Source organism: Watersipora subatra, chromosome 2, assembly GCF_963576615.1.
Source record: "Watersipora subatra chromosome 2, tzWatSuba1.1, whole genome shotgun sequence".
Lineage (NCBI taxonomy): Eukaryota > Metazoa > Bryozoa > Gymnolaemata > Cheilostomatida > Watersiporidae > Watersipora > Watersipora subatra.
In genome coordinates, this window is record NC_088709.1 from 35,921,141 (window position 1) to 36,065,319 (window position 144,179).

The 144,179-nt window shown below is 36.3% G+C and overlaps 2 protein-coding genes across 3 annotated transcripts in view; both read right to left on the reverse strand.

The window, feature by feature from the left end:
• Positions 1 to 230: 230 nt before the first annotated feature.
• Positions 231 to 80,771, reverse strand: LOC137387075 (integrin alpha-PS1-like). Its single transcript, XM_068073368.1, has 22 exons — positions 80,579 to 80,771; positions 71,664 to 71,815; positions 62,777 to 62,880; positions 51,619 to 51,825; positions 48,663 to 48,825; positions 39,613 to 39,823; positions 39,170 to 39,414; positions 38,584 to 38,675; positions 33,813 to 33,964; positions 33,333 to 33,482; positions 32,630 to 32,816; positions 31,571 to 31,705; positions 27,649 to 27,792; positions 26,623 to 26,751; positions 23,083 to 23,234; positions 22,085 to 22,168; positions 20,435 to 20,546; positions 13,746 to 13,928; positions 13,253 to 13,381; positions 6,136 to 6,360; positions 3,999 to 4,127; positions 231 to 1,107 (listed from the first exon to the last, which is right to left on the reverse strand). Exons 1-22 carry the CDS (start codon positions 80,749 to 80,751, stop codon positions 994 to 996), a joined length of 3,372 nt encoding a protein of 1,123 aa, XP_067929469.1. The 5' UTR covers positions 80,752 to 80,771; the 3' UTR covers positions 231 to 993.
• A 6,860-nt stretch (positions 80,772 to 87,631) lies between these two features.
• LOC137388958 (vacuole membrane protein 1-like) overlaps positions 87,632 to 144,179 on the reverse strand; it is a 71,978-nt gene continuing 15,430 nt past the window's right edge. For both annotated transcript variants that reach the window (XM_068075470.1, XM_068075469.1), the window contains exons 2-13: positions 136,160 to 136,243; positions 130,203 to 130,339; positions 125,490 to 125,580; positions 121,665 to 121,775; positions 118,492 to 118,571; positions 118,126 to 118,213; positions 114,641 to 114,796; positions 108,511 to 108,591; positions 100,135 to 100,251; positions 99,806 to 99,867; positions 88,907 to 89,006; positions 87,632 to 87,936 (exon numbers count right to left, since the gene is read on the reverse strand). In XM_068075470.1, coding sequence (XP_067931571.1) covers positions 87,781 to 87,936; positions 88,907 to 89,006; positions 99,806 to 99,867; positions 100,135 to 100,251; positions 108,511 to 108,591; positions 114,641 to 114,796; positions 118,126 to 118,213; positions 118,492 to 118,571; positions 121,665 to 121,775; positions 125,490 to 125,580; positions 130,203 to 130,339; positions 136,160 to 136,213 — 1,233 coding nt within the window. In that variant the 5' untranslated portion in view covers positions 136,214 to 136,243 and the 3' untranslated portion in view covers positions 87,632 to 87,780. The remainder of the gene's footprint in view (positions 87,937 to 88,906; positions 89,007 to 99,805; positions 99,868 to 100,134; positions 100,252 to 108,510; positions 108,592 to 114,640; positions 114,797 to 118,125; positions 118,214 to 118,491; positions 118,572 to 121,664; positions 121,776 to 125,489; positions 125,581 to 130,202; positions 130,340 to 136,159; positions 136,244 to 144,179) is intronic.

Sequence of the window (144,179 nt, forward strand, 5' to 3'; positions counted from 1 at the left end):
GCATTTAGAATAATCACTGGAATGATCAACTTGTATAAAAAGAAAATGTGAAATAGACGAGGTTCTAGGCACATAGCGAATACCCTAGGAGACGTGTGAAAATACAAATAGTGAAAATACAAGTAAAAGCGTAAGCAATACTAATAATCTTGGTCATGGATAGCTGCAGCGCCGAGAATCTGATTGCCTATGCAGACAGGGTGGGAACGCACACACATCTCAAATTACTACACCGCGAAGCAAGATAAATATAGGAAAAATATTGAATGAGAAGATAAGTTTAGAAGGAGATAAGCTAGCAAAAGGGAACTGTCATTGGTAATTATCATTCCAGAAAAGAGATTAAGATGGCACATTGGTTAGAATAGAGTATGTACATCCAGGTACATGTTACGTCTGAAAGGAAGCATTTTCCTGAATTGCTTCCAATAACCCTCTCTTCCAGGCCTTATTCAACACTACCATTCTATAATATCATTTGTTCATGTGTAAGGTCATGTGTAAGGTCATGTGTAAGGTCATGTGTAAGGTCATGTGTAAGGTCATGTGTAAGGTCATGTGTAAGGTCATGTGTAAGGTCATGTGTAAGGTCATGAGTAAGGTCATGAGTAAGGTCATGTGTAAGGTCATGTGTAAGGTCATGTTATTCTTTGTGATGTGCAATCAGTTGACAGAAACTATCCATTGACCAATATTACAGCAAACGCATAAAAGGTTGTAATTCTCATTCAATTAAATCATGATTTGTGCTGAGTGGAAGAACTGGCAGTGTCTGTAGTTGTCAAACCCGTCCACTATCATCTATCCTCATACATAGATGATGCTAGCAGACGCCTATCACACAGTATCTTCTATACAGATCTTTGAGTATTTCATAGTCCCAAAAACCACCATGCAGGTTATATCTCATCGAGAATGCTTGTTAGAGTTGATTTACAGCATCAAATTTCATTTGTCTACAGTTAGGAATGGTGGTAATATGTCAAGTTAGCCTTAGGTCATATGTTCAGGATCAGCTTGGGGCACTTCACTATATTTCGCTCCTTCCTTCTGCCTCTCCACTTTTGCGGCATGCATTTGTGGTCGGTCTCTCTTGAAGAAGCCACACTATAAGGAAACAACAAAAACCATCCTCTGACTATCGAGTTCCATTTTGTGTGATTAAAGTTGATGAAATAACGAGTATTGTAGTATGATGGAATGTGCAAGACTTAACGGTAGCCAGCAGACTCCTTTTCATAGCTTTCTTCAGTGCAACACCTACCATCAACTTACACTTTCATAGCTCTCTTCAGTGCAACAACTACCATCAACTTACACTTTCATAGCTCCCTTCAGTGCAACACCTACCATCAACTTACACTTTCATAGCTCTCTTCAGTGCAACAACTACCATCAACTTACACTTTCATAGCTCTCTTCAGTGCAACACCTACCATCAACTTACACTTTCATAGCTCCCTTCAGTGCAACACCTACCATCAACTTACACTTTCATAGCTCTCTTCAGTGTAACAACTACCATCAACTTACACTTTCATAGCTCTCTTCAGTGCAACACCTACCATCAACTTACACTTTCATAGCTCTCTTCAGTGCAACACCTACCATCAACTTACACTTTCATAGCTCCCTTCAGTGCAACACCTACCATCAACTTACACTTTCATAGCTCTCTTCAGTGTAACAACTACCATCAACTTACACTTTCATAGCTCTCTTCAGTGCAACACCTACCATCAACTTACACTTTCATAGCTCTCTTCAGTGCAACAACTACCATCAACTTACACTTTCATAGCTCCCTTCAGTGCAACACCTACCATCAACTTACACTTTCATAGCTCTCTTCAGTGCAACAACTACCATCAACTTACACTTTCATAGCTCTCTTCAGTGCAACAACTACCATCAACTTACACTTTCATAGCTCTCTTCAGTGTAACAACTACCATCAACTTACACTTTCATAGCTCCCTTCAGTGCAACACCTACCATCAACTTACACTTTCATAGCTCTCTTCAGTGTAACAACTACCATCAACTTACACTTTCATAGCTCTCTTCAGTGCAACACCTACCATCAACTTACACTTTCATAGCTCTCTTCAGTGCAACAACTACCATCAACTTACACTTTCATAGCTCTCTTCAGTGCAACACCTACCATCAACTTACACTTTCATAGCTCCCTTCAGTGCAACACCTACCATCAACTTACACTTTCATAGCTCTCTTCAGTGCAACACCTACCATCAACTTACACTTTCATAGCTCCCTTCAGTGCAACACCTACCATCAACTTACACTTTCATAGCTCTCTTCAGTGCAACACCTACCATCAACTTACACTTTCATAGCTCCCTTCAGTGCAACACCTACCATCAACTTACACTTTCATAGCTCTCTTCAGTGCAACACCTACCATCAACTTACACTTTCATAGCTCTCTTCAGTGCAACACCTACCATCAACTTACACTTTCATAGCTCCCTTCAGTGCAACACCTACCTTCAACTTACACTTTCATAGCTCTCTTCAGTGCAACAACTACCATCAACTTACACTTTCATAGCTCTCTTCAGTGCAACAACTACCATCAACTTACACTTTCATAGCTCTCTTCAGTGCAACACCTACCATCAACTTACACTTTCATAGCTCTCTTCAGTGCAACACCTACCATCAACTTACACTTTCATAGCTCTCTTCAGTGCAACAACTACCATCAACTTACACTTTCATAGCTCTCTTCAGTGCAACACCTACCATCAACTTACACTTTCATAGCTCCCTTCAGTGCAACACCTACCTTCAACTTACACTTTCATAGCTCTCTTCAGTGCAACACCTACCATCAACTTACACTTTCATAGCTCTCTTCAGTGCAACAACTACCATCAACTTACACTTTCATAGCTCTCTTCAGTGCAACAACTACCATCAACTTACACTTTCATAGCTCTCTTCAGTGCAACACCTACCATCAACTTACACTTTCATAGCTCCCTTCAGTGCAACACCTACCATCAACTTACACTTTCATAGCTCTCTTCAGTGTAACAACTACCATCAACTTACACTTTCATAGCTCCCTTCAGTGCAACACCTACCATCAACTTACACTTTCATAGCCCCCTTCAGTGCAACACCTACCATCAACTTACACTTTCATAGCTCCCTTCAGTGCAACACCTACCATCAACTTACACTTTCATAGCTCTCTTCAGTGCAACACCTACCATCAACTTACACTTTCATAGCTCCCTTCAGTGCAACAACTACCATCAACTTACACTTTCATAGCTCCCTTCAGTGCAACACCTACCATCAACTTACACTTTCATAGCTCCCTTCAGTGCAACAACTACCATCAACTTACACTTTCATAGCTCCCTTCAGTGCAACAACTACCATCAACTTACACTTTCATAGCTCTCTTCAGTGCAACAACTACCATCAACTTACACTTTCATAGCTCTCTTCAGTGCAACACCTACCATCAACTTACACTTTCATAGCTCCCTTCAGTGCAACACCTACCATCAACTTACACTTTCATAGCTCCCTTCAGTGCAACACCTACCATCAACTTACACTTTCATAGCTCTCTTCAGTGCAACACCTACCATCAACTTACACTTTCATAGCTCCCTTCAGTGCAACACCTACCATCAACTTACACTTTCATAGCTCTCTTCAGTGCAACACCTACCATCAACTTACACTTTCATAGCTCTCTTCAGTGCAACACCTACCAACAACTTACACTTTCATAGCTCTCTTCAGTGCAACACCTACCATCAACTTACACTTTCATAGCTCTCTTCAGTGCAATACTTACCATCAACTTACACTTTCATAGCTCCCTTCAGTGCAACACCTACCATCAACTTACACTTTCATAGCTCTCTTCAGTGCAACAACTACCATCAATTTACACTTTCATAGCTCTCTTCAGTGCAACACCTACCATCAACTTACACTTTTTAACTTACCTTCCAACATACTAGAATAATGATAACAAGAAGCAGAAGTCCAGCAGCAGCTGCTACAACATAAATCCAAATGGGAATCGGTTTATTTTTGTCTGTTGCACGCGAGATGCTGACCGCCTCCGTTGTGACCTGCAATTGTATAAATTTCTATGTAAACCAACGAAGTAGCCAGCAACCATAGCCATGCTAGGTTGTTTATGATAGCATAGTAGTTTAGAGATGTAATGAAGCAAGGCAGAACATCATGACAGTTGCTACTTATTGTACTAACACCATTACTTATTGTAAATAGTCACTTTTGCACAGAGGTGACAACTCTTACACAACAACAGTAAAACTAATAATTTTATTTTTAGATATACATAAGCTTTGTAAGTGATCCCAATTTTCAATATTCTTTTATTGGCCATGACCAGTCATTTATGTAGAAAAGTTGATTCCGATAAGGGCAAATAATCCTCGCAGTTACCTACATGCATGTATGTATATATGTATGTATGTACCTACATGTATGTATGTATGTACCTACATGTATGTATGAATGTATGTATGTACTTACATGTATGTATGATCCAAACTAATCATTGTGGCAGCTAGAGTCATAAGAACTGCATTACAGCACACATGCAGCTGCCGCGAATAATCACATTGTGAGTGTTTGCAAGATTGATGGGCCATGGGCTAAGCAATGATAAAAGATTGGTGGGACCATGGGCTAAGTGATGATGAAAGATTGATGGGACCATGGGCTAAGCGATGATGAAAGATTGGTGGGACCATGGGCTAAGCAATGATAAAAGATTGGTGGGACCGTGGGCTAAGCAATGATGAAAGATTGGTAGGACCATGGGCTAAGCGATGATGAAAGATTGGTAGGACCATGGGCTAAGCGATGATGAAAGATTGGTGGGACCTTGGGCTAAACGATGATAAAGGATTGGTGGGACCATGGGCTAAGCAATGATGTATGACTGGTGGGACCATAGGCTAAGCAATGATGTATGATGATTGGTTGGACCATGGGCTAAGCAATGATAGAAGATTGGTGGGACCACGGACTAAGCAATGATGGAAGATTGGTGGGACCATGGGCTAAACAATGATGGAAGATTGGTGAGACCACGGACTAAGCGATGATGGAAGATTGGTGGGACCATGGGCTAAGCAATGATGTATGACTGGTGGGACCATGGGCTAAGCGATGATGAAAGATTGATGAAACCATGGGCTAAGCAATGATGAAAGATTGGTGGGACCATGGGCTAAGCGATGATGAAAGGTTGGTGGGACCATGGGCTAAGCAATGATGAAAGATTGGTGGGACCATGGGCTAAGCGATGATGAAAGGTTGGTGGGACCATGGGCTAAGCAATGATTAAAGATTGGTGGGACCATCGGCTAAGCAATTATGGAGGATTGGTGGGACCATAGACTAAGCAATGATGCAAGATTGGTGGGACCATGGGCTAAGCAATGATGAAAGATTGGTGGGACCATGGGCTAAACGATGATGAGAAATTGGGGGGGCCATGGGCTAAGCGATGATAAAGGATTGTTGCGACCATTGGCTAAGCAATGATGAAAGATTGGTGGGACCATGGGCTAAGCGATGATGAAAGGTTGATGGGACCATGGGCTAAGCAATGATTAAAGATTGGTGGGACCATGGGCTAAGCAATTATGGAGGATTGGTGGGACCATAGACTAAGCAATGATGCAAGATTGGTGGGACCATGGGCTAAGCAATGATGAAAGATTGGTGGGACCATGGGCTAAACGATGATGAGAAATTGGGGGGGGGGGCCATGGGCTAAGCGATGATAAAGGATTGTTGGGACCATTGGCTAAGCAATGATGTATGACTGGTGGGACCATGGACTAAGCAATGATGTATGATTGGTTGGACCATGGGCTAAGCAATGATGGAAGATTGGTAGGACCATGGACTAAGCGATGATGGAAGATTGGTGGGACCATGGGCTAAGAGATGATGAAAGATTGGTGGGACCATGGGCTAAGCAATGATGAAAGATTGGTGAGATCATGGGCTAAGCAATGATGTATGATTGGTGGGTAGTAGACTAAGAAATAATACAATATATATATATATATATATATAATATGTTGATATTCTTACATTTCTCCCATCATTCGTAAGGTTTGTCTGGCTGACTACAGCAGAGGGATCAATGGTCAACTGTCCCGTAGAAATTATTTGCACCACATCCACATCGCTGTACACATTCACAAGACTGCTGTTCCATAGTCTTGAGTTGAATCGAACTCGTATCACATCCCCAGGGTTCACATCAAAAAACTCGCATGTCGTGTCGAAACACCTGGCGCTGCCATCATAGCAATTCTGCAGCAAATAAATAAGATATGTATTCTAAAGGGGGTTACTTTAAAGTAAGTGGCTAATAAAAACTGAGAAATCATTTGTTCCCACTACGATCTGGTATGGTCCAGTGTGTTCCGGTACATTCCAGTATGTTTTATGACTGAGAACGCAACTCAGTGAATGATTTTAGCGATATTTTAAAAACTGTCAGTAGTTCAACCATCGGTTTGCACTAGAAGCTCATCAACTAGGCATTTTAAAGATTTTATATATTAACAGCAATAATATTAACCAATGACAATGAGATCTAACAAAAATACAGTAGCAATGCATACAGATTAGCAAATATCTGTAAAAGGCTAGTTGAAAGTAATGTAGAATATATTTTTGTAACAGCCATACAATGTTTCCATTGTTTTAGAATAGCGGTGTCAACGACAAGAAGATATAGAAGCTGCTATCATGGCTCTCTTATCGAGCTGAGCTAATTCTATTTTAATAAACAAGCCAGTTTCATGGTAAATTACTAGTATACTTGATCAGTTAGTTATGGCAGTACTACTATACTTTATTAGTTAGTTATGGTAGTACTACTATACTTTATTAGTTAGTTGTGGCAGTACTAGTGTATTTGATTAGTTAGTTATGGTAGTACTAGTATATTTGATCCCACGACCAAACAAGAGCGAAGCGATTGATTGGAAGATTTATGATAAATGCACATGTGCACACAACTCCCGAAAAATTATCCGTTAACGGCCAACACCAAACCCTTGCAACGAAATCCTATCAACAAATTTAACTATTTTTCAGTAAAGTCGTTTAAGTATAATAATGATACAAAACGCGTATAAACCTATTTAAATATGTTACCAAGCCTTTGAAAGGTTACCGCAAATTCCTAAAACTAACCCATCTGATCGGATTAAACACAAATATACAGATTAATTTGGACGAGAATCACCACAAAACGCTTGAAAAGCTTGGTTTAATAAAAGTTAAGACCGGAAATTGAAACGCCGAGCGACAGAGAATAGAACGATAAAGTCTTGCGAATTTCACGAAAAAATCACGTGCACTTTTCACCAGTCTATAGCATTGTCGAATTGCCGAAGGTTTCGGCAATTAACATAGGGGTACAGAAATCGTTTCATTTTTGCCGATTTCAATTTTCTCATTTGCCGACACATTTGAGTACTTTCGTATTCTAACTGATGTCCAACGCAGTGTAAGCATACCTGCCAACTCTCACGCATTAGGCGTGAGACTCACTCAATCACCCCAAAGAAAAAATGAAAATGCGTGAGAAATGCGTGAGATTTTTGCCCCAATTTCCACAATTTTATATATACTATCATTGATACATCAATTGCCCCAAAACCAAATCTCACACAATGCCCCACTCTTGGGTTGGCAGGTCTGAGTGTAAGTAAAGGAAATGACGATGATATTTTTTAACGGTTCTTATGAGATTATTACAATAATTAATTATAAGTTTGGATGACTACAGAACAATGACTACGTAGTACAGATTTTCTAAAAATCTATATAAATATTACAACTTCGTGATATTGTTAGCTATGACGTTTTGAAATGTAAACAAAATTGTGCATTGGTTTTATATTATTACTATATTAATAATATTGGTTATTCTAATAATATCAGTGCATTTTACTTCTAATATTGGCCAATATTGCATTTCTCTTCTTGCAGGAGGAGAGATATAAACATATAACCTTTTCCTTTCATTATTGCTATTTGTTGTATATAATAACACCCACACCCAGTACATTACAGCTACCATTGCAGTTATCCTATTTGACTGCTAATATTGCATTTCTCAACCATCAGTACCCTTTCTTTTTTCCAATATCACTTTGGTCGTAGGCTGTATGACAGTGGAATTTCTAGTTAGTTAGTTATGGCAGGACCACTGAACTAAAAACCCCTGGAAGGGCAAAGGTCATTTGCGAGTACAGAAATCCGGCGACGCCATTATCAGTTAATGTTCAAGTTAATTTCATTGTGTTCAATGTGAGAAAGAAATCTAATTTCAGATTTAACAGCTATGGAAGGTCACGAATACACCGCTCAATCAAAGGAACAGACTACTGAGATTACTAGGCCCTACTAATAATTTATGTATGAGAGATAATGGTGTAGGTGCACAGTGCTATTGCTATTCCATGAACTGCAAAAACCGCAAGAATGGACTTTTAAAGGAAAAGGCATGACATTTCACAAGTGAGTCACTTCTACTACTAGTTCTATTGCTATTGCTCAAGTCTACGACTACTAATAGTTGTGCTACTACCAGTTAGTACTGCCACTAGTTAGTTCTACTACACTAGTCACTGGGTGAGTGAGAGTCAATCAGTGTCACTACTGAGTGTACGAGTTTGACTGTATTTTGTCGGTGATTAGATAAATTTATAAGCTAGTGAGTGAAATTTTCTTCCTTCAGAACGAAGGTTTTTTATTATTTAAATTTGGAATTTTTTTATATTAATATTTTGGAACTACAACCCATTAGGTTATTTCTAAATATTTATATTTGAAGGAAGTGTTTGTCGTGCTTGTAATATTATTTATTGTTGTACCTGGATCTAGCTAGCAGTAAGGAGATAAGAGTAATAATACTATTGTTATTATCACTGTTGCTAACTAACTACTAGTTTCATTTTAATTTTTAGATTTCCAAACAAAGCAACTGAGAACTCTCGTTATTTACAATGGTATCGCAACTGCGGAAGAGTGAATAAGCCTGATCCTTGAGCACTTATCTGCAACGAACATTTCAATGATCCATGTTTTGACAGCAGGTTAAAACGTTCTTCGAGTGAAGTCATTTAAAGGTAATATTTTTCAAGGTTGAATAATACTTTTCAATGATTGAATTTAAAACCATATTGTCAAGCACAGTGCTGCAAGGTTGCTCAACTTAAAGTAGCTATATCTAAAAAAAATTTAGAAACCTCAAACAGCACCCAAAACAGTGACAGCTGCCACAGCAAGTGCCTATGAATATGTCTGCAGCTTAGCAGTTGTGTGATCTGTTCTCTGTGATTCTTCATCTTCGTTTCTAGGATTTAATGTCCAACGCATAAATTATGCTGTCCTTTTTATCATGTGTTAACTGTGTAAATGTTTTCTTCATTTTCTAGCTGTTGTAATAAAACTACATAATACCCCTGAAAATCATAAATTCCAAATTGATAGCAATAACTTGCAATTTAGAACACAAAACATCTTTTTGGAACAACAAAAAAATCGATTGAAGTAAAAAAATCAAATAAATCAATAGAAATCGATTTTTTTGATTTAAAAAAAATCATCGATTTTTAACAACCCTGCCTCAACACAACAGGGTAAGACATGGTGAATCTTTTCATATCAAATAACGGTAATGTGAATTTTGTTGCAAGTCAACCTTTAAGCTTTATGCCTAAGATGGGTGTGAATGACTTCCAGTGAAAATTGCCACATTTTCATTTTACATAGCGATATGGTAGCATTTTGAGCTGTTTTATTTTCGTTTATTTTATTAGTTGTATTGTTGTATATTAAGGGTACTATGTTTATGCGAATAAGACATTCATTTTTGTTGATTTTATGTAATTGTTATAATTGATGCTTTTGTTTAGGGGGTTGGAATAATAATCCTACTGTTACTCAGTTTAAAGCTACCTTCGCAAACTTAACAGCAAATGTGGTGCAGAATCAGATGCTAGTAAGACAGGTAATGTTACTGCTCAAAACGAGATTCTCATCATACAGGCTACTCCAGAAGTTGATCAGTTTGTGGAACGCAATGATTTCAGATGTAAAATTTCTGTTATAGGTAACAGTATAGTCTATATAGCTGGCTACATTGTGCAAAAGCTAACTAAAGTGCTGTCGTTACATTGGCCGTCAGTTGCTGGTTACCACTAAGTCAAGTATCTAGTACCGACATCTCTATACTCTACTCAAGCTACAAAACAATAGAGGATTGGTGCGTCCATCAGACGATGTCATCAGGATCCTGATAGTTGCAGATCAATACTTTCGTATTCATACAAAGCCAGATCCACTCCATTGTGTGGTGTATTTTATCAGTAGTGTAAGATCTAGTGATGTGTTATGCTTTGGGAAACACCTTACGGATACCGTAGATGGCATATCCAACCACTGCGTCATTGATGAAAAACCTTATTCAGTCGTTTTATGATCTCCGACAGCATCATTATGCTAAAATCCTACACACAAACTGCAAGGTGCATCTTTGTGGCATACAATACTAAAGTAGTACTTTTTAAAGGCCTGTAACAATGTAATCACTGTAATAATCATCTGCAGCTGATGTTGTGCTGTTATTCCTAATCTGATTTAGTTCTAAGAAACTCTGATGCACCTTGGCTCAATATCCAGTTCTATACAAATCTCCTTTTACACAGTTTCTGTAACGTGTATGTATAAGTTTAATCATCTGATTACACTAATTCCAGCATTTCCTTGTTTGCATTATTTTGATTATCCTCTATTACAACTGTTTTTAATTTCCGTTTAGTTGTTGCAGTAGTTCATTCCATCTTTTACAAATACTGTATTATACATATCATACATTCATAAGCTATTATCACTTAAATCTTGAAAACAGTTTCTGTTTTGGCAGCATATGTGTTGTTTTTATCGAAATACTTCATGTGCTAAGTTTTTCCATATGCATTTATGCATAAGTAATATAAATTTTAATATAATGGAACAGTTGTTATTTGCCTGAATATATCATTTGCAGGGTTTATGCATTTGTAATACAACAGTTTGTATGAGTAACATGGTCCACGAAAATCTATTATACATCTACTTATCATTTGATATATCCCACTCCATATGTTATAAATAGGGTTTCTTCTATCAGGGCATAAACGTTGTGTAGGAGTAGCTTTCATTAACACCCAACTGGAAAATAACTATTCAACATGTACATTTCTGTCATTTTTCATCGTTTGTTTACAAACGTAACTAGCATTCGATTAGCTCTCCAATATGGCGCATACGTTACGTATTATTATCCACGTAAAAGTCACGTGATTGCCATTCCAGGGGTTTTAAGTTCAATGGGCAGGACTAGTATACTTTATTAGTAAGTTGTGGCACAGCTGATAAACATTATTAGTTAGTTGTGGCAGAGCTGATAAACATTATCAGTTAGTTATGACAGTACTAGTATACTTGATTAGTTAGTTATGCCAGTACTAGTATACTCGATTAGTTAGTTGTGGTAGTATTAATGTACTTTGGTTTACACCACTCAATCAAAGTTCCCTCTGTAACTATTCTCTAAGACTTCTGGTGCTTCCTTAAGTTGCTCATAGTGCCCCAAAAGCTTTTGTAGCTTATGCAAAAAAACTTATACCGAGTCAGAGACTTGTAGCGGTGAAATGAACCTTTAGTCTAGCTTGCGGCTTGCACATTCCATCCCCCACATTAAACATTTAACATTAAATGTTTAATGGGATGAATGCATTAAACATTACATTAAACATTTTCTCTTATGTCTACCATACTATCTTCTGTTTACATTGTTTAATGTCTAAGGAGAAATGACAAAAACCTGAGATGGTAGACGACTGGTATAAATCCTCTTACTAGAGAGTCTAAAGCTGAAAGGTTACTTTGCATCAAGCATTAACATTATAATTAAATATCCTACTCAATTGCATAGATAGATATATTCTCCTGCACAATTGTAAAGCTAGGTGTACTCTCTTGTACAGTTTTATAGCTACATGTACTCTCCTGTACAATTGTATAGCTTGATATAATCTCCTGTACAATCGCATAGCCTGATTTACTCACATACATGCTGTTATTGCATGTATAAAGGAATATATATGAGGTTTTAAAACACACACACTCATTTCTCTGATGTTCAAAACAATGATAGTGTGAGAACAATGCTGGGCTATGGTCAGTTCAGTATATTCACTAACCAGTTGTACGACAGGCAATGGTCAGTTCAGTATATTCACTAACCAGTTGTACGACAGGCAATGGTCAGTTCTGTATATTCACTAACCAGTTGTACGACAGGCTATGGTCAGTTCTGTATATTCACTAACCAGTTGTACGACAGGCAATGGTCAGTTCTGTATATTCACTAACCAGTTGTATGACAGGCAATGGTCAGTTCTGTATATTCACTAACCAGTTGTACGACAGGCAATGGTCAGTTCTGTATATTCACTAACCAGTTGTATGACAGGCAATGGTCAGTTCTGTATATTCACTAACCAGTTGTACGACAGGCAATGGTCAGTTCTGTATATTCACTAACCAGTTGTACGACAGGCAATGGTCAGTTCAGTATATTCACTAACCAGTTGTATGACAGGCAATGGTCAGTTCTGTATATTCACTAACCAGTTGTACAACAGGCTATGGTCAGTTCTGTATATTCACTAACCAGTTGCACGACAGGCAATGGTCAGTTCTGTATATTCACTAACCAGTTGTATGACAGGCAATGGTCAGTTCAGTATATTCACTAACCAGTTGTACGACAGGCAATGGTCAGTCCTGTATATTCACTAACCAGTTGTACAACAGGACATGATCAGTTCTGTATATTCACTAACCAGTTGGTCGACAGGCTATGGTCAGTTCTGTATTCACTAACCAGTTGTATGACAGGCTATGGTCAGTTCTGTATATTCACTAACCAGTTGTGCAACAGGCAATGGTCAGTTCTGTATATTCACTAATCAGTTGTACGACAGGCAATGGTCAGTTCAGTATATTCACTAACCAGTTGTCCGACAGGCTATGGTCTGTTCTGTATTCACTAACCAGTTGTACGACAGGTAATGGTTAGTTCTGTATTCACTAACCAGTTGTACGACAGGCAATGGTCAGTTCTGTATTCACTAACCAGTTGTGCGACAGTGCGCGCTGGACCAGTGCTTGATGCAGCCGTCTTTAGCTCAACATCTTCTTGCGAGACTTGCCTTTTGTATCGCTGCGTGGTTGAATCATCGACATTGGTTAATTCGTCTACGATCTGTGAAAAACGCAAGAAAAATCTTCGATAAAAAAATTTGATACTGAAGATATAAAAGACTAGCATGATAACATGGCACGGTAAAAATCACGCATAGCTGCCACAAGTAAAAAAATAATGTGATAAAAAGTGTGTACAAGAATGAAGCTGTTGAAATTTCACTATGGAAGCAGGTGAAACAGGCTGGTGTAATTGTAAGGAAACTATTGCTAGAAATAAATTGTATTGTTCAAATCTAGACTAGAACGTCCCGACAAGTCCAGTCAAGTCTAGTTGAGCTACAACTAGACTTGTGAGAGTTTGGTTGACTTGTGAGACTGCTGTTGGCCATCCACTCATCTGTTCAGAATTACTAGTACTCTACCTGGAGGCCAAGAGAATTGATATATTTCTCAGCAACTGCGCATTGGCCCTTTCCAGGAGGAAAGTCATGTTTAGGGAATGTGGTCATGTAGAGGAGGTATTCCCCGGTTGCGGCTATCTCATACGGCCACTGAACTACCAGATTTACCTTGGATACAGCACCATAGCTGCCGCTGTTGATGATCTACAAATTACGTAGGTAAATGTAAGGTGCGTATTACAAACTACAAAAGGTCAGCGCAGGCGTAGCGTGGTCAAGTCAGGGCAGCCAAGTCAGGGCAGCCAAGTCAGGGCTGCCAAGTCAGGGTAGTCAAGTCAACACAGTAAAACATTCAGCTTGTGTGATGGAGTGACGAACAAGAAATAGGTAGGTTGTAGGTCTTTACAACAACTAACTTCTTTTACCCTTGACTTAGTCCTAGAGCAGGAGTCAGCAACCTGCGGCTCTGGGGCCGCTTGAGGCTCTTTCATCCCCTCACTGCGGCTCCCTATGACTTTGAATTTTTTTTTCCTTTTTTACCGTATGCCAAGTAATTCATGAAAATATAGAAGTTTTGTCTCTAGCTTTTGTAATATAATTTAAAAAAATGTAATTATGGTGGTAAATCAGACATTGTCGTTTGTTATGCATCATTATTTGTTATATTATTATTAGTACCTTATCACATGATCGTCACGCGGCTTAAACTTTAACATAAAAGTACAGAAAAACGTACTACCGGATTCGCACGAAGGGCCAGATCGCTACGAGATACCTTCTGATAATATGTCAACAACACTACTGACAAACAACAACACTAATGCAGGTAGTACACCTTATAACAATTTATGCACCAATAAAACCGCCAAAGGTACTTTCATATTCTTTGCAAAAGTGTAGTTTTGTTTTCTCAGCAGTAAAATCATTATACATGCCACACATTTTCATTTTATGGTGTAAACATGCTGTAAAGGTATTAAAAAAGTTACATGTGGTATTTTTTTAAATTAAAAATATCAAAGGGGGTTGTGGCTCCCACTGCGTTTTTTTTCGGAAAACGGGTCCAAATGGCTCTTTTAGTGGAAAAGGTTGCCGATCCCTGCCCTAGAGTATACACAAGTTGGATGTGGTTTCCCTAGAGTATACACAAGTTGGCTGTGGTTTCCCTAAAGTATACACAAGTAGGATGCGGTTTTCCTAGAGTATACACAAGTTGGATGCGGTTTCCCTAAAGTATACACAAGTTGGATGTGGTTTTCCTGAAGTATACACAAGTTGGATGTGGTTTTCCTAGAGTACAAACAAAATGGATGTGGTTTCCCTAAAGTATACACAAGTTGGCCGTGGATTTCCTAGAGTATACACATGTTGGCTGTGATTTTCCTAAAGCATACACAAGTTGGCCGTGGTTTTCCTAGAGTATACCCAAGTTGGATGGGGTTTCCTAGAGTATACACAAGTTGGATGTGGTTTCCCTAGAGTATACACAAGTTGGCTGTGGTTTCCCTAAAGTATACACAAGTTGGCTGTGGTTTCCCTAGAGCAGGGGTCAGCAACTCGCAGTTCCGGAGCCGCATGCGGCTCTTTCATCTTCTCACTGCAGCTCCCTTTGACATTGGAGTTTTTTCTTTTTTACCATATGCTAATTCATAAAAATATAGAAGTTTGATCTTTGAATTTTGTAATATAATTTAAAATTTTTTAATTATGGTAATAAATCAAACATTGTTGCTTGTTATGCATCATTATTTATGCGCCAAAAAGACCTCCAAAATAACACCACCCGGCACGACACTTCGTCATTTTTTTTACCCCAGGTGGGCGAACTATGGCGAATACTAAGGAAAAAAATGACAGAGGAAAATAGAACATTTAATCCTACGTGGGCTGATTCATTTGCTTTCACTGCTGATGAGACTGGTTCACCAGTTTGCTTAATATGTAATGAGAAGTTTGCAAGCAAAAGGTCAAATGTCACAAGACACTTTCAAAATAAACACGCAACTTTTGCTAAAAAATATCCAGAGGGAGATGAGGGAAAAAAGACCATTTCAGAACAGATACGCAGGGCAACTTTGAGAAAAAATCGCTGCATGAATGACATTTACTGCAGTTAGAACTTCAGTTAGGCGTTTTGTTAAAAGGACCAAATTAAACATGAAGTTGCAATTTTTCTTGAAATAACCATATAAACAACATGAGATTTTCATGTTACAATCATATTATTATTAGCTAATTTATTGTCCTTTGCAAAAGTGTTAATTTTTTTTCTCAGCAGTTAAATCATTATACATATCATTATACCATTTCATTTTATGGTGTAAACCTGGTATAAAAGCAGTAAAAGTTAAACAAAAACGTTACATGTAGTATTTTTTTAAATTTAAAATATCAAAGGGGGTTTGTGGCTCCCACTGCATTCTTTCCTGCGGAAATTGAGTCCAAATGGCTCTTTGAGTAGAAAAGGTTGATGATCCCTGTGACCTAGAGCATTAAACAGTTGTGTTGGAAGGTCAAACTGTGCGATCAAACCTCCATGTGAAACAAATAATTGATGGCTAGGTTACAGTCTAGCAAATAATTATGAGAAGTAATGGAAAAACGGAATGGAAATGAAAAAATGGAAAAACAGTAAATGAGAGATGGAAAAACAGTAAATTAGAGATGGAAATACAGTAGGTTAAAGATGAAAACACAGTAGGTTAGAGATGAAAACACAGTAGGTTAGAGATGAAAATACAGTAGGTTAGAGATGAAAATACAGTAGGTTAGAGATGAAAATACAGTAAATTAGAGATGAAAATATAGTAGGTTAGAGATGAAAATACAGTAGATTAGAGATGAAAATATAGTAGATTAGAGATGAAAATACAGTAGGTTAGAGATGAAAATATAGTAGATTAGAGATGAAAATACAGTAGGTTAGAGATGAAAATACAGTAGGTTAGAGATGAAAATACAGTAGGTTAGAGATGAAAATACAGTAGGTTAGAGATGAAAATATAGTAGATTAGAGATGAAAATACAGTAGGTTAGAGATGAAAATACAGTAGGTTAGAGATGAAAATATAGTAGGTAAGAGATGAAAATATAGTAGATTAAAGATGAAAATACAGTAGGTTAGAGATGAAAATACAGTAGGTTAGAGATGAAAATATAGTAGATTAGAGATGAAAATATAGTAGGTTAGAGATGAAAATACAGTAGGTTAGAGATGAAAATACAGTAAATTAGAGATGAAAATATAGTAGGTTAGAGATGAAAATACAGCAGATTAGAGATGAAAATACAGTAGGTTAGAGATGAAAATATAGTAGATTAGAGATGAAAATATAGTAGGTAAGAGATGAAAATATAGTAGGTTTGAGATGAAAATACAGTAGGTTAGAGATGAAAATACAGTATGTTAGAGATGAAAATACAGTAGGTTAGAGATGAAAATACAGTAGGTTAGAGATGAAAATACAGTAGATTAGAGATGAAAATACAGTAGGTTAGAGATGAAAATATAGTAGATTAGAGATGAAAATATAGTAGATTAGAGATGAAAACACAGTAGGTTAGAGATGAAAATATAGTAGATTAGAGATGAAAATACAGTAGGTTAGAGATGAAAATATAGTAGATTAGAGATGAAAATATAGTAGGTTAGAGATGAAAATACAGTAGGTTAGAGATGAAAATACAGTAGGTTAGAGATGAAAATAAAGTAGGTAAGAGATGAAAATATAGTAGGTTTGAGATAAAAATACAGTAGGTTAGAGATGAAAATACAGTAGGTTAGAGATGAAAATATAGTAGGTTAGAGATGAAAATATAGTAGATTAGAGATGAAAATATAGTAGATTAGAGATGAAAACACAGTAGATTAGATATGAAGAGCCTAAAAAGCCTTAGTTGAATCAATAGTTATCGAGTACAATATAATGCTGCAATGACTTGATGCATTGGCAATAAAGTGCATACAGTTACACGTATTTTTCTAATAACATTATAATATGATCTAGTAAATGTTTACAGTTAGTTCGTCAGAAAAATGAGTACATTTCATAGGTTTAGCGATATTTAGATTTTAATAACAATGGAAAATGATGCTACATTAATGCGTTTAAGGGCGTGTAAGATTTTATTTAGTCCAATTTACGTGTATAGTGACCTGCGATACTGCTCAAGTGTAAGCGTGTAAGATGTATTTAAAGTAGATCACTAGAATGTTATTCTTGTTTGAACTAATGTTGTTTGCTACAAAGTAACTTTCGAACAATGTGAAGACTACCAGTTTTCCCTTTTAATAGGACATGGTACTTTGGGAGAAACCCTCCTTTTAATAGGACTTGGTACTCTGGGAGAAACTCCCCTTTTAATAGGAAATGGTACTCTGTGAGAAACTCCCCTTTTCATAGGACATGGTACTCTGGGAGAAACTCCTCTTTTAATAGGACATGGTACTCGGAGAAAGACATGAAATATTCTATTATTCATGCTATTTTTAGCCCAGTCATAGTCATTGATGCACCACCTAGTAACTGCTAAACAAGAAGTTGTACAGCCCTTGACCAACTAAGTGGAACAAATGCTTTATTGCCTTATTGCACTCCTGTAATTGTCGTTGTCAGTTGAGAGTTGTCCTCCACCGAGTCCAAGGAAGCTTTCTTTGCACAACTGGTAGATGTTGCCCAGAGGCGCAGGAGCTAAGATACTGCGTGATACTGGTTTCAGCTACACAGTGTGGTTGACACCAATCTTGCTTGTCCATCTGGCAATCAGTCACTAGACATGATGAATACCTTAGTGCAACTTGTTTTTTAGGATTTGATGCCTGCACAGCCTTCCCACCCAGTCAGGGCTGTACAACCTTCCCACCCAGTCAGGGCTGTACAACCTTCCCACTCAGTCAGGGCTGTACAACCTTTCCACCCAGTCAGGGCTGTACAACCTTCCCACCCAGTCAGGGCTGTACAACCTTCCCACCCAGTCAGGGCTGTACAACCTTCCCACCTAGTCAGGGCTGTACAACCTTCCCACCCAGTCAGGGCTGTACAACCTTCCCACCCAGTCAGGGCTGTACAACCATCCCACCCAGTCAGGGCTGTACAACCTTCCCACCCAGTCAGGGCTGTACAACCTTCCCACCCAGTCAGGGCTGTACAACCTTCCCACCCAGTCAGGGCTGTACAACCTTTCCACCCAGTCAGGGCTGTACAACCTTCCCACCCAGTCAGGGCTGTACAACCTTCCCACCCAGTCAGGGCTGTACAACCTTCCCACCCAGTCAGGGCTGTACAACCTTCCCATCCAGTCAGGGCTGTACAATCTTCCCACCCAGCCAGGGCTGTACATCCTTCCCACCCAGTCAAGGCTGTCAAACCTTCCTACACAGTCAGGTTGTACAACCTTCCCACTGAGTCAGGCCTGTACAACCTTCCTACATAGTCAAGTTGTACAAGCTTCCCACTCAATCAGGGCTGTACAACCTTTCCACCCAGTAAGGGGTGCTTAGCCTAAATTTTATAAAATAGTTGACATGTTATAGTTATTAGGGTTTATCAACATATATTTTGCTATTTTGCTAACAGAGTTAATTCTCATGCATCTTATTGTTGACAAGAATCGTTAAGTGATATCCTCAACACTTATTGTCTTTTACAAATGAAGCTCTTCTTACAAAAGGAGAGCTTATTATTACTGTTAGTATGAGTAGTAAGAGGTAAGATTTGAACCCATGTCTATGTCAATAACCGACAAGCTGAATGATCTTTCTATCCATAAGCCTCCGCACTAAACGAATAAGAAATACTTGTTTGTACAGGGTTCTTTAAAATGAGTGCTTCTCATTGGGCTGATTACAATTGCCATGGTGATTCTTGGCATCTGAAAACCACTTCGTTTGAAATTTGTTTAAGAAGGCTCGCAGAATCATTGTTAATAAAATATGATGTTTGAGTCCATGTTAAATTATAAGAAATGATAAAGTACAGTGTGAATGCCAAAGTTCTTTATTTTTGTGATACATTAGCAGTTGATTTGAATATGTCAACTTTCATGTCGCACAATTCTGCATTAATGAGGCAACTAAAATGTAACTTTACAATGTACTACGTACCGTACGTACCGTACGTACCGTACGTACCGTACGTACCGTAGGGAGTTCTTACTTTTGAGACGTACGTATAACATAAATGCTGAATTTAACTTAAATGAATTTAGCTATAGTTTGTATTTTACTAACCTTCAACTTTGTATTCGGCTAGAATTTTTTCGCCTGTCTGTTTTCGGTTTCGTTTTCTCTATTGCTAATAACGAATAATGCTGGACGGAGAGAAAATGTCAATTAAAGTTAAACATAGCTTCAGGGCATCTTCAGACTGAAGATATTATAATTTGAACACGTTATTAACTAATGACCCGTATAAGTGAGTTATTAACAACATCCACAAAAAGTTGGTCGTTTTATTTACATTGATGTTTACATACATGACCATTATTAAACATACATGGCCATTATTAAACATACATGGCCATTATTAAACATACATGGCCATTATTAAACATACATGGCCATTATAAAACATACATGGTCATTATTAAACATACATGACCATTATTAAACATACATGGCCAATATTAAAAACTTCACTTCTGGAAATATAGTTATTTACATCTTTGGAAATGCGTACCCTCACAGTTACTAACTGCATAACCAGACTCACAGTGTAAGTATGTTGTATCAACTGCCCAATCTCATCATCACGTGTCATGGCTGACGCTCCCTTGATTATACTGTCACCACCGTACTCAACATTGTCACCTTTGGTCGCACTCCTATCAATTTAATAGTAATATGGAACTCAGAAACTGAAATGTGATCCTTACAAAAACACTCATTTGTCTTGCAATAAAAACAATAATACATGAGAGTAGCAACACCTGTATACAGATGTCATATACAGATAGACTAACAGCACATGTATACAGATAGACTAACAACACCTGTATACAGATGTCATATACAGATAGACTAGCAGCACCTGTATACAGATGTCATATACAGATAGACTAGCAGCATATGTATACAGATGTCATAGACTAGCAGCACATGTATACAGATAAACTAGCAGCACATGTATACAGATAGACTAGCAGCAAATATATACAGATAGACTAACAGCACATGTATACAGATAGACTAACAGCCCATGTCCAATGACCTTACATGTCATAAGAGTTGATATCTTACATGTCATAAGATCTGATATCTTACATGTCATAAGATCTGATATCTTACATGTCATAAGATCTGATATCTTACATGTCATAAAAGCTGATACCTTACATGCCATAAAATCTGATATCTTACATGTCATAAGAGCTGTTATCTTCCATGCCATAAGAGCTGATATCTTACATGCCATAAGAGCTGATATCTTACATGTCATAAGAGCTGATATCTTACATGTCATAAGATCTGATATCTTACATGTCATAAGAGCTGTTATCTTCCATGCCATAAGAGCTGATATCTTACATGCCATAAGAGCTGATATCTTACATGTCATAAGAGCTGATATCTTACATGTCATAAGATCTGATATCTTACATGTCATAAAAGCTGATACCTTACATGCCATAAAATCTGATATCTTACATGTCATAAGAGCTGTTATCTTCCATGCCATAAGAGCTGATATCTTACATGCCATAAGAGCTGATATCTTACATGTCATAAGAGCTGATATCTTACATGTCATAAGATCTGATATCTTACATGTCATAAGATCTGATATCTTACATGTCATAAAAGCTGATACCTTACATGCCATAAAATCTGATATCTTACATGTCATAAGAGCTGTTATCTTCCATGCCATAAGAGCTGATATCTTACATGTCATAAGATCTGATATCTTACATGTCATAAGATCTGATATCTTACATGTCATAAAAGCTGATACCTTACATGCCATAAGAGCTGATATCTTACATGCCATAAGAGCTGATATCTTACATGCCATAAAAGCTGATATCTCACATGCCATAAGAGCTGATATCTTACATGCCATAAGAGCTGATATCTTACATGCCATAAGAGCTGATATCTTACGTGCCATAAGAGCTGATATTTTACATGCCATAAGAGCTGATATCTTACATGCCATAAGAGCTGATACCTTACATGCCATAAAAGCAAAGATAAGTAAGATATGTAATCACACGTCCAGCAGCCACTAGCGGTGTATAAGCAGACAATAAGATGACACTTCAATAAAGTATTTATCGAAGTATATTTATTTCAACTCTAGACTAATAACACAAACTGGCAAATAAGGTGATTCTTTGGGAAGTTTTAATGAAAAACTTACCCTAACAGTTCTAAGTCTGTGACGATGTTTACTTTGATTTTTAGCTCGGCCATATTGTTGTCCAGTAATATGTCTGTGCTCTGGCTAAAAGGACAGACAAGAGTATCTTTGTTATCTGATAATCACCCCGTTACTTTAATTGCAATGGTGAAATGGTGAAATGGCCTTATCTAGGGCTATAGTTTTAAAGCTGACATTCATTGTGTTTTTCATCGCTGGATACAGGCCTCAGTTTACATAACATAATGCAAATCTGATCTTATTGTGTTAATGGTTAGCAACATTGAAATGTTTTCCTTAGCCTGTGAGTTCATGCGTGTATTCAAGGTTTGGGGATTTGACATGCGATTATAAAAGCTTAGCTGTTTTTAGGAAAACCGGAATTTTCCCATGCTTCCATTACTCGGTTTTTATACCCAAACTTTATACCCAGTCTGTATACCCAATCTTTATACCCGGTCTTTACACCCGGTCTTTATCCCGGTTTTTACACCCGGTCTTTATACCCTGTCTTTATACCCTGTCTTTATACCCTGTCTTTATACCCTGTCTTTATACCTGATCTATACCCAATCCCCATACCCAACTCTCATACTCGATCTCTGCACTGGATCTCTAGACTATTCGGTTTTTATACTCAATATTTACACCCAGTATTTACACTCGGTCTCTAAAGCCGATCTTTACTTCGGTTTTTATATCATGTTTTTATATACCATCTTTATACACGATCCCTATACCTGATCTCTATACCCGATCTTTATACCTTGTCTTTATACCCGGTCTTTACACCTGTTCTCTATACCCAATTTTTAAACTCGATCACTTTTCGGTCTTTACTTGGTTTTCACTCAGTCTTTACTCATTCTTTACTAGGTCTTTATGGATCAAAATGAAATTCTGGCAAATGTGAATAAAGCAAAGCCATTTCTTACCTACCAATGAAATGCCTGGTTTAAAGCATGTACAAAGGTGTACTTGAACAAAAGCATACTTACGTGCTGCCTGTAATGTTTATGGTAGCAAAGGCTGGCCCAAGGTCTCGGTAGTCGAGAGAGAGCTTAACCTCTCTATCCTCGCCTTGAAGGATTGATCTCCCAAAAGTGCATGCGATTGTATTTGTTTCTTCATCGCCCGAACATGATGTTGACTTTAAAAAACAAACCGAACAGCATACTTTGCAATCATAACATAGAACAACGGCAAAACATCAAAATTCTAGCAGTAATATAGGTGAACTAGTTAAAGTTCTATCAGTAGCGGTAATATAGTTAGACTAGTTAAAGTTCTATCAGTAGCAGTAATATAGTTGAACTAGTTAAAGTTCTATCAGTAGCGGTAATATAGTTGCACTAGTTAAAGTTCTAGCAGTAGCTGTAATATAGTTGGACTAGTTAAAGTTCTAACAGTAGCTGTAATATAGTTGGACTAGTTAAAGTTCTATCAGTAGCTGTAATATAGTTGAACTAGTTAAAGTTCTATCAGTAGTTGTAATATAGTTGGACTAGTTAAAGTTCTATCAGTAGCTGTAATATAGTTGGACTAGTTAAAGTTCTATCAGTAGCTGTAATATAGTTGGACTAGTTAAAGTTCTATCAGTAGTTGTAATATAGTTGGACTAGTTAAAGTTCTATCAGTAGCTGTAATATAGTTGGACTAGTTAAAGTTCTAGCAGTAGCTGTAATGTAGTTGGACTATTCAAAGTTCTATCAGTAGTTGTAATATAGTTGGACTAGTTAAAGTTCTAGCAGTAGTTGTAATATAGTTGGACTAGTTAAAGTTCTATCAGTAGCTGTAATATAGTTGAACTAGTTAAAGTTCTATCAGTAGCTGTAATATAGTTGAACTAGTTAAAGTTCTAACAGTAGCTGTAATATAGTTGGACTAGTTAAAGAAACATGATGAAGTCTACATATGGAAGAGTTTAGAGTCCAAAATTTGTGAGCCCGAACCAAATTTTTTTTCGCTTCAATTAATCTTCCAAATATACTGCTGGAATCAAAAATGGACAGTGACAGCTAGCTGTTAACAGACAGTGGCAGCAAGTAGTTAACAGCAGTGCCAGAGCAAAGTGGAAAGGCATTAGAATCGCAAAACTCATATACCATAAAATCTCTAATTGAACGCCACCTCTATTTGAACGCCATCTCTATTTGACCGCCACTTTGACTATCTTTGATCTTTATGAACCCATAATATCAAGTGATCAGTAGAAAAGTGTCCACAAAATCGTATTAACAATGAATCGTTTACATTAATAACAATAAATTCTCTCGTTGTCCAACTCCAAAGCTTTGTCCATTTTTTCATTAAAACTTTGAAAGCAACACCACAGAAATGATCAATAACGGTGTTAGGCTAATAGTAGTTACTTGTTTAGCGCAGTCTTTTTACTTCGAAGTAGCCTACTTATAAAGAAAATGGTTTAAATTTACAATGGTAGATGAACTTTGAAAGCAACGACAGAAATAATGAATAACTGTCTCAGGCTCATAGTAGTTCCGTGCTTAATGCGGTCTTGATACTTCGAAGTACATGCACATATATAAAAAACGGTCTAAATTTATGATGGTAGATGGACTTTCAAAGCAACGCCATAGAAATAATTACAAACTGTCTCAGGCTAATAGTAGTTCCTTGTTTAACACAGCCAAAAAATATGCATGTAAAAACGGTTTGCAAGTTTTAGGCAAAAGGTTACGGTTTAGCGAGCAAACTTTTACGCGTTCCATTTGTGCCCAATTCAGCGAGTGAACGTTTTGCTCTGCCAAAAGATTCTTTGGATCCTAATATCGACTAGTTCAGCAGTGCAGAAGAAGAGTTGAGGCAAGAAGATATTGCGGAAGGTATTAGACAACTAGAAGATGTTCGTTCCATCGAAAGCAACAATCAGAACGCAGCAATCCGAGCAAAAGATGAAAATATTTTTGTTATAAAAACGTTAATTTTTGTTTCTGCATGTAATATAAGTATGGTTCATCATCCTTGCGGCTATCTTAGAGGTTGACTTGCAACAAAATTCACATTACAGTTTATTTGGTATCAAAAGATTCACCATGTCTTGCTCTGTTGTGTTTTAGGTGCCAAATATGTGGAAATGTGATTACAAGCTCTTAAAAGCTCAAAAACGAAAAGCTGTCGTAGATTGGAATCTCTTTATTTCGATGACGTAGTCATGATAATTTGGTTATTGTCTTGTCAGGTGATGTTCTCACGTGAATTGAAAGGCCAATAAAAGCTCAATATAAACTTATCGTAGCACTAGTTTATGACAAACACTTCGGGTTTTACCGAAGATCTCATATCAAATATCGATGCTCGCTACTTTACAGCTTTGTTTTGGCCTGGTCTAATCGTCAAGTCGTAATCTGATCATGTGACCCAATACTTCGAAAATAATTTTTGCAGCACTTTTCGATTATCACAGGTGACCAACAGGCTCGTCATGATTATCAGACAATGATATGCACTCCTTCGAGCTAAGGTTAAAAAGTTTAACGAATTTTCACAGTAAGTTATAAGAGATCACTGCTAAAAGTGACAGCATTACAATGACGATAAAACAAACGTGTAAGAACAATAGACATGGTTTTATTGAATGCGTAAAGTATATTTGTGAAAATATTTTGACGAAAAAGGTTGCACCAAAATGTAAACAGAAACCATTTACCACAACTACGTCACATTTGAGCCGTTTTGGAAAGAAAATCCAAACTACGGCGGTCTCGTGCGGCTGCGATTAATTGTTCGTTTTTGAGCTTTTAAGAGCTTGCAATCACATTCACACATATTTTGCACCTACAACACAACAGAGAAAGACATGGAGAATCTTTTGATATCAAATAACTGTAATGTGAATTTTGTTGCAAATCAACCTTTAACATCGCCTAAAATGGATCGATAGTCATAACTCCACTTCTATTGCACATAAAAAGGTAGTTTTGGGTGGAAACTGTAGCAAAAATATCAATGAGTGCAATAACCTTTTTTGCAATATTGTTAAAAACAGACGTAAAATAAAAATACGTCTTCAAATTTAAATGAAATGAAAATTGAAAATGCCAACCAATTGCAAATAAGGACACAGGCTATAATATCATTGCAGGTCAATTGCAAGCAATAGATATCAACTGGTAGAGATATTTCTCAATTTCTCGATGCATATTTGTCAAGCAATCTTTAACAAGTTGGAGGTAAGTTGGCAGATTATTGAGTCCAAAAGGTTTGATATCGTTCCACCAGAAAAAGAGGAAAATATAGGCGACATTCACTTTGCTCAAAATAGGGCTAAATTTATCTTCCGAAAACTCTGACGAGCCATTTGAAAACGATACACCAGCCTCTAGTGGAACGCCGCCTCCAATTGACCGCCACTATAGAGGAAGGGTTGAAAAATAGAGCGCCATGGCATTCAATTGGACGTCTTACGGTACATTAGAGTTTGGAGCAAATGACAGAGAGTAGTTGACACGACTTTAATTAGAGTTCAGTTTAGATAACAAACACTATGCAGTCCTTGACATAGTTTGAGAAAGTACCTCATCATCTGTAGAAGCCACGCCGGTGTAGGAAAGTTCTGGTGGTAGAGAAACACGCAAAACTGAAAAATAAGCTCTATCTCGTGAACCATCCACTTTCAGTTTGACTGCCAGCTCAAGCTTCTCCACCTAAAAGTAGACAAGAATATGCACTTGAAACAGAAACATACGCGTAGGTACAGAAACATACGCGTAGGTACAGAAACTTACGCGTAGGTACAAAAACTTACACGAAGGTACAGAAACTTACATGTAAGTACAGAAACTTATGCGTAGCTACAGAAACTTACGCATAGGTACAGAAACCTACACGTAAGTACATAAACTTACGCATAAGTACAGAAACTTACACGTAGGTACAGAAACTTACGCGTAGGTACAGAAACTTACGCGTAGGTACAGAAACTTACACGTAGGTACAGAAACTTACACCTAGGTACAGAAATATACACATAAGTACAGATACTTACAAAAAGGAACAAGTAATTGCAAAAAGGTACAGATATTACAAATAAGTAAATACTTACAAATACGTACAAATGAATGCATAGGCAACTTTGCAGCGTGTTTGTCAAATGGCTGTCAAATCGTAGCTAGAAGTTCTTTAAACAGGCTACACATATCTAGCAGATAACTCTTATTAGGCTCTTCTCAAAGGTATAAAATATAATAATACAGCAAAATATAAATTTCTGATAGTGTGTAACATAATATAAGAGTACAAGTTCTGCCACACAGAACCAAAAAAGGTATATAGTGTACATATAAAATGTAATATATAGTATGCAATACATTTACTCTTGTCATGCTGCTACACCTGCACCATGGACCTATTAACTATACATAGACCTATTAACTATACATAGACCTATTAACTATATGTATAGTTAAAAGGTCTATGACCTGGAGACATTTATTTCTAAACCTGTATGTTAAACAATGGCTTCAATATGATAGCATGGCCTCCTGGTTAAGCGCGCCAAAATTAACCAACTGTAGCATTTTCACCCAGGCGTGTTGTCTTACCATGTTAGAATCAAAGACATATTCCTCAGTTCCAGGAACGCTTGGGACAGGGATTGCTATAACATTTTCTACATCAGTGAACATGGCCGACACGGCGAGGTCAGTCTCGCAAGTATCAGTCATGCATTGTCGCTCAAAGTCGATCTGTTAAACAAAGCGGTGTGGCCTTAATATTACATAACGACAATAATAATTAGGCTGACAAGAATGATAATGCTAATGATAGCAGAGTTGAATGATACTTAGACTGACAAGAATAATAATGCTAATGATGACAGAGTTGAATGATACTTAGGCTGACAAGAATAATAATGCTAATGATAGCAGAGTTGAATGATACTTAGGCTGACAAGAATAATAATGCTAATGATAGCAGAGTTGAATGATACTTAGACTGACAAGAATAATAATGCTAATGATAGCAGAGTTGAATGATACTTAGACTGACAAGAATAATAATGCTAATGATAGCAGAGTTGAATGATACTTAGGCTGACAAGAATAATAATGCTAATGATAGCAGAGTTGAATGATACTTAGACTGACAAGAATAATAATGCTAGTTATAGCAGAGTTGAATGATACTTAGACTGACAAGAATAATAATGCTAGTTATAGCAGAGTTGAATGATACTTAGACTGACAAGAATAATAATGCTAATGATAGCAGAGTTGAATGATACTTAGGCTGACAAGAATAATAATGCTAATGATAGCAGAGTTGAATGATACTTAGACTGACAAGAATAATAATGCTAATGATAGCAGAGTTGAATGATACTTAGACTGACAAGAATAATAATGCTAATGATAGCAGAGTTGAATGATACTTAGACTGACAAGAACAATAATGCTAATGATAACAGAGTTGAATGATACTTAGACTGACAAGAATAATAATGCTAATGATAGCAGAGTTGAATGATACTTAGACTGACAAGAATAATAATGCTAATGATAGCAGAGTTGAATGATACTTAAGCTGACAAGAATAATAATGCTAATGATAGCAGAGTTGAATGATACTTAGACTGACAAGAATAATAATGCTAGTTATAGCAGAGTTGAATGATACTTAGACTGACAAGAATAATAATGCTAATGATAGCAGAGTTGAATGATACTTAGACTGACAAGAATAATAATGCTAATGATAGCAGAGTTGAATGATACTTAGACTGACAAGAATAATAATGCTAATGATAGCAGAGTTGAATGATACTTAGACTGACAAGAATAATAATGCTAATGATAGCAGAGTTGAATGATACTTAGACTGACAAGAATAATAATGCTAATGATAGCACAGTTGAATGATACTTAGGCTGACAAGAACAATAATGCTAATTATAGCAGAGTTGAATGATACTTAGACTGACAAGAATGATAATGCTAATGATAGCAGAGTTGAATGATACTTAGGCTGACAAGAATAATAATGCTAATGATAGGCAAGTTGAATGATACTTAGACTGACAAGAATAATAATGCTAATGATAGCAGAGTTGAATGATACTTAGACTGACAAGAATAATAATGCTAATGATAGCAGAGTTGAATGATACTTAGACTGACAAGAATAATAATGCTAATGATAGCAGAGTTGAATGATACTTAGACTGACAAGAATAATAATACTATTTATAGCAGAGTTGAATGATACTTAGACTGACAAGAATAATAATGCTAATGATAGCAGAGTTGAATGATACTTAGACTGACAAGAATAATAATGCTAATGATAGCAGAGTTGAATGATACTTAGGCTGACAAGAATAATAATGCTAATGATAGCAGAGTTGAATGATACTTAGACTGACAAGAATAATAATGCTAGTTATAGCAGAGTTGAATGATACTTAGACTGACAAGAATAATAATGCTAGTTATAGCAGAGTTGAATGATACTTAGACTGACAAGAATAATAATGCTAATGATAGCAGAGTTGAATGATACTTAGGCTGACAAGAATAATAATGCTAATGATAGCAGAGTTGAATGATACTTAGACTGACAAGAATAATAATGCTAGTTATAGCAGAGTTGAATGATACTTAGACTGACAAGAATAATAATGCTAATGATAGCAGAGTTGAATGATACTTAGACTGACAAGAATAATAATGCTAATGATAGCAGAGTTGAATGATACTTAGGCTGACAAGAATAATAATGCTAATGATAGCAGAGTTGAATGATACTTAGACTGACAAGAATAATAATGCTAATGATAGCAGAGTTGAATGATACTTAGACTGACAAGAATAATAATGCTAATGATAGCAGAGTTGAATGATACTTAGACTGACAAGAATAATAATGCTAATGATAGCAGAGTTGAATGATACTTAAGCTGACAAGAATAATAATGCTAATGATAGCAGAGTTGAATGATACTTAGACTGACAAGAATAATAATGCTAGTTATAGCAGAGTTGAATGATACTTAGACTGACAAGAATAATAATGCTAATGATAGCAGAGTTGAATGATACTTAGACTGACAAGAATAATAATGCTAATGATAGCAGAGTTGAATGATACTTAGACTGACAAGAATAATAATGCTAATGATAGCAGAGTTGAATGATACTTAGGCTGACAAGAATAATAATGCTAATGATAGCAGAGTTGAATGATACTTAGACTGACAAGAATAATAATGCTAATGATAGCAGAGTTGAATGATACTTAGACTGACAAGAATAATAATGCTAATGATAGCAGAGTTGAATGATACTTAGACTGACAAGAATAATAATGCTAATGATAGCAGAGTTGAATGATACTTAGGCTGACAAGAATAATAATGCTAATGATAGCAGAGTTGAATGATACTTAGACTGACAAGAATAATAATGCTAATGATAGCAGAGTTGAATGATACTTAGACTGACAAGAATAATAATGCTAATGATAACAGAGTTGAATGATACTTAGACTGACAAGAATAATAATGCTAATGATAGCAGAGTTGAATGATACTTAGACTGACAAGAATAATAATGCTAATGATAGCAGAGTTGAATGATACTTAGGCTGACAAGAATAATAATGCTAATGATAGCAGAGTTGAATGATACTTAGACTGACAAGAATAATAATGCTAATGATAGCAGAGTTGAATGATACTTAGACTGACAAGAATAATAATGCTAATGATAGCACAGTTGAATGATACTTAGGCTGACAAGAACAATAATGCTAATTATAGCAGAGTTGAATGATACTTAGACTGACAAGAATAATAATGCTAATGATAGCACAGTTGAATGATACTTAGACTGACAAGAATAATAATGCTAATGATAGCACAGTTGAAACATCGATGTAGAAATAATAAGGCATTGATGTAGAAATAGTAAGGCATTGATGTGGAAATAGTATGGCATTGATGTAGAAATAGTAAGGCATTGATGTGGAAATAGTAAGGCATTGATGTGGAAATAGTAAGGCATTGATGTGGAAATAGTAAGGCATTGATGTAGAAATAGTAAGGCATTGATGTAGAAATAGTAAGGCATTGATGTGGAAATAGTATGGCATTGATGTAGAAATAATAAAGCATTGATGTAGAAATAGTAAGGCATTGATGTGGAAATTATAAAGCATTGATGTGGAAATAGTAAGGCATTGATGTAGAAATAGTAAGGCATTGATGTAGAAATAGTAAGGCATTGATGTGGAAATAGTAAGGCATTGATGTAGAAATTATAAAGCATTGATGTGGAAATAGTATGGCATTGATGTGGAAATTATAAAGCATTGATGTGGAAATAATAAGGCATTGAAGTGGAAATAATAAGGCATTGATGTGGAAATAGTATGGCATTGATTGATGTGCAAAGGTTAAACATAACACAATACCGTTGGACCGTTGCTGATGCCAACAATCAAGGCAGCAAGTAGAGAAAGACTTACAGAGGCAGTAGAAGCTGATGACGCATAAGTGTCTATGATTGGATAGGTGTTTATGTTCTCATATTGCACTGAGGAAGGAGCAGCAAGCGTGTATGTCAACTTGAATTCAACAGGATTCAGCAGGTTCCCTGTTTGCTGCAAGAGATACATGTCCAAAGTACGTTAACATTATTGTTAACACACCCGCAGTATATCAGCAGTATTGTTAACATGCCCACAATGTGTTAACAGTATTGTTAACAAGTCCATATTATGTTGACATTATTGTTATTATGCCTACAATATGTTCACAGTATAATTAACGTGCCCACAATATGTTTCGATAAACGCGTTCACACTTATTCTCGGATCTCTATTACCAAACCTTGAGTAGAGATTATCCACTCTCGAATTAAAGAACATCAATCCTCGAGTTAGAGATTATCAATCCTCGAGTTAGAGATTATCAATCCTCGAGTAGAGATTATCAGCCCTCGAATTAAAGAACATCAATCCTCGAGTTACAGATTATCAACTTCAGGTAGAGATTATCAACCCTCGAATTAAAGAATATCAATCTTCGAGTTAGAGATTATCAACCCTCAAGTTAGAGATTATCAACCGTCGAGTTACAGATTATCAACCCTCGAGTTAGAGATTATCAACCCTCGAGTTACAGATTATCAACCCGCGAGTTAAAGATTATCAACCCTCAAGTTAAAAATTATCAACCCTCGAGTTAGAGATTATCAACCCTCGAGTTGGAGATTATCAATCCTCGAGTTGGAGATTATCAATCCCGTCAGAGATTATCAATCCTCGTGTTAGAGATTATCAATCTTCGTGTTAGAGATTATCAATCCTAGTGTTACAGATTATCAATCCTTGAGTTAGAGATTATCAATCCTCGAGTTGAAGGCTATCAATCCTCGAGTTAGAGATTATCAATCCTCGAGTTAGAGATTATCAATCCTCGAGTTAGAGATTATCAACCCTCGAGTTTCCGATTATCAATTCTCGAGTTACAGATTATCAATCCTTGAGTTAAAGATTATCAATCCTCAAGTTAATACAGCTCACCAGTAAATAGACTCTTTGAGATTCACAAATCTGTTGTCTGTCAACACTGATATTTTTAGTCCCAGTTTTAACTGATTGAAGCTGATCATCTTTTGACTTGAAATCGACTCTTCTGTTGTTAGGAAATTCATAGCCTGAGTCTCCAATAAGCGTATATTCTATGGTTATAACTTCAATAGCTGAGTTCCTACAAAGGGGTAGGGCATTTGAGCCGAGACCAATCCATTGTCTAATCCAACTTGAAAACGCTATTCTACGGCTATTTTTTGTCACCTTTGTAAGTTTGCGAAAGTTGCTAGCTTAGTTTCAAACTTGCACAGCAAGACCATGTGTAGCATGGGTACTCTCCATGGATATTCAATGGGTACTCTAATGACCCCGCTTCAAACTAAGCAATATGTTGTAATCATGAAAATCAGCAAGGTTTTTGTGAACACTTTCATAATTTTCCAAAATAGGCTAGACAGTTTCGGTAGTGTAGTGAACATAATCATATTTGACCAAATATTGTACAGTATTGTGAGATAGCCTATTGGTGAAATAAGTTCTATTTGGACATGAGTTTAAATCTCTGCAAACGATTGAGGTTAGACAAAATAAAATATCTGTGTTTGGCATCTGCACACAACTCATAGCAAATATGCTGTATTTTAGTGAATAATATAAAATATATTATAGTCTGCTAGAGAAGAGTGACACATACCTGCTGCTGTCAGTAAAAGAGGCGTTAAAACACATCTGGTAGTCAATGCATTGCTGATTGGTTCCAATCTCAACACACTCAGGTTCCTTCAGTTTTATCTCGGAAGTTATAATGTTAACATCTCCATTTATGGTAATGACAGGCCGTGATCTAAGACAATGAGTTGATCGAGGGTAAAGAAAGTGAGTTAAGTAAATAGCACTGCTAATTGACTATCACCAGTGCACGGCATGTCTTACGAACAAGCTTTAAGCATTACTTAAGAGTAAGTTTTTTACATTCTTAGTTGAATTTGTTTTAAAGTAACTTGTTAAAGAAAGCTTTACATTATCAACAAATACTTTTGGAAATACACTTAATTTGCCTAAAATAAAGTTTAATCCTTGCCGTCTGAATAAGGGAGTTGTCCTATCCTCATCGCCCTGATTACTAGTAAGAATTCAATAGCCCTGTTTGAGAAAATAGGCGAACATTGCATACCGAAGAACTATGACATGAGAGGAGTCATGGGCACCCACAAGGATGTCTGTGTGTCCTTGTCCATCCATGTTGTGACCCCCGGAGAGGGCAATTCCAAAACCAGAGATTTGTCGATTTAAAAAGTTGAAGTTCAGTTCAGAGGCCATGATCACCTGCAGAAAAGAATAATTACATTCTACAACTAAGAAATATAGTAGACAACATTGATGTTCTTCAGCAGACATTTCTAATTTGGAACTCTCATTTTTTGGGCAATAGCCAAACAACATGGCCAGAAAGAGGGCACAAGTTCATGGGCTGCAAGACACAAGATCTGTGTTCTATTCAAGCACCTTGAATGAGGCTACAGCTCGATCGACTAGCAAAGAAAGTAAGCTGTAAAGAGAGATCTGTGTTTTACTCACGCACCTTGAATGAGGCTACAGCTCGATTGACTAGCAAAGAAAGTAAACTGTAAAGAGAGATCTGTGTTTTACTCATGCACCTTGAATGAGGCTACAGCTCGATTGACTAGCAAAGAAAGTAAGCTGTAAAGAGAGATCTGTGTTCTATTCAAGCACCTTGAATGAGGCTACAGCTCGATTAACTAACAGAGAAAGTAAGCTAAAAAAATATTTACTATTTAGGTGCTCTAAGCAACTAGGCTACAAATGACCCAGTTAAAAACATTGATAGTCATAAATGTCAATTATTAACAATTCGATTGAGAAAATTGTCAGACATTATAATGGTAGCATAGTTGATGATGGTCACCATTTCCTGAGTGTCGATATATTGTATAGTATTTATCAATAGAAGCATCTGTCAGTGGATATTTATCAATATAAGCATTTGTCAGTTGATATTTATCAATATAAGCATCTGTCAGTGGATATTTATCAATATAAGCATCTGTCAGTGGATATTTATCAATATGAGCATCTGTCAGTTGATATTTATCAATATAAGTATCTGTCAGTTGATATTTATCAATATAAGTATCTGTCAGTTGATATTTATCAATATAAGTATCTGTCTGTTGATATTTATCAATAGGAGCATCTATCAGTTGATATTTATTAATATAAGCATCTGTCAGTGGATATTTATCAATATAAGCATCTGTCAGTTGATATTTATCAATATAAGCATCTGTCAGTGGATATTTATCAATATAAGCATCTGTCAGTGGATATTTATCAATATGAGCATCTGTCAGTTGATATTTATCAATATGAGCATCTGTCAGTTGATATTTATCAATATAAGCATCTGTCAGTTGATATTTATCAATATAAGTATCTGTCAGTTGATATTTATCAATATAAGTACCTGTCAGTTGATATTTATCAATAGAAGCATCTATCAGTTGATATTTATTAATATAAGCATCTGTCAGATGATATTTATCAATATAAGCATCTGTCAGTTGATATTGGTCAATATAAGCATCTGTCAGTTGATATTTATCAATATAAGTATCTGTCAGTTGATATTTATCAATAGAAGCATCTGTCAGTTGATATTTATCAATATAAGTATCTGTCAGTTGATATTTATCGTATAGGAAAATTGAAAAAGCTTTGCTCATCATGTGATGTTCAGACCATTGTTTACCATTCAAACTTTTAAATGAAGGGGTTTATTTCTGTGTACTGTGTTTATTTCTGTGTACTGTGTTTATTTCTGTGTACTATGTTTATTTCTGTGTACAGTGTTTATTTCTGTGTACTATGTTTATTTCTGCGTACTGTGTTAATTTCTGTTTACTATGTTCATTTCTGTGTACAATGTTTATTTCTGTGTACTATGTTTATTTCTGTATACTTCAACTTACGAGTGTTCAAATGTACGAAAAACTTGAGATAAGAGCCAGCTTTCAAGCAAGTTTTAGCACTAACATACGAGCCATGTTTGAGATACGAGCACGTGAGTCAGTTGCCAAGTATGCCGGAGGTGTTTTATGAGAACAGCATCACTCTGTATTTTTCAACTGCTCAGGTTATACTTTTGTACCGTATTTTTTGTGCGCGATTTTCAGTGCAGAATTATGTGAATTAAAAGTACTGTGCGTTGACCAAAAGTTTGCCAGTAAAGTGAAAGATAATGCAAAGAAAAAGCGAATGATAACAGTTGATATTAAACGGAAAATTATTGAAAAATATGCGAAATGTGTATGCGTGATTGCGCTAGCTCAGCAATTTGACAGAAATACATCCACAATTATCAAACAGAAGGATTATATTCAGGGCATTTAGTTCGCAAAAGGACTAACCATAGTTAATAAACGGCACAGCGATCTTCACGACCGCTGATGGAGAGACTGCTCAGGCATTGGATAAAAGATAAACAATTGGCTGGTGACAGCGTACTGAAACGATGCTATGTGAAAAGGCCGCGGTGCTATCCATCAAAACTATAAAAATAGACATTCGGACAAGTTGGCTAGTGGTCGTGCATTAACCCTTTGCGACGACACCTGTGTTCGTCCTAATTGCAACATGTTGAAAGGGCGACAAAGGCAAACATCCTTAGATAGGTTTATCTTAAAACGACCGGCTGGTCGTGAAAGCGAAACAAAGAAAAAATTAGCTAACCAGCGAGAAACTTCAAACTATGAACGCTGAAGAAATTTTAATTACGTTAAGTCGAAAATGAGAGTTTGCTTTTAGGTTTGCTTCTAAGTTTGTCTTTTAAGACATTGATAAAATCTAGATTTATCAAAGTCAACTGTCGTAATGAAGGATAACTTATATCTCCCTCCTTGGCAAATGCTAGCGTTAGCTGCTATTGTATGTATTTAATTTTACATTTTAATTAATCACATTTCCTTGCATTATTTTTTATTTGTTGCTTTTTGAAAGCATGCGGTAAGTTAGGACAATAACCAACATGTTCTTTCCGTTACAATATCTTGTTTTGAGTGTTTTATTTGCATTTTTTAGAGTATGGAAACCAATCAATATATATTTAATTGTTCTATATATAAATAAATTGCACCAACATGCGAGTAAATTGACATACGAGCTCAGTCTCAGAACGCATTAAGCTCGTAAGTCGAAGTATGACTGTACTGTGTTTATTTCTGTGTACTGTGTTTATTTCTGTGTACTGTGTTTATTTCTGTGTAATTCATATATATACTATATGTAATTCATACTATATATTCATTTGTGTGTACTGTTTATATTCCTGTGTAGTCCATACTGTACCGGTTGCAGTGCCTACTACAGCACTATAGTGATTGCATGTCTTGATATGCGAGTTTAAGCATTTTTTCCAAGTATGGGCACACTTTTTTTTCTGGTATGGCTCCACACATAAGGCTAGCAGCAGAGTTAAGCGTGAAACCAAGAAAGATTGGCATGTGTAATAAGTATGTGCCATATTTATTCCATAGTATAGATAGTTGGCCAGCGCCGTGTATTGGATAAATGTTTGTCTGCAGAACTGGAGGTTCTGTGTTAAATTTTAGTGCGCAGCAGATTTTTAATTTTTAAAACCGTATTGCTATAACTGGACACACAGACAAACATTGAGACAAACATATATATACTAGCCAAATGCCCGGTGTTGCATTGGTAATGGTCATGAGGTGGCTTAGTTGCACTCAATGCCCTGTTGTTTTACTTGCTGCTTGCTATTTCTGTGTCTTGCATATACCAGTTAATCCCGCTTGCTGGATATAACGAGAGCAGTTTATGTTTAGCCATCATAGCGTTTCGTCTAATAAAAAGATTCCACATGCCAAAGACACAAGCCTATGACTTTATAATAGTAATACAATAAATACCTAATGAATTTGAGTAACTTACTCCTGAAAAGCTAGATTTTTTTTAAAATCTTTACTAAAACAATACCCGCGTTTTGGACCAGCTTACAATCTTTACGTGTGACAGTAAACAGTGCTAGCTATTAACCTCAAGCAAGCGCTTCAAGTGTGAGTATCTTAACCAATTGTAATGACTATTTGCCCAATGAATCCATTGTATTTTGTGTAGCTTAATGGTTAACTTCGCCGTCTTTAAATCTGGAGGTCACAAGATCAAATCCAGTGCCGTGTGGAATGTTCACTGCTAAACTTTAATTACTATAACTGGACTTGGGGTTTAACAAAAAGACAAACACTGAGATTATATATATATATATATATATATATATATATATATATATATATATATATATATATATATATATATATATATATATATGCAGTACTAAGGAATCTCTCAGTGATTGTGCTGTAATTGCATTGCGAGCATGTAGATGTTTTCGGCTACTTTTTCCTTCTTTCGAGGTATTTGCCAAGAAGTTACACAGTAAGGCTTCCCTTTGGCATGGTTGACACGCGAGATCTGACTAACAACAACATCTGACTAGCGACAACATCTGACTAACAACAATATCTGACTAGCAACAACATCTGACTAACAACAATATCTGACTAGCAACACCATCTGACTAGCAACACCATCTGATTAGCAACAACATCTGAAGTGCAACAACATCTGACTAACAACAACATCTGACTAGCAACAACATCTGACTAACAACAACATATGACTAACAACAACATCTGACTAACAACAACATCTGACTAGCAACAACATCTGACTAGCAACAACATCTGACTATGCCTTGCATAACCTCTGTGACCTTATACAACCTTGTGCATACAGCCACGTCTTCACAAGACTCCTTCAAACTATTATTCTCTCTCGGTCTATCTGTCAATCACAGTATATGTTACACAAGTCGTACCTAGTTGTACTAGCACTATGCAGGCACATACCTGACTGGCTTTGCTAGAGAGTTTCTTGTTACTCATGCCATTATATATATACACAGCTCCTTTCCCGTAGAATGGGGCACCAATCGCCACATCTAAGTAAAATATGAAATGCTGTTCATAATTTCATGAACAATATAAAGCATAATAACAAAACAAATGACAATAATAAAATAATAATCTTCGACCGAGCCACTGAGTGCAGATAACTAAGTAAGTAAATGAAATACATCATAGCTCAAGGTGTCTGGTACTTCCTTTTTTCAAATACAATTTTCTGATTAATGAAAAACAACATAAAATGCAAGCACCTAAAATCAGAAACTAGCTAGTACATATATGAAATGGTGAACCATAAAAAATTGCTCAAATGAGGGAGCACTGAATTGAATTTTTTTAACAAATATCAGCAAGCGTAAAAGTGGCTGGTAAGCTGGTAGATGAGCAACACTGCTAGAGTTACCCTCTCTCTTCACACCCTTTTACCCGCTTTCTTATCTCATGTCAACCCGCCTTCTTTTCAAGTCAGTTGCTATTACTTGGCCTTGCCACTTACAAACATTTCTCTTTTTGTTTACTGTTTGCATACCTTGTCTACCATCTCCATTAACATCTCCAAGAGTGATGACTGCATATCCGAACTGGGCATTGTTGCACTCTGTTATGCTTATGCCATAGGGACAAGCGTCAGGAGTTATGATCTCGTGGCTTGTCTGAACTCCATATCCATAATTATAATATATATAAACAGCCCCGCTTATCATTCTGCTTGAGTCTTTATCTTTAGCAGCATTGGGACGGTAATAAGGCGCTCCCACCAACAGACTCGGGTGCCTGGGCAATGTATTAATGTTTCAGGTTTTTGTTTTCTTGATTAGTGCTAGAACAAGCCACACTGAGTGTAAACAAAAGACTACTGAAAGCTGGCACACTGATAAAACTAATGTAAAACTGATAGAACTGCATGTAAACGGTCACCAACAGCATCACTAATGTCATACAGTTCATTAGAATAATATAATCATGGCTCACTCGTCCATAAGGATGTCAACTGCAGCAACTGAGTGACCAAAGCCCGAGTTAAACTGGTCACCCTTAAATCGTTTCTTCTCCACAAAATCTGAATCTTGTTGATTTAGGGAGAAAATGAGAGCAGCGCCATTATCTTTTTGACGTGGAGCTCCGACCACCGCCACCTTCTTCCTTTCATTTAGGAGATTCACGACAATAATAGCTGAAGAGCCTGCATAAAACAAGTAATATGGGGTAATGTGTCTTATCTAGAAAACTCTTCACAGAGTTACATAGTTGTCAGTAGTCCTGCCTATAAAACTCCCCACAGGGTTACATAGTAGTCAGTAGTCTTGCCTAGAGAACTTCCCACATAGTTACATAGTAGTCAGTAGTCCTGCCTAGGGAACTGTACACAGAGTTACATAGTAGTCAGTAGTCCTGCCTATAGAACTCCCCACAGGGTTACATAGTAGTCAGTAGTCCTGCCTATAGAACTCCCCACAGGGTTACATAGTAGTCAGTAGTCCTGCCTAGAGAACTCCCCACAGGGTTACATAGTAGTCAGTTGTCCTGCCTAGAGAACTCCCCACAGGGTTACATAGTAGTCAGTAGTCCTGCCTAGAGAACTCCCCACAGGGTTACATAGTAGTCAGTAGTCTTGCCTAGAGAACTCCCCACAGAGTTACATAGTAGTTAGTAGTCCTGCCTAGAGAACTTCCCACATAGTTACATAGTAGTCAGTAGTCCTGCCTAGAGAACTCCCCATAGAGTTACATAGCAGTTAGTAGTCCTGCTTAGAAAACTCCCCACATAGTTACATAGTAGTCAGTAGTCCTATCTAGAGAACTCCCCACAGAGTTACATAGTTGTCAGTAGTCCTGCCTAGAGAACTCCCCGCAGAGTTACATTGTAGTCAGTAGTCCCATCTAAAAAGTTTTTTAAAAACTACTCACAATCGCTTCAGTACACACTTGAACTTACAGATTGTGAACACATTCTGCCAGATATGAGTTGGTGTAAGTTTGGGAGAAAGCTACGGTAAAACTCAACATTACCAATGGTCTCATATTTTTTGACCATGCTTAAAATAAAAGAGATGTTCCTTAATTTTGTGTTATGTAACTTATGTAACTTATGAAAACGCTTCACCCAAAATGATGCTAACACATTTACTAGACCCCTGGCAATAGTAGTATATATGATATTCCATAAAACGCAGACAATAATCTATGCTGGCTCTATGCATGCGTAGAAGCATAAAAATATGCAGCATGCATGCTGCTTATCAAACAGCTAGTCTAAAGAATACACCATTGTATGACACTTGACGTCTTTACAAAAGATACACCATTGTATGACACTTGACGTCTTTACAAAGGATACACCATTGTATGACACTTGACGTCTTTACAAAGGATACACCATTGTATGACACTTGACGTCTTTACAAAGGATACACCATTGTATGACACTTGACGTCTTTACAAAGGATACACCATTGTATGACACTTGACATCTTTACAAAGGATACACCATTGTATGACACTTGACGTCTTTACAAAGGATACACCATTGTATGACACTTGACGTCTTTACAAAGGATACACCATTGTATGACACTTGACGTCTTTACAAAGGATACACCATTGTATGACACTTGACATCTTTACAAAGGATACACCATTGTATGACACTTGACGTCTTTACAAAGGATACACCATTGTATGACACTTGACGTCTTTACAAAGGATACACCATTGTATGACACTTGACGTCTTTACAAAGGATACACCATTGTATGACACTTGACATCTTTACAAAGGATACACCATTGTATGACACTTGACATCTTTACAAAGGATACACCATTGTATGACACTTGACGTCTTTACAAAGGATACACCATTGTATGACACTTGACGTCTTTACAAAGGATACACCATTGTATGACACTTGACGTCTTTACAAAGGATACACCATTGTATGACACTTGACGTCTTTACAAAGGATACACCATTGTATGACACTTGACGTCTTTACAAAGGATACACAATTGTATTACACTTGACGTCTTTACAAAGGATACAGAATTGTATGGCACTTGACGTCTTTATAAATCAATTTTCAACACCTCCTGATATTAACAACAGCCTGTTGCCACTCAGCTGGAATGATCATCAAAAAATAACTAAACACCCATATTATATTTCACTTTAGAGCTACGACTAACGAGGTACGAGTAACTCAACACCTTGTTGTTTATTTGTAGAGCTGCAGCAAGCTGAGAAATGTGTGTAAAAGCACAGTCTAGCCAAGGGTAAATGATACTAATAATGATAATATCCGCATAAAAACTGCAGAGATGGAACACAGACTATTCATGATTGAAGGTTAGTAGTAATCAATGACAGTTAATCTGTGAAGAAGGACTAGGGATGAAACTGAAGATACATTCAGGTTAGACATAGAGAAAGGTTGTGGAAGCATCAGTTGGTCATAGAGAGAAGTTGTGGAAGCATCAGTGGAAGCATCAGTCATAGAGAGAGAGATTGTGGAAGCATCAGCTGGTCATAGAGAGAGGTTGTGGAAGAAGGGTGGTGAGATATAGGAAGGTCATTGACAAAGGTGGGCAGAACAAAAGCTAGTTAACAATTTCATGTTTTAACATGATGCTAAGACGCTGCTACGATGTTGATACGATGCTGCTACGATGTTGATATGATGATGATATGATGCTGCTATGATGTTGATACGATGCTGCTACGATGTTGATATGATGATGATATGATGCTGCTATGATGTTGATATGATGGGTCTATGATGTTGATATGATGATGCTACGATGTTGATACGATGCTGTTACGATGCTGCTACGATGCTGCCATTATGCTATGACAAAGATAAGAATAGCATTTCCATTTTTTGAGCATGACTCAAATACACTAGATGTTATATGAGAGATGTGAAGGCAATAGAACTATAACAGCATGTTTTATGATAGATTTGAAAGCAATAGAACTATTATTGTTTTGAAGGCTTAGAATTGCGAGTGAACACGCCTTGAGTTGTTTTTAATGACAATAATGTAGCATCACTATCCATCGTTTTTTATGACGTCATCAAACCGTTTTCACATGCGTTCGTTCACGAATAAAACCACTATATTTGTAGAAAACGATAGTTTTTCTTTTATTTAATAGTAATTTTTGGTGTTGTTTTATTACTGTAACAAAAAATTTGCAAACAAAAGCATCGTTTTCAAAAATTCATTGCAAAAGCTTCGTGCTTTTAACGATAAAATTGTCTATAGAGATGGCTATCAACGATAAAATGACGTCACGAAAAAACGGAGGATTCTGCTACTTCCGGAAATTCAGCTTTCCATTCATGATTGCAAACATTGACAAAACTCCCTAATGAACTGGAGTGCAATGACATGTACCACTTTTACTTTTTTGTATGGAAGCCCATTAGTGGTACAAGAGTTTTGTTCCAAGCCGGATCTTTAGAGATCAAAGTTTACATAATAGGAGATTTACTATATGGGAGTGTCTAGTCTTTAGATATCAGAGTTTACATAATAGGAGGTTTACTATATGGGAGTGTCTAGTCTTTAGAGATCAGAGTTTACATAATAGGAGGTTTACTATATGGGAGTGTCTAGTTTTTATAGATCAGAGTTTACATAATAAGAGGTTTACTATATGGGAGTGTCTAGTCTTTGTAGATCAGAGTTTACATAATAGTAGGTTTACTATATGGGAGTGTATAGTCTTTATAGATCAGAGTTTACATAATAGGAGGTTTACTATATGGGAGTGTCTAGTCTTTGTAGATCAGAGTTTACATAATAGTAGGTTTACTATATGGGAGTGTCTAGTCTTTATAGATCAGAGTTTACATAATAAGAGGTTTACTATATGTGGGTGTCTAGTCTTTATAGATCACGACTTACATAATAGGAGGTTTACTATATGGGAGTGTCTAGTATTTAGAGATCAGAGTTTACATAATATGAGGTTTACTATATGGGAGTGTCTAGTCTTTATAGATCAGAGTTTACATAATAAGAGGTTTACTATATGGGGGTGTCTAGTCTTTATAGATCACAGCTTACATAATAGGAAGTTTACTATATGGGAGTGTCTAGTATTTAGAGATCAGAGTTTACATAATAGGAGGTTTACTATATGGGAGTGTCTAGTCTTTATAGATCAGAGTTTACATAATAAGAGGTTTACTATATGGGGGTGTCTAGTCTTTATAGATCACAGCTTACATAATAGGAGGTTTACTATATGGGAGTGTCTAGTATTTAGAGATCAGAGTTTAGATAATATGAGGTTTACTATATGGGAGTGTCTAGTCTTTATAGATCAGAGTTTACATAATAGGAGGTTTACTATATGGGAGTGTCTAGTCTTTATAGATCAGAGTTTACATAATATGAGGTTTACTATATGGGGGTGTCTAGTCTTTATAGATCAGAGTTTACATAATAGGAGGTTTACTATATGGGAGTGTCTAGTCTTTATAGATCAGAGTTTACATAATAAGAGGTTTACTATATGGGAGTGTCTAGTCTTTATAGATCAGAGTTTACATAATATGAGGTTTACTATGTGGGGGTGTCTAGTCTTTATAGATCATGGCTTACATAATAGGAGGTTTACTATATGGGAGTGTCTAGTCTTTGTAGATCAGAGTTTACATAATAGAGGTTTACTATATGGGAGTGTCTAGTCTTTATAGATCAGAGTTTACATAATAGGAGGTTTACTATATGGGAGTGTCTAGTCTTTGTAGATCAGAGTTTACATAATAGGAGGTTTACTATATGGGAGTGTCTAGTCTTTAGAGATCACAGTTTACATAATAGGAGATTTACTATATGGGAGTGTCTAGTCTTTAGAGATCATAGTTTACATAATAGGAGATTTACTATATGGGAGTGTCTAGTCTTTAGAGATCAGAGTTTACATAATAGGAGGTTTACTATATGGGAGTGTCTAGTCTTTGTAGATCAGAGTTTACATAATATGAGGTTTATTATATGGGAGTGTATAGTCTTTAGAGATCACAGTTTACATAATAGGAGATTTACTATATGGGAGTGTCTAGTCTTTAGAGATCATAGTTTACATAATAGGAGATTTACTATATGGGAGTGTCTAGTCTTTAGAGATCACAGTTTACATAATAGGAGATTTACTATATGGGAGTGTCTAGTCTTTAGAGATCAGAGTTTACATAATAGGAGGTTTACTATATGGGAGTGTCTAGTCTTTATAGATCAGAGTTTACATAATAAGAGGTTTACTATATGTGGGTGTCTAGTCTTTATAGATCACGACTTACATAATAGGAGGTTTACTATATGGGAGTGTCTAGTATTTAGAGATCAGAGTTTACATAATATGAGGTTTACTATATGGGAGTGTCTAGTCTTTATAGATCAGAGTTTACATAATAAGAGGTTTACTATATGGGGGTGTCTAGTCTTTATAGATCACAGCTTACATAATAGGAAGTTTACTATATGGGAGTGTCTAGTATTTAGAGATCAGAGTTTACATAATAGGAGGTTTACTATATGGGAGTGTCTAGTCTTTATAGATCAGAGTTTACATAATAAGAGGTTTACTATATGGGGGTGTCTAGTCTTTATAGATCACAGCTTACATAATAGGAGGTTTACTATATGGGAGTGTCTAGTATTTAGAGATCAGAGTTTACATAATATGAGGTTTACTATATGGGAGTGTCTAGTCTTTATAGATCAGAGTTTACATAATAGGAGGTTTACTATATGGGAGTGTCTAGTCTTTATAGATCAGAGTTTACATAATATGAGGTTTACTATATGGGGGTGTCTAGTCTTTATAGATCAGAGTTTACATAATACGAGGTTTACTATATGGGAGTGTCTAGTCTTTATAGATCAGAGTTTACATAATAAGAGGTTTACTATATGGGAGTGTCTAGTCTTTATAGATCAGAGTTTACATAATATGAGGTTTACTATGTGGGGGTGTCTAGTCTTTATAGATCATGGCTTACATAATAGGAGGTTTACTATATGGGAGTGTCTAGTCTTTGTAGATCAGAGTTTACATAATAGAGGTTTACTATATGGGAGTGTCTAGTCTTTATAGATCAGAGTTTACATAATAGGAGGTTTACTATATGGGAGTGTCTAGTCTTTGTAGATCAGAGTTTACATAATAGGAGGTTTACTATATGGGAGTGTCTAGTCTTTAGAGATCACAGTTTACATAATAGGAGATTTACTATATGGGAGTGTCTAGTCTTTAGAGATCATAGTTTACATAATAGGAGATTTACTATATGGGAGTGTCTAGTCTTTAGAGATCAGAGTTTACATAATAGGAGGTTTACTATATGGGAGTGTCTAGTCTTTGTAGATCAGAGTTTACATAATATGAGGTTTATTATATGGGAGTGTATAGTCTTTAGAGATCACAGTTTACATAATATGAGATTTACTATATGGGAGTGTCTAGTCTTTAGAGATCATAGTTTACATAATAGGAGATTTACTATATGGGAGTGTCTAGTCTTTAGAGATCACAGTTTACATAATAGGAGATTTACTATATGGGAGTGTCTAGTCTTTAGAGATCATAGTTTACATAATAGGAGATTTACTATATGGGAGTGTCTAGTCTTTAGAGATCAGAGTTTACATAATAGGAGGTTTACTATATGGGAGTGTCTAGTCTTTGTAGATCAGAGTTTACATAATAGGAGGTTTACTATATGGGAGTGTCTAGTCTTTATAGATCAGAGTTTACATAATAGGAGGTTCACTATATGGGAGTGTCTAGTCTTTATAGATCAGAGTTTACATAATAAGAGGTTCACTATATGGGGGTGTCTAGTCTTTAGAGATCACGGCTTACATAATAGGAGGTTTACTATATGGGAGTGTCTAGCCTTTATAGATCAGAGTTTACATAATATGAGGTTTACTATATGGGAGTGTATAGTCTTTAGAGATCACAGTTTACACAATAGGAGATTTACTATATGGGAGTGTCTAGTCTTTATAGATCACGGCTTACATAATAGGAGGTTTACTATATGGGAGTGTCTAGTCTTTAGAGATCAGAGTTTACATAATATGAGGTTTACTATATGGGGGTGTCTAGTCTTTATAGATCACGGCTTACATAATAGGAGGTTTACTATATGGGAGTGTCTAGTCTTTAGAGATCAGAGTTTACATAATAGGAGGTTTACTATATGGGAGTGTCTAGTCTTTATAGATCAGAGTTTACATAATAAGAGGTTTACTGTATGGGGGTGTCTAGTCTTTAGAGATCAGAGTTTACATAATATGAGGTTTACTATATGGGAGTGTCTAGTCTTTAGAGATCACAGTTTACATAATAAGAGATTTACTATATGGGAGGTCTAGTCTTTATAGATCAGAGTTTACATAATATGAGGTTTACTATATGGGAGTGTCTAGTCTTTAGAGATCAGAGTTTACATAATAGGAGGTTTACTATATGGGAGTGTCTAGTCTTTATAGATCAGAGTTTACATAATAAGAGGTTTACTATATGGGGGTGTCTAGTCTTTATAGATCACGGCCTACATAATAGGAGGTTTACTATATGGGAGTGTCTAGTCTTTATAGATCAGAGTTTACATAATATGAGGTTTACTATATGGGAGTGTATAGTCTTTAGAGATCACAGTTTACACAATAGGAGATTTACTATATGGGAGTGTCTAGTCTTTATAGATCACGGCTTACATAATAGGAAGTTTACTATATGGGAGTGTCTAGTCTTTGTAGATCACGGCTTACATAATAGGAGGTTTACTATATGGGAGTGTCTAGTCTTTAGAGATCAGAGTTTACATAATATGAGGTTTACTATATGGGAGTGTCTAGTCTTTAGAGATCACAGTTTACATAATAGGAGATTTACTATATGGGAGGTCTAGTCTTTATAGATCAGAGTTTACATAATATGAGGTTTACTATATGGGAGTGTATAGTCTTTAGAGATCACAGTTTACACAATAGGAGATTTACTATATGGGAGTGTCTAGTCTTTATAGATCACGGCTTACATAATAGGAGGTTTACTATATGGGAGTGTCTAGTCTTTGTAGATCACGGCTTACATAATAGGAGGTTTACTATATGGGAGTGTCTAGTCTTTAGAAATCAGAGTTTACATAATATGAGGTTTACTATATGGGAGTGTCTAGTCTTTAGAGATCAGAGTTTACATAATATGAGGTTTACTATATGGGAGTGTCTAGTCTTTAGAGATCAGTTTACATAATAGGAGATTTACTATATGGGAGGTCTAGTCTTTATAGATCAGAGTTTACATAATATGAGGTTTACTATATGGGAGTGTATAGTCTTTAGAGATCACAGTTTACATAATAGGAGATTTACTATATGGGAGTGTCTAGTCTTTATAGATCAGAGTTTACATAATAAGAGGTTTACTATATGGGAGTGTCTAGTCTTTATAGATCAGAGTTTACATAATAGAGGTTCACTATATGGGAGTGTCTAGTCTTTATAGATCAGAGTTTACATAATAGGAGGTTTACTATATGGGAGTGTCTAGTCTTTAGAGATCAGAGTTTACATAATAGGAGGTTTACTATGTGGGAGTGTCTAGTCTTTGTAGATCAGAGTTTACATAATAGGAGGTTTACTATATGGAAGTGTCTAGTGTATAGAGATTACGTCAAGATAAGCTCCTTGACAAATCACAAAAAGAACACCCAACACGATAAGCTCCATAACCTATCACAAAAATGATACATGTCAAGATAAACTACTTAACCAATCACAAAAAGGATACCTACCACGATAAGCCTCTTAACCAATCACAAAAAGGATACCGACCAAGATAAGCTCCTTAACCAATCCCAAAAAGGACAACTACCAAGATAAGCCCATCAACCAATCACAAAAAAGATACCTACCAAAATAAGCTCCTTGGCCAATCACATAAAGGATAACTACCAAGGTAAGCTCCTTAGCCAATAACAAAAATGATACCTACCAAGATAAGCGTAGGGACTGGTGACAGGCTTTGTACCATCTTCAGGAGTGGGGTCCACTTTTTCATTAATTGGGATGTCCTTAAGTGATGGAGCTGATTTAGTCCAGTAGGCGGAGCCTCTCCATGTAACAGCACCAGGCAGACCATAGATAATGTCATTATCCTGGGAAAGGAAGATACTATAGATTTATTTGGTTCAAGATCCTTAAACATAATACTGAGTAGGTCTTGGGCTTCCTTTGGAGATGTTATATTTTCGAACGGAGATACTTTCAATGTGTACTTTTGTAGTATGCTTTCACTTTGATTGCTATCAACCATCATTCACTAGTGTTACATGCTACGAATTTTTGCGCTTCAAAGTTGTGGTTTTGATCGTAGGAATGAGGAACATGTATTTAAATGATACGCAAGGGTGGTCGCACAATTCCCAATAGTTCGTAGCTGACGAGTTTACACGCTACGAAGAAATTTTCACACAACTTCGCGCTTTCTATATTAGCCTGTTGCGCTTTTAGCTACAGCGGGCCACCTGTTTTATATCGCGGCTAACACGATTAAACTACAGTCAAACATGGATAACTCGAACTTCACGGGACCGAGCAAAAGTGTTCGAATTATCAGAGCGTTCAAGTTATCAGAGCACTGTCACAAGTCCATGTATTTACTTATTTATTAGTAGATACATGTACATATGCAAACTATAATATAAATCAAAAGCACAAATGGCTTGTTTCAAATTAAATGCTTCTAATGTAAAGTTTAAAACGTTTTTATCAAAAAGTATAGAGATTTTTCTATCACTTGAGATTGGTTTGTTGTTTGAGGTGATGTTATTGCCAGGACGTTTTTTAGATTGACATTGGCAAAACTTGATCGTTGTTGAAATGCTCAAAAGAAAAGACATCTTTTTCTTTTGAGCGTTTTACCCGCGATCAATTTTGCCGATTTTTCTTGAAGTTTATGCAAAGATTACCTTACTTTACCTGGGATTCGTTAAGAGCAACACTCCGAGGCAGTTCAATTGAAAGTTTTACGAGGTTTTACGGTACATTGTATATCACTCACGCTTTTTGAATGGATACTTATTGAATGTACACACGTATTCTGTGTTTAGGTCAAACGATGAATAGTTTTTTTAGCTAAGACAACGTATACGTTTAATTACAACAATTTTTAAGACGTTTTAAACATTCAACATTCCGACGTTGATTCAACACGGAATCAACGTCGGAAAACTATTCGTCACGGGCTAGCCGGGTCACGCACTCAAGGATTTTCGCCACGCACATACAAAACAACATGCTGTTTTTGTTTTGTATGTGCGTGGCGAAAATCCTTGCGCGCGTGACCCGGCAAGCCCGTGCTATTCATCGTATAGCAGTATAAATCAAATTTGACCAAACCTTTAGAAAAGTCGTTGACAAAAATATTTTGCCGATGGTGGTAATAACAACGCTTATGAATTACGAAAAGATGAGGTTTACCTCTATGGCTTTAAATAAAGTGATCTTCTAAAGCGATAACAACCGTTTCGGTAGCCGTTGGGCAAAAAAACAGTTCGAATTAACAGTGTTGAGTTCGAGTTATCTATAGCAATTTATCATTACGTGGGAACGGACCAAAGAAACCGTTCGAATTAACCATGTGTTCGAGCTATCCGTGGATGAGTCATCCATGTTTGACTGTACGTCTAAGATCAAATGTCAGTGTCAAAACGTGTCGAAAATCTCTCTTTCAAAATCGAAGTAAATATTTTTATTTCGGAAATAGTATTTTTAAAACACATGCGTTAAAAACAGAGCTGCGTAAGGATGCTGAAAGAACGTCACCAAAGAAGACGATGAAAATCCAACCTCCGATCACAAAGATTTAGTAATAATACGAATATTGATGTTTACATAATATGCAGTACTTCGTTGTTGATAAGATGTTTTCAAAAATACACCCTTGAATCGGAGGTTTGAATCGCTTTGAAAAATGAAATATACGACGTTTTAAACCATTTACATGCTGCGAAAATAAAAAAATACGACAAAAACTCGTAGCGTGTAACACTAGTGAATGACTGTCAGTCTATCGACTCTCTACATGACTCTCATATTCTACGTCTTTTCTAGCCAATCAAATTATTTTGAAGAACCAAAGATGAAAAATAAACGAATGAGATTTGTAAAAAAAATATTTTATTGTAGAGCAATTTAGCATAAAGAGGCTTTCAGTAAGACATTTTTGGAAAGTGATCGCTTAGCAGTTGAATAGCCTTGGTACCAGAAATATGTTTGTCTGTATGTCTGTTTGTCAGTATGTCTGTTTCTCTGTATGGTTGAAAGATCTATATAAGAAAAAGTCAAAATACGAAGACCAAAAATACTAGATACCAACAGTCAGTCAAAAACATGGAGGGGCTGTAAAAGACTGACCCAACACGACTCTCCATGACAAATACACTGTACAGACAAATACACTGTACTTGAAGAGAAATACAATGTACAGACAAATACACTACATGCATTACAATAATATTGTAATGCACCACGGATCAATTGAACACCATTGTTCACATTCTGGCATTTTTTTTCAGAATATTTCAAAAGGATCCAGCTTTGTTTGTGGTTATTGTTAATCTCCTCTGTGTTACACGTAACTATCAATTATAGTCCTCTGTGTTATATGTAATTATCAATACTCCTCTGTGTTAGCAAGCTAATCTTGATTTGGCTCTAACCTGGTCAGAGTTGCTGCCTTAGCATTTAATGATGTCTAGAGTGAGAGTTCATTGAGGAGACTAAAAAGAGGGCAATATTATTGCCCAATATTATTGCCCAAATCAAAATTAGCTTGCTAACACAGAGGAGTATTGATAATTACATATAACACAGAGGAGTACAACTGGCAGCTCGCAAGCCGAGTTCTCAAAGGATGTTGTTTTCTTACCACATGAGAAAATACTTACAACAGCAGCGAGCCCCATTCCGGCAGCGCAGAGACCAAACTCGCCAGTGACAGAGTTCAGCTGACCCCCGACTAGATTTTCACCGCTACAGGGAAGTTGGGAGTTGTCTTCAGACGTCAGCGTGAGGTCAGAGTTGTAATAGTAGCAGACTCCAAGTCCATACACATTTACACTCTCTTCCACAATTTTGTATCTGTGTCCACACGCCTGCAGAGATAAACAAACCTGCTTCATAAACTCCTGTAAAACCCCATAAATACAGATATAGTATAAACTCTTTAAATAAAAATGTCTTTAAAACTTGAAAACGTGATGTTTGCTGTCTAACTCTGAAGCTTTACCATTGTTTCTTTAAAACGTGAAAAGCGATACCATCAAAATAATTAATAACTCTATCCCGCTAAAATTTTATAATCTCATACTTCGACGTATATGAAAAATGGATTAGCCAAAATGCTGAGCCCGACGGCATTAATGTTGATTTGCTTGAATGAAAGCGCAAAATACAGACGATATTAGCATCACTTCGCCTATAAAAGGGTTACCTTAAAATTATCTCTCCAAAATTCTGGCAAGCTAGTCGTAAAATACAGCGCCACCCTCTATTTGAACGTTACCTCTGATAAAACATCACTCTAGGAAAAGGGTTGAAAATCAAGTGCCATGATGTTTAAATAAAGGTTTTACAAAGGTTATACTTACAAAACAATCCCTCTAATAATCTATATATATATTTCTCAAAGTTGGTCATATGTGTATTCGTGTATTCGTCATTGTTTGTCCAGCTATAGCTATTGAATTCTTGGAAGTTAAATTCAGCATCATGATGGATTAGAACTCACGGAGATTGCAACCTCAAGATTTTATTCCATGCACTCCACAACTGAGCCACACAAGGCGAAATGATCAAAGGCACTATCATTTATGGTATACCGTATGCACACACTAAATACGTATTATTTGAAATCCTATTAAATCTAAGAGTTCTATGAAACACGATGCTTTTTCGTGTTTTCTTGAACTTCTATTTTCGGTGTTTCCTAAGGTTCAATTGCTAGATCTGCGGTCAAGGCAAATTTTGGTTCACACCGACAATTGTATTATCTCCGTAGGAAGAGCCTCGACATTTCCTCACCGTTCGGTCAGACAAAGACAGTACGATATCTCATTTTTACATTTGTATCAGAATCGAGATGTATCAGTACTATTGTATTCAAAGTTTTGATGGATAGCTTCTGGTGGAACAGTAACTTTTTTTATACACACACACATTTCTATGCAAGAATTGTTATTATTAACTCAACATATTCAGGATTTTTATTTTGTTTTCTCAATTCGTATTAATTGTATAATTACCAAATCATCTTTTATTGTAATCACAGCAAAAAAGGCTTAACTTAGTTCTTACTTGCTAATTATTTCACATTTACATCCAAACCCTTTTATAGTTGTTTATTTTTTTCAATTTATTTGACCTGCACAAAACATTTTCCTCATGATATGAAGTTTGAAAGTTACAGTTGTTTGACAAAGTTTGAAAACTTTTACGGTTGTTTTTATTTTTCTCTTAATTTGTTTCAACTACACAAAACACTTCTCTCATGATATGTAGTTTGAAAGTTAGAATGACAAATGTTGTTACATGTTAAATACAAATCAATTTTCTGTCCAAAGGCTTTTTTATTACCCGGGCAACGCCGGGTAGCACAGATGGTATTTAGTAAAGTGCACAACGACCAACTTTTCCTACGATGACGTCAAGCACCTACAGGCCCTCAACCTTGGCGATATAGTAAACGCTGTTGTTGCTTGCAATTCTCAAAAGACATCTTTGGTAAAGACACAGCATAACATTTCTCTATCTCTTTGCTAAGCACAAAGCACAAAGTGCATGAAATGGTTGATTTCAACACCATGGCACCAAAGAAAGGTATATATTTATTAATTTACTAGGTAATACGGTTAGATATTGTAAAATAATGGTTTAGAAAATAAAGCTGCTGGGAATAGTTTTGGAAAGACCAATCAATATCTCTAATGCTACGTGTACACTCCCTCAAACATCTCGCACATTTGAAGGCAGCAGGTGATGTAATATGAAGGCAGCAGGTGATGTAATATGTCTTAGGTTCAAGTCGTGTAACCGTGTCTCATGCCCTAAACAATTCTCTCAACTCATACAAATGAGCGTGATAATTTTCTATTTCCTCGCAATCATACAAAATTATGTCAAGGTTACATATTGGAGGTTATATATTGGTTACAGGTTGGAGTTGACTTTTCCTTGGCAACACCAACAATTACTAAAGTCTAAGTGAATCAACTAGTAAATGGAATTGATAAAGTCATTCAATCCAATTCCTTCTGAGAAAACAAATTGTTATTCAATAGCGCCCCCCCCCCCAGTGGTCATGATAGTCATCATACACACCCAGTGGTCATGATAATCACCATACACACCCAGTGGTCATGATAGTCACCATACACACCCAGTGGTCATGATAGTCACCATACACACCCAGTGGTCATAATAGTCACCATACACACCCAGTGGTCATGATAGTCACCATACACACCCAGTGGTCATGATAGTCATCATACACACCCAGTGGTCATGATAGTCACCATACACACCTAGTGGTCATGATAGTCATTACACACACCCAGTGGTCATGATAGTCATCATACACACCCAGTGGTCATGATAGTCAATATGCACACCCAGTGGTCATGATAGTCATCATACACACCCAGTGGTCATAATAGTAACCATACACACCCAGTGGTCATAATAGTCACCATACACACCCAGTGGTCATAATAGTCACCATACACACCCAGTGGTCATGATAGTCATCATACACACCCAGTGGTCATGATAGTCACCATACACACCCAGTGGTCATGATAGTCACCATACACACCCAGTGGTCATGATAGTCACCATACACACCTAATGGTCATGATATTCACCATACACACCCAGTGGTCATGATAGTCATCATACACACCCAGTGGTCATGATAGTCATCATACACACCCAGTGGTCATGATAGTCATCATACACACCCAGTGGTCATGATAGTCACCATACACACCCAATGGTCATGATATTCACCATACACACCCAATGGTCATGATAGTCATCATACACACCCAGTGGTCATGATAGTCATCATACACACCCAGTGGTCATGATAGTCACCATACACACCCAATGGTCATGATATTCACCATACACACCCAGTGGTCATGATAGTCATCATACACACCCAGTGGTCATGATAGTCATCATACACACCCAGTGGTCATGATAGTCATCATACACACCCCGTGGTCATGATAGTCACCATACACACCCAGTGGTCATAATAGTCGTCATACACACTCAGTGGTCATAGTATTCACCATACACACCCAGTGGTCATGATAGTCACCATACACACCCAGTGGTCATAATAGTCGTCATACACACTCAGTGGTCATAATATTCACCATACACACCCAGTGGTCATGATAGTCACCGTACATTTATGACCATTTAAGGGCTAAGAAAATACAATACATGACAAGTTTCACCCCATTTAAATTTAAAAGCTCACACTTACTGACCATGTCAGAGAGAGCGTGGGTTGAATCACAAGCTAACGGTAATAGAGTTCTGGTTGACACCCATTGCATGTTATGTATAAGAGACAAGGACAGAGGCATAATCTCCGTCATTAACAATTCATATGAATGTTCTCATTATGACCTGAGCAAAAAAGTATTAACTTTTTTGACCATGCGCGACTGGAATAGTTCTAGCACTTCCACGAATCGGATCGTACAAAGTACAGTGAGTGAACTTTACAATCTTTTAAGTCAAAGAGCTTGCTGTTTCCTCTATAAATTAACTTCACTAGAGTGAGTTTTAGCATGTATATATAGCGTATACATAATGTACACGCTATATATATGTTATATAACGTATATATAATGTATACATTATGTATACTGTTACATATTAGCTGTGCAGTCAAGCTTTCTTTTAGCTGTGCTATAATCACATAATTGTCTAATGACCCATAGCTATGGGCTTGCTAACTAAGTGAGTTCCTCCATGTGCTTTTTACCTGTTAGCTGTGTTTTCTGTAATACAATAATACTTCTCGTGATAATACAATACAACAACTGGTGTAAGGTAGAACATTGTGGACTCACAGCCAGCATTTTTCTATTGTCTTGCTATGGATCCTAACATAAAAGCTTTGATCGATGCTATGCAGAAACGGCAACAACAGTTCCAGCAGCAAAACGCTGATCTACAGAAGCAGTTTATCTCCTTGTTTGAGGCTACCAAGAGTGATAGTGCTGCATCAATATCAGTAGCAAGTTTCACCAATATCACCCAAGTTTGAAGCATACGACAGGGGTAAAGAAAAATGGAACCAGTACCTTCAACGTTTTAATCAGCACTTTAATGTGTATCGGGTGGTAGATGACAGTCAGGAACGAGCATGCTTACTATCTTGGGAGGAGCTGAGACATACGACTTGTTGTCAAACTTATTTTGCGCAGAGGATATTACAAGCAAGTCATTTACTGAGTTGTTGGAGAAACTTAATGAACACTTTGCAGATACCATACATGTTCAGGCAGCAAGATTTGAATTTTCTCAATGTAAGATGAAGACTGGTCAGTCCTATGTTGATTGGGCTGCAGAACTTCGTGGACTCGCACGGCACTGTGCTTTCACGTGCAAAAGCACAGGCTGTGGCACTAGTTATGCTGATGAACAAATTTGTGACATAATCATTAAAGAGACGCCACATGCTGATGTACGCCGCCAGTGTCTACTTGATGCTGATCCCTCTCTTAATGATGTTCTTAAGAAGGCTGCAGCATTCATCAAGGCAACATAGAACGATAAAATTCTCAAGGGGGAGACAACTTCTCCAGCTATTGAAGACACAGTAAACAAAATGTCAGGTCAGTCCAAGCAAAGATCATGCCGAGGTTAACAAACCAATGGAAAGCAACAAGCTAATGCACAGAACACAGGTATGTTGAAGTCTTGCCCTAGCTGTTACATTAAACATGACAGAAAAAATTGTCCCTGCAGAGCATTTGTCTGCAGGAAATGTGAGGTCAAAGGTCACATTAAGGCTGTCTGTATGGCTAAGACAGCACAAAGTCAGGCAGAACAGTCTGCTAGGACAGTTGAAAGCTCTGTTAAGTGTGCTCACTGATGCAACTGAACCTTATCATTCAGTACATGCAGTTTCAGATAATCTTTTCAAACGAGTCAATTGAAAGGTTTGGATCAAAACTGTTGTCAATGGTCATAATGCAATGTTTCAATGGGACACAGGGGCTACTTGCTCTATAGTTGATTTGCAAGGCTACCAAAGTCTTGGATCACCCCCCTCTTACTTGTCAGTACCCATCTTAAAGCGTATGGGCAGAGTGAGTTACAGATTAAAGGACAATGTTCAGTTAGTGTGAAGGTAGGAGATGTGGAAAACAAAATCTCAAACTTCTTGTAAACACAACACAAGGTTCAAACCTTTTTGGTCTAGATTGGAGTGACAAAATCGGTCTCTCGCAGCAGGGACTAGTTATATTGACACAGGGTAGTTGTGATGTTGCCTGTACCGTCACAGGAAGTAACCCTATTGAATTGAGGGACAAAATCGCTGCACTCTCCTCTAAGTACTCTGATGTCTTTAAGGCAGGTCTTGGTCGATGTAAAAAGCTAAAAGTACCGGTACGATTGAAACCAGGAAGCACACCAAGCTTTTCTAAACCTTGTGTAGTGCCATTTTCTAGGTGCCAAGCTGTAAAAGAAGAGCTAGATCGATTAGTTAAAGCTGGTGTTCTGGAAAATGTGGACTTTAGGGATTATGCTGCTCCAATAGTAGCAGTTTCCAAACCAAATGGAAGAGTGCGTATATGTGGTGATTTCAAGATGTTGAACCAACAAATATCAATTGATCAACACCCATTACCAAGCCTTGAAGAGTTGCTATAGAAGTTGAGAGGCGGGGTACACTTTTCCAAGATAGACCTGGCAGATGCCTACTTGCAACTAGAGTTAGATGATAATGCAAAGAAGTTGTGTGTCATCAACACTTAATGTGGTTTGTTTCGCTACAACCGGATGTGTTTTGGATTGGCATCAAGCCCTGCACAGTTTCAGCGATGCATGGACTCAATGATTGCTGACTTACCTAGAGTTGCAGCATACTTGGATGATCTAATAGCCACTGGTAGCAGTGAGAGTGAGCACTGGTCTAATCTCGACAAACTCTTAGCTAGACTACAGGAGTACGGGCTCCGCATACAAAGAGAGAAATGCGAGTTCTTTAAGAACGCTGTTGAATACCTAGGTCACATAATAGACAAAAACGGCAAGACTCCCTCGACCTCTGCAATAGAGGCTATTGAACAGCTTCCACGACCACAGAACTTACAACAGCTACAGGCGTTTTTGGGCAAGATCAACTACTATGGCTCATACATTGCTGACCTGTCTAGCAAAGCAGCCCCCCTCTACAAGTTTCTTCGTGAAAATGTCAAGTTTGACTGGATTGACGAGTATGACAAGGCCTTCCATGTTCTTAAAGAAAGTGTCATCAAAGCTACCAAACTTACCCATTTTGACCAGAGTAAACCGCTGGTTCTAGCAACAGACACATCTAACTATGGAATTGGGGCAGTACTCCTACAAAAGGAAAATGGAGCTGAAAGACCACTAGCACATGCATCAAAGACATTGAGCGTGCACCCAAAAAAAAATTACTCACAAATAGAGAAAGAAGCGCTTTCTATCATCTATGGAGTGATTAAGTTTAGACAGTATCTATATGGGAGACATTTTATGCTCATTACTGATCATAAACCCCTGGTTGCCCTGTTTTCACCAGAAAAGAATATCCCCGTTTTAACAGCTCAGCGACTGCAGAGATGGGCCCTCACACTGATGGCTTATCAGTATGACATCAGGTACAAACCTACAGCACGGCAATGCAGATGGCTTGTCCAGGTTACCTATAGGGGCTGACCCAAAGTTTGACCATGATGAAGAGAAGGAGAGCATTGAGGTCTCACACACTATACAAGAGGAGCTCGATCATGGTCCCCTTGACGATGAGGCTGTTAAACGAGAAACCATGAAAGACACCTCACTACAGATAGTGAAAGAGTGGATACTGAATGGCCTTTGGCCCAATAAGCTTACAGCTAGCTATGAACATTTGCGGCCATAATGGAATATGAGGGAGCCTCTTTTTGTTCATGGGGAGGCTGTGCTTTTGCAACGTGATGACACTACCAGAGTTGTCATTCCACAGGCTCTGAGGAGTAAAGTGTTAGACCTGCTGCATACATCACACTGGGGTGTAGTAAGAGTAAAACAGCTTGCTTGTCGATACGCATGCTGGCCTAGCATCAATGCAGACATAGGACAGCTAATCAAAGCTTGTGAACCTTGCTGAATCTGTGCTAATGACCTAGCCAAGACTTACCAAAGTTGGCCGTCCACCCAACTACCATGGGAACGAATTCATTTGGATTATGCAGGACCTTGTAAAGGTCAGATGTGGTTGGTTTGTGTGGATGCACAATCCCGCTATCCGTACGTTGCTATGCTAGATGTAGGAAAAACTACTTCTAAGGACACAATTGACGTGCTATGACAGATCTTTGTACATGAAGGTCTTCCTCGGATTATTGTTACGGATAACGGCCCACAATTTGTGTCAAAAGAATTTGACAAGTTCTGCACTATGCATAGCATTAAACATATAACATCACCCGCATTACATCCTGCATCGAATGGAGAACCGGAGAGATTTGTCCAGACTCTTAAGCAATCTGTAGAGAAGAATTGTGCAGGAGGGGAGAAAGTGAAGACTGCCCTACAACTGTTTTTAACCACATACAGATGTTTGCCTCATCCCTCTTTGAACTGGAAATCACCTGCTAAAGTTCTACATGGACGACAGCCGAGAAATACTCTGACCTTGCTAAAACCAATTCAGAACAAAAAAACTTTTTCACCAGGTCAAGCATCTTCTCAATCATCACGGTATGAAGTAGACTCTTCGGTTTATGCAAGGAACTATAGCTCTGGACCCAAGTGGATACCTGGAACGATAATTAACAAGCTGGGTAACATACTGTATGCTGTGCGAACAGACCGTGGTGTATGGAGACGACATGCCAATCAGCTACAAGCTAGACTTCAAGTTAATGATACATCGACCAATGACAATATCATCACAGCTTCAAATGATTTTAACATCCAACCTGCCCAATCTGTACCTGATGAGAGGCCAGTACAAAGTCCCAGATATCCTACTCGTAATAGAAGACGACCTGATTACTTTAACAGTTATAAGTTCTAGCAAGGTCATGACTAACCATAAACTCAGAATAGTGAGGCAGATGTGTTATATATTAGCTGTGCAGTCACGCTTTCTTCTAGCTGTATTATATATATATATATGTTATTGGCGAGGCTTGAGGATGGTATACATATACAGGTTACTGGTCAGGCTCGAGAATGGGACCAAGGCGAGCATGAGGCGTAGCATACTCCACTCTAAGCTATTCCATTCATGGTGTGAATCAGACTGAGAGCCTAAGGAGCGCTTGCTTGCGCCTATTTACTTTATGTGAACAGATTGCTGTTATCATAGCCGCATTATCTACTATCAATAACATTAAATTAAGACATTTCAATAGAATGCCAACTGGCATTCTATGACAACTGAAATATGGAACAAAGGCCACAAGATGCAAGACCTAATCTAGATCTATGATGCTTCAACAACCCTAACAAAACTGTTGTGATGAGACACAGCTGCGATACAATTTATAAGCAACTAACATGAATGCAAATAAATTCTTTTTACTGGCGTGTAACCATCTAAGAGTATTTTGAACAAAGGATAGGGAATCTATTCTGATCAATATCTCAGTACAAAGGTTAAATGTTTGTAAGTAGGCCTAACAGGGATTCTCCAAAGAATAGATGACAAGATTGATCATATTTCAAGGATGAACCATCCCTCCAGCTGCCGCGAGGTGGTTCAACCAGCAGTGAGTTAAGGAGGACAGCGTCAATCAAACGAGTGCATAGAGGAAGTGGCAGCGACAAGCATAGAATGATGCAACTGATATAAATTTAATCACAGGATAGATGATATTGTAGAAGAGTGAAAAAGAGTTCTACATAGGGCATGCCGTCTATGTCCGCAATCTGATAGAAAACTAGGCAAAGAAATTCCGACTTATTAAGTGATTATGGTCCTGTCGAATCAAGTGTCCAACTACATATATTTACAGGTGTGCAGAACCTTTCTGAATGTACTTAGAATTTCCTAAGTACGCGTATCCCTAAACAGACTGGTGTTGTGTATCCCTAAACAGACTGGTGTTGTGTATCCCTAAACAGACTGGTGTTGTGTATCCCTAAACAGACTGGTGTTGTGTATCCCTATACAAGCTGATGTTGTGTATCCCTAAACAGACTGGTGTTGTGTATCCCTAAACAGACTGGTGTTGTGTATCCCTAAACAGACTGGTGTTGTGTATCCCTAAACAGACTGGTGTTGTGTATCCCTAAACAGACTGGTGTTGTGTATCCCTAAACAGAATGGTGTTGTGTATCCCTAAACAGACTGGTGTTGTGTATCCCTAAACAGACTGGTGTTGTGTATCCCTAAACAGACTGGTGTTGTGTATCCCTAAACAGACTGGTGTTGTGTATCCCTAAACAGACTGGTGTTGTGTATCCCTAAACAGAATGGTGTTGTGTATCCCTAAACAGAATGGTGTTGTGTATCCCTAAACAGAATGGTGTTGTGTATCCCTAAACAGAATGGTGTTGTGTATCCCTAAACAGACTGGTGTTGTGTATCCCTATACAAGCTGATGTTGTGTATCCATAAACAGACTAGTGTACGTGTATCCCTGAACATACACTAGTGTATGTGTATCCACAAATATAAACTAGTGTACGAGTATCCCTAAATACGAAGTTATCCTTTAAATTTGCTTTCAACAATGTGTATCAAGAGGATAGTTGCTCAATCAATCTGAGACACAAATCCAACAAAAAGATTTCTAAAATCAGTCGAACAAGTCTGTTATATGTCAAACTATAGGCTATCATAGCATACCAACATTAACTATTTATAAAGATCTCAGGTCAGTGTTTAATGAAACAACAGAAGACACACTATCTAGTGCCAACTCGACCTGTATGATGGATCTCCACTATCTCACTACACATACCCCATATGCATATCCCTTCCCTCACTACACATACCCCAAATGCATATCCCAATGCACACTGACCGCAAACAAGGAATTTATTTGTTGAGTTTGCATTATAAATGACAGGTCCCCAGTTTGTTGGTAAAACTTTTTATAAAGCAATATAATTCGATATAACTCAATGTAACCAGCAAAACAACTTGATGTAACTCAAGCACCGAGTGCAATTCAAGATATTTAATAAATTAACCATAGATACATAACGACGCTAACTTGAGTGACTTACTTAAGCACCAAGTAATTATTAAGTGATAGTGTCAAAAGGTTTTCCCATTGAGCCATCTCCCTGGCTATTTGAGAAACACAATGAAATGACTTAATTTTGCCAAAACAATTATGAAGGTTCACAGTGATAATTACAAGCAATAAGCAACACTCTTACTAGTGTTTGCACTTCAAACCCCAAACACACCAAGAACTGCCCTGGTGTAAATATACCCTTACTTCAGTTCTCCACACCAACAATTACCACTGTGTAAATATACCCTTACTCTAGTTCTCCACACCAACAATTACCATGGTGTAAATATGCCCTTACTCTAGTTCTCCACACCAACAATTACCGTGGTGTAAATATACCCTTACTCCAGTTCTCCACACCAACAATTACCGTGGTGTAAATATACCCTTACTCTAGTTCTCTTGCACATGTTTTACTGCTGCTCTATCATTTTCCCCATGAATGGGAATTCTGCTGTTCAGTAAAAGGCCCCTTGTTGCTCAACAAAAGCTCAAAAGTAAAAATGATTGCAAACCGCAACAGTAAGATTACGTTCATGGAAATACCCGGTTGAACAACATGCTTAAATGTGCTCAAAAAACTCTCACTTACCACCACTTTTTTTCCTGCACCAGCGCTACGTATGTTCACTCCTAGCCACATGTCTGTCTTGTTCTCTGCCATTTTTAGGTCTCGGTTATAATTGTTAATCAGATCTGTAAGGTAGTCAAGTATAAATAGTTGTCATAGCGACCAAATCAATATTTTATGTAGGAGGCACAAGCGGAAATCATGTTTATACATGTATATGCATAAAGCATGCATCAGATAAAACATGAGTATAGTTCTTGGAATTTAGCTAGTAGGTACTGGTTTATTTTTTTAGCTTTTCCTTGTTGGCTAGAAATCTGTTATAAATACGTACCACTTGCAAAAATACCACAGACCAGATTTACATTATTTTCATGGCGTTAGCTGTCACAGCAAAAAACCTAAAAGGCATATGCTGCCACAGTGAAAAACCAGAAAGGTGTATGACGCCACAGTGAAGAACAAGAAAGGTATATACTACTACAGTCAAGAATCAGAGAGGTATATGATGATATAGTCAAGAACTAGAAAAGTGTATGCTGCACCAATCAAGAACTAAAAAAGTGTATGCTGTCACAGTCAAGAACCAGAAAGGTGTACACAGTCACAGTCAAGAACCAGAAAGGTGTATGCTGCACCAGTCAAGAACCAGAAAGGTGTATGCTGCACCAGTCAAGAACTAAAAAAGTGTATGCTGCACCAGTCAAGAACTAAAAAAGTGTATGCTGTCACAGTCAAGAACCAGAAGGGTGTATGCTGACACAGTCAAGAACAAGAAAGGTGTACACAGTCACAGTCAAGAACCAGAAGGGTATATGCCGCACCAGTCAGGAACCAGAAAGGTGTACACAGTCACAGTCAAGAACCAGAAAGGTATATGCTGCCACAGTCAAGAACCAGAAAGGTGTACACAGTCACAGTCAAGAACCAGAAAGGTATATGCTGCCACAGTCAAGAACCAGAAAGGTGTATGCTGCACCAGTCAAGAGCCAGAAAGGTATATGCTGCAGGTATATATAGTCGACGATGAACGCCAAAAGGACAATGCCGACACACGGCAATATGGTGTGAACCAGCCTTTAGTTAGCAGATTTCAGCTATAAAACCTCGATTAATGTTGTATTTCATGTAGGCCTACTCTTTTTGGATGGATTATGTATTTCTGTTCGCTTACAAGCACAGTTACCTGCACGTCGAATAAACTCGTACTTATTTCTGGACCGTGTTTCACTACATTTATCAATAAACATATTGTTATGTAAATAGAAATTAATTAAAGGCCCTGGTTATTATAATAATTACCAGCAAAATTACTTATTCAAATTAAACAGGTATACCGTAAGTTTTGTATAATACTAACATCACTGTACGAATATTCCGTTATCCAAATGATAAAGTGAAAGGAGGTACGAGGTAAGCATGTAAAGCAAGCTGTCGAGAATATGCAAAATATCATCTGATATAACAATTATGATACTACTAGACTTGGGCTTATAAAGGAGACTTAGATATGTTCACATTCTACAGCAGCACAGACAACCTAATTTCATGAATATTTTCAGGTTTCAAATGGCCAGTAATATGCAAACAAAATCCAAATTATCTAGATAACATGTGTGGAATGAGCGTAATCTATAAGAACATAAATACTATAAACAGGAGGAAACCACATGCGTGGAATGAGGGCAATCTATAAGAACATGGATATTATAACCAGAAGGAAACCACATGCGTGGAATGAGGGCAATCTATAAGAGCATGGATACTATAACCAGAAGGAAACTCCATGCGTGGAATGAGGGCAATTTATAAGAGCATGGATACTATAACCAGGAGGAAACCACATGCGTGGAATGAGGGCAATCTATAGGAACATGGATACTATAACCGGGAGGAAACCACATGCGTGGAATGAGGGCAATCTATAAGAACATGGATATTATAACCAGGAGGAAACCCCATGCGTGGAATGAAGGCAATCTATAAGAACATGGATACTATAACCAGGAGGAAACCACATGCGTGGAATGAGGGCAATCTATAGGAACATGGATACTATAACCAGGAGGAAACCACATGCGTGGAATGAGGGCAATCTATAAGAACATGGATATTATAACCAGGAGGAAACCCCATGCGTGGAATGAGGGCAATCTATAAGAGCATGGATACTATAACCAGGAGGAAACCACATGCGTGGAATGAGGGCCATCTATAGGAACATGGATATTATAACCAGAAGGAAACCACATGTTTGGAATGAGGGCAATCTATAGGAACATGGATACTATAACCAGGAGGAAACCACATGCGTGGAATGAGGGCAATCTATAAGAACATGGATATTATAACCAGGAGGAAACCCCATGCGTGGAATGAGGGCAATCTATAAGAACATGGATACTATAACCAGGAGGAAACCACATGCGTGGAATGAGGGCAATCTATAAGAGCATGGATACTATAACCAAGAGAAAACCACATGCGTGGAATGAGGGCAATCTATAAGAACATGGATACTATAACCAGGAGGAAACCACATGCGTGGAATGAGGGCAATCTGTAAAAGCATGGATACTATAACCAGGAGGAAACCACATGCGTGGAATGAGGGCAATCTATAAGAACATGGATATTATAACCAGGAGGAAACCACATGCGTGGAATGAGGGCAATCTATAAGAACATGGATACTATAACCAGGAGGAAACCACATGCGTGGAATGAGGACAATCTGTAAAAGCATGGATACTATAACCAGGAGGAAACCACATGCGTGGAATGAGGGCAATCTATAAGAACATGGATACTATAACCAGGAGGAAACCACATGCATGGAATGAGGGCAATCTATAAGAACATGGATATTATAACCAGGAGGAAACCCCATGCGTGGAATGAGGGCAATCTATAAGAACATGGATACTATAACCAGGAGGAAACCACATGCGTGGAATGAGGGCAATCTATAGGAACATGGATACTATAACCAGGAGGAAACCACATGCGTGGAATGAGGGCAATCTATAAGAACATGGATACTATAACCAGGAGGAAACCACACGCGTGGAATGAGGGCAATCTATAAGAGCATGGATACTATAACCAGGAAGAGACCAGACAGCTCTTGATAGGTTATAAAAACATAATTACTAATGATGAACAAAATATGCATACAGCACTTCAATGGCAGCTGTGAGAATTATCAGTACTCACAGGCAGCAGCTGACCGTCGGCGGCAAACAGATGCACTGCTGACACCTTGACAGCATTTATAAGTTAAATGGCAAAGCATTGGGAATGATCCACATGCCAGAAACATTTAAAATTTAATTGAAGTCATTTGTTCGTCTGTTAAATAAGTTTTGGCCAATAAAAGAATGCTGGATACAGCTGGAGCAATTAGCTGCCGCCCATCACCAAGTTATGCACTGCTCCATCTATATCGGCGTAATAACTCAACCTGGAGAATTACAACATGGTGTGTTTGTACTCCACTTGCTTTCAATTGTAGAAAAAATTGGTCACTTTATATTTTTAATCCTCATATTCATCTGATTGTTGTGACCGTAGAACTGAATTCCTATAGCTACCAAGTTTATGCTTCAAGGCCAACTCTGCTCCATCAACAATATTTCCTTGACGTGAATATTACAATAATGTCTCTACAATTCTATCAAAGCAATAATTACACAAAAGTAGGAAATGGCCTTTATGCGAATCTCGAGTGATCTTTCGTGTTACAAATAAGGAAAGAACATTGACAGGCATCAACTCCACCCGAAATTTTCCATTTCCAAAATATGGCGGAAAATCTATGCAAATAGTGCTCATGCCATCATTATTTGAACATAAGCAATAAGAAGTGTAATAGTATAATAATAAGTATAATAGTAAGTGAAAGTGATAAGTATAATAGTAAATGAAAGTGATAAGTATAATAGTAAGTGAAAGTGATAAGTATAATAGTAAATGAAAGTAATAAGTATAATAGTAAATGAAAGTAATAAGTATAATAGTGAGTGAGAGTAATAAGTATAATAGTAAGTGAAAGTAATAAGTATAATAGTAAGTGAAAGTAATAAGTATAATAGTAAGTGAGAGTAATAAGTATAATAGTGAGTGAAAGTAATAAGTATAATAGTAAGTGAAAGTAATAAGTATAATAGTAAGTGAGAGTAATAAGTATAATAGTAAGTGAGAGTAATAAGTATAATAGTAAGTGAGAGTAATAAGTATAATAGTAAGTGAAAGTAATAAGTATAATAGTAAGTGAGAGTAATAAGTATAATAGTAAGTGAGAGTAATAAGTATAATAGTGAGTGAAAGTAATAAGTATAATAGTAAGTGAGAGTAATAAGTATAATAGTAAGTGAAAGTAATAAGTATAATAGTAAGTGAAAGTAATAAGTATAATAGTAAGTGAAAGTAATAAGTATAATAGTAAGTGAGAGTAATAAGTATAATAGTAAGTGAGAGTAATAAGTATAATAGTAAGTGAGAGTAATAAGTATAATAGTAAGTGAAAGTAATAAGTATAATAGTAAGTGAAAGTGATAAGTATAATAGTAAGTGAAAGTGATAAGTATAATAGTAAGTGAAAGTGATAAGTATAATAGTAAGTGAGAGTAATAAGTATAATAGTAAGTGAGAGTAATAAGTATAATAGTAAGTGAGAGTAATAAGTATAATAGTAAGTGAAAGTAATAAGTATAATAGTAAGTGAAAGTAATAAGTATAATAGTAAGTGAAAGTAATAAGTATAATAGTAAGTGAGAGTAATAAGTATAATAGTAAGTGAAAGTGATAAGTATAATAGTAAGTGAGAGTAATAAGTATAATAGTGAGTGAAAGTAATAAGTATAATAGTAAGTGAAAGTGATAAGTATAATAGTAAGTGAAAGTGATAAGTGTAATAGTAAGTGAGAGTAATAAGTATAATAGTAAGTGAAAGTGATAAGTATAATAGTAAGTGAGAGTAATAAGTATAATAGTAAGTGAAAGTGATAAGTATAATAGTAAGTGAGAGTAATAAGTATAATAGTAAGTGAGAGTAATAAGTATAATAGTAAGTGAAAGTGATAAGTATAATAGTAAGTGAAAGTAATAAGTATAATAGTAAGTGAAAGTAATAAGTATAATAGTAAGTGAGAGTAATAAGTATAATAGTAAGTGAGAGTGATAAGTATAATAGTAAGTGAAAGTAATAAGTGTAATAGTAAGTGAACGTAATAAGTATAATAGTAAGTGAGAGTAATAAGTATAATAGTAAGTGAAAGTAATAAGTATAATAGTAAGTGAGAGTAATAAGTATAATAGTAAGTGAAAGTGATAAGTATAATAGTAAGTGAGAGTAATAAGTATAATAGTAAGTGAAAGTAATAAGTATAATAGTAAGTGAGAGTAATAAGTATAATAGTAAGTGAGAGTAATAAGTATAATAGTAAGTGAAAGTAATAAGTATAATAGTAAGTGAAAGTGATAAGTATAATAGTAAGTGAGAGTAATAAGTATAATAGTAAGTGAGAGTAATAAGTATAATAGTAAGTGAAAGTAATAAGTATAATAGTAAGTGAGAGTAATAAGTATAATAGTAAGTGAAAGTAATAAGTATAATAGTAAGTGAGAGTAATAAGTATAATAGTAAGTGAAAGTGATAAGTATAATAGTAAGTGAAAGTAATAAGTATAATAGTGAGTGAAAGTAATAAGTATAATAGTAAGTGAGAGTAATAAGTATAATAGTAAGTGAAAGTAATAAGTATAATAGTAAGTGAAAGTGATAAGTATAATAGTAAGTGAGAGTAATAAGTATAATAGTAAGTGAAAGTAATAAGTATAATAGTAAGTGAGAGTAATAAGTATAATAGTAAGTGAAAGTAATAAGTATAATAGTAAGTGAGAGTAATAAGTATAATAGTAAGTGAGAGTAATAAGTATAATAGTAAGTGAGAGTAATAAGTATAATAGTAAGTGAAAGTAATAAGTATAATAGTAAGTGAAAGTAATAAGTATAATAGTAAGTGAGAGTGATAAGTATTAATAATAGTAAGTGAGAGTAATAAGTATAATAGTAAGTGAGAGTAATAAGTATAATAGTAAGTGAAAGTAATAAGTATAATAGTAAGTGAAAGTAATAAGTATAATAGTAAGTGAGAGTAATAAGTATAATAGTAAGTGAGAGTGATAAGTATAATAGTAAGTGAAAGTAATAAGTGTAATAGTAAGTGAAAGTAATAAGTATAATAGTAAGTGAGAGTAATAAGTATAATAGTAAGTGAAAGTAATAAGTATAATAGTAAGTGAGAGTAATAAGTATAATAGTAAGTGAAAGTGATAAGTATAATAGTAAGTGAGAGTAATAAGTATAATAGTAAGTGAAAGTAATAAGTATAATAGTAAGTGAGAGTAATAAGTATAATAGTAAGTGAGAGTAATAAGTATAATAGTAAGTGAAAGTAATAAGTATAATAGTAAGTGAAAGTGATAAGTATAATAGTAAGTGAGAGTAATAAGTATAATAGTAAGTGAGAGTAATAAGTATAATAGTAAGTGAAAGTAATAAGTATAATAGTAAGTGAGAGTAATAAGTATAATAGTAAGTGAAAGTAATAAGTATAATAGTAAGTGAGAGTAATAAGTATAATAGTAAGTGAAAGTGATAAGTATAATAGTAAGTGAGAGTAATAAGTATAATAGTAAGTGAGAGTAATAAGTATAATAGTAAGTGAAAGTAATAAGTATAATAGTAAGTGAGAGTAATAAGTATAATAGTAAGTGAAAGTAATAAGTATAATAGTAAGTGAGAGTAATAAGTATAATAGTAAGTGAAAGTGATAAGTATAATAGTAAGTGAAAGTAATAAGTATAATAGTGAGTGAAAGTAATAAGTATAATAGTAAGTGAGAGTAATAAGTATAATAGTAAGTGAAAGTAATAAGTATAATAGTAAGTGAAAGTGATAAGTATAATAGTAAGTGAGAGTAATAAGTATAATAGTAAGTGAAAGTAATAAGTATAATAGTAAGTGAGAGTAATAAGTATAATAGTAAGTGAAAGTAATAAGTATAATAGTAAGTGAGAGTAATAAGTATAATAGTAAGTGAGAGTAATAAGTATAATAGTAAGTGAGAGTAATAAGTATAATAGTAAGTGAGAGTAATAAGTATAATAGTAAGTGAAAGTAATAAGTATAATAGTAAGTGAAAGTAATAAGTATAATAGTAAGTGAGAGTGATAAGTATTAATAATAGTAAGTGAGAGTAATAAGTATAATAGTAAGTGAAAGTAATAAGTATAATAGTAAGTGAGAGTAATAAGTATAATAGTAAGTGAGAGTAATAAGTATAATAGTAAGTGAGAGTAATAAGTATAATAGTAAGTGAAAGTAATAAGTATAATAGTAAGTGAAAGTAATAAGTATAATAGTAAGTGAGAGTAATAAGTATAATAGTAAGTGAGAGTAATAAGTATAATAGTAAGTGAGAGTAATAAGTATAATAGTAAGTGAAAGTAATAAGTATAATAGTAAGTGAAAGTAATAAGTATAATAGTAAGTGAGAGTGATAAGTATTAATAATAGTAAGTGAGAGTAATAAGTATAATAGTAAGTGAAAGTGATAAGTATAATAGTAAGTGAAAGTAATAAGTAAAAAGTGAAAATTTTCCGATACAAATCAATAATACCACATTTACTAGTCATTAAATTACAAATTTAGTTTAATTTTCTCCTTATTGAATAGCCAAAGGGGTGAGTTTGGGAAGATTTGGCCATGGTCCCTTATAGCCATGATTCCCTACAGCCATGATTCCCTATAGCCATGATTCCCTATAGCCATGGTTCCCTATAGTCATGGTTCCCTATAGCCATGGTTCCCTATAGCCATGGTTCCCTATAGCCATGGTTCCCTATAGCCATGGTTCCCTATAGCCATGGTTCCCTATAGCCATGGTTCCCTATAGTCATTGTTCCCTATAGCCATGGTTCCCTATAGCAATAGTTCACTGTAGCCATGGTTCCCTATAGCCATGGTTCCCTATAGCCATGATTCCCTATAGCCATGGTTCCCTATAGCCATGGTTCCCTATAGCCATGGTTCCCTATAGCCATGGTTCCCTATAGCCATGGTTCCCTATAGCCATGATTCCCTATAGCCATGGTTCCCTATAGCCATGGTTCCCTATAGCCATGGTTCCCTATAGCCATGGTTCCCTATAGCCATGGTTCCCTATAGCTATGGTTCCCTATAGCCATGGTTCCCTATAGCCATGGTTCCCTATAGCCATGGTTCCCTATAGCAATAGTTCACTGTAGCCTTGGTTTACTACAGCCATGACTCACTATAGGCTGGAGGGCCTCTATAGTCCCAGTATATAGTATTTATCTTGAACTTATTGCTTGGGTTATGATATGGCTCAGGTCTAGTTTTGTCTCATTATATTTTCATAAAAACATTTTGATTTTAACATATTATAAATAGAATATAATATTATTGTCTATTATCGCCTTTATTACTTCTATTTGACATACTTTACTGTTCGTATAACATATATAACTGGTTGGAGTTTACAATTTGTACACCAGACAATGATTAGAATATTGTATTTGTAACAGTAATTTATTGTAATATATTGTAATCTGTCAACTAGGCTACATTTAACTGCTACAAACTATCATAAAATACAATTTAATAAGTTATAAAGTGTGTTTTAAAGAATCATCTTCTCTTTCATGCTAATTACTATCGAGCAATGATAAACAAATTGTCAGATTTGCCATAATTCCAAATGAGAGGAACAAATATTTCAAGGATTGGCTGGTTGAGTATTCAAGGAACAAGTTGGGTAAACAATTTAGAGGTGGCAATATTTTCAGGTTCCTCCCAAAAAATTTAATCGTTAATATTTACTTGAGGAGTCGGGATAAGGTAACTCATAGCAACCATCTGTTTTACTTTGATCATTCTGCAGATTTACGGGGCAGGAAAAGAGAGCTCCAGTTCGTTCAAAGCCGTCAAGAAATTGACCCGCACTGTCAGCTTGTGGTGCGCCAACCAGAATTCTACAAGCAGAGCACAAGAGCTAGACCAGGTGGTAGACCAGATGGCGATGTGTAAGAAGGCAAACCCACAATGATGCAACTGACGGAGCACACAGAGTTAGACCAGATGGTAGACCAGATGGTAGATCAGATGGTAGATCAGATGGTAGACCAGATGGTAGACCAGATGGTAGACCAGATGGTAGACCAGATGGTAGACTAGATGGTAGACCAGATGGCGATGTGTAAGAAGGCAAACCCACAATGATCCAACTGTAATTTTTGATGTCAGCTGGCATTGTTTCAGCAAGAAGTACCAGTCACATGTGGTTTCCTTTGAATAGCTTGTTATTAGCGAATAGAGTTCTCTCTTGTTTCTTTGCTCTTCTATTCTCCTAAACTTCTCTCTAGTACATTTCCATTTAATAACTCATTGAAAACTATCTCAGTTTAGATCGAAATAAGAGCTCATCATTGCAAGCATATTTTGGTGCTTATCATTAAATGACATGCCTCCAACTGACAACTATAATACATATCTGCGACTTTTATCTAGCCATGGGATTGAGAGAAATATCACTACCACCATATTGTCACGAGTCAAAGCTCGATTCCCATAAGAACTGTACAACCACAAAGGTTGGAGCCTTCAAAGCACGATTGATTTTCCTACAACGTTTATCCTTCCAAAATTAATCTAGCTATTAGCTCAGTTATTAGTTCTCACAGTTATTAGCAATCTTCCACAGTTACAGCTTCCCACGACCATATCTCTATTAGTTTGCTATAATAAAGGTTAATTGACTAAGTTAACTGAAAGTTAAAATTTTCAAATACGAATTAACTCAAGTTTTGAACCAATATTGTAAATGGCGTGTGTAACTACATGTTGTGTTACCAAGGTGTCTATAACGTGTATATAGCATGTCTATTAGCGTGTCATCATTCATAAGTATACTGAAGCAGACGTGATACTGAATAGATAACACACAGCTTATGAAATGTTGTGTACCTACTGATATATACAGTGAAACTCGGATAACTCAAACTTCAAGGGACCGAGCAAAAGTGTTCGAATTATCAGAGCGTTCAAGTTATCAGAGCACTGTCACAAGTCAATGTATTTACTTATTTATTAGTAGATACATGTACATATACAAACTATAATATAGATCAAAAGCACAAATGGCTTGTTTCAAATTAAATGCTTCTAATGTAAAGTTTAAAACGTTTTTATCAAAAAGTATAGACATTTTTCTATCACTTGAGATTGGTTTGTTGCTTGAAGTGATGTTATTGCCAGGACGTTTTTTAGATTGACATTGGCAAAACTTGATCGTTGTTGAAATGCTCAAAAGAAAAGACATCTTTTTTTTTTAGCGTTTTACCCACGATCAATTTTGCCGATTTTTTTGAAGTTTATGCAAAGATTACCTTACTTTACCTGGGATTCGTTAAGAGCAACACTCCGAGGCAGTTCAATTAAAAGTTTTACGAGGTTTTACGGTACATTGTAAATCACTCACGCTTTTTGAATAGATACTTATTGAATGTACACACATATTCTGTGTTTAGGTCAAACGATGAATAGATTTTTTTAGCTAAGACAACGTATACGTTTAATTACAACAATTTTTAAGACGTTTTAAACATTCAACGTTCCGACGTTGATTCAACACGGAATCAACGTAGGAAAACTATTCATCACGGGCTAGCCGGGTCACGCACTCAAGGATTTTCACCAAGCAAATACAAAACAAAAACAACATGCTGTTTTTGTTTTGTATGTGCATGGCAAAAATCCTTGCGTGCGTGACCCGGCTAGCCCGTGCTATTCATCGTATAGCAGTATAAATCAAATTTCACCAAACCTTTCGAAAAGTCGTTGACAAAAATATTTTGCCGATGGAGGTAATAACGACGCTTATGAATTACGAAAAGTTGAGGTTTACCTCTATGGCTTGGAATAAAGTGATTTTCTAAAGCGATAGCAACCGTTTCGGTAGCCGTTGGGCAAAAAACAGTTCGAATTAACAGTGTTGAATTCGAGTTATATAGCGCCATTTATCATTGCGTGGGAACGGACCAAACAAATCCATTCGAGTTAACCAAGTGTTCGAGCTATCCGTGGGCGAGTTATCCATGTTTGACTGTATATCTATATCTATATATATATATATATATATATATATATATATCTATATATCTATATATCTATATATCTATATATCTATATCTATATATATATATATATATCTATATATCTATATATATATATATATATATATATATATATATATATACAGTGTATATATATATCTATATATATATACAGTGTATATATATATCTATATACAGTGAAACATGGATAACTCGCCCTCGGATATAGCGAACACATGGTTAACTCGACTGGATTTGCTTGGTCCGTTCCCACGCAATGATAAATGGCTCTATATAACTCGAATTCAACACTGTTATAACGAACTGTTTTTTGCCCAACGGCTACCGAAACGGTTGCTATCGCTTTAGAAAATCACTTTATTCCAAGCCATAGAGGTAAACCTCAACTTTTCGTAATTCATAAGCGTCGTTATTACCTCCATCGGCAAAATATTTTTGTCAACGACTGTTCTAAAGGTTTAGTGAAATTTGATTTATACTGCTATACGATGAATAGCGCGGACTGGCCCGGCCACGCGCGCAAGGATTTTCGCCACGCACATACAAAACAAAAATCGCATATTGTTTTGTATGTGCGTGGCGAAAATCCTTGAGTGCGTGACCCGGCTAGCCCGTGACGAATATTTTTCCGAAGTTGATTCCGTGTTGAATCAACGTCGGAATGTTGAATGTTTAAAACGTCTTAAAATTTGTTTTTATTAAACGTATACGTTTTCTTAGCTAAAAAAACTATTCATCGTTTGACCTAAACACAGAATACGTGTGTACATTCAATAAGTATCTATTCAAAAAGCGTGAGTGATATACAATGTACTGTTAAACCTCGTAAAACTTTTAATTGAACTGCCTCGGAGTGTTGCTCTTAACGAATCCCAGGTAAAGTAAGGTAATCTTTCCATAAACTTCAAGAAAGATCGGCAAAATTGATCGTGGGTAAAACGCTCAAAAGAAAAAGATGTCTTTTCTTTGAGCATTTCAGCAACGATCAAGTTTTGCCAATGTCAATCTAAAAAACGTCCTGGCAATAACATCACCTCAAACAACAAACCAATCTCAAGTGATAGAAAAATCTCTATACTTTTTGATAAAAACGTTTTAAACTTTACATTAGAAGCATTTAATTTGAAACAAGCCATTTGTGCTTTTGATTTATATTATAGTTTGTATATGTTCATGTATCTACTAATAAATAAGTGAATACATGGACTTGTGACAGTGCTCTGATAACTTGAACACTCTGATAATTCGAACACTTTTGCTCGGTCCCTTGAAGGTTGAGTTATCCGAGTTTCACTGTATATATATCTATATATATATATATATATATATATATATATATATATATATATATATATATATAACAGCAGTACATTTTGATGCGGATCAAGTTTTGACCATGGGCACTAGCAGCAAGAAACATCAAGCAAGGCAAGAAGGCCTCAGCTCTGTTCTATCTACCAAGTGTCTGTCGCATGAGTCAGAGTAAGCCCTGATGAATTTGTTTTATATGTCCTCAGCCACAAGGGAGCCACAAGGGAGCATTCCCGGCACGCTCTTCTGCCAAAGATGCATTTTGAATAACCATTAGAGCACTCCTTGTCCCAGTAAAACCATTACAGTGTCACGGCTTCCTGACTAACATGAACCGAGCGACATTCTCAAAGATGCTATCGGCATAATGGCAATTAAGTATACAACAGTTCCTGTTTAATCAGTCGTACAGATTATTGATTCCAACTCGGCCATAGAAACTAAGAAAGTAGCAGTGATCATGCCTCCTGCAGCTCCCACATTCCATCTCCAAGTCCATAACATAAAAATGAACGATCTTTAAAACTGTTGTTTAAAATGATGTTTCGGAATTTTCGTGCACCTTCAAAGGCCATTTACCCACCCAAGAGTCCTTATAGTTTTTGTGTAGAAAAAGTCGACTTTTATAAACGTCTAACAAATTATCACAGTGAGAATTCTAAAACCTTAGAAAATGACCAACAGGATCCCCCATGGCAGCCAATCCCTACACAAGTCTAGATAGTAGCAGGTTTGTGTAAGCGATCCGCCTCAGTTGATAACATATGTTATAGTCTCGCACTCAATAGCTACGAATGATCTCATTTGATTTGCTATATTGAACAAGTTACAGTATTTCGACGACAAAAGTGAATCATTTAAATTTAGAAAGTTTTCAAATAAATGACAATTAGCTGTAGATCATTCAAAGTTAGGAAATTGCCCAAATAGCCGTAGCATTAAAGTATGTTGATAAATGTGAGACTGCTACACCGTAGCCTGTTTCTTTTATCTTATGCATTAGACCAAGTGGCACAAGCGCCATGACAAAATTGTTGCTGTATAAACGGTAGTAAGGACAGGCGACCAGCAAATTGATAAGTGAATATCTCATCTTTCACACTGGGAGTAACTCAATGGATGCAAATTTAGCAGCGCTGAGAGTGCCTAATGAATCAGGTGCGCTGAACAATGGATGGCTGAACAGGCGTGCAAAAGTAATAAGAGATCGGCTAGGGATGACTTGCTTGTCAAATAAAGGGCGCATTGTTATGGCATGTATTGAAACTATTCCACTAGTATACCAGAGTAGTGTACACTGTACAGAGGCTACATACCAGAGTTGTGTACACTGTACAGAGGCTACATATCAGAGTTGTGTACACTGTACAGAGGCTACATACCAGAGTAGTGTACGCTGTACAGAGGCTACATACCAGAGTGTACACTGTACAGAGGCTACATACTAGAGTGTACACTGTACAGAGGCTGGGATGAGGTAAAGGTGTAAGCGCCTTATATCAAACTATCTATGTCAGGAAGACTGACCAACTAACCAAACCTAACGCCACCATTTCAACACACTGAACTTGGTCATAAAGCGCCGTTCCTACCAATAGGCATTCATATAGCAGCACAGTCTAAATTGGTTCACAGTCTAAATTGGTTCACAGTCTAAATTGGTTCAGTCTAAATTAGTTCAGTCTAAACAATGATATACAGCCCAAAAGGATAGCCGACGGCTATCATATGGGCGTGGTTTAATTATGGAGCTCTATTAGGATTGTGCTAGCCTGGGTTTCAAAGCAAACACAACTCTCGCGGGGCGGTCGCATTGCCTTTTTAGGTTTTAGAAAACACGAATCGCTGTTATCGTTTCATTAGCTTATTCAGCCAGTAGACCCCGCGGGTCACAATAGCAAACATTGAATTTCTGCAATGTAGGGGTAATACCTAACCAAAATAATGTATCTAATCAAAATAAAACATTTCAAATTACCTACTTTTTGTAATTTTAAAATTAGTAAAGGTCGTAGTATATGCCTAAAGTTGAATATAATTACCCGAACAACGGCATTTTTTTTCTAGTTTTTGATTAATATTTTGCCACCCCTAATATAAAATGACAAAGTCTTTCATCGGTTTCACATTGTTTTACCTTGTCAATAAGATGGGACAGCAGGCAAATCTGTGCAGTGTAGTTTTCATACTCAAAATCTAAATGCAAAACCGAATTTGAGCTATTTTACGATTGACTATTAATATCACGAATGCTTGTGAATGGCAACTGACTGATCATAACGGTGACAATATTGGGATACTATATTTATTTGACAACAAAATGAATTTAACAGATAAGTAAAATAACCACTATAGTTCATAATATTCGTAAATTTACAAGGTGCTTTATTCAGCATATTTGTTTGTTCGGGTGCCGTGTTCGGGTTAATCCCAACAGAGCTTCATAATTAAACCCCGCCCATATGAGCGCCGTCGGCTATCCTTTGGGGCTGTATATCATTGGTCTAAAGTGGCTTCCTAAACTTAGAAAAGCCACTCTCACTATAATTAAAACTCGATTAAAAGGCGAGTTTCGATTCTCCGCCCCAGAAAAGTTGTATCATTATGACAACCGCTCTAATTTTTTTAATGAGAAAGTATGATACTATCTTTTACACATTTTAATTTTCCTAGCAAACGAAATTGACTGGATGTCCGACACTTGTGTTTTTTCAGAGCATTTATGAATGTATCACGTCTGATTGGCTATCTGAAGTCTACCAGAAAAACCTGCACCATTACCTTGATTAATAAAATGAGAAGGAATCAATGAGAACAACAAGTCATTAGTCGACGTATGACCAGAAACATAGCATGTGCGTATAAAGTATTTGGTAAAAACTATTCTCGCGTATGCTTTGTCTGGCCAGACATGGGTGCACTTGAATATCATATCCATCCATTCGACTCTTCAACTATTTTGCGTGGATTAAAGCAATTCAGGTCTGTTACATACACAGTAATGTTATGGTGAAAGATTTGATAGATGTAGCCTTATTAACAAGGATATCCCAAATATTCAGCTCATGAGAAATCACTAGTCATAGAGTGAATAGGTAAAACTTAATGAAGTAATAATAGGAGTTGAAGCTACATACTGCTCGTTGTACAGTCAGTCGCTGTCCTCTAAGATTCTAGGCTCATTAACGAGGTCATGTCATGCACAGACCAATATATAATCATGAAGTTTCCTCTCAACGATTGTTTTCAAAACTTAAACCTACCAATCTTCCACCTTTTGGCAGTATGTGATCTAATTTGAACAGCTTTACTATTTGTTAATTAACAGCCAACCATAAAACAGCAATATTTGGCATACCATCTGCAGGCTATCATGCACCAGCGTTATTTTATAGAGCATTGTAGGAACGATCATAAAAAACTAACTCCCGCTATTAGGAATGTATATATTCCTGTTGTACAGGTTTTATGTAATGCTGTTTTGTCGCCTAGCTCAATGAGCGATAACAAGAGCCATGCGGTCTTAGGGGTAAGCTAACCCTTCAGTTGGTCAATAGTATCAGTAGTATCAGTAGACAATAGGCAATGCTAGTAGCAAATTGAGGACTTGACTCAATTATGGCTAAAGTAGATACTGAACAAAAATCTATAAAGATATCAGCTAAGTTAAAAAAGAACTAGAGATTTTGATTGGGCGAATCATTCGTGTGAAAGCAAAGTCAATAACCTACATCTTGTCTTTAAATAAGTGAAAATCAAAGCGCTGTTAGATATGGCAGTTCAAAGTCACTTCTTTCCATACAAGTAAATAGAGCTTCTTGTTTTTTATGATTTATTTATATAATAGCAGAAGCCAGAGGTTTTGCTATTGTCCATACTGGTTATATAACAAGTCTAATTAGTAAAACACGTTGTTGAAATTGTAGTCAAAAATGCCCTTCAGTAAAGTTTTTTTAATTCATGCACATAATGCAGTTTTGCTAAAATTAACTCATGTTTCCATGAGAACTGAATAAAGTTGCATGTTCTAAACAGAATATAAACCTTTGAAATTGAAAAGTAAATTGAACAACCTAAATATCCGCAACTAGTACAACACAACTTCTCGTAGAAAAGCCCCTTAGGCTTTTTATCGATAGCAGCTATTATAACCCACAATCCTAAGCGGGATTGTGAATCATTATACGGCATCACTGAGACATCAAAATATAAACCATAGGTTTGAGGTATACACACATGTCATACATATGTCAAACCTGACACATTTGACATGAGAGTGTGCCATTCATTGAATCTGCTTCCTTGAATTGAATAAAAGATCACTAGCAATTGCAAGTATAGGTTAACTTAAAAATTACTAAATAATGCAGCTTGCTTAATTAAAACATGTGTTTAGACTAATATCGTGCAGAATGACAAAATTTGGCCTCCCAATTAGGATGCTTGGTACAAAACCCTTTTAAAATATCTGTGATGAAATTAAGTAGCTTCTTCAGTTTGATTCTATTCAATACAGGTATAATATTTAGATGTCTATATTACATTCACATATACTTTTGCAAAGATAAATTACTTTTCATCAACAAAGCTGCTTCTGGCAGTGTCGTTAAAAATATTATAACAAGAAGTATTTAACAGAGTAATATTGTGAAAAAATGTGTTTTAAAAATGGAACCAGCTACTTTAACAAAGTCAAAAAATTGTGATGATGGGTATGTAAAAAATATTGGAATTCCTACAAGTTCATAAAAATAATGCCAGTTCTTCAGGTGTTGAAATACTGTAACTTTTATAATCCGTGCTGCTCAAAAATTCTAAATAATCACCACAATAACTTTATTACTTGAACTTATCATACATACTTGAACTTATCAGATATCGTAAGTCTATAAGATAGTCTATACGATAAGCCACCCAATAACCTTCCTCAATAAGAGTTTATAAACAACCATAGTAACGAAATCATTTTGGGGTATCACGTATAGGCAAAACTTCACATGGTAACTAAGTAAAACTTTATTTATCCAGTTCATTTACCTGACAGTCAGTTAAAAATTGTGCATTTAAGATGAACTTTCCCAAAAAAATGTTACGTTAACGGTGCCATATGTTTAGTAGGCTGGCTATACGTGAATGAAATTTTAGCTGCCGACAGGCGAGACGGCGATTATAAACTGAATTTAACCAACATATCACCATATTTAATAAAATGTAAAAATACAACAGCGTACAAAGAGCAACACTAATAAACAGAGCCGCTGAAAGAAGGCGACAAAGCCAAATCATACTTACTCGTTATGCAGCTCGTCATCATTTTTTGAATGCTGTGCAACCGAATAGCCAAAGTAAAAATCAGCCTGTGGTGCTTCTTTCACTATAGCATATTTCATGTCAATATTAAAGGTATAGCTGTTGACAACGAGTGCATAGCAGAACACCAAAATCCTACCAAAAGACTCTGCCATTCTGCTCGCGCTCCGGTCAAATGAATGGGTACTGTACCAGTATTACGTTTTACACGGGCTAGCCAGCGACGCCGGAAGCGATATATGTAAACAAACATTGACCTCCTGCGCGATACACGCGCCTGTTATGCGGTTTACCTTGATGTCCAAACTTGGAAAATGGCGATCGAGTGAAAACAACTTCGAACGTCATGAGCTAAAAACGAAAGAGCAGACAAATCCTGCTTTAAATCTTGATCACTATCAGTAAAAATGCTTTTAATGTTCCATTCCTATTCCATAGCAGTTTTAATATGCAATTTTTTGAACGTCTTAAAATATTATACAAGTTTTTTGTTGTTTTTACCTAAAATGTTTTATTTTCAAGGGTATGGGCTTCCTATGGGCTACCTATGGGCTTTCCAAACACAATATTGCACAAAGAGCTGTTTTAGTTTAATCATGGAAACTTTATGGATTTATTGCATCAGCCAATTTTCAATGCAAAAATGTCTTAACACCAAGGGGATAAATGAGTAGGGGTGTTGATGCTGTTGCTTTCAAGTTATGACAATGATTCTTTCTAAAAGGAATTTCTTTCTCCAAGTAATTTTATGCATTATCAAGTAACTCTATGCATTATCAAATTCACCAGCATTTGTGCTTGTTTATTACATTTAATAATTTGGGTGACTGTTAGCATGTTCGCAGTCTGTAAATGCATTCATATACAAAACAAATGAATGTGAAAACCTGTAAAATGAGTATTTCCTGTTGAAGGAAGCTACAACTTCTGCAGAAACTTCTTGAGGTTGACAGCATTAGCTGCTATTAATAAACTGTCTGATGATTCATAGTCTACCAATTATTAGCTTGCTTTTCAAAGCCTTTTCAATATGAAGAGAGTAATTTCAAAGTTCAAACTTCTTAAGATACAGATTCAGAGAACTATTAGGAACTTGACATACATTAGAGTTCTCTATATAAAGAATGCCATACTTTCAGTTGTCTATTTTTTGTCAACACCTGCAGCTCTCATTTTATTTATTTGTGTATCCAAAGTGGTTGAGTTAGCGTTACTGTAATATCATTTGCTTCGGATGACTTGAAACTTGCAGCCATGGCAGCAAACTAAGCTACAGTGTTATTGTTGAGTTGGCAGAAGTAATGTATGATCAAATGTATTTCCAGGCATTATCCATGCGCTTATAGGTCTTAAACTACAAGCAGTTGTTTAAAGGTCAGACCGTTAGACCAGAGCAGTTCTTCATCCTGAGAAATGAAAACAAACAGATGAACATCATGTGTTACGCAGTTATTACAGAATCAGCAGTTGATGGTCTCCAATTTAGCTATAGAGATGTAGCTTAGCATCTGTGTATTGGCATGAAGAGCAGCTGTGTACTCAATCATCTTTCACAAAGATTTACGTTTATTACTGGCAACAAAATGATAGCTTTTCACCCAAATGGCAGTGAGAACAATAGTTCCGGGTGATCTCGCATTGGACCAACATTATTAATATTGTTTATAATAAAACATTTAAATTTACAGAGGAAACTTGACTAACTCTCGGAGTATGTAAACAGGTCTGCAAGTTTTCATACATTTATCAAACTTTTGTTTCAATCTATTATCGCTAGGTTGTTTTAGGAATGCATATCGAGTGTCATGCGCGTTAGCCCACACATATAATAAGCCGACTAGTAATGCTCTCGACAATTGTGTACACAAAATAAATGTATCATGGAATAAAGTTGAGATATTGGCTAACCCTTTTTGTTGAAGAAGATTCAAATACAGAAGTGAACTCATGTATCATATTAATGAGGGAGAGAAGAACAATATGGTGGTACCAGAGTATGTTGAATATTATTTAGGCCAGGCATCCCACATCTTAGTATCACTAAATGAGTGGTTTAGATGGCACCACAAATACCACTTATTAGCGGTATTATTAGTACCACTCATGATGTGGTTTTATTAGCATCACTCATACAGAGATATTTATCTTGATGATTTATTATAAGATATCTAGAACACAGCAACATAATTATAGCAATGTTTAAAACTGCTCAAGCAGTGGTATTAGTTTAGTACCACTTGTGGTGTGGTAGCAATTAAAAGCGGGAGTTGTGCACTCGTTGCAACATACAACTTAGTTGTCTGTTGGTACAAAACGCTTGTAAACTTTTATCTGCAGTATTTATATTCAACAATGGTAGAGCGCTTAACGATGTAAAATATGTCTGTTATGAAGTCACATGATAAGTCACATGATATGCCTATATACACAAACAGTTTTGCTACAATTGCCTTTGATTTACGGAAAAAAAAATTCACCTTAAAAACTGGAAACTATTTTATTTTTATCACACCTGAACAAACAGCACTGGCAACAGACATGTAGTAGCAACAAGGTAAAAAAATTAGTGGGATGCCACGTGTCGTCCAGCCGCTCTATTTCTTTTCGTTATTGTGACCGCAATGATGAATTCCGCTTCACCAAGTTTATCCAGACAGCTCATGATTGGTCTTTGAGTGACCCAATCTAAAGCACCCTGCTCTCTCATTCTTGGAACATTTACGAGCTGGTTGAAGCGCTTGGCAAAGCAACCCAGTATCTTATTTTCATCCTGTAGGAGTCATTCTCTCCATCAATCTTACTTTCATCCTGTAGGAGTATCTCTCCGTCAATCTTATTTTCATCCTGTAGAAGTATCTCTCCATCGATCTCATTTTCATCCTATAGGAGTATCTCTACATCAATCTTATTTTTATGCTGAAGGAATATCTCTCCATCAAGAGCTCCTAACTCGACTATAGCTCTCTTCTGTGAGCCATGTACTTCTCTGGGACCATGGTAGAATTCCTTCATTTTGTCGCGATCGGCAGCAGACTAAGTTTCTTGCTCTTTCCTCCCACCAGTGTGACTTAGGTTCTCTGGCGTATTGCTGGAGTATGTTCCTCACTGTTGAAAGTTTGCCGTGTTTGCTCTGGTACAACGTGACAAATACCAACTTCAAGAAACATTTATTCTTTCAAGAAGCAGATTTAGTTTCCCATCACCCTCTCTGAACCAAGCTTAATGCTTAAGAGTATATGAATAAATAAAAACTTTGAACCATTTTTTAAAACAGCTAAAATTATATCTTAAAAAAGGATCTAAGCAAGGTTCTACAGACAAACGCAAGGTCAAGATAGTATGGTATAATAATATATGATAATATGCACTAAAACATGAAAGAATTTAGATGCATGCTGTAATTTTACTATAATTTCAAGTCAATCAATATTGTAAAGATAGTTCAGAGCCACAGTTGTAAACACCAGTTATATTAGATGTAAAGATAGTTCAGAGCCACAGTTGTAAACACCAGTTATATTAGATGTAAAGATAGTTCAGAGCCACAGTTGTAAACACCAGTTATATTAGATGTAAAGATAGTTCAGAGCCACAGTTGTAAACACCAGTTCTATTAGATGTAAAGATAGTTCACAGCCACAGTTGTAAACACTAGTTATATTAGATGTAAAGATAGTTCAGAGCCACAGTTGTAAACACCAGTTATATTAGATGTAAAGATAGTTCAGAGCCACAGTTGTAAACACCAGTTATATTAGATGTAAAGATAGTTCAGAGCCACAGTTGTAAACACCAGTTATATTAGATGTAAAGATAGTTCACAGCCACAGTTGTAAACACCAGTTATATTAGATGTAAAGATAGTTCAGAGCCACAGTTGTAAACACCAGTTCTATTAGATGTAAAGATAGTTCACAGCCACAGTTGTAAACACTAGTTATATTAGATGTAAAGATAGTTCAGAGCCACAGTTGTAAACACCAGTTATATTAGATGTAAAGATAGTTCAGAGCCACAGTTGTAAACACCAGTTCTATTAGATGTAAAGATAGTTCACAGCCACAGTTGTAAACACCAGTTATATTAGATGTAAAGATAGTTCAGAGCCACAGTTGTAAACACCAGTTCAATTAAATGTAAAGATAGTTCACAGCCACAGTTGTAAACACCAGTTATATTAGATGTAAAGATAGTTCAGAGCCACAGTTGTAAACACCAGTTATATTAGATGTAAAGATAGTTCAGAGCCACAGTTGTAAACACCAGTTATATTAGATGTAAAGATAGTTCAGAGCCACAGTTGTAAACACCAGTTATATTAGATGTAAAGATAGTTCACAGCCACAGTTGTAAACACCAGTTATATTAGATGTAAAGATAGTTCAGAGCCACAGTTGTAAACACCAGTTATATTAGATGTAAAGATAGTTCACAGCCACAGTTGTAAACACCAGTTATATTAGATGTAAAGATAGTTCACAGCCACAGTTGTAAACACCAGTTATATTAGATGTAAAGATAGTTCACAGCCACAGTTGTAAACACCAGTTATATTAGATGTAAAGATAGTTCAGAGCCACAGTTGTAAACACCAGTTATATTAGATGTAAAGATAGTTCACAGCCACAGTTGTAAACACCAGTTCTATTAGATGTAAAGATAGTTCAGAGCCACAGTTGTAAACACCAGTTATATTAGATGTAAAGATAGTTCACAGCCACAGTTGTAAACACCAGTTATATTAGATGTAAAGATAGTTCACAGCCACAGTTGTAAACACCAGTTATATTAGATGTAAAGATAGTTCACAGCCACAGTTGTAAACACCAGTTATATTAGATGTAAAGATAGTTCACAGCCACAGTTGTAAACACCAGTTATATTAGATGTAAAAATAGTTCAGAGCCACAGTTGTAAACACCAGTTATATTAGATGTAAAGATAGTTCACAGCCACAGTTGTAAACACCAGTTATATTAGATGTAAAGATAGTTCAGAGCCACAGTTGTAAACACCAGTTATATTAAATGTAAAGATAGTTCAGAGCCACAGTTGTAAACACCAGTTATATTAGATGTAAAGATAGTTCAGAGCCACAGTTGTAAACACCAGTTATATTAGATGTAAAGATAGTTCACAGCCACAGTTGTAAACACCAGTTATATTAGATGTAAAGATAGTTCAGAGCCACAGTTGTAAACACCAGTTATATTAGATGTAAAGATAGTTCACAGCCACAGTTGTAAACACCAGTTATATTAGATGTAAAGATAGTTCACAGCCACAGTTGTAAACACCAGTTATATTAGATGTAAAGATAGTTCACAGCCACAGTTGTAAACACCAGTTATATTAGATGTAAAGATAGTTCAGAGCCACAGTTGTAAACACCAGTTATATTAGATGTAAAGATAGTTCACAGCCACAGTTGTAAACACCAGTTATATTAGATGTAAAGATAGTTCAGAGCCACAGTTGTAAACACCAGTTATATTAAATGTAAAGATAGTTCAGAGCCACAGTTGTAAACACCAGTTATATTAGATGTAAAGATAGTTCAGAGCCACAGTTGTAAACACCAGTTATATTAGATGTAAAGATAGTTCACAGCCACAGTTGTAAACACCAGTTATATTAGATGTAAAGATAGTTCACAGCCACAGTTGTAAACACCAGTTATATTAGATGTAAAGATAGTTCACAGCCACAGTTGTAAACACCAGTTATATTAGATGTAAAGATAGTTCACAGCCACAGTTGTAAACACCAGTTATATTAGATGTAAAGATAGTTCACAGCCACAGTTGTAAACACCAGTTATATTAGATGTAAAGATAGTTCACAGCCACAGTTGTAAACACCAGTTATATTAGATGTAAAGATAGTTCACAGCCACAGTTGTAAACACCAGTTATATTAGATGTTAAGATAGTTCAGAGCCACAGTTGTAAACACCAGTTATATTAGATGTAAAGATAGTTCAGAGCCACAGTTGTAAACACCAGTTATATTAGATGTAAAGATAGTTCACAGCCACAGTTGTAAACACCAGTTATATTAGATGTAAAGATAGTTCACAGCCACAGTTGTAAACACCAGTTATATTAAATGTAAAGATAGTTCAGAGCCACAGTTGTAAACACCAGTTATATTAGATGTAAAGATAGTTCACAGCCACAGTTGTAAACACCAGTTATATTAGATGTAAAGATAGTTCACAGCCACAGTTGTAATCACCAGTTATATTAGATGACAGAAGCTGTTAAGCGTTGTCTTGAAAGTTTTTTGTTAATATAATGACAAAGATTCAAATGAAAAGTTAATTTAAATATGAAAACAACGATGGATGATCATTGAGATGGGTAAGAATTCACCAAACTTCAGCAAACAAAAACATGCCAACAACAAAACCAGAAGCAGCATTTGTAACCAGAAGCAGCATTTGTAACCAGAATCAGCATTTGTAACCAGAAGCAGCACTTGTAACCAGAAGCAGCATTTGTAACCAGAAGCAGCATATGTAACCAGAAGCAGCATTTGTAACCAGAAGCAGCATTTGTAACCGGAAGCAGCATTTGTAACCAGAAGCAGCATTTGTAACCAGAAGCAGCATATGTAATGAGAAGCAGCATTTGTAACCAGAAGCAGCATTTGTAAAACACCTACAGCTTCATGAGTCTTGGTCAATGTAGGTGCATTAAGTCCTAATGTGATAAGACAGAACGTCTTACACGGGTACTCCTTCACAACGGGGAGAAGACAATTCTAGTTAGAGCCATGAAACAGCATATATAGTATTGAGAGCTTATATGAATGTACCGGTAGTAAATTTGTCATCATACATGTAAAACTCGTAGAAATGACGGCTGTAGTCGACTCATGGCAAAAGTGTACGACATTAAAAGAGCTCAGCGAGTAAAGTGTGCAAGATGAGATAGAGTCAGGATCGACTCTGATAATACTTTTCATATTATGAATGTTCAAAATAATACACATGTTGATGCCTCTTCGGAACTCAGTCTACATACAAGAACGTTGAGGTTTGAATGCTTCTTTATTTCAGATATATTACAAGTTTCTGAAACTACGGATTATGCTTTTAAACTAAGCTTTTCAATTTAGTTGGCTAGTAAACTTGATAGTCATTGAAGCTGTTCAAAACAATAAAACAGCTGTTTTATCGGCTATGACAACTTTTCACTGTCTGGTGAGAGTTTGCGCCTCTCAATGCAAATACGTTTGTGGTAGCTTTGAGCAAAGGAGTTGATGATGGATATGACAAAGTATACAACCATGACGATGACAATCTTTTCAAATATCCAGCTTAGCCACGGCGTCTCCTACAAAAACACCCAAAAACATGACACAGATGCTAAAAATAATCCGTAATTTATTTGGTAAACAATTCGGAACAAACTAAGGCTGTGCTCACACTTGTAAGCAAGTGCGGTTAAGAAAGAAAAAGAAAAGGGAAGGCCAGACGTCGTTCAAGCTTCATGTTGCACTCCGTGAAGCCTACCCCTAGGTCACAGAATTCTAACTGACAGCATCGCTGTCTGTCATATCTGTACTCAGAGTACAGAGCTCTAACAATATAAAATACTAGCCTTTAGGCCTTTAGTTACTCGGCACTTCTTTCCTTTTCAATCAGATAACCAATCAGATAGCCGGCAGCACGAGTTTAAATCTTCAGCATAAATTGCTACACTGCTTTCACAACAACAATCTATGAACACTTTCGTAGAGGGCAACTGCACATAATTGCACTTAACTGCACTTAATGCCTATGAAGGTGCACCCTTGAGTTTCTAATCAGATAGATGGAGGCATATTTATATGGAAAACATAAGCTCTAAGTTGGCCAATCGTGCTCGGTGTTGCTTGGATTTGTCCTTTTTCACATTAAATAAGCTATAGGCAACGGGTAGAGATTTGGTGGTCTGCTCATACAACCCTTCCCTCACAATAGAGCTTTGTAACGCCATAGAACACTGCTATTATTGTAGTACAGGTTATTCCGCTATACAGGAAGTCGGCCGATTAGCGCAGTGTCAATCTGATAAGCGTAAAGAGATTTTTAACAAAACACAAACGTTTGGGTACGTAGTATTAAGTTGAAATTACACAATAATATTATCGAACCCAAATTTGTAATGTTATCTGTTACTAACAGTGCGCTGTCAGAGATACTGCTGTCAGAGATACTTTAAGAGTTTTTCATAATGATAAGTCAGTAGAATAAACAGTCAGCTGAGTGACAGCTAAAACTGACTAGCCAGAAATGAACACAAAGAAAATAGAAATTCTAACCATTTCTTGGTTTGCATTATCCTTATGCAACTTGGCTCTTTGGCTGAGAAGATATTGCCTGAAGGGGTCACCCAGACCATTTCCTATCATTGGAATTTGTCTACAATTGATCACAACTAATTAAGCAAAAGAACCATCATCGCTCTTTAGCTTTTATGTGGAATAACAATTTCATTTCCCAAAAGAAAACTGATAAATACTCATCTACCAATAAGAAGGGTGATAAATACTCATCTACCAATAAGAAGGGTGATAAATACTTATCTACCAATAATATAACTGATAAATACTCATCTGCCAATAAGAAGGGTGATAAATACTCATCTACCAATAAGAAAAGTAATAAATACTCATCTACCAATAAGAGGGGTGATAAATACTCATCTACCAATAAGAAGGGTGATAAATACTCATCTAGCAATAAGAAAAGTGATAAATACTCATCTACCAATAAGAAAACCGATAAATACTCATCTACCAATAAGAAGGGTGATAAATACTCATCTATCAGTAAAAAGAAAGATAAATACTAACCAACCAATATGCAGCATTAAAGAAACTCATCTACCAATGAGAAATAAAGAAAAATCAGACAGCGATTAAGGGAGTCTGGTTTATATTTTACTCATTTAAGCACCAAATGATTTTAATATGAAAAATGGTTACAAATATATTGACAGTAATTTGGTCAGTGTTATAGAGTTGTTTTCTCTAGCATATACTATTACTTTACATCAAGACAATGGAATCGGCAAATGCTTGCAATAGCCGACATGAGATTCTGATGAAAAGCAATCAATTTAGCCAAATTAGGCGATCACACAATTTTTCCGAGAGCTAAACTTCAATTAGCCGATCCGCCAAAGGTAACTATACAGTCACTATATAGTTACAGTACAGTGAGTATAAAGTCAATATACAGCAACTTGACAGTAACTCTATAGTTACTGTACAGTAACTAGTAACTATACAGTCACAATACAGTAACTATACAGTAACTAGTAACTATACAGTCACAATACAGTAACTATACAGTAACTAGTAACTATACAGTCACAATACAGCCACTATACAGTACCTATACAGCTCAATTTATTTCTGATTATGACTACTTCCACAGACCTTACGTATTGCATTATATTTTATTTAGTAAAAAATATAAAACGGAAACATATTATATTACTAATACATTAGCCTTGTAGGGAACATTACCAGTTTCTTATTAATTATATACAGTCAAACATGGATAACTCGAACTTCACGGGACCGAGAGAAAGTGATCGAGTTATCAGAGCGTTCAAGTTATCAGAGCACTGTCACAAGTCCATTTATTTATTAGTAGATACATGTACATATACAAACTATAATATAAATCAAAAGCATAAATGGCTTGTTTTAAATTAAATGCTTCTAATGTAAAGTTTGAAACTTTTTTATCAAAAAGTATAGAGATTTTACTATCACTTGAGATTGGTTTGTTGTTTGAGGTGATGTTAATGCTAAGACGATTTTTAGATTGACATTGGCAAAACTTGATCGTTGTTGAAATGCTCAGAAGAAAAGACATCTTTTTCTTTCGAGTGTTTTAACCAAGATCAATTTTGCTGATTTTCCTTGAAGTTTATGCGAAGGTTACCTCACTTTTTCTTGCTTTCGAAGGGCCATCGCTAGGCGGATGTTTGGTAAAAATCAAATTTCACCAAACCTTTAGAAAAGTTGTTGACAAAAATATTTTGCTGATGGTGGTAATAACGACGCCTATGAATTACGAAAAGTTGAGGTTTACGTCTAAGGCTTGGAAAAAAGTGATTTCCTAAAGCGATAATAACCGTCTCAGTAGCCGTTGGGAAAAAAACTGTTCGAGTTAACAGAGTTGAGGTCGAGTTATCTAAAGCAATTTATCATTACGTGGGAACGGACCAAAGAAACCGTTCGAGTTAACCATGTGTTCGAGCTATCCGTGGGCGAGTTATCCATGTTTGACTGTATATTGTTTTTTATCAATACTCAACCAAGGCAAATGATGGCTTTAGTAAATGTAATAGAGTTTGTTTTACAGCGGTTTTGAATTTTGCAGGTTGGGAAACAAATTGTTCTCTTGAGAAAGCTAAAGACAACTCAATGCATTCTCAAATATCAATCATCTAAGCAAACATTCTCACAAAATTTGAAGGTTTTATGACGCTGATGAGTTCGAGCAAGAGCGTTTATTTATAATTATTACCAATTCCATACCTAAAAATCTATTGATAAACATTCTGTTTCACACTGAAATACTACAAAGTAAACATTTAAAGTTTCACACGGAAACACTAGAAAGTAAACATTTAAAGTTTCACATGGAAACACTACAAGACTCCTCTAAGAAAGCAACACAACAGATGAGTCACTTAATAAAGTACTACTTGCTGATCAATATTGTGTTTGTCAAGCCTGTGATACTAAAAAGTTAGGCATCTCTTAGTCATGGTTTTAAGGCTAAGGAAGTTTGAATTTTTATAGCATGGTCAAACCTCGACTTGTGACCACCGCTGCGCATGAGTCTTCAGCACATAAGGTTAGAGGAGATATTTGTCTAAACATAAAGTAATTCTCAACAAACTTTATTCAAAACATCTCCCAACAGTTTTGCAAGCGAGTTGTTAGAAATTAATGATGAAAGATATTAATAATATATAAATTAAATTAATTTAAATTACAGCTAGTATAAGCTGGAGTATGGTGCTGTGTAATTTTATCATTGTCCCTGCAACCAAACCTACCCATTGAGCCTACACTTCCAACCATGCCTTTCTAAGGTAAAGCAACAATAAAAAACTAATTTCTACTGATTATTTCATGGATGCAGTAAATTAAGTTCTTACAGTTAGTTTTCTATATCGCTTCATATAATGATTTATGATAATGCAATATGTCATTACTTGAAGAACTTATTGATTTATAAGCTTGAGATTGAATAAAATAAAGTAGGGGGAATATTTATAAAAATATTTCCTCCGACGTATGACAGTTTTTACATAGAAAACGAATATAGTGGAGTCTGGAGTCTGACTCACTGATGTTGGTTTTCCGAAAAACAAATAATAATTTGTTCTAACAAGAGCAGATTATATATAAGCTAATAGGCAAATATGAATGACAAACTGCTACAAAATCACGCATCATCACCAAAAACTAAAAAAAGCGCATTGCCAATTTGTTTTAGCTGTTAGTAATGCAGATGATATTTTAACAATTTGTTAGTCAAATTATCTGATTGGTTGGAGTGGCAACCAGTCAGCAAGTGCATTTGCTTTTACTTTCAGTGAACCATAGAAAAACATTGCTTAGACATGAGTGTAGAGGGCTCGACTCCAAAATTTGCCGGTAATGATACTTCATTGGAGCTAATTGCATGTCAATACATTATAGAATCTCTTAAAACACCACAAACCGTTGCTTCTACACGTATATGAAAACTAGTTGTTGATTTTACAAATTGCTATAAACTTGTTGTTTTAGTCAATTGCCTTGAATAGACAAACTTCCAAAAGACTGTCACTATCGTAAAAGCTGTTTTCGGTGTAAATGATGTCACCAGCATTTACGTTGGTGACAGGTGTGAAGGTACATGTATTTAGGAGAACCGGCGGGGAGAACGAAAAAGTTGAAAAGTTTTAGTGACACCCTCTACACATCTGTTGTTATACTTATCATAGTAATGCTTATCATGCGCTGCTACATTCTTACACAAGATCCATAAGTTATAATATAGGTGTATGGAGATAGGTGTATGGAGATAGGTGTACGGAGATAGGTGTATGGAGATAGGTGTATGGAGATAGGTGTATGGAGATAGGTGTATGGAGATAGATCTATGGAGATAGGTGTATGGAGATAGGTGTATGGAGATAGGTGTATGGAGATAGGTGTATGGAGATAGGTGTATGGAGATAGATCTATGGAAATAGGTGTATGGAGATAGGTGTATAGAGATAGGTGTATGGAGATAGGTGTATGGAGATGGGTGTATGGAGATAGGTGTATGGGGATAGGTGTATGGAGATAGGTGTATGGAGATAGGTGTATGGAGATAGGTGTATGGAGATAGATCTATGGAAATAGGTGTATGGAGATAGGTGTATGGAGATAGGTATATGGAGATAGGTGTATGGAGATAGATCTATGGAGATAGGTGTATGGAGATAGGTGTATGGAGATAGGTGTATGGAGATAGGTGTATGGAGATAGGTGTATGGAGATAGATCTATGGAGATAGGTGTATGGAGATAGGTGTATGGAGATAGGTGTATGGAGATAGGTGTATGGAAATAGGTGTATGGAGATAGGTGTATGGAGATAGGTATATGGAGATAGGTGTATGGAGATAGGTGTATGGAGATAGGTGTATGGAGATAGGTGTATGGAGATAGGTGTATGGAGATAGGTGTATGGAGATAGGTGTATGGAGATAGGTGTATGGAGATAGGTGTATGGAGATAGGTATATGGAGATAGGTGTATGGAGATAGGTGTATGGAGATAGGTGTATGGAGATAGGTGTATGGAGATAGGTGTATGGAGATAGGTATATGGAGATGGGTGTATGGAGATAGGTGTATGGAGATAGGTGTATGGAGATAGGTGTATGGAGATAGGTGTATGGAGATAGGTGTATGGAGATAGGTGTATGGAGATAGGTGTATGGAGATAGGTGTATGGAGATAGGTGTATGGAGATAGGTGTATGGAGATAGGTGTATGGAGATAGGTATATGGAGATGGGTGTATGGAGATAGGTGTATGGAGATAGGTGTATGGAGATAGGTGTATGGAGATAGGTGTATGGAGATAGATCTATGGAGATAGGTGTATGGAGATAGGTGTATGGAGATAGGTGTATGGAGATAGGTGTATGGAGATAGATCTATGGAAATAGGTGTATGGAGATAGGTGTATGGAGATAGGTATATGGAGATGGGTGTATGGAGATAGGTGTATGGAGATAGGTGTATGGAGATAGGTGTATGGAGATAGGTGTATGGAGATAGATCTATGGAGATAGGTGTATGGAGATAGGTGTATGGAGATAGGTATATGGAGATGGGTGTATGGAGATAGGTGTATGGAGATAGGTGTATGGAGATAGGTGTATGGAGATAGGTGTATGGAGATAGGTATATGGAGATAGGTGTATGGAGATAGGTGTATGGAGATAGGTGTATGGAGATAGGTGTATGGAGATAGGTGTATGGAGATAGATCTATGGAGATAGGTGTATGGAGATAGGTGTATGGAGATAGGTGTATGGAGATAGGTATATGGAGATAGGTGTATGGAGATAGGTGTATGGAGATAGGTGTATGGAGATAGGTGTATGGAGATAGGTATATGGAGATGGGTGTATGGAGATAGGTGTATGGAGATAGGTGTATGGAGATAGGTGTATGGAGATAGGTGTATGGAGATAGGTGTATGGAGATAGGTGTATGGAGATAGGTGTATGGAGATAGGTGTATGGAGATAGGTGTATGGAGATAGGTGTATGGAGATAGGTGTATGGAGATAGGTATATGGAGATGGGTGTATGGAGATAGGTGTATGGAGATAGGTGTATGGAGATAGGTGTATGGAGATAGGTGTATGGAGATAGATCTATGGAGATAGGTGTATGGAGATAGGTGTATGGAGATAGGTGTATGGAGATAGGTGTATGGAGATAGATCTATGGAAATAGGTGTATGGAGATAGGTGTATGGAGATAGGTATATGGAGATGGGTGTATGGAGATGGGTGTATGGAGATAGGTGTATGGAGATAGGTGTATGGAGATAGGTGTATGGAGATAGGTGTATGGAGATAGGTGTATGGAGATAGGTGTATGGAGATAGGTATATGGAGATGGGTGTATGGAGATAGGTGTATGGAGATAGGTGTATGGAGATAGGTGTATGGAGATAGGTGTATGGAGATAGATCTATGGAGATAGGTGTATGGAGATAGGTGTATGGAGATAGGTGTATGGAGATAGGTGTATGGAGATAGGTGTATGGAGATAGGTGTATGGAGATGGGTGTATGGAGATAGGTGTATGGAGATAGGTGTATGGAGATAGGTGTATGGAGATAGGTGTATGGAGATAGGTGTATGGAAATAGGTGTATGGAGATAGGTGTATAGAGATAGGTGTATGGAGATGGGTGTATGGAGATAGGTATATGGAGATAGGTATATGGAGATAGATCTATGGAGATAGGTGTATGGAGATAGATCTATGGAGATAGGTGTATGGAGATAGGTGTATGGAGATAGATCTATGGAGATAGGTGTATGGAGATAGATCTATGGAGATAGGTGTATGGAGATAGGTGTATGGAGATAGATCTATGGAAATAGGTGTATGGAGATAGGTGTATGGAGATAGGTGTATGGAGATAGGTGTATGGAGATAGATCTATGGAGATAGGTGTATGGAGATAGGTGTATGGAGATGGGTGTATGGAGATAGGTGTATGGAGATAGGTGTATGGAGATAGGTGTATGGAGATAGGTGTATGGAGATAGGTGTATGGAGATAGATCTATGGAGATAGGTGTATGGAGATAGATCTATGGAGATGGGTGTATGGAGATAGGTGTATGGAGATAGGTGTATGGAGATAGGTGTATGGAGATAGGTATATGGAGATGGGTGTATGGAGATAGGTGTATGGAGATAGATCTATGGAGATAGGTGTATGGAGATAGATCAATGGAGATAGGTGTATGGAGATAGGTGTATGGAGATAGGTGTATGGAGATAGGTGTATGGAGATAGATCTATGGAAATAGGTGTATGGAGATAGGTGTATGGAGATAGGTATATGGAGATGGGTGTATGGAGATAGGTGTATGGAGATAGGTGTATGGAGATAGGTGTATGGAGATAGGTGTATGGAGATAGGTGTATGGAGATAGGTGTATGGAGATAGGTATATGGAGATGGGTGTATGGAGATAGGTGTATGGAGATAGGTGTATGGAGATAGGTGTATGGAGATAGATCTATGGAGATAGGTGTATGGAGATAGGTGTATGGAGATAGGTGTATGGAGATAGGTGTATGGAGATAGGTGTATGGAGATGGGTGTATGGAGATGGGTGTATGGAGATAGGTGTATGGAGATAGGTGTATGGAGATAGGTGTATGGAGATAGGTGTATGGAAATAGGTGTATGGAGATAGGTGTATAGAGATAGGTGTATGGAGATGGGTGTATGGAGATAGGTATATGGAGATAGGTATATGGAGATAGATCTATGGAGATAGGTGTATGGAGATAGATCTATGGAGATAGGTGTATGGAGATAGGTGTATGGAGATAGATCTATGGAAATAGGTGTATGGAGATAGATGTATGGAGATAGGTGTATGGAGATAGGTGTATGGAGATAGATCTATGGAGATAGGTGTATGGAGATAGGTGTATGGAGATAGGTCTATGTAGATAGGTCTATGGAGATAGGTGTATGGAGATATGTGTATGGAGATAGGTGTATGGAGATAGGTGTATGGAGATAGGTGTATGGAGATAGGTGTATGGAGATGGGTGTATGGAGATAGGTGTATGGAGATAGGTGTATGGAGATAGGTGTATGGAGATAGGTGTATGGAGATAGGTGTATGGAGATAGATCTATGGAGATAGGTGTATGGAGATAGATCTATGGAGATGGGTGTATGGAGATAGGTGTATGGAGATAGGTGTATGGAGATAGGTGTATGGAGATAGGTATATGGAGATGGGTGTATGGAGATAGGTGTATGGAGATAGATCTATGGAGATAGGTGTATGGAGATAGATCTATGGAGATAGGTGTATGGAGATAGGTGTATGGAGATAGATCTATGGAAATAGGTGTATGGAGATAGGTGTATGGAGATAGGTGTATGGAGATAGGTGTATGGAGATAGATCTATGGAGATAGGTGTATGGAGATAGGTGTATGGAGATAGGTGTATGGAGATGGGTGTATGGAGATAGGTGTATGGAGATAGGTGTATGGAGATAGGTGTATGGAGATAGGTGTATGGAGATAGGTATATGGAGATAGGTGTATGGAGATAGATCTATGGAGATGGGTGTATGGAGATAGGTGTATGGAGATAGGTGTATGGAGATAGGTGTATGGAGATAGGTGTATGGAGATAGGTATATGGAGATGGGTGTATGGAGATAGGTGTATGGAGATAGGTGTATGGAGATAGGTGTATGGAGATAGATCTATGGAGATAGGTGTATGGAGATAGGTGTATGGAGATAGGTGTATGGAGATAGGTGTATGGAGATAGGTGTATGGAGATAGGTATATGGAGATGGGTGTATGGAGATAGGTGTATGGAGATAGGTGTATGGAGATAGGTGTATGGAGATAGGTGTATGGAGATAGGTGTATGGAGATAGGTGTATGGAGATAGGTGTATGGAGATAGGTGTATGGAGATAGGTATATGGAGATGGGTGTATGGAGATAGGTGTATGGAGATAGGTGTATGGAGATAGGTGTATGGAGATAGGTGTATGGAGATAGATCTATGGAAATAGGTGTATGGAGATAGGTGTATGGAGATAGGTGTATGGGGATAGGTGTATGGGGATAGGTGTATGGAAATAGGTGTATGGAGATAGGTGTATGGAGATAGGTGTATGGAGATAGGTATATGGAGATAGGTGTATGGAGATAGGTGTATGGAGATAGGTGTATGGAGATAGATCTATGGAAATAGGTGTATGGAGATAGGTGTATGGAGATGGGTGTATGGAAATAGGTGTATGGAGATAGGTGTATGGAGATAGGTGTATGGAGATAGGTGTATGGAGATAGATCTATGGAAATAGGTGTATGGAGATAGGTGTATGGAGATGGGTGTATGGAGATAGGTGTATGGAGATAGATCTATGGAGATAGGTGTATGGAGATAGGTGTATGGAGATAGGTGTATGGAGATAGGTGTATGGAGATAGGTGTATGGAGATAGGTGTATGGAGATAGGTGTATGGAGATAGGTGTATGGAGATAGGTGTATGGAGATAGATCTATGGAAATAGGTGTATGGAGATAGGTGTATGGAGATAGGTGTATGGGGATAGGTGTATGGGGATAGGTGTATGGGGATAGGTGTATGGAAATAGGTGTATGGAGATAGGTGTATGGAGATAGGTGTATGGAGATAGGTATATGGAGATAGGTGTATGGAGATAGGTGTATGGAGATAGGTGTATGGAGATAGATCTATGGAAATAGGTGTATGGAGATAGGTGTATGGAGATGGGTGTATGGAAATAGGTGTATGGAGATAGGTGTATGGAGATAGATCTATGGAAATAGGTGTATGGAGATAGGTGTATGGAGATGGGTGTATGGAGATAGGTGTATGGAGATAGATCTATGGAGATAGGTGTATGGAGATAGGTGTATGGAGATAGATCTATGGAAATAGGTGTATGGAGATAGGTGTATGGAGATAGGTGTATGGAGATAGGTGTATGGAGATAGATCTATGGAGATAGGTGTATGGAGATAGGTGTATGGAGATAGGTGTATGGAGATAGGTGTATGGAGATAGGTGTATGGAGATAGATCTATGGAGATAGGTGTATGGAGATAGGTGTATGGAAATAGGTGTATGGAGATAGATCTATGGAGATAGGTGTATGGAGATAGGTGTATGGAGATAGGTGTATGGAGATAGGTGTATGGAGATAGATCTATGGAGATAGGTGTATGGAGATAGGTGTATGGAGATAGGTGTATGGAGATAGGTGTATGGAAATAGGTGTATGGAGATAGGTGTATGGAGATAGGTGTATGGAGATAGATCTATGGAGATAGGTGTATGGAGATAGATCTATGGAGATAGGTGTATGGAGATAGGTGTATGGAGATAGGTGTATGGAGATAAGTCTATGTAGATAGGTCTATGGAGATAGATCTATGGAGATAGGTGTATGGAGATAGATCTATGGAGATAGGTGTATGGAGATAGGTGTATGGAGATAAGTCTATGTAGATAGGTCTATGGAGATAGATCTATGGAGATAGGTGTATGGAGATAGATCTATGGAGATAGGTGTATGGAGATAGGTATATGGAAATAGGTGTATGGAGATAGGTGTATGGAGATAGGTGTATGGAGATAGATCTATGGAGATAGGTGTATGGAGATAGATCTATGGAGATAGGTGTATGGAGATAGATCTATGGAGATAGGTGTATGGAGATAGATCTATGGAGATAGGTGTATGGAGATAGATCTATGGAGATAGGTGTATGGAGATAGATCTATGGAGATAGGTGTATGGAGATAGGTGTATGGAGATAGGTGTATGGAAATAGGTGTATGGAGATAGGTGTATGGAGATAGGTGTATGGAGATAGGTATATGGAGATAGGTGTATGGAGATAGGTGTATGGAGATAGGTATATGGAGATAGGTGTATGGAAATAGGTGTATGGAGATAGGTGTATGGAGATAGGTGTATGGAGATAGGTGTATGGAGATAGGTGTATAGAGATAGGTGTATGGAGATGGGTGTATGGAGATAGGTGTATAGAGATAGGTGTATGGAGATGGGTGTATGGAGATAGGTGTACGGAGATAGGTGTACGGAGATAGGTGTACGGAGATAGGTGTACGGAGATAGGTGTACGGAGATAGATCTATGGAGATAGGTGTATGGAGATAGGTGTATGGAGATAGGTGTATGGAGATAGGTGTATGGAGATAGGTGTATGGAGATAGGTGTATGGAGATAAGTCTATGTAGATAGGTCTATGGAGATAGGTCTATGGAGATAGGTCTATGGATGTACATTAGGTCTATGAATAGTCTGCCAACAACAACAAGAGCGATGAATGAATTAAAGAATAAAATAAAGGCAACTCACTTGACGAGGTCAATCATCTGCTCTATATGGTGTTGACTGAAGGCAAATATTACAAACAGTTTCTACAAAAGCAGAGATTAACACATGAATACAGCAGTCTAAACAGGAGTTCGGTTTGCTTTTTTGCTTTAAAGAAATGATCGTTATTCATTTTTGCAGTGTAAACAACCTCTATTATTTTTGCAAAAACTGCTACAAACTGGAAAACAAACTAAAAACTGAGAAAGAAACTAAAAATCCTTTTCTAATATGCTTTATTTGATCAACTGCAGCTGTTATTCCACCTGAACAATAATAATTCAACGGTGAAGAGTATAGCCAAAGATCACCTGTATATGCATCTTTATAACAGCCTTTCCGATGAGTGTAGCTCCAAAGAATGTCCAGAATGGTACCAGAAAATGGCCACAGGTAATTCCAGCTAGGTCAAACAGCGGGTTTGGTATCTGCAGAGGATGAACAATTAGACGATCAACTCATGCTATAATTTACCTCAGAAAGACAGGTGTAAAAGAAAATGGCCTATCACTCTTCTACCAGAATCGTATATTGTCCATTCTGTCCTACGCCGTGACAAGCTGGTATCCCGTTGAATTGAAAACTGATAAAGAAATATTAGAAAGCTTCCAAAAATTATGATTCAGGGTTATCCTACCTGATATGGACAGTTACTACAAACGTCTAAATGGTTTTACTGCTGAGGAGCTAAATGTCTTTGTAGATATTTGCTGCTTGAAACACTCAAATCTTATCTCAAGTTTGCCTGACCATCCATCACATTACTACTTACCTGTCTACTTACCCGCAAAACTGCTACACATTATATCAGACACCAACGCCTTGGGATTTACATTATAGCTATTAGTATGCACACGCTAATTATTTTAGCAATGCGACCATGCATTACAATGCCCCAGTTAAAAAAGATTTTGGGACCTAAGTATATGCAACACGATGTTTCTTTGTCTTTTTTCCGTTAGGGCTGATTTGTTCCGCCCCACCATATCCACAACATTTAAGCTTGAACTTAAAGTTTGGCAATTTGTGTACTGATTATATACATTATTAAAAGATATACCATGGTGAGTTCAGCGTTATCAGTTACGGTAAAAACCGATAAAACGAATAAATGAAAAAATTTTAGTTCAAAGTTTGAAGTTTATTAAAATACATACTGAAACTTCCTTAAAGCACATAAATTACATAATTTTTTTATTGTATATTTCAATACATCAGAGCCTTGGCTTTCGAATGAGCTATTGTTTGCCATGGGGAGACAAACATTGGTTGGTGTTTATAGGATTTCCCCAGAGCTCTACTGCGAAAAAGTTTACTGGCATAGTCTCGAAAATTGTGATGTCACAATTCTCATATTTGTTGTTGTGTGCTCTTACCGCTTATTTATCAACTACGATAATGACGCTAGTGGCAGGCAAAGGTAGGACAACTCCAGAGAACGAATGAAGATGACAAAGGAATCAGTGTCATTAGTTCTCCATGTACATATTATTTCTATGATAAGTACCTCCAAGAACTATACTATATTTTCCCGATGACTGAGACTAATTAATTTCAAGTGTTGCGTGATCTCGATTGACATTTAATCCAAGGGCAACGCAACAGGTCATAATTTAATCGATGTGATTTCATTACCTTTATCAACGACAGTAAATTTATTGAAGCATAATTAATTAACCCAGAACATGTGTTTGTATTGGTCGGGCGTTAGCACGATCGCTTAGCACGATCATGGGCATTGTTGTTACCTAGAATCTTAGTTTATTATTAGCGCTCTTCGGGTTTAACAGCACCGATTGTCACAGAAAAACGCAGCCTCAATGGCAGCGAAAGGGATTGATGACCTAAGGCTAAATGAGAATTAGGACGTCACATTTTGAGTACCTGAACCAAATATTTTTTTTGCAGGACGTACTTTTGACGCCCCGTTTTTCATAGTTCTATTATTCTTTGTGTATTGAATATAAGCTCATTCGAAAGCCAAGACTCTGATGTATTGAAATATACAATAAAAAATTATGTAATTTATGTGCTTTAGTGTATGTGTTTAGTAAGCTAAATTCATTCGAGTTAAATTCAGCATTTATGTTACACATCTGTCTTGAAGGTAAGAACTTGCCCCATAGTACATTGTAATGTTATACTATCTTGCAGATCACAACCACAAAATGCACCAAAGTCATTGTAAGTATCTATGGTTACTAAGGTTAACATATATTGTTTTGTTACTATTTTTAATGATGATGATTTTGATGACGTTTACCAGGGGGTGATTGCATTAGATAATTACTATAGGTTTCTATACCACTCTATGTATATCTATAATAGCCTATGATATTTTCGCATGCCAGTGTTGGCATGCGATTTGGCATGCCAACACTGAAACGAACTAAAATCATATAATTGTATACCAAATAATTTTTCATTGTAATCATAGCAAAACAGAATATACTTAGCCATTACTTGCTAATGATTTCAAATTTACATTTAAAAACCGTTACATTTTTATTTTTCATCCTAACTTATTTCAACGAAACACTTCTTTCAAGTTGTGAAGTTTGAGAGTTACAGTTGTTTGACAAAGTTTGAAAACCTTTAATATTGTTTTTATTTTCTCTCTTAATTTATTTCAACTACACAAAACACTTCTCTCATGATATGTAGTTTGAAAGCTCGAATGGTAAATGTTGTTATATGTTAAGTACAAATAAACTTTCCGTCCAAAGACTTTTTTATTACCCGGGCAACGCCGGGTGGCACAGCTAGTATATACAGTGAAACATGGATAACTCGCCCTCGGATATAGCGAACACATGGTTAACTCGAATGGATTTGCTTGGTCCGTTCCCACGCAATGATAAATGGCCCTACATAACTCGAACTCAACACTGTTATAATGAACTGCTTTTTGCCCAACGGCTACCGAAACGGTTGCTATCGCTTTAGAAAATCACTTTATTCCAAGCCATAGAGGTAAACCTCAACTTTTCGTAATTCATAAGCGTCGTTATTACCTCCATCGGCAAAATATTTTTGTCAACGACTTTTCTAAAGGTTTGGTAAAATTTGATTTATCCTGCTATACGATGAATAGCATGGGCTAGCCGGGTCACGCACGCAAGGATTTTCGCCACGCACATACAAAACAAAAACAGCATGTTGTTTTTGTTTTGTATTTGCGTGGCGAAAATCTTTGAGTGCGTGACCCGGCTAGCCCATGATGAATAGTTTTCCGACGTTGATTCCGTGTTGAATCAACGTCGGAATGTTGAATGTTTAAAACGTCTTAAAAATTGTTGTAAGTAATTAAACGTATACGTTGTGTTAGCAAAAAAACTATTCATCGTTTGACCTAAACACAGAATACGTGTGTACATTCAATAAGTATCCATTCAAAAAGCGGGAGTGATATACAATGTACCGTAAAACCTCGTAAAACTTTTAATTGAACTGCCTCGGAGTGTTGCTCTTAACGAATCCCAGGTAAAGTAAGGTAATCTTTGCATAAACTTCAAGAAAAATCGGCAAAATTGATCGCGGGTAAAATGCTCAAAAGAAAAAGATGTCTTTTCTTTTGAGCATTTCAGCAACGACCAAGTTTTGCCAATGTCAATCTAAAAAACGTCCTGGCAATAACATCACCTCAAACAACAAACCAATCTCAAGTGATAGAAAAATCTCTATACTTTTTGATAAAAACGTTTTAAGCTTTACATTAGAAGCATTAAATTTGAAACAAGTCATTTGTGCTTTTGATTTATATTATAGTTTGTATATGTACATGTATCTACTAATAAATAAGTAAATACATGGACTTGTGACAGTGCTCTGATAACTTGAACGCTCTGATAATTCGAACACTTTTGCTCGGTCTCTTCAAGTTTGAGTTATCCGAGTTTCACTGTATATATATATACATACGACAAGAGATGCTTCGCATGGCTCATGCCTCCCGTTGGATAAAACATGCACGGCTGAACCTTGATATTCAAAGTTAATCAGATACTATATTTGTTTCCTATGTAAAAACTGTCATACATCGGAGGAAATATTTTTATAAATATTCCCTCTACTTTATTTTATTCAATCTCAAACTTATAAAACAATAAGTTTTTCAAGTACATCTCCATACACCTATCTCCATACACCTATCTCCATACACGTATCTCCATACACCTATCTCCATACACCTATCTCCATACACCTATCTCTATACACCTATCTCTATACACCTATCTCCATACACCTATCTCCATACACCTATCTCCACACACCTATCTCCATACACCTATCTCCATACACCTATCTCCATACACCTATATCCATACACCTATCTCCATACACGTATCTCCATACACCTATCTCCATACACCTATCTCCATACACCTATCTCCATAGATCTATCTCCATACACCTATCTCCATACACCCATCTCCATACACCCATCTCCATACACCTATCTCCATACACCTATCTCTATACACCTATCTCCATACACCTATCTCCATACACCTATCTCCATACACCTATCTCCATACACCTATCTCCATACACCTATCTCCATACACCTATCTCCATACACCTATCTCCATACACCTATCTCCATACACCTATCTCCATACACCTATCTCCATACACCTATCTCCATAGATCTATCTCCATAGACCTATCTCCATAGACCTATCTCCATACACTTATCTCCATACACCTATCTCCATACACCTATCTCCATACACCCATCTCCATACACCTATCTCCATACACCTATCTCCATACACCTATCTCCATAGATCTATCTCCATAGACCTATCTCCATAGACCTATCTCCATACACCTATCTCCATACACCTATCTCCATACACCTATTTCCATACACCTATCTCCATGCACCTATCTCCATAGATCTATCTCCATAGACCTATCTCCATAGACCTATCTCCATACACCTATCTCCATACACCTATCTCCATACACCTATCTCCATATACCTATCTCCATACACCTATCTCCATACACCTATCTCCATACACCTATCTCCATACACCTATCTCCATACACCTATCTCCATACACCTATCTCCATACACCTATCTCCATACACCTATCTCCATATACCTATCTCCATACACCTATTTCCATACACCTATCTCCATACACCTATCTCCATACACCTATCTCCATACACCTATCTCCATACACCTATCTCCATACACCTATCTCCATACACCTATCTCCATACATCTATCTCCATACACCTATCTCCATACACCTATCTCCATACACCTATCTCCATACACCTATCTCCATACACCTATCTCCATAGATCTATCTCCATACACCCATCTCCATACACCTATCCCCATACACCTATCTCCATAGATCTATCTCCATATACCTATCTCCATACACCTATTTCCATAGATCTATCTCCATAGACCTATCTCCATACACCTATCTCCATACACCTATCTCCATATACCTATTTCCATACACCTATCTCCATACACCTATCTCCATACACCTATCTCCATACACCTATCTCCATACACCTATCTCCATACACCTATCTCCATACACCTATCTCCATACACCTATCTCCATACACCTATCTCCATACACCTATCTCCATACACCTATCTCCATACACCTATTTCCATACACCTATCTCCATACACCTATCTCCATACACCTATCTCCATACACCTATCTCCATACATCTATCTCCATACACCTATCTCCATAGACCTATCTCCATACACCTATCTCCATACACCTATCTCCATAGATCTATCTCCATAGACCTATCTCCATAGACCTATCTCCATACACCTATCTCCATACACCTATCTCCATAGATCTATCTCCATACACCTATCTCCATACACCTATCTCCATACACCTATCTCCATATACCTATTTCCATACACCTATCTCCATACACCTATCTCCATACACCTATCTCCATACACCTATCTCCATACACCTATTTCCATACACCTATCTCCATACACCTATCTCCATAGATCTATCTCCATATACCTATCTCCATACACCTATTTCCATAGATCTATCTCCATAGACCTATCTCCATAGACCTATCTCCATACACCTATCTCCATACACCTATCTCCATATACCTATTTCCATACACCTATCTCCATACACCTATCTCCATACACCTATCTCCATACACCTATCTCCATACACCTATTTCCATACACCTATCTCCATACACCTATCTCCATACACCTATCTCTATACACCTATCTCCATACACCTATCTCCATACACCTATCTCCATACACCTATTTCCATACACCTATCTCCATACACCTATCTCCATACACCTATCTCCATACACCTATCTCCATACACCTATCTCCATACACCTATCTCCATACACCTATCTCCATACACCTATCTCCATACACCTATCTCCATACACCTATTTCCATACACCTATCTCCATACACCTATCTCCATACACCTATCTCCATACACCTATCTCCATACACCTATCTCCATACACCTATCTCTATACACCTATCTCCATACACCTATCTCTATACACCTATCTCCATACACCTATCTCCATACACCTATCTCCATATACCTATCTCCATACACCTATCTCCATACACCTATCTCCATACACCTATCTCCATACACCTATCTCCATACACCTATCTCCATACACCTATCTCCATACACCTATCTCCATACACCTATCTCCATATACCTATCTCCATACACCTATCTCCATACACCTATCTCCATACACCTATCTCCATACACCTATCTCCATACACCTATCTCCATACACCTATCTCCATACACCTATCTCCATAGATCTATCTCCATACACCTATCTCCATACACCTATATTATAACTTATGGATCTTGTGTAAGAATGTAGCAGCGCATGATAAGCATTACTATGATAAGTATAACAACAGATGTGTAGAGGGTGTCACTAAAACTTTTCAGCTTTTTCGTGCTCCCCGCCGGTTCTCCTAAATACCTTCACACCTGTCACCAACGTAAATGCTGGTGACATCATTTACACCGAAAACATCTTTTGCGCTAGTGACAGTCTTTTGGAAGTTTGTCTATTCAAGGCAATTGACTAAAACAACAAGTTTTTAGCAATTTGTAAAACCAACAACTAGTTTTCATATACGTGTAGAAGCAACGGTTTGTGGTGTTTTAAGAGATTCTATAATGTATTGACATGCAATTAGCTCCAATGAAGTATCATTACCGGCAAATTTTGGAGTCGAGCCCTCTACACTCATGTCTAAGCAATGTTTTTCTATGGTTCACTGAAAGTAAAAGCAAATGCACTTGCTGACTGGTTGCCACTCCAACCAATCAGATAATTTGACTAACAAATTGTTAACATATCATCTGCATTACTAACAGCTAAAACAAATTGGCAATGCGCTTTTTTAGTTTTTGGTGATGACGCATGATTTTGTAGCAGTTTGTCATTCATATTTGCCTATTAGCTTATATATAATCTGCTCTTGTTCAAACAAATTATTATTTGTTTTTCGGAAAACCAACATCAGTGAGTCAGACTCCAGACTCTACTATATTTGTTTTCTATGTAAAAACTGTCATACGTCGGAGGAAATATTTTTATAAATATTCCCCCTACTTTATTTTATTCAATCTCAAGCTTATAAAACAATAAGTTCTTCAAGTAATGACATATTGCATTATCATAAATCATTATATGAAGCGATATAGAAAACTAACTGTAAGAACTTAACTTACTGCATCCATGAAATAATCAGTAGAAAAGAGTTTTTTATTGTTGCTTTACCTTAGAAAGGCATGGTTGGAAGTGTAGGCTCAATGGGTAGGTTTGGTTGCAGGGACAATGATAAAATTACACAGCACCATACTCCAACTTATACTAGCTGTAATTTAAATTAATTTAATTTATATATTATTAATATCTTTCATCATTAATTTCTAACAACTCGCTTGCAAAACTGTTGGGAGATGTTTTGAATAAAGTTTGTTGAGAATTACTTTATGTTTAGACAAATATCTCCTCTAACCTTATGTGCTGAAGACTCATGCGCAGCGGTGGTCACAAGTCGAGGTTTGACTGTGCTATAAAAATTCAAACTTCCTTAGCCTTGAAACCATGACTAAGAGATGCCTAACTCTTTAGTATCACAGGCTTGACAAACACAATATTTGGTCACATTTAAATGATTTGGTTTAACAATCAATTTAACTCGAGTATGTTCAAACCATATCCTGATGAACTTATAGCCTGATGCATTCACATTCAGCTAACATTAAAAGTCTGTACACACCGGAGAGGTCCTATTTTACTATTTTACACAACTGCATTAGTTAGAGACAATAATTCAAACAGACACTGTTTACTGCTTTTAGATTACTTGTTCCATTGCTCAACTGTTTACTGCAGTATTGACAATGCTCTACAACATTGTCAATACTGCAGAGTTGAGAATATTTGTAGTTATAATTTAAAAAAGCTAAAACATAGTTTCATTTTTACTCTTCTATAATCCCAGCCCTAGCAAATATGACTGTCAAAAAGCATACGCAGCTAGATATGTGTGAGCAGCTTTAGCCACACCATCTAGCAATGAAATTGACCAATCAGCACTTGACATTTTATGGAAAGAAGGAGAACACACTCACTGAAGCGCATGCCAAAATACCAAAGAATCCAACTCGATGTACCATTGCATGGACATAGACCTTGCACCTCTCCATTGCCCCCTGCAAACACACAATAGCTAAGTCTACCATGTCTGCCTACAGAATCTTCCACACTCAGCACTATGAAAACAGGCAAAACATTCGGCGTAGCAGTATGTGAGGGCTTATCAATGGCTTATCGAGAAAATACTAGTAAATGATAAAATTACCTTTTCCAGAGTAATATGTCAACAAAGAATTTAAATAGAAACTGTAAAATAAAACAGTATTAATTACCTGTTCGTAATAAGTTGTTCGATACATCATTTTTTAAATACACAAAAAAATATTTTAAAGGTTGACTTGCAACAAAATTACATTACAGTTATTTGGTATCAAAAGATTCACCAACTCGGCTGTGTTGTAGGTGCAAAATATGTGGACATGTCATTACAAGCTATTAAAAGCTAAAAACGAACAGTTAAACGAGACCGTTGTAGTTTGGATTCTCTTTTCAAAACGGCTCAAATGTGACGTAGTTGTAGGAGATGGCTTCTGTTTACACTTTCAAGCCACCTGATTCGTCGAAATATTTTCACAAATATACTTGACGCATTCAATAAAAATATGTCTATTGTTCTTACGCGTCTAGTTTATCGTCATTGTAATGCTGTCACTTTCAGCACTGATATCCTATAACCTACCGCAAAAATTCTTTTAATTTTTAACCTTAGCTCGATGGAGTACATATCATTGTCTGATAAACATGACGACCCTGTTGGTCACCTGTGATAATCAAAAAAAGCTGCACAAATTAATCACTAAGTATGGGTCACATGATCAGATTACGACTAAACGATTAGACCAAGCCGAAACAAAACTGTAAAGTAGCGATTATCTATATTTGAAACGGGGTCTTCGGTAAAACCCAAAGTGTTTGCCATAAACTAGTGCTGCGAGAAGTTTAACATTGAGCCTTTTATTGGCCTTTCAATTCACGTGAGAACATCATGTGACGAAACAATAACCAAATGTAATGAATGCGTCAGAGAAATAAACTGATTCCAATCTACGGCGGCTTTTCGTTTTTGAGCTTTCAAGAGCTTGTAATGACATTTCCACATATTTTGCACATACAACACAACAGAGTAAGACATGGTGAATCTTTTAATACCAAAGAACTGTAATGTGAATTTTGTTGCAAGTCAACCTTCAAACAAATCTACCCTATGTGAACCCTATGTGGTAAGTTGCAATTGCAAGTTTAAGCGTTTGGATAGACTAGTTCTTCTCAGTAATTCTATCATCGTAACCCAAAAACAGATACAACTAACTCCTAGTACGCTGATTAGTAAACTAGGAATGAAGTACTTTAAGCACATAAATTACATAATTTTTTTATTATATATTTCAATACATCAGAGTCTTGGCTTTCGAATGAGCCTATATTCAATACACAAAGAATAATAGAACTATGAAAAACGGGGTGTCAAAAGTACGTCCTGCAAAAAAAACACTTAGTTCAGGTACTCAAAATGTGGTGTCATAATTCTCATTTAGCCTTAGGTCGTCGATCCCTTTCGCTGCCATTGAGGCTGCGTTTTTCTGTGACAATCGGTGCTGTTAAACCCGGAGAGCGCCAATAATAAACTAAGATTCTAGATAATCAACAATGCCCGCGGTCGTGCTAACGCCCGACCAATACAAACACATGTTCTGGGTTTATTAATTATGCTTCAATAAATTTACTGTCCTTGATAAAGATAACGAAATCACATCGATTAAATTATGACCTGCGGTTGCGTGGCCCTAGGACTAAATGTCAATCGCACTTTCGCGAGATCACGCAACACTTGACATTAATTAGTCTCAGTCATCGGGAAAATATAGTACGGTTCTTGGAGTCGGAGGTACTTATAGAAATAATATGTACATGGAGAACTAATGACACTGATTCCTTTGTTATCTTCATTCGTTCTCTAGAGTTGTCCTACCTTTGCCTGCCACTAGCGTCATTATCATCACTTTCGTAGTTGATAAATAAGCGGTAAGAGCACACAACAACGAATATGAGAATTGTGACGTCACAATTTTCGAGACTATGCAAGTAAACTTTTTCGCGGTAGAGCTCTGGGGAAATCCTATAAGCGCACACCGATGTCTGTCTCGCCATGGCAAACAATAGCTCATTCGTAAGCCAAGACTCTGATGTATTGAAATATACAATAAAACAATTATGTAATTTATGTGCTTTAACAACAGATACAACTAACTACCTGTATGCTGATTAGTAGACTATGTATAAAGTACTTAACAAAAGATACAACTAACTACCTGTATGCTGATTAGTAGACCAGGAATGAAGTACTTGACAACAGATACAACTAACTACCTGTATGCTGATTAGTAGACTATGTATAAAGTACTTAACAACAGATACAACTAACTACCTGTATGCTGATTAGTAGACTATGTATAAAGTACTTAACAACAGATACAACTAACTACCTGTATGCTGATTAGTAGACCAGGAATGAAGTACTTAACAACAGATACAACTAACTACCAGTATGCTGATTAGTAGACTATGTATAAAGTACTTAACAACAGATACAACTAACTACCTGTATGCTGATTAGTAGACCAGGAATGAAGTACTTGACAACAGATACAACTAACTACCAGTATGCTGATTAGTACACTATGTATAAAGTACTTAACAACAGATACAACTAACTACCTGTATGCTGATTAGTACACTATGTATAAAGTACTTAACAACAGATACAACTAACTACCAGTATGCTGATTAGTAGACCAGGAATGAAGTACTTGACAACATATACAACTAACTACCAGTATGCTGATTAGTAGACTATGTATAAAGTACTTAACAACAGATACAACTAACTACCAGTATGCTGATTAGTAGACTATGTATAAAGTACTTAACAACAGATACAACTAACTACCAGTATGCTGATTAGTAGACTATGTATAAAGTACTTAACAACAGATACAACTAACTACCTGTATGCTGATTAGTAGACTATGTATAAAGTACTTAACAACAGATACAACTAACTACCTGTATGCTGATTAGTAGACTATGTATAAAGTACTTAACAACAGATACAACTAACTACCTGTATGCTGATTAGTAGACTATGTATAAAGTACTTAACAACAGATACAACTAACTACCAGTATGCTGATTAGTAGACCAGGAATGAAGTACTTAACAACAGATACAACTAACTACCTGTATGCTGATTAGTAGACTATGTATAAAGTACTTAACAACAGATACAACTAACTACCAGTATGCTGATTAGTAGACTATGTATAAAGTACTTAACAACAGATACAACTAACTACCTGTATGCTGATTAGTAGACTATGTATAAAGTACTTAACAACAGATACAACTAACTACCAGTATGCTGATTAGTAGACTATGTATAAAGTACTTAACAACAGATACAACTAACTACCAGTATGCTGATTAGTAGACCAGGAATGAAGTACTTAACAACATATACAACTAACTACCAGTATGCTGATTAGTAGACCAGGAATGAAGTACATGACAACAGATACAACTAACTACCAGTATGCTGATTAGTAGACTATGTATAAAGTACTTAACAACAGATACAACTAACTACCAGTATGCTGATTAGTAGACTATGTATAAAGTACTTAACAACAGATACAACTAACTACCAATACGCTGATTAGTAGACGAGGAATGAAGTACTTAACGACTGATCAGGTAGCTAATTTCTGACTTCTACATAAAATACTATAAAGACTATAGAATAAAAACTACAGCACTGCATATTAAATATATAGTATAATAGTATACTATATACAGTCAAACATGGATAACTCGCCCACGGATACCTCGAACACATGGTTAATTCGAACGGTTTCTTTGGTCCGTTCCCACGTAATGATAAATTGCTATAGATAACTCGAACTAAACACTGTTAACTCGAACTGTTTTTTTGCCCAACGGCTACCGAAACGGTTGTTATCGCTTTAGAAAATCACTTTATTCCAAGCCATAGAGGTAAACCTCAACTTTTCGTAATTCATAAGCGTCGTTATTACCACCATCGGCAAAATATTTTTGTCAACGACTTTTCTAAAAGTTTGGTGAAATTTGATTTATACCAAACATCCGCTTAGCGATCGCCCTTCGGAAGCAAGGTAAAATGAGGTAATCTTTGCATAAACTTCAAGAAAAATCGGCAAAATTGATCGCGGGTAAAACGATCAAAAGAAAAAGATGTCTTTTCTTTTGAGCATTTCAACAACGATCAAGTTTTGCCAATGTCAATCTAAAAAACGTCTTGGCAATAACACCACCTTAAACAACAAACCAATCTCAAGTGATAGAAAAATCTCTATATTTTTTGATAAAAATGTTTTAAACTTTACATTAGAAGCATTTAATTTGAAACAAGTCATTTGTGCTTTTGATTTATATTACATGTATAGTTTGTATATGTACATGTATCTACTAATAAATAAGTAAATACATGGACTTGTGACAGTGCTCTGATAACTTGAATGCTCTGATAATTCGAACACTTTCGCTCGGTCCCGTGAAGTTCGAGTTATCCATGTTTGACCGTATTAAATATATATATTAAAACTACTAATCCTGAAAAGTGAGTGTATTTTTGTTGAATAAGATTCAAATACAGAAGTGAAATGTATTCTAGTAATTGAAAGGGAGAGAATAACATTATGGTGGTAGTAGAGTATGTTGAATATTATCTAGGCCAGCTGACAGTCTTTGGCAACGGCGTCACTCTTATACTAAAACTTTTGAAAGAACAGAACTTGTACTCATACAAATCAATGCCACTGCAAAAAAATCTTGTATCAACAGCTGAAAGTCTGAAAAACAACCAACTTACATTTTTATTTGGCTACATAATCTGGCAAGAGAAAAAAAGGCAAGCGCCATTAAGACATGCCATACATGATCGAACCACGCGCTGCCGCGCTCCGCTGTCACCGAAGCCTAACCCTAGACTTTGGAGTCCCAACCGACAGCATCGTTCTATCTGCAGTATTTATATTCAACAATGGTAGAGCTCATAGCAATGTAAAGTAAGTCTGCTATGAAGTCACGTAATACGCCTCGATACACGAAAAGTTTTGGTGAAATTGCCATTGATTTACAGAAACAAAAAATTTATCTTAAAAAACTGGAAACTATATTATATTTTTGTCACACCTGAACCCACTGCACTGGCACATACCTGTAGTAAGTACGTGTATGTGGGTTTCAACGTTTAATAACGGTCGACTTAAGCTTGAGAAATAACTCCTAAATTATGCCATTTAATGAGAACATAATGAGTACAATTCGTTGTACTGAAATATTAATACTTTTGCTGCCTTCAGAATTATCAATTGGAATCAGATTCAATTCCTGGTTGGCAGACAAAACTAAAGGGTGACACCTTTCTGTAAATTTTGGACCATTCCGTCTGAATATGCCTGTAAAATCCATAGACCATTCTATCAGAGTATGTCTGTAAAATTCTTAGACCATTCCATCTGAATAAGCCTGTGAAATCCATAGACCAATCTATTTGAATAAGCCTGTGAAATTCATAGACCATTCTATCTGAATAAGATTGTGAAATGCATAGACGAGTCCATCTGAATAAGCCTGTAAAATTCATAGACCGTTCCATGTGAATAAGCCTGTGAAATTCTTAGACCAATCCATCTGAATAAGCCTGTAAAATACATATACCATTCCATCTGAATAAGCCTGTGAAATTCATAGACCAACCTATCTGAATAAGCCTGTGAAATTCATAGACAATTCCATCTGAATAAGCCTGTGAAATTCATAGACCGTTCCATCTGAATAAGCCTGTGAAATTTTTAGACCAATCCATCTGAATAAGCCTGTGAAATACATAGACCATTCCATCTGAATAAGCCTGTGAAATTTATAGACCATTCCATCTGAATAAGCCTGTGAAATTCATAGACCATTCCATCTGAATAAGCCTGTGAAATACATAGACCATTCCATCTGAATAAGCCTGTGAAATCCATAGACCAATCTATCTGAATAAGCCTGTGAAATCTATACCATTTCTTTTATAGAGGCAGGATCATTCCGCTCCTTCTCCTCTATGTGAAGTATTTCTTCTATATCATCATCATCTATTTCCTCTTCGACACCAGACAATCTCGCAGCTCTCGCCATGAAGTATGGTGGGAGTTCACCTATGGCAGTGCCCATTCCCTGCCCAATCAGATAATTCTAATTGTACCATTGGAGTTGTACACAATTCTAACTGTACATATACTGTGACAACTTGTTTATATTACTAGCAGTTGCTCATATAACTACATATGCTGTTACAACTTGTTTATATTACTAGCAGTTGCTTACATAACTACATATACTGTTACAACTTGTTTATATTACTAGCAGTTGCTTACATAACTACATATACTGTTACAACTTGTTTATATTACTAGCAGTTGCTCATATAACTACATATGCTGTTACAACTTGTTTATATTACTAGCAGTTGCTCATATAACTACATATACTGTTACAACTTGTTTATATTACTAACAGTTGCTCACATAACTACATATACTGTTACAACTTGTTTATATTACTAGCAGTTGCTCATATAACTACATATGCTGTTACAACTTGTTTATATTACTAACAGTTGCTTACATAACTACATATACTGTTACAACTTGTTTATATTACTAGCAGTTGCTTACATAACTACATATACTGTTACAACTTGTTTATATTACTAACAGTTGCTCACATAACTACATATGCTGTTACAACTTGTTTATATTACTAACAGTTGCTCACATAACTACATATACTGTTACAACTTGTTTATATTACTAACAGTTGCTCACATAACTACATATACTGTTACAACTTGTTTATATTACTAACAGTTGCTTACATAACTACATATACTGTTACAACTTGTTTATATTACTAACAGTTGCTTACATAACTACATATACTGTTACAACTTGTTTATATTACTAGCAGTTGCTCACATAACTACATATGCTGTTATAACTTGTTTATATTACTAACACTTGCTTACATAACTACATATACTGTTACAACTTGTTTATATTACTAACAGTTGCTTACATAACTACATATACTGTTACAACTTGTTTATATTACTAGCAGTTGCTCACATAACTACATATGCTGTTATAACTTGTTTATATTACTAACACTTGCTTACATAACTACATATGCTGTTACAACTTGTTTATATTACCAACACTTGCTTACATAACTACATATACTGTTACAACTTGTTCATATTACTAACAGTTGCTCACATAACTACATATTAGTGCTGGGCACGGGTAGTAATACTCGTTGAACTCGGGGGTTTAACTTCTCTCGAGTATCGGGTAATAGAGATTTCGGGTTTTCCGGTCTTTCGGGTTCAGGTTTTGACTTTCGAGTTCGGGTTTTGGTACACAGATCCGTCGGGTACTGTAAACAAAAACTCGGTCTATTGCGCCCTGCGCTCTTAGTCTGGGGGCCACAGGGCATTTCTGTGTCATTTTTGCTAAGGAGGCACGACAATGGGTTATAACAAGTCTTTAATTTAATAGATAGAATAAAGCATCTCATAACTTATTTACCATACCTACCAGAGATCTTGTAGTCAAGCAGTGATTACTTGTTATTAAAACGTGAGTAGAAATACATCAATCAACGTTTATTTGCGCAATTAGCCAAATCGACTTCGTAAACAAATCTATGCCTTTTTTAATACGGCGCATGCTCGCTTTCACCGATAACACATAGGTCCTTAGTCTGTTTCCGCTATCGCCTTGTTAGAAACTGTCACCAGCGTTGGTAGTAGCAGTGAAAATTTAATAACTCTGTTTAAATTGATTACCACATCTAGCTATTATGGATTACATAATTCATTATAACCAAGTTTTACTAAGGCAACAAGCCTTACTAACGGAAAAAGCCGATAATATAAAGTTTTTTTTAATGATATTTGGAGCACCATCTACAGAAAGTCAGAGAGGAACATAGAACATGCTTAAGTATTAAGCTACCATAGACCCTATCTCCTGCCACCTGTTGACACGAAAATATCCTGTGGCCCCAGACTATCTTGACTGTTTAACAATCCACCGGTTAACGCTGCGAGTACGAATGTCAGTCGATAAAAACTGAAAAATGATAAATAAATTGAAAAGAAATATAATTGCTTTGTAAATTTGAAGATATGTCTGTTTAGAAAATTTAAACATAAAATTCATATTAACAAACCCGATACCCGAAAAACCCGTAGGCAAAGAAATACCCGAGCCTAGCACTACTAGCTACCCAATACTCGAAAAACCCGAACAGAAGGGGGCGGAGTCTAAACCCGTTGGCCCAGAAGTACTCGTGCCCAGCACTACTACATATACTGATACAACTTGTTTATATAACTAACAGTTGCTCACATAACTACATATACTGGCACAACTTGTTTATATTAATAGCAGTTGCTCACATGACTCGCCTTCAAGAAGTATTTCGTAAGTTTTACTAAATTCAAAATAGAAGAATTGTTAGAAATTGGCACAGCGCCATAACTTGAAAATGAGCAGCGCAGAATTTTTGGCTCTACAGCAACTACCATAAAACACAATTTAAACGCCATGGCACTTTATTTTTGAACCCTTCCTTTGCAATAGCGTTTTCTTAGAGGTGACATTCAAATAGAGGGTGGCGCTGTATTTTTTGGCTCGTCATTATTTTAGGATAAATTTAACCTTTTTTATAGATGAAGCAATGCTAGTGTCCTATATTTTGAGCTGTGCTTCGGGCGGAGCGACATTAATGCTGTTGACCTCAGCCTTCTTGCAAAACTGCCTTTCATACACGTTGAAGCATCAGACTGTGTTGAGCAAGGAACTACGTTGAGTAAAAAATATTAGCAGGATACAGTTGTTACCTATTTCGATGGTGTTGCTTTCAAAGTTTTAAAGAAAAAAATGAAAAGCTTTGGAGTTGGAAAACGATCTTTGGTGCAGCAAAACTATGGCTGCTACCACGCCATGTGGTGTTGCTGAAGAGCATTTTCATCGTTCATCAAAATTCTTCAAAGCCTTCTGGTAAAATAAACCACAAAACCATGAAAACAGTGGATTGGATTTTGACCTTAAGGACTTGGAATCAGAGTGTTCTGATGATTGTGACAATCGATGTCCTCAGGAAGACTCTCACTAAATTATGGCAACCAATACAGCAACTACAAAATAATTAATTGTTGCTAACGTAGCCAAGGCATTATTAGTACAATTTTGCGGACATTTCCTACTGATCACTTTCTAGTATGGGTTGGTAAAGATAAAAGAATGTTGTCAAAGTGGTGGTCGAATAGTGGTGGTGACGTTCAATTGAAGGGTGGTGCTGTATTTTTCAACTTTTATCCTATAGTGGTGTTCTATTAGAGGTGGAGTTTAAAAAAACATGGCGTTCAAATAGAGATATTATGGTATATTTATCTATGAGCTTAAAAAAGAGCACAGAATAAATGATAAGTGACCCACCCACATCATGGCCTCCAAACGTACTTTACCCATGATAGACCAGAGAGTAATTGGAGTTGCCTCTACTGGTACAGAGGGACATTCAATTCTGCAAAAAGGTAGACAAAGACATATAGCATACACTTGGACATACACGTAGACATACACCTACGTATCACATACTTGTTACGCATATACATACTCATACAAGCCATAAACCATACACACTTCATACAACTTCACCCATCTAAAAATTCACAACTTTTACCCAGTTTGAAAAACTGCACTTAGTAAAGGAGTGATAGCACATGTTGTCTCGCAGATACCAAAGATTTATGAATAAGGATGTCCTAAACACTGCAAAATGGCCAACAAAAGTAAACTTACTCGGACGGATAGGGTGGCTCTGGAAAGTTCAGTGAATTGCATTCATATGCTGCTAAGGTTACCTGGGCAATAAAAGGACCCTGCAACAAGAATGATGCAAACTTGCTGAGGTAAATGAATAATATTAGTAATAGCAATTTTATTAGTATTACTAGCAATATCAGTGATACTAATATAGACCATATTTATTAGTATTACTAGCAATATCAGTGATACTAATATAGACCATATTTATTAGTATTACTAGTAATATCAGTGATACTAATATAGACCATATTTATTAGTATTACTAGTAATATCAGTGGTACTAATATAGACCATATTTATTAGTATTACTAGTAATATCAGTGATACTAATATAGACCATATTTATTAGTATTACTAGTAATATCAGTGATACTAATATAGACCATATTTATTAGTATTACTAGTAATATCAGTGATACTAATATAAACCATATTGCTTAGTATTACTAGTAATATCAGTGGTACTAATATAGACCATATTTATTAGTATTACTAGTAATATCAGTGATACTAATATAGACCATATTTATTAGTATTACTAGTAATATCAGTGATACTAATATAGACCATATTTATTAGTATTACTAGTAATATCAGTGATACTAATATAGACCATATTGCTTAGTATTACTAGTAATATCAGTGGTACTAATATAGACTATATTGCTTAGTATTACTAGTAATATCAGTGGTACTAATATAGACTATATTGCTTAGTATTACTAGTAATATCAGTGATACTAATATAGAACATATTTATTAGTATTACTAGTAATATCAGTGGTACTAATATAGACAATACTTATTAGTATTACTAGTAATATCAGTGGAACTAACATAGACCATATTTATTAGTATTACTAGTAATATCAGTGATACTGATATAAACCATATTTATTAGTATTACTAGTAATATCAGTGATACTAATATAGACCATATTTATTAGTATTACTAGTAATATCAGTGATACTAATATAGTACAACTATAACTTTACTCTAATTACGCAATTTAATGTAAATTTATTTCTTCGCTATCAGTTTATTTTCATAGCATTTATAGCATAGCATATAGTATAGCATTTTCATCTCGCACAATTTGAATCGCTCAAAAATAAAAGCAAATATGCAATTGCCAATGCTAGTACAGTGAACCCTCATAATACGATTACCCTGATATACGAATGTTTCAATTTACGAAGTGGAACATGATGATTTTTTCACTTCACGATACGAGTCTTATTTCACCATACGAATTTAACAAAATTTTCGCTCGAGTTCAAATTTGGCAGTCGGTGTACTTATTATGTACATCAAAATAACAAAGACACCGAAATGCTGTTTGCCGAAAATATTTTTCCAATGCCTGAAAAAACATGATGACCGATTTCTCTCAGTTCAGCAATTCTTGTGTGGAAAACGGTAACATTTTTCCTTCAAACCAGTAGCAAAGTTCGAGTTGCGATCCCTTCATTCAAACGGTCTTTTGTATGAAGGGTCTTTTACCGTCTTACCCTGGCCAGACAATTTTTTTAAATCTGCTAACAAAAGTCCACTTCGTTATGAAAACAGCATCATTCGGGTTTCCGCTAAAATTTTTTTTAGTAAAAGCGAAAACAGACACTGACACAATTTTAGTGATAAAAATTTAAAAATCAGTTAACTAGTTGAAAATAAATACTAAAATAGCTTTAAGTGCGCGTTTGCTACTTTGTGTGCTACTTTAAAATTTGTTGGAGCAAGTAATTGTTTTATTTCATTCTAAACTTGAAGGCATATTTTCGTTTTATATCTATATTTAACAATATTACATAAAAGCCCATTGCACTCATCGATATGTCTGCTACAGTTTGCATCCAAAACTGGGTTTTTTGTGCAATAGAAAAGCAGTTACGGGCGTCGATCCATTGTAAGATCATATTACCGCAAGGATGCTATAAAATAGTATGCTATAAATCTGCAAATTTTTAAGTTATATAGTTCATCAAATCCTACAAATATATATTCAAGAACATGTGACATAAACGAATCATACTTATAATACATAAAAAAAACAAAAACTAAACTTTTGGAAACCAAAATATCTACATCGTTTGGTCGACCAGTTGCGTTCTGATTGTTACTTTTGATAGAACGCACATCTTCTGTCTGTTCAATACTTTTCACAATGTCTTTTGCACAATGTCTTACCACTTCTTCTGTCCTGATGAACTAGTCAATATTAACGCCCAAACAATTTTTTAGCAGAGCAAAACTTTTACCCATTGCATTTCACACAAATAATGAAAAACCTTTAACTGCACGTGAGGTTAAGCATAACCTCACTTGCCTAAAACTAGTCGTTCATATATCATCTTGTCAGCAGTTTTCTACTGATCACTTGCTATTGTGGGTTCTTAAAGAGCAAAGAACGTCAAAGTTGCGGTCAAATGGAAGTGGCGTTCAATTGAAGGGTGGTTACCGCACTTTTCGGACTATTAGCCGCTACTTTTTTCTGACGATTTGAGCTATGCGGCTTATATAAGGGTGCGGCTATTCTGTGGCATTTTCTTTCACCGCTTGGGCGCATTAACCAGAATCTCCAGTTGTGCACCTCTAGCGGTGAAAGAAAATACGAAACAAAGCCTAACGGTACTGTTCCATTAGACACTAGGTTCAAAAGCGTCGGTCAATACGAAACAGTGCCGCTAGGCACTGTTCCGTTTTAAACAGCAAAGTTGCTGCCGCGTTAAAAAGCACCGTCCTGAGTTCTGCGGCCTATACAAAGGTGAAGCCTATGTATTGTGTTAGTATCAGTTTTTGGAGAATAAAGCAAATGCGGCCTATATAGAAGTGCGGTTTATAGTCCGAAAAGTAAGGTAATTTTTCCACCCTTCTCCTGTAGTAGCGGTCAGATAAAGGTGGCGTTCAACTAGAGATTTTACGGTATCCTCATATCAGCAAGGAAAAATGTCAATTAAATAATCTGCAAGCAAGTGAGATAACTCCTGGAAAATTACAAAACAATGTTTTTTAGTGAATATCATAAATATGCCTCAAAGATGTGTATCCAGCAGAATTCTTCAGACTATACTTACAAGAGCACTAAAAATACACTGAAGACATAAGACACCGTACATTTATAAGCTAAAATGATGAATACACCTACCAGATATAAAACAAATGTGTGGAGACCCGTTCCAAGTCCAACAGAGGACATAACTCCAAGAAGTACCCAATATGACCACCATATAACTTTTTTCTCAATGCCAGCAACATACTGCAACATATAGTACTAAAAACTACCCATGCATGATGAAGCTTGCATCAATCACTCACATCAACCCTCTTTCTGTAAGAACTGTCAAAGTTACAAAACAAAACCTTATATGCAAATACATGTACATCTTTAACAAAACCTTATATGCAAATACATGTACATCTTTAAAAAAATCCTTATATGCAAATGCATGAACATCTTTAACAAAACCTTATATGCAAATAAATGTACAACTTTAACGGTATGCACAAAATTTTCAACTAGTTTCTTATCATAATTTGACAAAGGTCTGGTCCAATTTATAAACAATCACAAAATTGCTAACTAGAGTTTATTTTCAGTGCCAAAGGGGTGAACTGATGAAAATTTAAGAGCGACTTTGCATTGGTTATCCGGAGGGAGTAACTCCCATCTATAGTGGCCATATAGGATGCACTCAGTGATAGATGGGATTGCCATCATGTACCCCTCGCAATTGTACAAAAATTCCAGTGGTTTTTGCAATGAATGAGGTACACAAGACCTACTGGCAAAGAGCTTGTTGACAGCGGATACTTTGAGTAAGTATCTGCTGCCCCGGTAGTAGTTATTAAAAACTGTAGCCTGGAAGCTTTTTCAATATTCTGAGGTTTGAGGGCTACAATAATAGATCACAAGTTGTATAGCAAAATTACTTGACTTGATGTGTTAAAAATATTGTAACCGAATTCGTCTGCGGGTTGTTTTCCACCATTCAAGTAACTGCCAAGTAGATCGAGCAACAGACAAATGGAAAGGATAACTTCAAACTAATGAGTGTGAGTCCAGATATTTCGGAACACAGTAGGAGGTAATATAAACTACTGTATGTCATAATATAGCATCACTTGCAACTGCAAGAACTGAAGTGAAGCTTGCTAAGTGTGAAAAAGCGTTTACGAGGCTTCAATCAGAGGCCAGTGAATAACGAATTTATATATTGCTCAAAATTGGTCATATGTGCATTCATCGTTTTGATTGTCCAGCTATAGCTATTATTTTAGCATTGCGCCCATGCTTTACGAAGCCCCTGTTAGGAAATTTCGATGTAAGGCGTTATCATATTTGATATACCGTAACCACACGCTAATTATTTTAGCAAAGCGCCCACACGTTACGATGCCTCTGTTAAGATTTTTTTTTCGTAAGGTTCAATTACTATATATGGGGTCAAGGCCAATTCTTCTCACGCGGACATTTATAGGAAAAGCTTCTTCATTCTATTTTTATTCGGTCAGACAAAGACAGTACGATATCTCATTTTTACATTTGCACCAGTATCAATTGTGTAGTTGTTTTGTGTAATTGAAATAAATTAAGAGGAAAAATAAAAACAACTGTGAAGGTTTTCAAACTTTGTCAAATAATGGTAACTTTCAAACTTCACATCATGAGGAAAGTGTTTTGTGAAGGCCAAATAAAATAAAAATAAAACAGCCATAAATAGGTTTAGATGTAAATGTGAAATAAATAGCAAGTGATAGCTAAATTAAGTCTGTTTTGCTACGATTACAATAAAATATGATTAGGTAATGATACAATTAACACGAACTGAGAAAACAAAATAAAAATCCTGAATATGTTCAATAATAATAACCATTATTGCATAGAAGTGTGTGCGCGCGTGTATATAAATAAGGTTACTGTTCCACCAGAAGCTATCCATCAAAACTTTGAATATGACGATACTGGTAATAAAAAGGTCTTTGCACAGAAAATTGATTTGTATTTTACATATAACAACGTTTGTCATTCTAACTTTCAAACTACATATCATGAGAAAAGTGTTTTGTGTAGTTGAAATAATTTGAGAGAAAATAAAAACAGCTGTAAAGATTTTCACACTTTGTCAAACAACTTTTAAACTTCATATCATGAGGAAAATGTTTCGAGCAGATGAAATAAATTGAAAAAAAATAAAACGGCTGTAAAATGGTTTAGATATAAATGTGAAATAATTAGCAAGTAATAGCTAAATTAAGTCAGTTTTACTACGATTACAATAAAAGATGATTTGGTAATTATACAATTAATACGAACTGAGAAAACAAAATAAAAAGCCTGATTATGTTGAATTGATAACAATTCTTGCATAGAAGTGTGTGTGTATAAAGAAGGTTAACGTTCTATCAGAAAGTTTGTGTGTATGTGTTTCGGTTTGTCCAGCTATAGCTATTGAAATTTAGGAATGAAATATCGGTTTCATGCTGGATTTGAACTCGGCGCCTTCTGTTCACCATGCAAATACCTTACCAATTAAGCTATGCGAAATGCATTGAATTCTGAGGGATACATGCCGTCTTGTAGGTTACAATAGACATAGCATTCTGCGTTATGTATTGCAAAATGACTAAAGCTTGCTCTCACAGCTCTCACAGCTCATATTGGTAAGTTTGGTAATACGGAGTGGATATGAATGTGCCAGGCTAATGGCAAGTGGCAGGCAACTACATTGCCTGCAACTGTTTATAAGCAGTTTTTAATACCCATGCAATGCCGGACATTCGTCTAGTAGACTTATAAAATTGCTAACACATCCGATCAAATTATTTACAAAAAGCTTCACCGTGTAAAAAAATGTTGTTTTTCTAAATTTCCGGTTCTCTGTTTCTGTGCTTTCAAATTAGCATGTTAAACCATAACTGTCACGTACAACTTTTATCGGATTTGCTAGGTAAATCAGACACGCTGATTCCAATTTTGTGCTCAAAATAAAGATTAGTCCACTAACTTTCAGAGTAATGAAGGCTTTGTTACAGTGTTTTAATATCAGTCTCGAAAACAACACGATCCGCACAACAAGCTCCGCCCATAAATACGTGACGTAGCCTAGCTTTTTAGGAAGGGATGTTTAGACCGATTTAGAATAATAGAGATGGATGTTTTAAAATCCATTAGGCCTACTATCTAAATTCAGCCTTAAAAATAATCTGTCTTTTTTGAAAGGTAGATGAACTATTTAACATTGCATATTTAAAAATGAGCTCAAAAAAGCACGATAACAAACGCTGGCTTGTGATAAAATCGCGCTTTTTTGAGCTCATTTTTCTCGACGTTCAGCCTATTTAAACATCATGTAACAAGCTACGAGCAATTTTAAATAGTTTCCATACTTCTCATAAAGGACTGAGATTATTTTGCAGGCTGGACTTAGATGATAATGGGTTTTAAGACACCCATCTCTATTATTCTAAATCAGACTAAACATCCCTAACTTCCGTTCCTAAAAAAGCTAGGTTTCGTCACATATTTATGGGCGGAGCTTATTATGCCGATTGTGTTGTGTGCGAGACGAATATTGAAACGCTTTAAAAAAGCCTTAATGACTTTGAAGGTTAGTGGACCAATCTATATTTTGAGTACAAAATCGGAATCAGCGTGTCTGATTTACCTAGAGAATACGATAAAAGTTGTATGTGACAGTTATGGTTCAAGTCTTAAGACATAGTGAACAAGTAAAATGATCATTGCAGTCGTTAGTACTAAGCAGCCCTATCAAATTCAAGGTTGACCCAATATTGAGCCCAAATAGTTTCGTTGCTTCTGGGTTTTGGTTACTTTAGCTGCTTCGCCCAATCGAACATCTGACATCAAGAGATTAAACTAACTGCCCATACGAACATCTGACATCAAGAGATTAAACTAACTGCCCATACGAACAGTTCTTTACAGGAACAGTAAGGCGTAAGTACATACCTGTTGATGCCATCCATCCACCTGGTAGGAAGTAGCCAGGACGGCCAGGAATGCCAAAATGAGTAGACACTTCCCCATATTTTCATAGAGCCTAAATGATGGCAATGCACAGACACTAACAATTTGATGACGCATAGTCTTCAGAAAATATGATTCTAAATACTCGATCTGATTTAGACACTGATTCAGCGATACTTGAGATCTTCTGTCGAGTTGATTTGATTGGTTGATTGATTTTTACAGAAAATACATGAACACAAAATAAAAAGCGTGCAGAGAAATTACTTTTGAGATGAAAATTTTCACAGGTTTGCAAGCATTATCATGCATAGTAATTCTAGCACAAGCAAGTGTGAAAAACAGACATTTAAATTTCTAAACTTCCATTTTGAAATTTAGATACAATAGACGCTCCTACAACATAAATAATCCGTTCCAGAAACGTTTACGTTATAGCGATTTTATGTTGTGAGAACAGTAAAACACATGTAAATTGCCTAATCCATTCCAAAATCTTCCCAAACTCAACCCTTTGTCATGCAAAAAGAAAAAACTACACTTAACTTTTTAATTTGTTGGCTGTATCGTAACTGTAATATTAGTAGTTTACATCAACAACTTGTCACCTTTTTTTGATCAACTTCACTGGTTTTATAGACAAAGATTGCGGTGATTTTGCAATAAATTGATGGGAATGCACATATTTGAAGTTAATTTACAACAATTTGTTTATTTTTCTGAGACAGCCAAATTTATTTTGAAAAGTAAAAGTAATAACATTTTATACGTCTACAATAAAGCAAAACAAAAATATATTTTACTATAGAAAAGAGCAGTGTCTACCTGTTCATCTTCAATCTGTATGTAAAGGGTCAAGGCTAGGATAAAAGAGAATTTTTGGTGATAGTCCCAACTCGTGACATTCAGATTGGCGGACCGACGCTGTAACACCTCTGCACCAATCAATCGCCTAAGTATTCATTAACAAATGCGCAGCTACTTATTCTCTGTTTTATCAACACATCTAACGGTCTATCACGACAAACTGGAAACTCACATAGGTTGTATATATACCCTAGGACACTTTTATTTCGCTAGTATTTAGTTTCGTGAGTAGCACGCACAGTAAAATTTCGCTGCAACTTAATTTCCCGGCTCTGATGAGTGCGAAAATATAGTGATGTGAAAATAAATGCAGTGGAACAAACAGATTAGATTCCTCAGATCCAGTTCGCTAGTAAGAAAAAATGGGACTAGTTTGTATTTGTAAACCGCAGGTAGAAATGTGTGGATGAGATCGATAATTCAATTTGAATTCAATTCAATTTGTTTCTTGGACTATCAATGATGTCTAGGTCCCTCTCGCCGTGACTCTCACATGTCTTTCACACTCAAGTCCCAAGAAGAAGAAAATAGATAACAACCAACTTCACAACCAGAACTGTATAACATGGTTGGACCTGGTGAGGGTTGCTATTGTTTTTGGTTGGTAATAAAATTCATCACTACAATAATTATTATTCAATTTTATGACTTCACCTACCAGACTTTCAGCCTCATCAGTTACAAATTCAGTGACTAAACTGATATCATCATCTTCTACATTTGTCTTGGCTTTTCCAAAAAAACTCGTTAACTTAATTTGCTTTGTCATGCTGCTCATTCGGTGTATTAACTATGACGAGTTTACCAGAAATACCCAATGAGCCAACCTCACACGAAAATTACCTGCATTTCTAATATGACGATTTTATTGTGGATATCAATGAACAAAGCTATTTAATTTAGCGTTTTCGTTCGTTCGTTATGATAGTTTAGTTTCGCTCATGAAATATTCGCAAGAGGATGACTCCGCGAAAATGCGAAAGTTAGATGACGCGAATACATAAGTGTCCTAGGGTAATAAATATAACGTTTACATCATTTTTTTATCACAAATGCGGCGAGATAGGTTACCATTTAAATCGAATTTGAGAAATTGCCCCTACTTGTCACTATGTTATATGGAAGTTTTTTAAGGGGTACAGAGCAAAATTTTTGCGTAATTTTTTTATGTTATCTGAAATTTACATTATTTGGATTTCACGTTATATGAGGTATACGTTATAAGAGGTATACGTTATATATAGGAGGTATACGTTATAGGAAGTATATGTTATAGGAAGTATATGTTATAGGAGATATACGTATAAGGAGGTATGCGTTATAGGAAGTATACGTTATAGGAAGTATCGTACTTTTCGGACTATAAACCGCACCACTATATAAGCCGCATCTGCTTTATTTTTCAAAAAATGATAATAAAACAATACATAAGCCGCACCTTTGTATAGACCGCAGAAGTCAGGACTGCTTTTTAACGCGGCAGAAACGTTGCTGTTTAAAACGGAACAGTGCCAAACGGCACAGTTTCGTATTATCCGACGCCTTTTTACATAGTGCCTAACGGAACAGTACCGTGAGGCACTGTTTCGTATTTTCTTTCACCGCTAAAAGCGCACTAATTGGAAATTCCTGTTAATGCGCCCTAGCGGTGAAAGAAAAAGCCACAGATTAGCCGCACCCTTATACAAGCCGCATGACTCCAATCATCAGAAAAAAGTAGCGGCTAATAGACCGAAAAGTACGGTATACGTAATAGGAGGTATACGTTATAGGAGGTATACGTTATAGGAGGTATACCTTATAGGAGGTATAAGTTATAGGAGGTATAAGTTATAGGAGGTATAAGTTATAGGAGGTATACGTTATAGGAGGTATACGTTATAGGAGTATACGTTATAGGAGTATACGTTATAGGAGTATACGTTATAGGAGTATACGTTATAGGAGGTATACGTTATAGAAGGTATACGTTATAGGAGGTATGCGTTATAGGAGGTATACGTTATAGGAGGTATACGTTATAGGAAGTAGACGTTATAGGAGGTATACGTTATAGGAGGTATACGTTATAGAAGGTATACGTTATAGGAGGTATACGTTATAGGAGGTATACGTTATAGGAGGTAGATGTTATAGGAGGTGTACGTTATAGGAGTATACCTTATAGGAGGTATAAGTTATAGGAGGTATAAGTTATAGGAGGTATAAGTTATAGGGGGTATACGTTATAGGAGGTATACGTTATAGGAGGTATACGTTATAGGATGTATAAATTATAAGAGGTATAAGTTATAGGAGGTATAAGTTATAGGAGGTATACGTTATAGGAGTATACCTTATAGGAGGTATACGTTATAGGAGGTATACGTTATATAAGGTATACGTTATAGGAGGTATACGTTATAGGAGGTATACATTATAGGAGGTATAAGTTATAGGAGGTATAAGTTATAGGAGGTATATGTTATTGGGGGTAGACGTTATAGGAGGTATACGTTATAGGAGTATACCTTATAGGAGGTATAAGCTATAGGAGGTATACGTTATAGGGGGTAGACGTTATAGGAGGTATAAGTTAAAAGAGTATACCTTATAGGAGGTATACGTTATTGGAGGTATATGTTATAGAAGGTATACGTTATAGGAGGTATACATTATAGGAGGTATACGTTATAGGGGTTATACGTTATAGGAGGTACACGTTATAGGAGGTATAAGTTATAGGAGGTATAAGTTATAGGAGGTATAAGTTATAGGAGGTATACGTTATAGTAGGTATAAGTTATAGGAGGTATATGTTATAGGAGGTATAAGTTATAGGAGGTATAAGTTAATGGAGGTAGTATATACGTTATAGGAGGTATACGTTATAGGAGGTATACGTTATAGGAGGTATAAATTATAGGAGGTATAAGTTATAGGAGGTATACGTTATAGTAGGTATAAGTTATAGGAGGTATATGTTATAGGAGGTATAAGTTATAGGAGGTATAAGTTAATGGAGGTATACGTTATAGGAGGTATACGTTATAGGAGGTATACGTTATAGGAGGTATAAATTATAGGAGGTATAAGTTATAGGAGGTATAAGTTATAGGAGGTATACGTTATAGGAGTTATACGTTATCGGAGGTATAGGTTATAGGAGGTATAAATTATAGGAGGTAGAAGTTATAGGAGGTATACGTTATAGGAGGTATACGTTATAGGAGGTATAAGTTATAGGAGGTATAAGTTATAGGAGGTATATGTTATAGGAGGTATATGTTATAGGAGGTATGAGTTATAGGAGGTATAAGTTATAGAAGGTATAAGTTATAGGAGGTATAAATTATAGGAGGTAGAAGTTATAGGAGGTATACGTTATAGGAGGTATACGTTATAGGAGGTATAAGTTATAAGAGGTATAAGTTATAGGAGGTATAAGTTATAGGAGTATACGTTATAGGAGGTATACGTTATAGGGGTTATACGTTATAGGAGGTATACGTTATAGGAGGTACAAGTTATAGGAGGTATAAGTTATAGGAGGTATAAGTTATAGGAGTATACGTTATAGGAGGTATACGTTATAGGGGTTATACGTTATAGGAGGTATACGTTATAGGAGGTACAAGTTATAGGAGGTATAAGTTATAGGAGGTATAAGTTATAGGAGGTATACGTTATAGTAGGTATAAGTTATAGGAGGTATATGTTATAGGAGGTATAAGTTATAGGAGGTATAAGTTATAGAAGGTATAAGTTATAGGAGGTATAAGTTATAGGAGGTAGTAAAAGAGTAATGCTTTATTATCACGACCCAATAGGCCGAGGGCAGCAACTTACTTCTTGGTGTATTTGAAAAGAACACATCTACACTCTAGTAGGAAGTACCAGAATGTGTAAAGAGGCTTCCACCACAGTACTAGGCTTGATCTTTCAGTTTTCTCTTGCATCTTCATCACGCTGTTACTTGTCCCCAGCTAAAACGTACCATTTAGAATGCTTGTCTGACAGGCATTTCAACTGCTAAAAGCTTGACTCTTGCGCCCGCGAGGTAATATTGCTAGTAATAGCAATAATAGCTACTATCTAGACTCTAGAGATACAACTCAATGAACCTTTGACCTTTGCCAACAGTGGCTCGATGAGTCAGGCATGTTATATTTAGGAGCGTTACTACTCTTGGGAAACGAAAGGTGCATCGGGCACTCAATCATAGTGGGACCTAATCAGAACACCAAAAATCAGAATGTTAGATACCACGTGACTGGATCAATTTGTACCTAGCAAACCTGCTAGAAATGGACCTATTGGCGACAGAACCAGCATGATTGTTGCTAGCGTTTTTAGGAACAGCATAAAGCCTTGCATGTTTCAAATTAATTGAAAAGTTCTACTGAATGTCATAGGAAATGGCATTTGGCTTTAAATCTTAAAAAACTCACATTTAAATTGAAGTTACATTCAATAACTTCATTTTAGTATGTTTTAATACATTCAATGAACTTCAGTACTTCAACTGCAGTCTGCAAAAAGCAGGACTAATGATCGCATCGCACAGTCTCCTTTCCAGTGATTGCTGAACTGGTGCTCTGGCACCTGGCAGCCCATATCTACCACTGTTGTCTGACTTATTTACACAAGAGCTTATTTACACTCATGCCAGACTCAATAAGATCCATTGTGATTTGACAATACGTTATCTCTCACTAATATTATTCAATAATGAAGAAAATGGAGAGTCATCGACTGTTGATAAATTCCTCACAGTTGAGAAAAGCAAGTGATTTCCGATCTTTAAATACAACATAAATACTAATATGACACGAGATAAATGCTTGCAAGAATGTACTACTGATTTACAAAACTGAAAGTCACGCTCAAAACATGTGAAGATTACCACAAATCCTTGTGTGTAAACTGCAACGATGTAGATGCGACATTTAAAACATTAATTTAACCTTGCCATATGAGTTATTCGCCAAGTGTACCGACTTTGTCATCGCACACCTCGTTAGCGTGTTCGCTAAAGAGGTGTGCGGTAGAACAACGAGTGTTCTTGCCTTAGCAGAGAAAGTGTTACACTTTTAACAAACCGCAGTGATCAAGTAATCAGTGAGCACATTTTGTAAGCCACGTCATCGAGCACGGCAAAATACGACGCTAAAATTGAAAGTGTGATAGTAGATTTGGAAGCTACCAGCGGAAATGCTGCTGCCGGTTTTGTATACAACGAAAAGCAACCTGACGAATGGAATCAAGTGTCAGGGATGTCACATGACCTTGAATAATGTCATGGTCACTGTCATGTTCTTTATGTCAGAACAAGTACTCGATATTTCCTAGCGACCTATTGTTGAGTAAATTATTTTTAGCCTATGTACATTCCACAGATATAGTAAACCCTAGATATGCGAATAATCAAATCAAGTGAGGCCTATAATTAGCATGACGCAACGTTACGGTGATGTGTAAAGCGAATCAGCTGATCTATTAAATCCTATTGACTTTGCACTAAAAACTGATCAATTTTTCATAGTTTGTGCATGTGAGACTGCATATTTTATTGATAATATATAAAACTGACTTTGGATGAGAAAGGCAAGAATCTAGACACATGGTAATGGATAATACCAATGATTTAGAAGCTTGATATATCATTACCAAACTTAGAAGCATCTATATCATTGATAATACAAAGAGTGACCAAATAGAAATTAAACCAAAAACGAACTAATGAGTCAAATGAGATTTAGAAGCAGTTAAGCTGGACCACTGTATTAAACACCCATTATTAAACACTGCATTAAACACCCATGAGACGTGACTGAAAATAACTAGACGAGATAGTTTTTGTCTAAGGCTGGTTGAACTAGATTTCTGCTTTGAAGCGGCATAGTGTATTCTGATTTTCATATAGCGATTTAATAGTTTTGAGTAGATTGGTGGCATGCACTGTGCATGAGACAATAATTCTCCTAGACATCCATCCACCGATGTAAGCTCTATATTGTTAAGTTTATTGTCCTTTTTCAGTGTTGTGATCAAATAATTTTGAATCCTATTCCTCTGCTCTAATCGACAGACTCTCCGCTGTAGAGTTCTGATTCTTCTTTTTAATATTGAGATACGTGTGATAGCAGGCTGTTTAGGTCTACCACCGCGTCGGCAGCTCGTTGTCGAGGCTGTAGGTGTGTCCTGATTGCTAGAAGCTGCAGGTTGCTCATCATCATGGATAGTAGTATCACCAGTTGTAGTATTTTCAGAGTCTGGTATTATGGTGCTGGCTGCTATCTGAGATGTTCTTCCACATTTTGGTAGGCTTTCTGTTCTTATGGTTGGTGTCTGTATTTTCACAGCTTTTGGCTGAAGGTAGGTTGGATAAGCTGTAAATATGGTAGGTATTGCGTCAGATTTTAGCATTGGTTTTCTTCCAATACCTGGTGGAATCTTGTAGCAGTCTTTCTCAACATGTTCACTGCATAATACAGAACTTGATGTTGGAGCCCAATCCTGTCTTCGCACCGCCTTTACCCAAGCATTACGGGTTTCAGTTCGTTTCTCGTTTGAAAAGCGATGAAACACCAGATCTGGGCATTTCTCAAGATTGCTTGAACATCCATAGGCACAGCACCAGTTGTGGCTTGACTTTTTCTTAGCCTAAACATTAACAATACATACATGTAGTAGAATGAATATCATTACATTACTTGGAATGAGACAAAAAAGGCATTCGATCAATCATGCCAAGCTAGATTACAACCCTATCAGCTGAGAGACAAGTTTGTAATACAGTCAAACATGGATAACTCGAACTTCAAGGGACCGAGCAAAAGTGTTCGAATTATCAGAGCGTCCAAGTTATCAGAGCACTGTCACAAGCCCATGTATTTACTTATTTATTAGTAGATACATGTACATATACAAACTATAATATAAATCAAAAGCACAAATGGCTTGTTTCAAATTAAATGCTTCTAATGTAAAGTTTAAAACGTTTTCATGAAAAAGTATAGAGATTTTTCTATCACTTGAGATTGGTTTGTTGTTTGAGGTGATGTTATTGCCAGGACGTTTTTCAGATTGACATTGGCAAAACTTGATCGTTGTTGAAATGCTCAAAAGAAAAGACATTTTTTTCTATTGGGGTTTTACCCACGATCAATTTTGCCGTTTTTTCTTGAAGTTTATGCAGATTACCTTACTTTACCTGGGATTCGTTAAGAGCAACACTCCGAGGCAGTTCAATTAGAAGTTTTACGAGGTTTTACGGTACATTCTATATCACTCACGCTTTTTTAATAGATACTTATTGAATGTACACACGTATTCTGTGTTTAGGTCAAACGATGAATAGTTTTTTTGTAGCTCAGACAACGTATACGTTTAATTACAAGAATTTTTAAGACGATTTAAACATTCAACATTCCGACGTTGATTCAACACAGAATCAACGGCGGAAAACTATTCATCACGGGCTAGCTGGGTTACGCCACGCACTCAAGGATTTTCGCCACGCACATACAAAACAAAAACAACATGCGATTTTTGTTTTGTATGTGCGTGGCGAAAATCCTTGCACGCGTGCCCCGGCTAGCCCGTGCTATTCATCGTATCGCAATATAAATCAAATTTCACCAAACTTTTAGAAAAGTCGTTGACAAAAATATTTTTCCGATGGTGGTAATAACGACGCTTATGAATTACGAAAAGATGAAGTTTACCTCTATGGCTTTGAATAAAGTGATTTTCTAAAGCGATAACAACCGTTTCGGTAGCCGTTGGGCAAAAAAGCAGTTCGAATTAACAGTGTTGAGTTCGAGTTATCTATAGCAATTTATCATTACGTGGGAACGGACCAAAGGAAATGTTCGAATTAACCATGTGTTCGAGCTATCCGTGGACGAGTTATCCATGTTTGACTGTATGTGTTGTTGTAATCAGTCTAGACACTCTTTCTTTTTATAGTCCCAAGCATGCATTCACTTCACTTTCAATTCAGAATAATCATAAAAAGGTATGTTCATTGTTATGAGACCATGATAAGACAAGTAAGTTGAGTTGATAGTTTCTTTCCAGTAGTTTCTTACAACGCGAACCACTGATATAGTACACGTGCAAAGGTTAGGTTTACTAAATATTTAAAATTTGTATTGTGGGTTCACATACCTGGGGTGTTGTAGCCTCCTCTGATGACATTTCACCAAGAAATTGGTCTTATTGTAACGTTTATGACTTACAAACTAGTTGGACAAGCATGCTTTCGCTACTAAACTCATTGCTCAGCTGAAGGCTCCGTTGCAATGATGCACATCACTGCAACGCAACGTCGTGAGAGCAACAGCCAATTATAAGCCTCACTTTTGCTCCATTGTAATGATAGCTATTCGCCAATTTAGGGTTTACTATATCTATGGTACATTCTAAAAGGTACCTTTTACCTCAAACGTAGTGAGAAGTTTACATATAAAATTTTTAGACTGCGTGTATAAGACGCACCCCAAACTTAAAGGTTGACTTGCAACAAAATTCACATTACAGTTATTTGGTATCAAAAGATTCACCAAGTCTTACTCTGTTGTGTTGTAGGTGCCAAATATGCGGAAATGTGATTACAAGCTCTTAAAAGCTCAAAAACGAAAAGCCGCCGTAGATTGGAATCTCTTTATTTCTCTGACGTAGTGATGAAATTTTGTTATTGTCTTGTCACGTGATGTTCTTATGTGAATTGAAAGGCCAATAAAAAGCTCAATATAAAACTTATCGTAGCACTAGTTTATGACAAACACTTCGGGTTTTACCGAAGACCCCATATCAAATATGGATGCTCGCTACGTTACAGTTTTGTTTCGGTTTGGTCTAATCGGCAAGTCGTAATCTGATCATGTGACCCAATACTTCGCAAATAATTTCTGCAACACTTTTCGATTATCACAGGTGACCAACAGGCTCGTCATGATTATCAGACAATGATATGTACTCCTTCGAGGTAATGTTAAAAAATTAAACGAATTTTTACAGTAAGTTATAATATATCACTGCTAAAAGTGACAGCATTACAATGACGATAAAACAGACGCGTTAGAACAATAGACATGGTTTTATTGAATGCGTGAAGTATATTTGTGAAAATATTTCGACGAATAAGGTTGCATGAAAGTGTAAACAGAAACCATCTACCACAGCTACGTCACATTTGAGCCGTTTTGGAAAGAGAATCCAAACTACGGCGGTTTCGTGTGACTGCGATTAACTGTTCGTTTTTTAGCTTTTAAGAGCTTGTAATGACATTTCCACATATTTTGCACCTACATCACAGCAGAGTAAGACATGGTGAATCTTTTGATATCAAATAACTGTAATGTGAATTTTGTTGCGAGTCAACTTTTAAACAAAATCTGAGGTTCACACGCTCGGCCCATACATGAGGATTTACAGCATTGAAATTCTGAAACAAATTCTGGTGGATCTTTTAATTTTAACAAACTCTTGCCTAAACTGAACTTTGATAGTTGCCTTCTCGGTCACTCTGTTTACAGCTTAGACATACAGACAGACTTAGACATACAGACTTAGACATACAGACAGACAGACTTATACATACAGACAGACTTAGACATACAGATATACTTAGACATACAGGCAGACTTAGACATAGGGCCTACAGACAGACTTAGACATACAGACAGACTTAGACATACAGACAGACTTAGACATCCAGACAGACTTAGACATACAGACATACTTAGACATACAGAAGCTGTTGAAACCTACAAACACGAGAATTCTTTAAAACTTACATGTGGTCCATCATGGAGACCTCGTCGTCTCAAATGAGCAGCATCATTGTACATTATGCTGACACCACTGCACACCGACCGTATCTACAGCAGAAACATGTCAATAACAGCTTCGAGTGGAATCCTATAATTGCACAGCTAGCCATTGTTGTTAGCTTAGTATGCGCGCGTAGTGTTTTGCAAAGGATTACATCTTTATATATAAATCCCGTCTGTCTGTCCAGCTATTTAAAAAAATTTCTATCGAAATTAAAATTTGGCAATTTGTGTACCGATTATATACATTATTAAGAGATATACGTTGCTCGCCATAGCGAGTTCAGCATTATCCATTATGGTAAAAATGGATTTGCAATCAGATGAGTAATAAAATGTTAGTTAAAAGTTTGAAGCTAAAATACATACTAAAACTTCTTATTTAACGCAAGATTAAACGCTGAAGTCACCTGAAGTCACCAGCACGAAACAGACCTGTCGTGACCCAAAGTATGTGTTTGGTAAGCTAAAGACATTTAAGTTAGATTCAGCGTTTACGTTACACGTCTGTCTCGAAGGTAAAAACTCTCCACGCTACATTCTGCATGTCATACATTGTAATGTTACATATTCTTGCAGATCATAACCAAAAGATTCACCAAAGTTGTTGTAAGTAACTATAGTTACTAAAGTTAACACAATTAAAGTTTTGTTACTATATTTTAATGATAATTTTGATGATTTTCACCTGGCATTTGCATTAGATAATTACTATGGGTTTTTATACGATATTTTGGCCTTATGATGCCAACACTGGAACAAACTAAAATCATATAGGGGAGAGTGGGGCACATTGCAACGCGGGCCACATTGAAACACTCCTCAAATTTTTTGCTTGTTTACATCAGTTTAAATTCTTACCTCACTAACTAAAAAGCTTTCTAGGTCATCTTATGAGATATCTTGATCGCATGAAATGAAAAGAACAGCAATTTAGGTGAGCCATGATTTTGTAAAATCTATCGGTAATTTTTTGCCCTTTTATTTTTATATCTAAATTTAGAGAATTGCATATCTTCTTTGTACATCATCCCATGTTAACAAAGGTCAGTGGAGGCAGCTATAGACATGTTCTCTTCACAATGCACCCACCAACCTCATGAAGCTACATCATATTGAGTTGGGGTAAACATTTTGGTTACTCAGAGTCATTTGGGGCACATTGAAACACAAAGGGTATGGGGCAAGTTGCAACATGTTTTAATGATAAGAATAGAAGGGCAAGTCGCAACATGTCGCAACTTGCACCTCTATTCTCATAGAAGGAACAGCTCGAGTAGCTTTGAAACTGTTTTGATAAAAACCTCGATGACGTATCGAAAAGTTAATCCTCACAATGAACCCCTAAATTTCTGGATAATATTGATATCCTGACTGCAAATGCTAACATATAGAAAGAAAAGTTTGATTTTCACATCAACATATATATATATATATATATATATGTTTTGTTTTCCTGTGAAAGTTTGTTTGTCGTGATTGCTGTACAGTGTTTTGAAGTTCATAGCAAACTCTTCAAGTTTTCGTGCTCAAATAATTCATGGAAATTTGAATTGTTTGGCTGAAAATAAATTCAAGAAAACACAATTCTAAAACTGAAATTTACTATGACAATCAAGTACGTTTCAACATCCCCATAGGGTGTTGCAACCATAGAGTTATCTCCCCCAAGAGTGATAACTATACGAGCGTTTCCGGTGCCTACAAGGAGCGTTTAAGCCACGCCTCTTTTTTGTGCTAGTCAGTCGTAGTGATTGACTAGATCAATAACATCAGCCATGAGAAGGGTTAAACAAGGAGCATGAATTTCCCAGTTAAGGTAGTAATTAAGGCTCATATTAAAAAATGATGATTCTAGTTTATTACTCTAATATATGCTTATTATTTAAAGCAATTCAATTCCTACCAGGATCACTAAACATATTATGGAAATGTTTACATTTTCATATCCATTTCCATCAATGATATATAGCCCCCACAGCCCCATACAGCAATGATATACAGCCAATGATATACAGCCCCCTGTATATCACTGTTTCCATAAACATAAATATTTCCATAATTTTAGGGAAATGAATATGGAACTTTTATTTTAGAAATATGGAAATGTTATTGAAATGGAAATAATATGGAAATGTTATTGAAATGGAATTAATATGGAAATGTTATGGAAATGGAAATAATATAGAATTGAAGTAGGGAGATGTTATAAAAATGGAAATGAATTATGGAAATGATATAGAAACACTATGGAAAAGAAGAAGGGAAATGTTATGGAAATAGAAATAATATGGAAATGAATTATGGAAATGGAATTAATATGGAAATGAATTATGGAAATTTTATGAAATAAAAATAATATGGAAATATATTATGGAAATGTTATGGAAATGAAAATTGTGACATACACGTAATCCCTGATACCTGCATGACTTGCAAAGGTACTGAATAGATAGTGTTAAGTAAATGAGTTAATGCAATCAGTTACTCATAGATAAGATAGATAGTCATACTGGGGTTGTATTACATTAGTGTGATGGGAAGCTAGTCGACTGCCATCAACTATGAGCTGTGCTACCCGAGTTGCTCGAGTAATAAAAAAGTCTTTGGACAGAAAATTTATTTTTATATAACATTTACCATTCTAACATTTAAATTTCATATAATGAGAAAATATTTTTAAGCAGTTCAAATGAATTAATAGGAAAAAGAAAACAACTGTAAAGGTTTTCAAGCTTTTTCAAAAAACTACAACTTTTAAATTTCATATCATGAAAGAAGTGTTTTGTTGAAATAAATTAGAAAAAAAAACTGTAATTGTGTTTAAATGTAAAATAATTAGCCAGTAATGGCTAAATATAATCTGTTTAGCTATGATTACAATAAAAAATTATTTAATAAATAAAGTAATAAAAAAGTCTATTTTATTTTTAAATAATTAAAATTTAGTATAATTAAGTATAATTTATTTTTATCTAACATATAACAACATTTGCCACTCTTTCAAGATCTTTGCTTGCTTACATCAAGCAACGATGTCCACTAACTAGTGGACATCTTTGCTTCAAGCTAGTCTATGTATTTGATTGATATGTATTGAAATCTAATATTACATGCAAGGGCTGTTTGTGGACTGTGGGTCAATGAATCACTCTATCACCATACAATGTCAATACTTTCAGTTGATGGCAGTCGATTAGCTTTCCATCACACTAATGTTATACAACCCCAGTATGACTATCTATCTTATCTATGAGTAACCAATGATATACAGCCCCCCATGTGTGGAGGCTGTATATCATTGGAGTAACTGATTGTATTAACTCACTTAGGGCCTACTTAATACTATCTATTCAGTGCCTTTGCAAGGCATGTAGGTATTAAATTGCTTTAAATAATAAGCATATATTAGAGTAATAAACTATAATCATCATTTCTTTAATATGAGCAATAATTACTATCTTAACTGTGGAAATTCATGATCATTCTCATGGCTGATGTTATCGTTTTGTCAATTACTACGATTGACTAGCACAAAAAAGGGGCGTGGCCTAAACGCTCCTTGTTGGCACCGGAAACGCTCGTGTTGTTGAATGCGCAGTTATCACTCTAGGGGGAGATTACTCTATGGTTGCAACGTACCCCTACCGGAGTGCGTTGACACACTAATTATGCGATTAGTACTTTGGTGATATTTTCCGAAGTATTCAACCAGCAGAATATGCATTTGGCATACATATGTAAAACATATTTCTGCATCTTTTGTGACTATCTACATTATATTCCAATATTTTAGGAAAATGTTATACCCAAAAATGCATTTTTGGTTGCAACGTGCCCCACCCTCCCCTACATGTTAGTGTATACCAAATAATTTTTCATTGTAATCGAAACAAGCAGACTATATATAGCCATTACTTGCTAACGATTTCACATTTACATTTAAACAGCTTCAAGGTTTTATTTTCTTTCCTAGTTTATTTCACCAAAACACTTCTTTCATTATATGAAATTTAAAAGTTACAGTCGTTTGAAAACCTTTACAAATTGTTTTATTTTTCTCTTAATTCATTTGACCGGCACAAAAAACACTTTTCTCATGAGATGAAGTTTTAAAGTTAGAATGGTAAATGTATATAAAAATATAAATGTTTGCTTATTTTTATTTAACATTTACAACGTAATAAAACTGTAATTGTTAAATAAAAATAAACTTTCTGTCCAAAGATTTTTTATAACCCGAGCAATGCCATGCATTCAACTAGTATCCCATAAATGATTGTCTTTGACGCCACACAGCTATTGTTTGAGGCTACACTGCTATCGTTTGATGCTACACTGCTATTGTTTGACGCTACACTGCTATTGTTTGATGCTACACTGCTATTGGTTGATGCTATACTGCTATTGTTTGATGCTACACTGCTATTGGTTGAAGCTATACTGCTATTGGCTAATGCTACACTGCCACTAGTTAATGCTACACTGCCATTGGTTGATACCACACTGCCATAGGCTGATGCTACACTGTCATTGGTTGTATTTACACTGCTATTGGTTGATGCTACATTGCTACTGGTTAACAGCTCATTTGTAGTTTTAAGGCGCAAGCGCAGATGGATAACACAGTGAAAACTGACTTGAAGTGTTTAATCTTAGACAAGAAGACACTGATGACTGTGTCGGATGGCAATAACTGATCAAACTAGGAGAGCCTGCAGAATGGTGACCCGAAAGGATGAGACCTTTTACGATGCGGTGGGATGGCAAAATCTTTCCACAGCCTTCGTTTACGTAGCCAAAAGCCTGGTTCCCATATCGATTGCGAGACCCCGGCAGTAATCTTGCGTAGCAAAACACTTGCGATGCTAGACGGTTTCTGTTCACATAAAGCTGCATCGCTAATAATAGCATAAAAATTTTCGCTCGCAATGCCATTTCGATAATGCTGACCTTCACCTGCACAGTGCATTTCGAGAAGGTTTTGCCTGCGGCATTTAGCGAAAGTTGAACAGCACTAAACTCTTGCGTTGACCGCCGGCAACTACCGGCGGTACTCGGCGCGTAAGTTCACATTTCACCGCTGATAGCCTGCGGTGCTATCACCAGTGCTTGCGACGTAGGGCACCATATGGGAATCAGGCTTTAGTTTACTTAGCCTTAGTTTATTTAGCCTTGGATTAGTCTTAGTTTACCTAGCCATTATAATATTCTGATAAGCGTAGTTGTTTATGGAAAAGGGCTAGTCACTAAAAGTCATTGAGGTAAATGACACTTCATAATATGAAGGAATTCATATTATAATAAGATATAACAAAACTTTATGATCCTTCATAGTAATTATGGTCCTTGAACCAAAGTTGCACATGTATTCTTTAAAACAAACCATTTTATAAAACAGATAAGGATTAATGTTGTTACATAGAGAGCATAAGGCATAGACCAGGTGCATGCTCATGTGAGAACAATCACTCTTGGTGTGCCAAACATGGCTTTGGCCAGAATGCAACTCACTACATATGAAAAGAAATGCAGTGCAGGCCTTTTCTCTTTATGTTACAAGGCAATTTTATTAACATCTTATGCTATATTTTGTTCATAATCCTGCTTGAAAAAATGAGTTTTTCAGTTGTTTATCGAGATAGTAAAACAATGACGATATGATGTGAAAAGCAAGTTAAGATATGATAAAATATAGCGTCTAACCTTTACAATAAAATTAGCTCTCACAATGCGATTACAATTTATGAGTGGATGTCTCTGTAAAATGTACCTAATGGCGAAGCAAAGAATGGGCCAGTTGAAACAGCCTGAGACACTCCGCGTAACAGTTGTTAGTATCTGTCCGTGATTATTCAGCAGAACAAATTGGGAAGCATGGCTAATGGCTACTTGAAACATGGAGCTAAAGCCCACAAAAAAACAACACGAAATGATAAACTCTTTCTTCATTTTGGTAACGCCCAAGCCTACATTCAGAACACAGCGAATGATAACATTATGAATGAAATTGTTTTTATTTAGTCAAAACTTAGCTGCATTAAGGCACCAACAGCTGAACAGGACCAAGAGATAATAGCACCAAAAAAGATGTAGAAATATTTTTAAACCATCATAATATTAAACTTGAAATAGTCAACAGACTTACCTAATCCATATTTTGCAGACCCATGTATTTTTCAAATTATCACTATGCATATTCACGAATTACTTTTGGCATGCAGTGATAACCCTAAGATATCCTCTAGATATTCATGATGCACTAGTGGCACATAGTGACAGCACTAAGATATCCTCTAAATAATTATGATGTATTTGCGGCACGTAGTGACAGCACAGCAATATCACTCTATGAATATTTATGATTTACTCGCTCCTTGTGGTGACAGCACAGCAATATCACTCTATGAATATTTATGATTTACTCGCGCCTTGTGGTGACAGCACAGCAATATCACTCTATGAATATTTATGATTTACTCGCGCCTTGTGGTGACAGCACAGCAATATCACTCTATGAATATTTATGACTTACTCGCGCCTTGTGGTGACAGCACAGCAATATCACTCTATGAATATTTATGATTTACTCGCGCCTTGTGGTGACAGCACAGCAATATCACTCTATGAATATTTATGATTTACTCGCGCCTTGTGGTGACAGCACAGCAATATCACTCTATGAATATTTATGACTTACTCGCGCCTTGTGGTGACAGCACAGCAATATCACTCTATGAATATTTATGACTTACTCGCGCCTTGTGGTGACAGCACTAACAAGATAAGAAGAACTAAGCTCAATGTCCACACACCAGGTTTGTTGATAAAGCTTACATTTTCTAAAGACCCATCATACGTTAATCTTAGCCCTTTTTGAGGACCATATGCAGTGATAATCATCACAATCATCGTTCATCTTATTACCCGATAGTTGTTCAACCATGAGAGCGTCTGGCTAAATCCTCCCTATAGTCACTAACAAATTTCATCAACAGTATGATTTTTTTGGCAGGCTAATGGGTGTTGCTAGTGCTAAATTAGCAGGAGTGAAAGTCCTCACCACTCCAAAGGGCTTTACACAGATATGTTGCCTTGGATGACTAGCCTAAAGAGGTGGTCACACGAGAGCCGAAACGAACTAAACGACGCAAAACGACATCGCTGTCAGTTGTAAACCGTTCAGCCAAAGACATTTCTGGCTGAAACGACCCATTTCGGTCCTGCTTGAAATTTCGTGGCCAAACCCTTGCTCCTATTGGCTGGTTAAAACTCTAGCGAGCACGCGTCACATTTCTTCTTACGTGCGTATGAGCAAAGTTAAAAAATAAATGGGACGATCTTTTTATTTCGTTAAATAAACAACATGAAGCAATTTACGACAAGGCTCACCCGGACTTGTGATTGTGTTGCTTAAATGTAAGATGTTGCACCTAAGTTTTGCATAAATGTAAGAGAATTGTTGTGGTTTTCTTTCATGTAGAATAGAAGTAATGTGTCATACTCATCCTGATGAAGAATCGTTGACTGATTTATTTATGTAAAACCACAGTACTATAATAAATACTGTTTTTGTTTGTTATGTACTCAGCATAGAAAAACATTCATATGTTAACAAAAAATATAACTTTGTTGATGGGAATGGTTGGCAAAATCTTTTTATCGGGTGATTTATTTTGAGCAGCTGAACGATCTTCTGATAAATCTGCTGCGTAATTATAATTAATAAGTGTTCCTCAAAGTTTTTTGTTTAATACAGAAATATTTAGCTCAAATACATAAAATCTACCTATGAAACAGTGTCCTGTCTCCATGCGTATGGTATCTAGGAAGCCAAGTGACTTCGGATGCTGTGTGACATGTGGCTTAGCTGAACCGAAGTAAAACAACCTCCGAACCAAACCAAACTTAAGTCGGTTCGGCCATCGTGTGACCACGGCTTAGGGCTAATTTGATGAAAGGATGTAAAGTAATCAAATACGGA

Bases quoted from the DNA above. Each gene is read 5' to 3' on its own strand.
- LOC137387075 (XM_068073368.1), bottom strand. From the start codon at position 80,751: ATGGCAGAGTCTTTTGGTAGGATTTTGGTGTTCTGCTATGCACTCGTT. The intron at 62,881-71,663 runs GTAAATATTAAC...ACTACCTTACAG, and splicing joins ACCTTATCCCGACTCCTCAA to ATCTGATTAACAATTATAAC. The intron at 31,706-32,629 runs GTGAGCTGTATT...TATCTCTTGCAG, and splicing joins CTCAAAGAGTCTATTTACTG to CAAACAGGGAACCTGCTGAA.